General features: G+C 44.4%; 8 protein-coding genes across 67 annotated transcripts; 5 read left to right on the top strand and 3 right to left on the bottom strand.

Annotated features, from left to right (window-relative positions):
* Positions 1–13,420: 13,420 nt before the first annotated feature.
* On the bottom strand, positions 13,421–31,077 carry SNX5 (sorting nexin 5). 4 transcript variants are annotated; one of them, XM_005508806.3, is made up of 13 exons: positions 30,894–31,077; positions 21,773–21,877; positions 21,136–21,246; positions 20,441–20,562; positions 20,007–20,130; positions 19,281–19,376; positions 18,310–18,415; positions 18,155–18,230; positions 17,289–17,328; positions 17,113–17,199; positions 15,855–16,014; positions 15,027–15,112; positions 13,421–13,989 (listed from the first exon to the last, which is right to left on the bottom strand). In XM_005508806.3, exons 1-13 carry the CDS (start codon positions 30,924–30,926, stop codon positions 13,942–13,944), a joined length of 1,194 nt encoding a protein of 397 aa, XP_005508863.2. In that variant the 5' UTR covers positions 30,927–31,077; the 3' UTR covers positions 13,421–13,941. The 4 variants fall into 4 exon arrangements, 3 of the variants coding, with proteins under 3 accessions (XP_005508863.2, XP_021151970.2, XP_064914906.1); XM_021296295.2 differs by having other exon boundaries at positions 21,136–21,269; positions 30,894–30,959; XR_002421650.2 differs by lacking the exon at positions 15,855–16,014 and having other exon boundaries at positions 30,894–31,051.
* MGME1 (mitochondrial genome maintenance exonuclease 1) lies at positions 31,051–40,685 on the top strand. 40 transcript variants are annotated; one of them, XM_065058850.1, is made up of 9 exons: positions 31,074–31,110; positions 32,539–32,630; positions 33,744–33,763; positions 34,337–34,431; positions 35,704–35,788; positions 36,266–36,849; positions 38,019–38,238; positions 38,863–38,995; positions 40,211–40,685. In XM_065058850.1, the coding sequence occupies exons 6-9, from the start codon at positions 36,330–36,332 to the stop codon at positions 40,343–40,345; spliced, it is 1,008 nt and encodes a 335-aa protein (XP_064914922.1). In that variant the 5' UTR covers positions 31,074–31,110; positions 32,539–32,630; positions 33,744–33,763; positions 34,337–34,431; positions 35,704–35,788; positions 36,266–36,329; the 3' UTR covers positions 40,346–40,685. The 40 variants fall into 40 exon arrangements, with proteins under 40 accessions (XP_064914943.1, XP_064914950.1, XP_064914922.1 ...); XM_065058861.1 differs by lacking the exon at positions 31,074–31,110 and adding an exon at positions 31,342–31,406; XM_065058843.1 differs by lacking the exon at positions 31,074–31,110 and adding an exon at positions 31,347–31,485.
* A 2,764-nt stretch (positions 40,686–43,449) lies between these two features.
* On the bottom strand, positions 43,450–54,427 carry OVOL2 (ovo like zinc finger 2). Its single transcript, XM_065058833.1, has 4 exons — positions 54,166–54,427; positions 53,275–53,465; positions 50,867–51,056; positions 43,450–45,615 (listed from the first exon to the last, which is right to left on the bottom strand). Exons 1-4 carry the CDS (start codon positions 54,263–54,265, stop codon positions 45,305–45,307), a joined length of 792 nt encoding a protein of 263 aa, XP_064914905.1. The 5' UTR covers positions 54,266–54,427; the 3' UTR covers positions 43,450–45,304.
* A 13,791-nt stretch (positions 54,428–68,218) lies between these two features.
* LOC102095042 (protein PET117 homolog, mitochondrial) lies at positions 68,219–74,090 on the top strand. The gene is made up of 2 exons (XM_065058831.1): positions 68,219–68,432; positions 73,884–74,090. Exons 1-2 carry the CDS (start codon positions 68,337–68,339, stop codon positions 74,031–74,033), a joined length of 246 nt encoding a protein of 81 aa, XP_064914903.1. The 5' UTR covers positions 68,219–68,336; the 3' UTR covers positions 74,034–74,090.
* Positions 74,091–74,276: 186 nt separating this feature from the next.
* Positions 74,277–93,477, top strand: KAT14 (lysine acetyltransferase 14). Of its 2 annotated transcripts, none has more exons than XM_005508811.3 (10): positions 74,277–74,559; positions 76,654–76,772; positions 79,094–79,215; positions 81,689–81,870; positions 82,402–82,818; positions 83,757–84,328; positions 84,853–84,989; positions 85,497–85,672; positions 88,820–89,010; positions 91,634–93,477. In XM_005508811.3, the coding sequence occupies exons 1-10, from the start codon at positions 74,304–74,306 to the stop codon at positions 91,805–91,807; spliced, it is 2,346 nt and encodes a 781-aa protein (XP_005508868.2). In that variant the 5' UTR covers positions 74,277–74,303; the 3' UTR covers positions 91,808–93,477. The 2 variants fall into 2 exon arrangements, with proteins under 2 accessions (XP_005508868.2, XP_005508867.2); XM_005508810.3 differs by having other exon boundaries at positions 82,399–82,818.
* Positions 93,478–96,544: 3,067 nt separating this feature from the next.
* On the top strand, positions 96,545–97,920 carry BIRC5 (baculoviral IAP repeat containing 5). The gene is made up of 4 exons (XM_005508828.3): positions 96,545–96,722; positions 96,805–96,914; positions 97,093–97,210; positions 97,456–97,920. The coding sequence occupies exons 1-4, from the start codon at positions 96,597–96,599 to the stop codon at positions 97,537–97,539; spliced, it is 438 nt and encodes a 145-aa protein (XP_005508885.2). The 5' UTR covers positions 96,545–96,596; the 3' UTR covers positions 97,540–97,920.
* A 172-nt stretch (positions 97,921–98,092) lies between these two features.
* DZANK1 (double zinc ribbon and ankyrin repeat domains 1) lies at positions 98,093–128,194 on the bottom strand. 17 transcript variants are annotated; one of them, XM_065058818.1, is made up of 19 exons: positions 128,100–128,194; positions 127,465–127,521; positions 126,387–126,512; positions 125,613–125,766; positions 124,149–124,266; positions 123,689–123,785; positions 122,813–122,937; positions 122,169–122,254; positions 121,376–121,493; positions 120,312–120,425; positions 116,389–116,481; positions 114,359–114,481; positions 113,153–113,317; positions 112,286–112,514; positions 108,671–108,774; positions 105,907–105,981; positions 104,841–104,937; positions 103,564–103,649; positions 98,093–101,746 (listed from the first exon to the last, which is right to left on the bottom strand). In XM_065058818.1, exons 3-19 carry the CDS (start codon positions 126,493–126,495, stop codon positions 101,711–101,713), a joined length of 1,929 nt encoding a protein of 642 aa, XP_064914890.1. In that variant the 5' UTR covers positions 126,496–126,512; positions 127,465–127,521; positions 128,100–128,194; the 3' UTR covers positions 98,093–101,710. The 17 variants fall into 17 exon arrangements, 13 of the variants coding, with proteins under 13 accessions (XP_064914890.1, XP_064914892.1, XP_064914897.1 ...); XM_065058820.1 differs by lacking the exon at positions 127,465–127,521 and adding an exon at positions 127,233–127,425 and having other exon boundaries at positions 101,280–101,746; positions 128,100–128,154; XR_010471684.1 differs by having other exon boundaries at positions 101,566–101,746; positions 103,493–103,649.
* POLR3F (RNA polymerase III subunit F) lies at positions 128,176–138,856 on the top strand. Its single transcript, XM_005508813.4, has 9 exons — positions 128,176–128,342; positions 129,522–129,639; positions 131,662–131,729; positions 132,814–132,881; positions 133,647–133,759; positions 135,581–135,724; positions 136,503–136,610; positions 137,395–137,586; positions 138,191–138,856. The coding sequence occupies exons 1-9, from the start codon at positions 128,287–128,289 to the stop codon at positions 138,266–138,268; spliced, it is 945 nt and encodes a 314-aa protein (XP_005508870.1). The 5' UTR covers positions 128,176–128,286; the 3' UTR covers positions 138,269–138,856.
* The last annotated feature ends 1,167 nt before the right edge of the window (positions 138,857–140,023 follow it).

Genomic DNA, 140,023 nt, shown 5'->3' with positions numbered 1-140,023 from the left:
GGGCCTTAAGCCAAAGCAAACCTCTGTTCCAGTCCATCACGCAGCTGCTAAAATCACACAGGTGACATTCCTCATACTGTGGAACCAAAGCTGCACTAAAGAATCCACACACATGATGGCAGGGAGGGTAGTATTCAGGCAGAGACTGCTGAGTAAGGTTCCCAAGAAGTTTAAGGTTGTTGAGACCCCAGAGTGAACCTCAAATCAGAGTCTTGCCACCACACTTTTCTCCCTGTGGCACCAAAAATACACACATTGCACGGGGAGTGGAAGGGAAAGCAGCACGGTGCAGATCCCAGAGGGACTGTGGCTCTGTCGGATTGCTGCTGAGTGATGCCTGCCCAGCTGTCTGGCAGCTAGGCAGTCAGGCTAATGCAGAACCACAGTGAGTCTTAGAGAAAAGAAACAGTAAATCTGTAGCCACTGGAAAACGTTAATTCAGGAAAGCATTAAAGATGAGAGATCAAACACATTAGTTTACCAATAGCCCTGTTCTTTGTAGCAGCCTAGGAACACCAGTGCTTCAAGCTGAAAGCACCTATTGTTTTCAGGCAGTTGCTAGATAAGCTCAGTGCCCCACAAACCCCCAGGTGAACATCGCTAAGACCATGTCTCTGGGTAGCTTTACACAGCAGAAGGAAACACCACTGCTTACTCTGCTTTGCTGCACTGCAGTCCCACCAAGGAGCCTTCCTACACAGCTCCTGTGAATAGGCGGCACTGAAAATTAATTCATCAAACATCTGTTACCTCCTCCCTCCACAAATACCAGGCTGCTGATGGACGAGGGAAGGACACAAATATTTACAGACAAGGCAAAGGTGGGAGGTCTGCCAGACACTGTGCTTGTGAGTGCTGCTGAGCAGCAAACAGAGCTGCAAACTCTGCTTGTGGCTGCTGCAGAGGCAGAGCCCAGAAATCCTGGATTCAACAGCAAACCATTTTTTCTTGGGCTGATTTCAAGGCATTTAGTTTAAAGCAGAGATGCTCAGCTGGACACAGTTGAGGGCAGGAAAAGCAATCCCCTTAACCTGCCAAGCAATCACAGGTCCTGGTTAGATACACAAAGTTCTCTACCACACCAGCCAGCTCACCACAACGCCCCACACCAGGCATCAGAGCAGGAAAGACGCAAGAGACAAGCAGACACAGGACCCCCCTACCACCACCTCTCAGACAACACCAAATGCCCAAAACACCCTCCTTTAGGTACGTTCAGTCTCTTATCCAGCAAGTCCCAGAGCTGGAACATCCCCCTACCCTCACATGGACAAGTGAGGACAAACCAGCTTCCTCACTGCGTCAAAGGAAGGGAGACAGTTTCTATATCCTAGGAATAATACCTTTAAACACAGCAGAGAACACCGCTGGAAGTGGAACCATGACTGTTACAATGGCCCTTGGTGTGGTTTCAGCCCACAGTGAGCAGCTTTATTCCACAGATATTTCAGATTTGAGAAGTAGTGTAGCCCAGACAGCACTTCCAACAAGCAGCATGGACATGGCTACCCTGTTCTGGAGCTGATTTAATAATATACAGATTTGGCCAAACCCAGCCACAAAGCACTCCTGCATATCTTTAACTTACTTGTGGCAATGTAGCCCCCTACATAGTCATTTCTCCATTTGCAGAACTAAGGACAAGCACTCTGGGTCAGATGGACTCTCAGTCTCATTTTTGCAGGCTTGTTTGTGAATTCCTCTTTGATCTGACCTTTCCAACCATCCAAAGCCTCAGGCTGATTTCCTGGGGTTTATACTTTTACCAAGGCTGGAAAGCAAGTTATGGTGACAAGGGGACATTGGCCAGGGAAGCAGAGCCTGCCTTTGATGGTTAACATGGAGAATTTGACCCAGCCTTGCTATAGCAAAGGAGTATATTCCTCCCAGGTTTACAGCAGGAACCCATAACATGGAAACACAAACATTAGAAAAAGAATCTACCTGCTGTGGTATCTTTGTCACAGCTGATCACCCTCCACTTTCTGCATTTCATTCCCCAACCTAGTGATATGCTACAAGCACCACCTCAGTGAAAAACGCCAACTTATTTTTCCAATTCCTGTCCTTACCAGCCACAGGAAATCAGCTGTGATATTGCTTTCATATAACAGATCTCCGGCCTCACTCATTCATGGCAACAAAAACCATATGGTAAGAACAGATCCTGCATAGCCCAACAGGGAGGCACAGGAGGCCGAACCGAGTGGCCAAGCAGGGATGGATACAGGCCATGGTGGAGCCTGCAGGGAGGTTCAGGGCAAAGATTTTCTTTACCCTCTCCTGCCACTGCGCAACATGAGCTCGTACTCCACATGGGCCCCAAGCGACTGGCAGACATACACCGATCAGCAAACATGAAGGTCACAGGTATGGAGACACCCACCTCTACATGCTTGGATGGAGAGATTAAGACACATTATTCCTGCAGTCACAGGATCCTCATTTTATTCCAACATTGTGAAGCTCTGGAGCCCTTAGCACAGTAAAGACATGGACCTGTTGGAGAGGGTCCTGAGGAGGCCACAAAAATTATCAGAGGGATGGAACAGCTCTGCTGTGAGGACAGGCTGAGAGAGTTGGGGTTGTTCAGCCCGGAGAAGAGAAGGCTCCAGAGAGACCTTATTGTGGCCTTTCAGCACTTAAAAGGGGCCTGTAAGAAAGATGGGGACAGACGTTTTAGGAGGGCCTGTTACAACAGGATAAGGAGTAATGGTTTTAAACTAAAGGAGGGGAGATCTGGGCTAGACATGAAGAAATTTTTTACAATGAGAGTGGTAAAACATCAGAACAAGTTGCCCAGAGAGGTGGTAGATGCCCCATCCCTGGAAACATTCAAGGCCAAGTTGGACGGGGCTCTGAGCAACCTGATACGGTTGAAGATGTCCCTGCTCACTGCAGGGGGATTGGACTAGATGAGCTTTGAAGGTCCCTTCCAATGCAAATTATTCTATGATTCTGTGATCGGGGCAGCACTAGCTGCCCCTCTCCCTCCACCCTCTTTCCACTCTTCAATCTGTCCTCATTCACTGCAGCTCTGCAACTTTTCTCCTTTAAGCATCCCTGCAATTCCAGGCCAAGGGGATAAATGAGTTTTATTTGGCCCAGCTCCGCAGAATTCTCTCCCATAACTAGCACAGAGACTGTCTGCTGGCAGCTGGAACCCTGGTGGAGCCTCCTCCTTTCTCTACTGCTCTGCACATATCTGGCTACAGAGCCCTGCAGAGCAAAGAGCTCCAGAGGTTCACAGGGCTTGAAGAGCACCCACTCCTGGGGTGATGGCTTAGAGCTGAGATTAGGGCTCCTCTGCCCCAGGGTGTTACACAAACAGTAGTAAAGGCCATTGCCTGTCTTAAGCAGCTTGTAGCAGAAATCTCGGGGAGGGGGAAGGGGGAAGATTTTTGTAAAGTTAGTGTAGTCATAGAATCACAGGATAGTTTGGCCCATCTTATAGGTCTCTTTTAAGTACTGAAAGGCCACAATAAGGTCTCCCTGGAGCCTTTTTCAGGCTGAACAGCCCCAACTCTCTCAGCCTGTCCTCACAGCAGAGCTGTTCCATCCCTCTGATCATTTTTGTGGCTCCTCTGGCCCCTCTCCAACAGGTCCATGTCTTTCCTGTACTGAGGGCTCCAGAACTGAGCACAGGACTTCAGGTGGGGTCTCACCAGAGCAGAGGGGCAAAATCACATCCCTTAACCTGCTGGCCACACTCCTTTTGATGCAGCCCAAGATACAATTGGCCTTCTGGGCTGCAAGCACGCATGTATCTGTGCTACCCAAATACTTCCAGACTGAGGTTACAGGGACAGAAAATGCCTCTTCTGTAGAGCTCAGCAGGCTTCGACGTGCTCACAAACCCACTGAATTGCCCAGGGCATTGACTCATTGGACAATTCCCTGCTGCATGTCCTGGGCAAAGTAGCTGAGACAACCTTCACCTGCACACTGGTGTGTCTGTCCATCTATTCATTGCAACACCTTCCTCACCTCTTTAGGACAGCAAGGGAAACCGTCTCTCAGCCTTACAGGTCACATTACTGTGCTGCTGGACAGTGCTGAAAGTGGAGGGTACTGCCACACGTCTGGCCAAGTTTGATGAGCCAGCACCCCAGTGTCCCACACCAGCATGCTGGCCTCACCTCCACACCCATCTGGTGGACAGCCACCTCTTCCCCTCTACCCCGCCTGCTTTGTTACACCTCTGCAGAGCTCCATGATGGCCTCTTTAACAAGGATTGTGTCATTTCAGCACAGAGCTCAGAGTCACACGCTCTGCCAGCACATCTCCTTGCACATCTGCCTTATCTTGCAGCTTTGGTAGGCACAGGATATGCACACACTATCATAGCAGGGCAGACAGAGGGCAGGGGGTGCCCTCAAGGCTCCTGTTTCCTTTGCTCTGTTGAGCTTTTCACAGAATCACAGAATGTTAGGGATTGGAAGGGACCTTGAAAGATCATCTAGTCCAACCCCCCTGCCAGAGCAGGAACACCTAGTAAAGTTACACAGGAATGTGTCCAGGCAGGTCTTGAATGCCTCCAGAGTAGGCAACTCCACAACCCCCTGGGCAGCCTGTTCCAGTGTTCTGTTACTCTCACTGAGAAGAAGTTTCTTCTCAAATTTAAGCGGAACCTCTTGTGTTCCAGTTTGTACCCATTACCCCTTGTCCTATCATTGGTTGTCACCAAGAAGAGCCTGGCTTCATCCTCCTGACACTCACCCTTTATATATCTGTAAACATTAATGAGGTCACCCCTCAGTCTCCTCTCCTCCAAACTAAAGAGACCCAGCTCCCTCAGTCTTTCCTCATAAGGGAGATGCTCCACTCCCTTAATCACCTTTGTTGCCCTGCGCTGGACTCTCTCCAGCAGTTCCCTGTCCTTCTGGAACTGAGAGGCCCAGAACTGGACACAATATTCCAGATGTGGTTTCACCAGGACAGAGTAGAAGGGGAGGAGAACCTCTCTCGACCTACTAACCACCCCCCTTCTAATATACCCCAGGATGCCATTGGCCTTCCTGGCCACAAGGGCACAGTGCTGGCTCATGGTCATCCTCATGGTCAGCTTTTAAAAGAATTGATTGCTTTTCATACCTCCCACAGTGTCCCTTAAAGTGCTCTACCTGTTCAGCCCATGGGGGAGCTGCCAGAAGACTCCAGACCCACTGCTCCACCTTGCCTCTTAAGGAGATAGATGGGATATTGGCATTGCCTACTCCCCAAGCCCACACTGCAGGCTCCTCATTGGCACAACCCACCTTACAGGGGGGTACTGAACACCAAGTAGAAATACTCAATAGCATAATGTCAATGTGTGATAACATGATACCTATATCCTTCCTGTCACAGGTAAAGTCAGAGGAGGAAGCTGTCATCACCTCCATCATTCACCAAAGCAATCTATATCTCACCAGCTATCAGTCAGGGCACCTGTCCTCCCCCATCCTTGCTCCTTTTTAGCTACTCTGCAACCAAACAGAGCCAGGTAATTTATTTACAGAGATTTCTCCACTAAGACACAGGGATGTCTGTCTCCCACAGAGAACTCCCTGTTTGCGTTATAACTCCCTCTGGTTGTTGCGTGCACCAAGGAAGCTTTAGTGGTTGAAGGGTTGTATATTCACATACCACACAGCTGCTATAATTAACCAGCTGCTAAATTACTCTGCCCAAGTAAAGTTTTTCAGCCAAGCATCATCTTTCTTCCTTCACTACACAACCTCCAGGCTTGCAATTTCACTCAAGCAGGCAAACACTACACACACAGTTCCAAGGACAGGAAATATATGTTGCATTTTCCCTCTTCTCCTCTTACCCAAGGCTGAGCTACATGCAGCATCCAGATGCCATGTTACGTTTTGCTTTTGGTATAATGCAGGCTTATTTTTTAAGTCAGCTTCTCCAAAGGTCCTTGAATGGTCTGACAAAAGAAGGCTCTTAGGTGTGTGCATCCATAACGCAAAAGATGGGCAGATGCATACCCAACAGTCCTCCTTTTTTGGAGCATCAGCTCCATTGGCATTGGCTTCCTTCTTCCTCCTGCAGAAGACCAAACTCTGGCTTCTCTTTTTGCCAACCCCTGCCACAGAGGAAGGAGACACTGTCCTGGGGACTAATGAGAGGGATAATTCGCTCGCTTGCTCTTCCCTGAGCCTCCTCTTTTAACAAAAGGATGGCCTGGTCACCCTAGAAAATAAAAGGCAGACTCCACACTGCACTCAGTTGCCAGAATGGTTGTCACTGACAACCGAATTGAAGATCAACGAGACCATCTCTCTTTTCATTTATTGTCTTTAATTCCTCCCTTTTGTTTTTCATTTTACACACACACACACAAGGGACAGGAAAAGGTTTTTTTCACATCAGTGACCGGTCTCTGTGTCATTTAGCATGTTTTACAGACCATAGGACTAGAAACACGGGGAGGACCAGGCATCCTTAATGAAACCCAGCCAGGCCTATGCCATTGGGCCAAACTGCACCAGTCCAGACTCAGAATGCAACCCCCAGGGTTGATGCAGGCTTTCTGCAACAGATGGATGCAAAGCCTAAAAAGCCCAGTCTCACATCAGGGCAGAAGAAGCATTTCACATCAAGGTAAAGACATTTAAAACACACATCATCAGCTATCAATGGGAAAACAAAGCAGCACAGAGGGTGGGATTTTACTTGTGCAAATATACCTAGGGCGAGTTGGTACAGAAAGGAGGAGGTGGCACTCTATGGTCAGTCAGAGAAGGAAAACGTGGATCAGGTTACTACCTGTTGACTCCAGACAGATGTCACAACCCACTGTACTCAGGGCTGGGCAAACACAGCCAGAGAGCCTTATCAGTGTAAATGAGTCTTGCATTCATCCAAGTCAACACAATGATGCCAGGTTACATCAGAAGACACTCTCCCAGTATGAGAAGAAAGTGCAAGAGGGTTGTTTGCACTGGGATTGCATCATTCTGCACTGTATAAAAGCTGGGCTATGGCAAGTCTGGAAACAGCTGCCAGGGAAATCCTGGAGTAGCTTCAGGGAGGATCCAGGAGTATAACCACCACAACCAGAGCCCTGGAATTTTGATGCTGTTCCCATCACACTGGGTGCAAAAGGTGCCTCAAATCCACCCACACCATCCATATGAGCAACTCCAAAGAGGTATCCCCAGAGGCCTCGCTGTTGATTTAACAGCATACAGCATTATGAACAATACAGCTCAGTTAGACACAAAGGAAGTACCACGCCATATTAAAAGCAACAACAACTGGTGTACAATGAGAAGGTGAAGAGCAGAGGTCCCTTTCCTCTCCAGCCAAGACACCTTCCATAACACCATGGTCTACAGGCAGGAGTATCCACTGTAGCCTTGAAACAGCAAGTTCAGATTCATGAGCATCTGCACAAAAACTTGGCCCAGAAAACATTGCTAAGCAGAGGTTAAAGCTCAGAGTTGGACATGGCCTTCTTGGTTTCTGTTCAGTATCTAACACAATTCAGGACTGCAACAGCATGAACAGACAGGACAGCAATGGGACAGAACCAGACAGCTGACAAATGTATCTCTGAAGGAAGAGAAAGTCCTGATCCAGTGGTCCATCTACAGGTGATCAATAACCACTGGTGTGCATCAGCAGTAATCTGCTCTTTTAGCCTCTGAAGCAGATCATAGGTAAGAAGGACAAGTACTGATGATGGGGTAGGTATTCATACCAGCAGCAACCAAGCAGTTCAATTTTTATACAACTTGATGCAGTTAACAGTGATAGTTTGACAAAGCTGATTAACCTACCACAGGCTTGTCTGGTCTCAACTCCTAAGGGAACTGAGTCTGCTTGCAGACCCTGTAGTGGAAAGATGGCACCAACACATCCTGGAAGAGCTTCCTCAAATCTCATCTCTTCCCTATCTCATCAGGATAGCCCTGCTCTAAGCACCTAGGTGTTTGCAGGAACAGATAACCAGCTGCTAGAGTTGCACATATAGCCTGAGACACTGTTCCTACCTCCAGCAATAGCAGCCAGGATACATCTCAGATCGCCAGGCAGAGAACACAGACCCACCACAGCAGAGATGCCCCCTGCTCTAAGAGGTCCAAGGGAGGAAAACACAGAGACCTTCCTCTGCAAACAGGAGAGAGAACAGAAATAAGAGGAGCTGAAGAGTTATAAGGAGAGGCAGATACTGTAAATTTGCTAAGTATCTTACTCCCAAGCAAAAAATCTCTCCTGCTTCTCACATTAATCAGGGCACTTAAAACTAGTCTTGACCAGCTGCTCCCACTTCCTTTGTCCAGCTCTTCTTCAAATGCACAAGCAGCGCACTGAGAAACAGAGCAAATGTGTGCAAAGATAGGCAGACAAAAATCAAGACTTTGGAAAACCCTCCGTAGAAGTAAGCACCCCTCTCCCAGCACAGAGGCAGCTGTGCTTTACAGTAGGACAGTTTCCAGTGTTTTCCCTTCTCTGTGCAGACAAGGGATTTCCTGTCCTCCATGGCAACAACCTCACATTTACTGAAGGAGGCTGTGCCAATAATCTCCACAGCAGAATGAAAAATTTTAAAGTGGCACTGCCTGTTAACTCAGGGTTTCAATTAGCTGATGTTTACCGCACCCATGATCCAAAACCACTTCGCTGCTCCCCTTAAAAGGTTTGTGAGTGGGGGTAAATTTCCAGTGCTGCACTCCCCACACAAGGAGAGTTATTATTTTCTTAAACACTAAGGGATAGAAATCTTTCTGAAGAAGTTGCCACCAACACTTCCCAGCAACAGCTGTCTGTGCACCTTCTGAAGGACAAACTTTTATAAAAAGTAACAGTCCCCAGTTCAAAGGTGGTCCCCATCATGCAGACAGCCCTGAATTTAGATGGCCCACTACAGGTTCAGAAGTAACAACTGCCACTCTCTCCTGGAAGGGAAGCACTTACTGGACCAGTGCTGGTCCAATGGTTTCAAAACAATTGGGCTAAGCTAAGCCTCCCCAGCAAGGTCTCTTCTGCATCCCCTTTGAGTCACCCTTGCACAGGCCTGCATGCTTCTCCGCTCCAGGAACACAGATTCAGTGCACTGACTTGGCAGAGCCTGTTTTTGTTTTGGCCTATCTCCATTTTGGCCCATCTCATGCCATTTTAGTGAGTTACATCAGCTTGGCACGAAGCCACACAAACATAAGGACCGGGCCAAGGGATGCAATAGGAACAAAACAGGAAGGGAAGTGAGGCCATCCCCTTTCAGTGGCACCCATCGCTGTCTCAAATTTAAGTAGACTAACTTTACTAGAACATCTCTGCTAACCTGCTCATTAACCTCTTAGGCCTAACAAGGTTTTGTTTAACGAAATTTTCAAAGACAAGGAAATCGAGAAAGAGCTAGAAGCCCTTGACTAAATTAGGCCAAAAATATACCTTGGGTTTGGTATGAGATACAGGTACAATCTAAACCCATGCTGTTTTATGGAACCAGGCTTTTATCTTTTTTCTTCCCTTTAAAACTTTCCCAGAGAGCAAGCAGAACAAGCTTGATCCAAACTAAACCAGACACAAAAAAAGCAGCATGTCATTTTCAAAGCAGGTAGTAGGCTAGCATTAAACAGGAACCTTAAAATTCTTTTAATCCTTGTTTTACACTAGTGAATCAGACTCTCTGGGGCATTTTCCCCATACAGAACAGGCTTAGGAAAGTTTTTAAGTAAGAGCAAAGCAACATTATACTCAAGAAACAGAAAGGGAATGAGAATCCCTTTAATCACGGAGAAGATTGACAGCCTTACCTATAACAGGTTAAGGTGCTGGAAGCAGCTGAGTACACACAACCCGTACACTACACTCTACACCTGAGTGCTGACAAGAAGCTAAAGTATCAGCAGACAACACTCACAATACATTTCCACCTTCCTAGAACTCCACTATCCTCTCTTGCAGAAAGTGACCTTGCAATTCCACTGCCAAGCAAAACAGACCCATGGAAGAGTGCACTAAAAGTCATTGAAACCAACAGGTTTCACTGCATTGGAGCACAGACAGAACACACACATCAGCAGTTACCACATCTGCACAGAAGAGCAGTCAACTGCAGCCACACTAAAGTCACAAGCACTCATTCGACCACTTCCAACAGCAGCACATCAAGACAGCAGGAGCCATGGAGTGGAGTTTCAATTCCAAGTTAAATTTCTGGTTCTGACAAAAACTCCCTGTGGAACAACAGGCAAGTCACCTTTTCCCAAATCCCCTTCCCTGAAAAATAGGCAACCATCCTTGCTTGTCTGTTCAAGTTACAAAGCAGTCCTAGCTGTGATTATTTTTAGCACACTAGCACAAAACCCAGCTGAGCTGGACTTTGATCTCATCTGAGCCTTCTCATTGGCTTCACAATATAAAAAGTAAACAAAAGGCAAGGCTGAGCCCACACCAGAGCTTGACCACTGGACAGCATTTTGATAGCAGATGAACCACAATTTTCAGAAAACAGTGAGCTGCAGGTCCAAAGCTGGAGCCAGGCAACAATCTGATGGATTAAAACAGATCACCAGTGCCTGTATTCATTCATCGGTGACCAGTGAGCTACAAACAGATTTCAAATCCATTTCAGATATCCCACTGTCACTAAGTGATAATGCAGGTGTTTAAAAGCACAAGTTGAAATAATTCATTACTGCTCTCTCAGACACAGCAGCAAGTGCTGGGACAGCAGGAAAGTACTGAAAGCTACATCCAAGAATGGGAACTCTGCAGAGCTCTTTGCTTCACAGCACAAACAAGCAGCTCCTCCCAATCTTTTGGGAGTGACTGCAAGTTCCAGAAACTATTAATACCTACTGAGAAAACCTTCCCAACTCCATATTTTGAGAAATCCATGTATGCTGCTACCAGTAATCATCCCAAGATTAGTCAGACTGCAGCTGAATTTCTGTTCCCAGTCAGGCCAGGGTATTCAGTGGCATTTCTCAGGCCTGTGAAGCCAGTCATAGCTGCAGAACCACTGGGGGAAGCATAGACCCAGCAACAATTAGCACGAAGAGTCCATGCTCACAGCTCTTCCAGGCCTTCTGTATCCCAAAAGCACAGGTACTGTCTTCTGCTTGGTTTACCAGCCTTACCATCAGCAATGTGTCTTCTTAGAACTATGAGCAATTGCATAAACCAGAGCTAACCCAACTATTTCTTGAAGCACACTTGACCCTTAATCATTCCCTTCCTATGGCTACAAAACCCTGCCTTATTGCACCACCTGGAATCACAATCTTGTACAACAGGACACATTTATGAGCTTCTTGTATGGAACCAGGTTGATTTCCATCTGCAGTTTTCCAATATCCAGATACTGCCAACTCCTTAAGTACAACCACCACCTGTTTTACCCACCCCACAGATGCTGACACTTCAATATGCCTGACTCTCTGTAAACACCATACCAGTGCTGCAGCATTCTGCATACAGCTGTCCTGCTGCTAATCTCTCCTGGGTTTACACCATGATCCAGATCCACTGCTCTATGCCCATGTTAACTGTTAGCTCTGCTCCACTGGGAACAGCCAGCCAGACACCTGCAGCACCCTATAGCTCATTTCTAGCCCACCTTGTCTGCGCCATCCCAAGAGTCATCATTGCTTCTCTGCAAGCAGAATTGTGCTACTGTTGTCCAGAGACACAAACCACCTCCTTACTCTCTAATGCTCAGCAGACAGCTGCATACCTAAGGATTCATGTTTCTATTGGGAGGACAAATAACATCTGCTCATCCCCAAGATGGAAGAGAAAAAAATAGAATCCAAACTTACTATCTATCCTGTAACACTACAGATAGTCCAGCAGCTACATGGCACTACAAATATTCCCCTTTGGAAAGCAGTTTCTCTATGCTTTCTCCCATAACACAAACCACAAGCATGACACCAACATACAAGGGGATGCAGCTCTGCTATCAGCTGTGTTAAAAGAATGTGTCCTTAGTTCCAGCCTGGAGATTTGTACCTGCCAAGCTGCTACTGGGAGAACCCCTAGTCCATTTCAGGCAAAACAAGATGGATTAGCAGAGACCTGCTGTTTAAACTCTTGGGGGGAACATGGCTGGCAGGGGTTGTGTATAACTAACCCAAGTACTTGCACTGCAGGCCAGCAGCACACTTACCTCCAGGCAGTAGCAGTATCTGCCTTTATCAACAACACTAGAACTGGATGTTTAACAAACCTTAGTAAACTTGACAAAACATTAGTTTTCCCTCTGACCTCATTCAAATGGACAGAAAGGAGACGATGTGAAAAGCCACATACCACAGTTACCATCTCAATGATAAGGCTTGTGCCTGTTCTCCAAAGCCAATTTGCAATCCATAAACTGGAGCAACAAGTTGTACAGGTAAACTGCTTTAGAGACATGATCATGACATATACACTAGAATCAATCCTTGTTTGGAACATCTATGAAACTCTGCTCTTATTCCACCTCTGAAACAGTTTTTTAAATTACATCAGCAATATTTCTAAAAACTTATTTTCACATTGATGATAACCTGCTTTATCACACTGACTTGCCTGTGGCAATCTTTGTTCTGCTAAGGCTTTATTCAAGACTCTGCTAAAAGGAAAGTCAACTCCAGTCACACCACATTTAAAGAAAGATTTCTGTCCTTCCTTATAAGCAGACTGCTCACATATGCACTCAGTTTCTCCTATAGATCAACACAAATCCAGCTGCCAGGTAAGAAATTACAGTATGCAGCAGGATTTCCTGTACTTCCTTACAGCACAGTGAGGGTAAATGTTGTGCAATTAGTTACCAGCAGCTGTCCCAGCCTGCCACCCACTGGTGATTAGAAGTTTTAGTCACAAGATACTAACCAAGACTTGGATACTCTTACTCAGATGCTTTTAGATGGGTATGGCTTGCTGACCTATATCCACATACATGAAATGACAGCCAGCCTGCAGAAAGATGAGCCTGGGATTTATAGGCGGAGTTGCATCAGTTACGAAGATGTACACCCAGTTTGCCAAAGTTTAAAATGATTTCTCTTATATAAGACTGGAAATGGCTGGGCTTCCAGAAGCCCTGAAGTCTTAAACAGTTCCTTTATGCTAGCAGGAGGTGTAGAGATTGACAAAATATGAAGTACTAACACAGCCTGAAGGAGTTCAAGCCATCTATGAAGTTGGAAGAGTTCAAGCATATCAATGCTTTTGAAAAGCTTTGTTTCCTTTGTGTACAGCATATAAGAAATAAAAGTTTGAGAGCTACTCAAGCAACAAGACCCGAAGTTGCCACATTGCATGTTAACACCCATTCCAAGAACAATCCTGTTAAGTCAAATATTTAACCCTAGTGCTCCAAATGAAGAACTCCAGGTGATCAGTAATTTGTCACAGGTCTGTGCCTGAAACCCCAGTTTGCCCTTTTACATCCCACACAAAGTCTTGCCATACAAAAGCAGCTTGTTCTATCAGAGATCTTTATTTGCTGTATTGCTGAAGTGTACAAATACTGAATGTAGTTATAGAAATGCAAAATATATTGTAGTAGAAATCTGTCTGGGAAGTGGAATGTTAGGATATTTACTTTATAAAATTACTACACTTATATAAGTCACTGCCACTTGCAAGTTTTAAATATATCAGGGCTATGAAGAGACAGATTTATGATCCTGCAAGAAAAGGAGTTCTTCTCAGAAAACATCTTCTGCTAGGTGAAGTCAGTCAACAGCAAATTGATTTCTTATACTTTACTCATTTTGAGTTATCAGCCAGCAGGATGTCAGCTACATCCAGACAATTCATACACAATTTGGCTCTCATTTATACTAAGAAAGTCAATGTATCACTATCAACATATTTAAGTACTAGTCAAACAATCTCTGTGACAATATTTATTTTACGCTAACAAAGTCAAGCCAATAAGTTGCCCCTGGCCATTGAGTGCAATTGATGCTTTTTTCACATTTTCAGAATAAGGCTCCTTAGTTCTTGAATAAGTCAATACAGCTTTGCAGGAGAGAGACATTGTTCTGGAAAGGAAGAGAATTAATTTCAGATCAGTATGACTGATAATTTAAACTGAGCCTTCCACGATGAAGTAGCTTCCAAAATAGCAGGTCCATCCCCAAATTTTGTCCCCTGTGACAAAGTTAAAGAGCTTATACTGCAGAGACAAATATTCAAGTAATAAAGCATCAAAACCAGATCATATGGCCTGCAATCTGCCTCTTCCTGCAGGCCTGCAACCATGGCTCTGCTTGTGGGAAAGAGGGGTAAGAGACAGAACAGTAAGTTTTTAAAGTGGACCAAATCAAACCACATTGTCAAGCCTTTTATGTGTCACATTTGATATCAGCAGTGAAGCAGCTTCCTGTGACAAAGCCCAGCACTCTCAAGGAGTGAGAAGTTAAACTTCCCTTCTCCAAAAGAAGCTGAGGATGCACAGTTACCTCTTCCTGAGGCTCCCTGCATTGTTCTCTACACTAAGTTAGAACACTTGGTAACCTGTGTGCACTTTCCTGGATTAAGCTGGCAGTATATGGTGTGGTCTCCACAGCCTACTTCAAGCATACTCAGTAAAGCTTGGTAGAAGCTGCTACAAAGCCAGTGTCCCCCTTCACTGACAAGCCAACTGAGAAAGGATGATAGCTAGATCACAAGCTGCAGGATGTGCTCTCACAGCACTCAGTAACATCTGAAGCAGCAGCTGCCTCTAGATGCAGGAGAGGTTGAAACCCACAGATGAGGCTGCCTCATGGGAAGTTAGGCAAGTGGTTGTGCACTACCTGCAAAATCAAGACTTCACACCTGCAGCGCAATCGGCCAGTGTCCTAGGAGTGACAAGTAGAAAACACTCTCTGCACAGGACAGATAAGACTGTCAGCATTTGTTCTTCGTATGCACTACACCTACAGCTTTTCACTTCCTTTCCTTCACCTCTTCAGATCTCAAAGAGCCCAGCTGTTCTATTTTACACTTCCTAGTTTTAAAAGAAAACCAGCAAATCCTCCAAGTTACACAGAACTCTCTCTCAAGCTATGCCTGTTAAATTCTGAAAAGAACACACCTTCGCGTGTTTTATTTCCAGTTCTGCCATTTCAATTAGGTTTTTGCGGAATGCTGCTATTCTCTTCTGTTTGAAGCTCATCAGTTCTGTAGGGAAGAAAGAACAAAGATAAGACAGATATACAAAGTGTAACATTTCAGTAATGCCCCTTATGTTTCCAGAGTTCTGTTGTACAGCTCTAGTTACAGCATTTTACGACAAAAAGGTTTGAGTTAGTCTTGCTGTTTCTAGCCAGAAGGTGCATATATCACATGACACTGACATCTTGATGAGGAAAGAGACAGCTTATCTAAAACAGAAAAGTTTTGTAGGAAGACAATTGGAATAAGACAGAAGACAGACACATAAGCTGAGAACCCAGAACATTTAAAAGACAAGAACGTTAAAGGAGTAGTGTATATACCATGAAAGCATGTTTCCTCTAGTTTATGTTGTCCAAAGACATCTAAGAACCAATGTTTGAAACTCTGTATGAGGCACTCAGCTGTACCAGAACAGAACAAAAGCCTGATTGCACAGTTCTAATTGAGATGAGAAGCCTGAGTAGTTACCTTCAGCTGGAGGCTGAGATCAAGAGTACAGTCATGAGAGCAAATACTAGGGGCTTATAATTAAGGTGAGTCTAGTACTGACATTGCTCTGCTTCAGACATTCATTCTTAAAGATACTTGGCTGCATTTATTTTACAGGCATCTATACTGCCCTTGGGATGTCCAGACTATTTGCTTCAGGAGAGTGTTTAAAAGCCTTCAGTAGTTGAAGGTCAAAAGGAGACCTAAACTGCATTAAGATCTCCCTTGAGCATAAATACAGCAAATCTTGTTTTACCTTGTTTTGCAGATTCTGAAATCTTTTCAAACTTCTGACAACAATCCTGTTGATATGCCTCAGCCAGCCTGACATCCTTGCTCTTTAGTCTGGCTTTATCTAAAGCTTTGTTTGAGTTTTCATAGTCAACAAGAGCCCTTGTACGCCTGTACAGAAGATCCTGAAAGTAGACAGGAATAGTGCAAAGCCTTATGAGGACTGCATCCCAAACTGAGATTACAACTACCTTAACAGCAGGAGATTTCACTTCTTTCAGCACCAGATTCTGCTTCTTCCAACAAGCCATTATAATCTGCTATGCTCTTTACATAGCAACAGGAGCCTTTTGCCAGTGCAGTATCAAGTAATCAGAACAGCCACTTGTCCCTTAGTTGAGGAAGTCTGAGAGCTACTGTAGGGATCACTTCTCTTAAATTAGCTTTATCTTTCTGTAAGGTGGACCTTTGCACTAAGGACTAATAGCACTTTCTGAATTCCCTCAGTCTACTTCCAGTAAGGGGATATACTATCATTTAACTTGCTAGAGATCTGACAGTTTGACTGAAACACTAACATGTGAAGCAGTACAGGTCTTTGTGCTAATTCCTTTCTAATCTAGCAGCAGTATAGTCTTGATATCTAAACAGCAGTACACCAAACAGGGAGTCTGTAGTCAGTATTCCAGGGTACATGACATTACAGGTGTGACACTAGATGAAGATGCCCATCTGGTTATACCTAGATACCATTTCTCAGCATAGTCACACCCTTGTCAAGTATTGATTAGAGAAGTTGCTGATAAGGCTTTTGCAGTCATACCAGTTTACCAAACCCCTCTTGAAAGTCAACTCAAACAGCCCTCACATATTACTACATATTAATGATGAAGTACTTTAGTAATTGGAATTTACTTCAGGATTTTTAATTAGTCATCATTGCTTTTACTGACAAGCCATGAGTACTCAGGCAGGGGAAGGGTTAGAATGCTGCTGCAGACTCAAATTCAGTTCGCTCTAACTTGCTTACAGACATCTAATGAGTTTTTCCTCTCTACATGCCAAAATAAAACTTGTTGAAGATCTTAAACAGTCCTTCTGTAAGTGGACTGGGCTGCAGATAGCCAACATATAGTTTCTGTATTCTGATGTGGTTTAGGAGTGCCAGGTTTCTTAGGCAAAACAAGAGTCCACCTTCCCATCTTCTTAAAGCACAAAGAATAACATGGGTGAGTCATGATGCCCATAATAAAACTAAGCTTCAAACAGAAAATTGTTCTCACCTTAGCAGCTTCTATATTGAGCATGTAGTACCTCAACAGTTCAGAGAGCTTTAAGTCTTCATCAGATGAAACTCTACTCTCTACTTTCTGCAGAAAAGATCAGATAGTTGGTATATAACAGGAAACAGTAACATCCAGATTCAGATATTCTTTCCCTGCTCCAAAGCTTCTCTTACCCTGAGTTTCTCAAAGAGCTCAGCAACTTTCAACAAGTACCTAAGGGAAAAAAAAAGGGTATAAATAAGTCTTACATACTTCCTAGTCTGATAAATTCCAGGATCAACTGACAGGAGACCAAAAAGCTGAAGGCTGGAGTTTACTCCTCCATACAGATCCAGACAACAGCTTAAGAAGAATTCAGGTCTAAGCAAAGACCTGGACAAAAGATGCCAATTCCAGCCTAACAGACTAGTATAGTTGGGCAGCTAGACACCATTTAAAGTAACAACACTGATCTCTAGACCAGAAAGATCTTGTGGAGAATTTCCTGCTGCTAGTCTCCAAGTAGGATGAGACATCTTGTTGTTTATTCAGCTATATACTCTTAATAAGGTCTTGGTAAACTGATAGCAAAAGCTTGGAAAGGTGGAAGAATTCACCTCAGAAAAGGTGACTAGGCTTCCACAGCTTAAACTTCTAGTGTTCTGGAACTGCAAAGGTCCAGAAGAAAATACAGGCCTAGTGTAAGCTGCAGTTGTATTTAACAGCACATTAGAACACAACGCATAACCCCTTTCTCCCATAATCTCTGGGAGTGGGCAACCTGAACAAAAATTGAAGGAGACCTCTGTTTAGAAGGAGATTTGAAGACCAGTACAATTCAGCTCTAGGGCACAACTTGCAAAAGATCAGCTAAGAGTCAGATGCAATTGATAATTTTACATCTGTCACACCAGGAGTATCAGACAAAAGAAAGTTTAAATGCCACCTGCTTGAAATTCAATAAACTCAAAATAGTTATGACTCAATGCCCTGGATATTACAGAAGGAATTTGATATTCCTAGACTCAGAATACATTTATAAACAGTTAGAATTGCTTACTTTTTGATAACTGTAGGTTCCTCTAAAGCCAGACTGTTCAAGCAAGCTGAAGTATAAATATAGTCATCTGCAACATCTGCAAGAACAAGACAAGATTTTGAGGCTGAAATCACCAAGACAGCAAGGTCTTTAGAAAGCTCTTTGAAAATATTCACTTTTATGAGATCGTGTCATCTTATCTGCTTTTGCACATGCATCCTTGATTCTGTTGTAGTAGTTCACAAGAAAAGTCTTCTCTTGCTCAAAAAAGTCTTCTACTTCCTGAAAGAGAACATGACTTATTAAGTCAGTTACATTACAGCAGAATATAAGCTCTTCTCAGTTTTGGGAAGGGTCAAAGAAATAACCACAGCCACTTGAGCATTATGCCTATCAGGCTCTACTGAAAAGCAGAGTTCAACAAGACCCTAAGCCAAGGGTTTGACAAACCAAGCTGTTTGGACAGTTTCTTCATGATGAAGTGAATATGGGCTTGACACTGGACTATTCAACACTGCAGGTTATCTGAAGCAACCAGTAAGTTGGTATCAGACAGCTACCAACTGCTGGAATTTTACTTCCCAGGTCTTCTACAACACGGTAGCTAAGCAGTAAGCAGTTTACAAGGTTGCCTCACATCCACAAACATTACATGTACTGAAATGTTTCATGACATTGTGTTTAGGACAGCAAGTCTATTAGAAAGAGCTACCATGGCAACATGATAGAAAAGCTGGACCAGTTACAGGAGTCTTTGGTATTTGATCTCATCGAGTGCAAGCAGAAACCCGTAAATCATGTTTATTCACAGCTCCAAAATAGAAAAAAGCCACAAGCACATTTGCCAAAGGTGCAATACCTTTCTGTCCACCAGCATCAGGTGTTAAAGCAACTCTTGTGCATCCACCAGAAACTTTAAATATACACTTAAATTTTAACAGCCTATAGCTTCAATGTCTTGTTTCCATACAAGTCAAAATTAGTACAGGCTACTCCACACAACTTGGGACAGCAGTAACAAGGAAGGTTAGCATCAGTAACTGAGCCTCGTGCACATCAAGCCTGAAATAGACATAACTAACTTCCCTCAAGCAGGAAGCAAGAAAAACAAGATTAGGCTAAGTAAGAGGAAAACCAACTACCTTACCTTGACACCAGAGAAAAGGACTTCATCAGCACTCTTTACCACACTTTTCAAAAAGCCACCAAACATTTCTTTTGTGTTTTTCCTCCGAACACTCAGCTGCAAAAGAGAGCCCAGGAGAACTTTAAAGTCATACCAATGGGGAAAGGAGTGATTATTTTGACACTTGCAATGCTGTAACATCATTTATATCTAGCAGACAACAAAGCAAGCCATTTTCCAAGCTCTCTATAATAGCCCTATGAGCTGTACAAAGATGGCCTGTGTAACAAATCTTTTGACTTGAACATGTTCAACTATGCTGTGCCTCAGATTTTTTTCATTCCCAGAAACAGCTCAGTTTCTCCTTGCATATCTTGGATCAGCATCCATCACTCAATTAAGTGTAACAAAACAGATGCAGTACTAACTTTAATACACCTCCATTCTTCCTTTTTAGGACCATGCACTACACAGCATAGGTACACCTGAAACATATTTGTTTCTAAGAAATCAAGACATACCAAGCTGGCTTCCTAATCAGCTTGACTAGGATTAAAAAACACTGAGATTTATAGCAGAAAAAGGTCTAAAGACCAGGCTTTCATCCTTTAATCATCTCACAAAAGTACTGGCAATATCTGCTTGCTGACACTACACACAGATTTACGTAACATTCTGACTGGGCCCAGAGAAGTGACACTGTTACACCTTGCCTCACTTTGAAAGGAGAATAAAAAGGTATCTTACATCCTGGTCATACTCCAGAAAAACATGAAAATTGCGATCTTTGCTGAGCACAGGATGAGAAGAAATCCGCTGAAGGAAGATTTCATGTGATGATACAGTCTTCTTGAAGACAGCCAGATATTCACTGAAGGAAAGAACATACTAAGTCTCTTGTACTGCCTTCTTCAATATACAAAGAATTGTTTTAGGTTTATAGAGTGCAAATATTCAGCAGCATGCTTTTGAAATAGTTTCTTGGTCACTAGGTAGCTATTTTCACTCTTTAGCTAGGAAGTTTTCCAGTCTGAGAGAAACTTTCAGCAACACCCCAGCTCCAAGATTTTAAAGATTATGCAAACACCCTTCAGAACTCAAGATTAATTACTACTAAATATGTTTCTCTCCCAGGAGGTTTCTCTAAGTAGAGCTTAAGGCAGTATGCTCATTCCACTTACGCTTCCAGCTCTTGCTTCATTTTGGCAAACTCTTCTTTTGTCATAGACACTTCTCCTTCCCCTAGCTTCTGCATCTTCTCTCTGGGACCATCAAAGTCAGGCTTTGAAGGTGCTGGAGGTATCTAGCCAAGGAATTGGTTAGTGACAGATGCTAGCAAATAGTTTTCCAAAAATCACTTCTAGCCTTCTTTGGAAGGCTATGACTTGCCTGGTCATGGCAAGTGAGCAAGGCTCTGCACCCAGGAATTCTAGGGGCGTGTTGATGTCTAGATCCCTGTTGGTCCCTCCCAGCTCTGTGCTGCCCCTGCCCCAGGAGGAAAATCAATTGAGATGAACAGCCTCTATAATCTACCCTGTAGCCAGCCATCTTCTGTGGCCCACAGGGCCTCCTACAGAATCATCATAGAAAATAAAGACTATTTCACAGAATATTTTGCTGTGTTATCTTCAGACAGATATTAATACCACCATAGAGTCAGGAACTTCCAGAGCACAGAGGTCTTTTTCTGCTGCTCCAAGCAAGCAGAGCCATACCACTCAAGTTGTTTGGGAATTAAGGCAAAAGGAAGCATAGGGAATACCTGAGTCATGAAACACTAGTATGATCAGTAAAGCAGACTTCACACTCTTACTAGTATGCACTTTAAATCACCATAGTCTTTCATTTAGAATTGCATTTATTAGGAAGTACTTACAATGAGTCCTGCATACTCTTCAGTTTCAGTGAGTGTATCATGCAGCCACACAAAGTCTTCATGCTGCCTTGTAACTGAAAACTCAGGGCTTTGAAAAGCAGGCAGTGTAGTCTGGAAGAGAAGATATAGAAGCCCTACTGTTTTGTAAATTAGTGCTTTTAGAAACAGTTCTGTCCATTTCCAAAGGAAGCTATTTTGCCTAGTAAGAGCCTCGCCTACTCCCTTTTAGCTGAGCTGGCATTCATTTGAGAGCCTTACTACCAAGTATACTATTTAAAGAACAGCCACTGTTGTGGAATAGCAATAATGCAGCTTACTCAGTGAAGTTTTGCAGTAGCTGGTTTCCCCATCCCTACCCCCCAGCCTTCTGGTGTCACACTAGGATTCCTCAGCAAACCAAATCCAGTGTATCAGCTACCTTGTCTCTATTTAGAAAGCATTCAAGTCTTAGGAAATTTGAAGTTTCTGCAGATACATACACACACACACCCCCCTGCCTTCAGGCCACCTTTAAGTGAAAAAACTCTATCTAGATTTCCTTCACTGTCAAGCCCATCTTCATAGGTATATTTATTGCAAATACAGAGATTACTTGCATAACATTTATTAAGACCACTTGCTTATTCCACAATCTTACCTTAGTATGCACAGTGAACTTAACTCTATCCTTTTCACTTAGGGCATCAGGTATATCAATTTGGAGAGAAGGATCAACATTCAGGTCTACAGATACAGACCTCAGCTGCAAAAGAATTCACAGGATGTGTCTTGGTCAGGCATCAAGTAGGTTTAGCGAAGAACCACATTGCACTAAATCTCTTCCTCCAACAGCAGCACATTATGGACAAGCATGACAGCCTTGACACTACCTCCACATCACTGCAACAAGCCTTCCTTTCCAAACACAGGAAAAGAAAAAGGTTTGTTAGCTTAAAGTCTGAAGAAACAATTGTTAGAGTTCACACCAGAGGTATTGGGAAGTCTTCTCTCAAAAGAAGCATCCTCCTTCCAGTACTTCTCCAGCTTGTTTACTTGAAGCACATTAAGCCAAAGCCTACTATGCCATTTCAAAGGTAACAACCCTAGTAGTTCTCTCTTTATAACCCTGCACCTCCACAATATGTGGCAGAACAGTTGATCCTGGAGAAAGAAAAAAGGGCATGAAACCTCTTTCTTTAGGCTTCTATAAAGTTTAAGAGCCAACTGTTTGCTAGAAACAGGACCAAATCCCAAGAACACAGCAGCACTAGCACTGCACCTGTTCAATCTTATTCTTAGGATACCTTGCATCCCATTATTCATTGCTGCTAGAATGCACACTTGCTGTTAAAGAAAGCCCCATTAAGCTGGTACAAGAACTAGTGTCAAAGATATCTGAATTTTCCTTTACAAAAAGCTATTTATTGCTTGTAACTGTAAGCCTCTTCCTCTCATAAATCTAGGTTTTAGGCTTTCAAGACAGATCTCTGTATCTGTCAACATTTCAATGCTATTTGTTTCCATTTAGAGCAGTTCAGAAGAGGTTTCTGAGCATGGTATGTGAGGAAATCTTTATTGAACCTGGTATGCTCTGAGGTTTCCTCTAAAGACCAGACTTACCTTCCCAGTGCTTCAGACAGCCTACACCCAGAATACAACTTCAACCAAACTTTTATAGAGCAGTTCTCAGTTGAAGATGCTCTAGGTTACACACCACTAGCATCCTCAAGTTATAGTCCTACTGAAATTCCTTACAAGGACAGTCCTTTCTGACTCAGAGTAAACAAGGCCTTGATGCTGAGGATGCCACAATGTTCAGGGAAGTGGACAAGCTGCACTCATGAGCAGTAAGAGTGAGCATAACCACCAACCCTCAACCCATTTCTCCCTCTGGTTCACAATTTGAACTTCCTTAATCAGGTTGTACTTCACTGATCATACTCAACCATTGAAGACAAATGGTTTCAATTCCCTACAGGACCTCAGAAGCAAGCAAAAAAGTTTAGGTGTATCAAGCATATATTACCAAGATTAATGCATACATCCAGTTCTTACATTAAGCAGAATCATGTATTCAGATACCAAGGAATTGACCTTTACAAGCTATTAATGATCACGAGCTTCAGTCATCTGCACCCGAGAAGCATGCAGAAACCTTAATCTATCGTAGTATGGTGGTTCCTGTGCTATGAAAGCCATCTTCTAAGAGGCCCTTCAGTGTTGCAGCCTAACAAATCATCCTTATTTTCTGCATAAGGGAAAAACTGCCAGAGATCAAGGTCACAACGCAGGAAGTTGGCTGAAGACTGACCATCAGAGGCAGGCTGAATCCCTAGGTTATCTTTATAGAGATAATTCTGAATGCCTTCCCAGGAAAGCAAGTGAGAGAACTGGGCCACAGCTGATGTTGTTTCACCACCCTGCAGCATATTAGTGCTCAGACCCCACATGCCCAGAGCTTGCCCCAACTACCTGATAAGAACAAGCTTCAGCAGCAAAGCCCACAAGCAAACTGTGCCAGACAGCATCTGAGCAATCCTGACATATCACAGATAGCTTGAATGCTGCCTTAAGCTTCTGTAAAGCTGCAGAAGAACTGTTGAGAGGTCGCACTTTATAGGGTGAAGTTTTGTTTCCAAAAGCTTTTAGAAATTCCATCCCTCTAGCCTGGGCATCTGTGTATTACAGACTGGGTAGATGAGAAGTCTCCATGGCTGCCTGCAGAGGACACAGCTGTCAGGCTGATATGCATCTGCCTCCATCCAGCCTGCCCTGCCTGAACTCCCACTACCACTGGTGGTCAATGCCAGCATCCATGATCAGGTTCTCAAGCCTAAGCAAGGGATACCCCAGTCACTGTACCCTCATTCTTCTAGTCATGCTAAAAAGACTTTAACCGCTGCATACTACCTGTTTGCTAGAGTTAGAAGAAGGTACTTTAGCTAAGAGATATGCCTTTTTAAGCCTTATGACTACGGAAAGACCTTGTATTTGCCACACTGAGCTTCCTATTCTGACTTGTGTAGGACAGAAGGCTGCATATTGCCTTGGCAGCAAGCAAGGACATCAAGCTCACAGGGTATGCCCTGGAATACAGTTCTTAGTAGTCCCAGCACTGCTCACATGCAAATGGATGTCAGAGAGTCCAACAGGGTACTTGCTTCTCTCCAGATACCTTATGGGACACATTATCCCTCTACAGGCATGCTACAGCCTACATAGGACTTGCTAAGAAGGCACAGACCAAACAGCACAAATGTGCATGTTTTAGAGGTCACTGACACTGGTTTAGGCAGAAGCTGCCCCACCCAAGCACTAGCAGAAGGATAGGTAAATACCACCTCAGACATCAGTTTCACTAGGAGCACAGCTCACTCTCTGCCAGCTGAATGAAAGGCAAGTTGGTCAGTGCTGGTGGGAAGCACTGACCAAGCAGCACCAGCAGCCAAAACAGCGAGATGCAGACCCCGGTGTTTTGCATCCTGCTTACTTATCTTTACTGTCCAAATAGGATCAGCAGTGCTAACAATATGAACTGCTGAGTCTGGAAAGTACGATAAGCCAAAGGAAACTGCTTTCTCTCACATAAACTAAGGAAAAGATTACACAAATCAGCCAGTCCTGAATTTGCAACCTTTTTTTGTTAAGTGTTGTGGAGAAAGTAACCCATAACTTGATGCTGTGTGAACACCCCTCCATGCCTGCACAAAAGGTGGGCAGATATGAACACAAGATGGTACTGCTCTGTCAGATTAAAGCAGTTCACATGTCACAGGTGTTTCTCCCATGCACTTGTACCATAAACTGCAGAGGCAATAGGGCAAGAACACAACTGACAGCTTTAACAGTCCGCAATAATGTTACTGCAGGGAAGCTTATTGCCCCAGCAGGGCCTTATTTATACAGAAACAACCAGGAGTCAGCAGCAGTGCTCAGCTGTGCACTCTGGACCAGTGTGTACCATGCACAGGGCCCAAAGTGTGAGACCAGCCCAGAAACAGGACAACAGGCAAGAAGACACCTACACACAGTGATGGGATCCTGCCCCTCAGGATTACATGAAGCCACTTGCTGATAAAATATTGCACCTTTCCTAACTAAACACCTGCTGTAAATGTACATGATCCAGCCTATACATAAAGGCTACTCTGCAGGCTCAAAAAAGAAGTGTATCACTGAAGACAATAGAGGATTATCACCTCTAACTTTCAGGATTCTGGTCTTCAGTGAAGAACCTGGAGCCATATGAAACGGAGGTTAATAAAACCACTGGTTTGTTCTAGTCCTGTGAAGGTCACTGTGGGCTCCTAACTCTAGGTCAGAGACATTTAGGATTATGCAATCACAGCAGCAAGGCTCAGACTACAAAGAGAGCATTCACACTGCCTGACTTCAGGAGGATGAAGTGCTTTGCTTCCCTACAGAAACTGCTGGGGCAGCATTTCTCCAATGAACTGGAAGCCTCCCTCATTATCCCAGTTCTATAAGGCATTAATCACAGAATGGTTGAGGTTGGAAGGGACCTCTGGAGATCATCTAGTCCAACCCACCTGCTAAAGCAGGTTCATCTAGAGGAGATGATATGTGAATGCATTCGAGCCTGTTTTGAATGTCTCCAGAGAAGGAGACTCCACAACCTCTCTGGGCAGTCTGTTCCCATGCTCTGTCATCCTCAAAGCAGTTTCTCCTCATGTTTAGATGGAACCTCCTATGCTTCAGTCTGTGCCCATTGCACCTCATCCTATCATTGGGCACCACTGAAAAGAGTCTGGTCCCATCCCCTTGACATCCACCCTTGAGATACTTTAACGTATAAATAAGATCCCCTCTCAGCCTTCTCCAGCTCTCTCAGTCTTTCTTCATAAGAAAAGCACTCCAGACCCCTAATCATCCTTCACTGGAATCCCCCCAGTAATTCTACACCAACCCTTAATCAATACAAACACCTGCTCCTGCAGCATTAGCAGCTCATCATTCAGGACCTTTCATTCCACCATCCCTCCTACACCCATCCTACAAGCAGGAATGAGGACCAGCTTGCTAATGGTCACATGAAGGCCATGCAGAGCAATTAAACTTTCACCTCCAGGCACACAGCCTTCAGCAGGAAATTACTCCTAGCTCTCTGGCCTGCCATCTCCTTTGTATCTGGAGGTATTTCTCTGCTAGGACATCATTGCTTCCTCCATGCACTCAAGGCAGTGGGCAAGAGAACTCAAGTCTCCCTATTCCAGTTACCAGAAACCAGTCTGTTCCCCAACACCTTCAGGGGGATATAATTCAAACTCAGCAGTTTGTGAGAGATTATTTCTTGCTTGCAGCACATGCCCGAAGAGGTAGAGAGGATGGTGACTCCAGGAGCAGCACCATGGGGAAATAGCTGGGTTGGGCTGCAAACTGAAACACTCACACAAACCTAGCATAGTGCCCCCACTTCCCTTCGTCAGAAACAGCTTGGAGGCTTCTGGTTTGCATTGACTACAGCAACTGCTACAGCTACTCTGATGCCTTCCACTTCTAGGCTTATGCCTCTTTAGTGACTCACATTGGGACCCTCAGGGTTTCTTGAGGGTTCAATAAAAACTGTTCCCTGTTCAGTAAAGATACCACCCACCACAATTGTCTGACTTGGAAATTAGAGCAAGACATCAAGCAGAGCTCTCCAGAATAACAGACATCACATTGATTAATGCTTCTAAGACCGAAGACTACACAAATTATGGTACCAATTAGGACACTATGACAATCACCTTATCTCAAAACCCAAAGATAAGAGTCAGAGAGCACTACTGTGACCGGTCAGGTAGAGTTTTACCGTACTTGCTTAAAGATATTAAACAAACAAACAACAAGAGAGTTGGATAATTTAAGTACAGCCATGTGATGACCATCAGATTACCCAGGCTTCAACTTGACAGACACAAGTTTCTGCTCAGGCCTCACACAATGCAAACACATGTCCATGCTTGAAAGCATCCAGTGGGAGGAAATGCCCTCAGCAACTGAAGCTGCTCAGTTCTGCTGAGCAGCCCGAGCTGCTGCTTTTACAATCATGCCCTCTGCAGTTTTAGCATCAGTTCTAGATGACTCAATATTACTTCTGCATTCTAACAAAAGAATCTGCCAGTGCAAGCGACTGTGTACAACATCTGATCACTAGCAAAATAAGAATCTGTATTCGCTTTAAAAGTCTGATTAATCCAATGGTTTTCCACATAGCTGGGCTCCCAGAAGGATCGAGGAGCCCTTTCACAAGGGTTTACATGCCACAGCTTTCTGCTTGTTGTCAGCTACCTCTTAAAAAACTTCTCCTACTGATAGCCTATCTGCTGTCATTCAAGCAACAGCCACAAACAAGACTCTAGTAACTACATCTGCCATTACCCAGCATCCATTACTTTTGCAGAGTAGGCTTTCTAATTAAACTAGTTTAAGTGCTCTCCAGAGAGCACTAAGAGATCATGATGTTTTCTCGCAGTATATACAGAGCCCTCAGTTCCAGAGGGCCTTGTTTCAATACTCAGGAGTTAATCAGCAGCCTCTCAGGGTACCTGACCAGCAGATATTAGTGGCATTAGTTGCTGGAACTATGTTTCAGTCATATTTGGCTCTCCCCTTAATCAAGATACAAAAAGTATGTCTGAAAGTACACTGTGTGCATGCAGCAGTAAAGAGCCAGTACAGACTTGCTGTTAGCTCTCTGACATTCAGCTGAAACAGTCCCAAAGTAGTCCAAGTTGCATAGAACCAGGAAAATAAACCAGTCTCTTCACACACAGCCTTCATGTTGTTACCTATGCTATAGAAAATGCTTTCTGAAATTTGTGACTTGGGACTGTAGAAGTTCAGTGATGCAATGGTTTAATTATTCTGCTTAAAACAAAGATAGAGGGAATAACAGCTCTGTTTAGTCACATAGAAATGGCATTCCTCACCAACTGCAGTGCTTGCCAAGTAAGCAGAAGGCAGCTTCTGTAGCCAGAACACCTGTTGCCACTGGCTGTGCACTGAGCTGGCCTGATCTCTTAGCCCTCCTGTCAGAGGGATCTCTGCAGAAGCCAAGTGGTCATGCACTTCCTTACAGAGGGAAGGGGCTGTGGGAAGAACACTGTCACCATTCAAGGACTCCATATCCCAAGCAAAAGACTCTCAAGCACACCTTGCTCCACCCAGCAGTGCACAGGACACTTCCACCCAATCCACTGCTTCCTCAGCTCACGGGCTCAAACAGCAGCTGTGGAAGTGCAGATCAAATCATCACAGCTGCAGCAGTCTGCCTGCAGAGCACAGCCTATGGCTAAGTACTTTGAGTCCATATGCCATCTGTAACACGAAGCACACCCAGGTAAAATGGAAACTGTGCAACAGAAGCAAAGTTCTAAGCCACAGTCAGCATCTACAAGAATGTTTTCCTGGCCTCCTGCAGCAATACAGCTTCACCATGCTCTCTTTACAACCCATGGATTTAAAATTGTGGCATTAGCCCAAACCACTAGGCCAGCTTCATGGAGGCTGTAAGTCCTTGACAGTACATTATCCCTATTCAGCACCTTTCACCTTCCTAGCAGTTCATCTCCCCACATGCTTTTGGGCCCATCAGCACACAGCAGCAGTCTTCTCACGAATCATAAGCAAGATCTAGTAGACCCTCAGTTCTTTCCAGAACATGCTGAAGTTGTCTAGCACCAAGAACCACTGCTCAAGAGTGATAACAGCAAGTCCCAGGCTATGACATGCCATTTTGTCTTCTACTGACTGTTCTGAGAAAGAAGGGCTATGATACTCTCAGTATTTTCATCCAGAACAGTTTGACTAAAGCCTTTAAAATACTATCACACCACTGACATTAAGACGAAGAAATATCAGAGTATTTGCACAAGCTTAGCTTGGCAGTCCCATTACTTGTTTCACTTTCTGAAGTGCCTTTTCCTCCCCATGACAGATTACACCATCTTTCCCACTGTGCTTCCAATCACCCTTATCCTACTCTCCCTTCCTCTTCCTACATATCCTGAACCTCTCCTGCTTTGCCACCTCAGGGTCAGTTTTTGGTTTATACTTCCCATCCAAGGTTAATATCTAGTGAAGTTCCCTTTATAGGCACAGGCTTTATCTACTGGCCACACACCAGCTCCATGTGGCTGTTTCCTTACCCAAACAGGAACAGACAAGATAGTAGTATTTCTATCCTCCTCCCTGCTGCTGGAATCCCAAGACAGCCCTACTACCTGAAACAAAACTAGTTAATCTTCAGCTATTTAGTATTAGAGCTTTAAGATACTCCAGCCCTTACCATGGGGATATTTTCCCTTCCCCCAATGTTCCTCTCTGTTAAGTTGGAAAGAGCACATAAACACAAAGTTATCAATTCCTGCAAGACAGTTGATATTTTACCTTCCCCTCCACACATCCAGGTCCTGCAAAGCATACAAAGACTTCCACTCAGTATTCTCAAATGGTAGATACTTTAACACTAATAGTCTCACGTGCAGCAGAGAACGGTTAAAGCACCAGCTCATTCACAACTCAAAGCAAATAACCGGAAAACACCTCTTCAAACTTTTGCCATGTCTACTAGATCAAGATTGTTTTAAAATATTTGTAAGCAAGAGAAGTAGATGAAAGGAAGTTTTATTGAAAAAAAAAAAGTTATTCAAGGTAGGTGTATTTCTAGCCTTCAAGACAAGTAATATACATCTTGCAAAAGGCTAGAGAAAACACCAACTGAGAAGAGTTAAACACTTCTAGTAGCTTAAAACACAAATTGTCTTCCTGCGAGTTAAGCTTAGTCACAATGCAAAACTGCATGCATATGCAACAGTATGAAAATCAAACAGGCAGGTTACAAACTGTTAAAGGGCTGTCTTACCTTCTATTCAAGGTGTGTGGGGGGTAGTTATTAAACCAGGTACACTAGGTAGGTTACACCAGGCAGCTTGTCCAGTATACAAAAATAATTCCAAGCCCTGACTACATACACACACATTAATTCAAGAAGTTCCTGCCTTAGAATTTAATTTGCATTTGCTGTGAGAAGTCTGGTGTCTTAACATTGGGTAACACCCCATACTCTCTCAAAGCCAAAACCTAAGTCTCCTTGCACTTAAAGCTTCAACACTGCTACAAAGAAAGGAAAACCAAGTCAGCTACTGATGATGTGACAACTAAAGCAAAGAGGCATCACAGCTGAAGTGACAGCTGACAACCTAATTAACACAGGCCACACAAGCAGGAAGGCTGGTCACACAGAGCAAGGTTGAATGCCTCCAGCAGAAGAGCCGACAGCAGTTTCCCAGTAGCGCTGAGCCACAGGTCCCGATGAGCAGGTCCAGCTCCTGCAAGGCCCTGCCTGTCACCCTGTTCCCACCTCCAACCAGGTGTGCAGCTCACACCCTGCTCTGCCTTGTGGCAGCTACAGAGCCCCTCCCGTCTCCTCCTTCCCACTCTGTTTTTTCGACCCTTTCCCCTCTTTATCTCTCTCGAGGCGCCTCTTCCTTCAGGGGCAGCTCCCTGCGATCCCCCTGGCCGCCCGCCCTCAGGGGACCTTGCGCGCAGGGAGCGCGCAGCACAGAGGCCAAGAAGCCCAATAATTAAAATACAAACACTAAAAGGAACACAAATAAAAACCTGCCACTGCCACAGTGCTGCCGAGGGGAGGGAGGGTGGGGAGCTCCGTCACACCCCACGGGACCAGCCCGGGACCGACCGCGGCCCTCAGCCCGGCGGGGCACGGCCGCACCCGCACCGCTCCTCAGCCAAACCTGGGTCGCCGTCCTCACCTTGTTCTGCGTGTCCTCCCGGAGCAAAGCCATGTCGCCCAAGCACGGCCAACCGCTCACCACCCTCCCCGCCGCCGCCTCATATAGCCCGGGGCGGAGACACCGCCTCACGCCGCCGGGACACACCCCCACCGTCCCGGCGGCCCCCGCGCGGGTCCGCGGCCATCTTGGGTAAGGGCAGAGTGCCGCTTGCCTTCATCCAAGATGGTGGCGTAAGGTGGGTTTTTTTTTTCCTTTTTTTTTTTTCCCTTACTTTTAAAGCTATGGGTTATTCTCGTTAGCGATTTTCAAAGAACACTCATAAAATCTAAAGAAAGGAACAGGCTTCTCTCACCACCGCTCTCTCAGGGTCCAGTGCAGGGAGAGAGACAAGGGCTGAGGGTGGCAGGAGAACTACAAATCCCAGGAGGCCGCGGGGCGCGCGCGTGCGCAGCGCGCTCGTCGGTGGCAGCGGGAGCGCGCCCGCGCACAAGGGGCAGCGGCCGTGGCGTTGGCGGGAAGCGCGGAGCTGAGGTAACGGCCGCTGCTCGTGACAGGGCCGGGCCGGTGGGAGCCTCGGTGGGCACCTGCAGCGTGGGGAGAGGAGCGCAAGGCAAGGCAAGGCAGGGCAAGGCGGACTGGGGCTGCGGCTGCGTGGCCGCTGTTAGCTGCGGTGGTGAAGCGAAAAGGCGCTCCCTCGACTCCGGCCTCTTCACCTGTCTCGGGTCAGCTGAGCGAGAGCGCAGCTGCCCTGGGCCTGCAGTTCTCTCCTGCCCCGCACCCTGGTCGCACGTCCGGGGAGCGTTTGCCCGCTCCTGCCGCCGGTCTGTGACCTGGGGCTCACGGCGGGGCTGCCCGGGGCGGGTGGGCGTGTCCGCTGGGCGGCGGGGCCGGAGCGACTTATCCCTGAGGGAGCGTCGGGGGAAACGCGGCACAAGCGCTACCCGGGATTTTCGGGCACCTGGTACCTCCATCTGCTGGAGGGCGCTTGCTGGTCACTGGCACCAAGCCAGCGATTTCACCCGTTACTTTGCTGGAAACGCTGACTTGGTGTTACAACCCTATTTCCCACTAATTCCCTTCATAATGCTGAAGCTTGTAGGCTTGTGCTGTAAAGTGAGTTGCTATTTCTTTTTTTTTTTTTTTTAATCTCATTTTCCCCCCTGTGTTGTTAACTTCCCAAAAGAGGGAGGTGTGTTTTTAACCTGGCTAGGTTCAATGATTTAGCTTAAAACTGTAAGGAACCAAGGAAGAGAGGCTGGCAGCAGGGAATGGGCAAGTGTGCTAAGTCCTAAAATCGATAAAGCTGTCAAAACCCTGCATTATTAAGCTGTAACCAGAAAAACGAGAGAAAGGGCTCACTCTGACCAAAGAAACAGGTTGCTGTTGCCTCTCCACATCAAATATTAATACTTCTTCACAGATAAAAAAGCCTGTGGTGTTAACTTAAAATCATACCTTCATCAGCAGATTTGCTCTCCTCAAATTAGGGACCTAGGGTAACAGATCTGTAACTATGTTTAGTAGTGCTATCTCTGAAGTCAACTAGTGCTTTTGTTTGCTTGATGGGTGACTGTGGAAAAAAAAGCTGTGCTGATAATTGTCTAAAAGTTTTTATGGATGTGAACAATTTGCTAAGTAACTCTTTCTTGTTCCCCTCACTTAGGCCACTCATTCCTATCCTGGAAGAATTTCCTCAGTTGTGTTAGTCCAGTTGTTGGAGCTGCAAAGCCAACTGGCTTGGGAAAGTTAAGAGAAGTACTTTTCCTCTTTTTTCTTTTTTTTTTTTTTTTTTCTTTTCTCTTTTTATTTTTTTTTCTCTTTTTTCTTTTTTTTTTTCCACAGGTTATTTTATTTGTGTTCAGTTCTCCTATGTGGGTCATTATGCAATATCTGAAGCAGTTTTACTAGTCTTCAAATACAAACTGTTTCAGAGAGAAGAGAGACACTTCCCTTTAGAGAAATATCAATTAAATTATTCATGTTTGAGAGTAGATCCAGACCACTCCAACTCTATTTCTTGTAAGTTATTTGCACAGAAATGCCACTGTCATTTATTGAAAAACATGTGATTCTTTATTCCGCTAGATACAAGTGTTCTTTATGTCTTAGCAATTCTAGAAGCGCTTCATTTGTAGAACAGCACAGCAGTTGACAAACTCTCCCTTTCTCAGTGGTTCATTTCACAGAGTGCACAAACATTTCTGCAGACATTACTCAAGAACAATATAGACTGTTAATTAAAAGTCCCTACTAGATGTTACTGAAACACTGCATCAGTGTTATAGTAAATTAGCTCCAGGCCTTGTAATATTGCATATTTTAATAGCCCCATGATTCAAAGCACTGATCTGGTATAAATTTACTCTTTAACAAATGTTGAGGGGGCAGCTTACAAGGAGAGAACTTCATACTGACTCAGGTATCATGTTGCTTCCTGCAGCTGACACAAGGCCAGAATAAACGTTTTCTTTTGTGCTCTGGCTCATGTAACAAATACACAGTCATTGACCCGGCGCTTATTCTGTTCTCGTTAATACACTTGGGTAAGCATATTAATGGTCATCAAACAATAGCCCGAGAAACTACAAGCTTGGATGCTATTACGTTGCAATATGAGTATTTTTTTTAATGTTTTATTTTAAATCATAGCTTCAGCAGCTCTATTTAGAGGTAAACCCTAAGAAAGGAGAGATTAATTTTTACGCACTGCTTTTTGTGATGAAAGAATACAATAGAGCATTTTGCTTGAGGTATTAAGTCTGACATTTATGTATCCCTTTGTTGCTTTTACTGTTTTTTGTTACCCGCTGCAGCAAACTGACACCTGTTGTAATACGCTAACATTGTTGTTCATTATTTCTTTTTCAGCAAGAGGCAGATTCTGTCAGGTAACTGATCCTATTCCAAGACTGAAAAAGTCTTTTTAGAAATGTGATTATATTCTGGGATTAATTAGTTGCTGTAAATGCTGGCATAACAGTTTTGCAGAAATGAACTGCTTTAGGATATTCAAAAGATAAAACAGGGGCAGTTTCTTAAAAATAAATTTATTAGAACAATTGGTAGTAATAGTGAAGACATATAAAATTCACTTGCTGAAAACCTGAAGGGAACTGAAAAATTGTAACATATACTTCATTCAAAGTACCTCTTTATGCTGTTATAAATTTTTAGCAAGCTGTCAAAAGAGCTTCTTAACATCAAATGAAAAATGAGAGGTAACAGAAAATTTTGTTACGTTTTATTTAAGTTTGTAAAACTTCCTTAGATGTCCATGAGATGAAGCAGGGCGGAACTTAAATTACAGAACACAAACAGTCCAATTTCTTGCTGCTGTGTAACCTGTCTAAAGCAGGCTGTTCTGTTTTTTGGCAAAACTTGCACACTTTGTGGAAATAAAATTATTGAAATTGTCTGGTTTGTCCCTTTTTAACTTACCTGACTGCTTTTCTCATCTTCAGGCGGGGGAGTAATTTTGACAGGAATCTGAAGGTCAGAGTATGCTCAGAGGGTCATGTCCATTCTTGCTGTTAAACACTGGAAAATGACAAAACAGGTGCAACTCCACCTAGCCCAGTTCTGCTGGATAAGGAAAGCAGATTTAGATTTGGTTCAATATTAAATATAGTCTAATCATTTAAAAAAGAAAGTGGCACTTCAAAGTATCTTAAATGGTAAGGTTTCCTGTGTAATGTAGCTTACTTTATCAGACTGTAAAAAGGTAGCAGAAGTAACCAGTTGGTACTTTCATTATATTCCTCTGTTATGGACTATGAAGCAATTTTAAATTCATTGACTATTTCGATTGATGTGCACTGCAATTATAAGAAACTGTGACTAACGACTGAGACCATTATAGAACAGCGTAGCAAATCTGGCTGTAGGGTACCTGGTACCAAGTCAGAAATGCCACTGCTACATGACACAAAGTTCTGATCCAACCTCATTGTGTTTTCCTGGTTCAGATTGGCTTTTGACAGGTTTTGTATTAGGTTACATGCTATCTGTTTGTACCCTTGATGTCTTGTGTTAGCTTTTTGTTATATCAGTTATTTGCCCAAACCATACCAAGACAGCATGGGTGTATCTGCCTACTCCTGATTAAGCTTCTACAGCTGGAGGGTTTTGTCCTTCACAGATGAGGAACAATATTTATGGAACCAGAGTCCAAGGTCTCACCCTCCTGTTCTGTGGTGCCTGGATCCCACCAGCTGCAGCCAATACAGCCCCATTTTTGTGAACTGCCTTGTGTGGCAGATGCCTGCACCCACACGCTGGTGCCACTGCAGTTCTGCAGGAGTGCAGGATCTGTCCATACAAAATAACTCCTCCTACTATGTTTTTGTTTTTTTTTCTGTGGTGCCTACAGTTGCGGCAGTGTATGAAGTGCTGTGTAAGAAGTGTGGGGAAAGAAAAGAGTAATGTTAAAGTATTTTCAGGAACAAAATGCTGATGTTAGTTGGCAATGTGTGTTGTCCAAACTCTTTGTTTGCAGTCGATAGAAGGGAAGTTTGTAATGGTAAGCAGATAACTTTCAGTAGGAGAATAGTGCCTCAATTCTGCAAGTTTTTAGTGCTGATTTAAATGCCACTATTCAAGTGTTTACAGTTTATCCTTGTGCATAAACTTTCCTGGGACTTCGCACTGCAGTTACAATGTAGTCTTGAAAGCTGTACTGTGAACTTTAAACTTTCTAAGTTTCTTAGAACACAACTATATTGGAAACTCGGTTTAGAAAAGTACTTCTATATTTTACTCTGATTTTTAAAATATTTATTTGAATCTGAAGATACTTGCAGTACATCTCATTTCTCTTTGGCTTTCCCAGTATAGAGATTTCCAGTTTCAGCATCCATATACTGCCACTGTCTGCTAGGAATACAAGAGAAAAACATGTTTCTAGTCTCCAAAAGGTAGTTTGTCTCCACAGTCCTCTTAAGTTTGGCATCCACTATAAACTTGCTTGTTTTTAATACCTCATAACAGTGGATTTGCTTCATTCTCTTCTGCATCGCATTTTTTTAATTTCCCCCCTACCCCTTTTGGGGGGGTGTTTGCTGTGAAACAGTTTTTTCTGTCTCCTTTCGTGACAGCTCTGCTACTGTTGCAGTCAGAGCATCCTCTGCTACAGTATTTGCTACTTGCAACATCTTTATGCATTTGCCCTGTTTCAGGTTTTGTGGATAGGAACAGGTTGTTTTCATCATCTTTCACTTTTTTCATTGCTTATTGGTTCTTTCTCTTATTGTGTTCTTTATCTAAAGGAATTTTGGTGGCATACGGTGTATTAGGGCACTTTGACCACAGCAGTTCTTTGTTTGGCAAAGAGCAAAAATAGGTAAATGGTAGTGTTTTATGACTCTGCAAATCACAAATTTCTTTTTCTACAGGCAAGAAATATGGTGACCTACAGACTGTTCCTAACAGAAGAAAGAAAACTATAACTACTTACAAATGTTTCTTATCAGAATGAAATTCCTACAGCTACTGTCCAGGAAACCTGGGAAACTGGAAATGCTTTTCCAAATACCTTTTTGCCAAAAGCAATTCCCATATTTGTGTCTGGCCACCTCTACTTGTCTTTATAGTAAGAAGAAAAAAGTTAACAGTTATGAACTAGTTGACCAAGAAAAATACAAGAACTTGGTCTGCTCTGTTACATCTTACAAAACCAGTGCCCAGACACCAGAGACAATATTTGAAGAAGACAATTTGTTATATGGGCCTCCAGTTAAAACTGAAACCAAAACTCCCAAGAACTGGGTTCCTTTAATAAATCCTAACAAGAGAATTCCCCTTGTCAGCGGTCATTCAAACCTCCCCATGAAAATCTCTTTACCAAGAACAAAAATGCCCAGTGTTACCCGTGTTCTCCAACAGACTATGTCTCCGCAGCAAAACTTTTATTTAGAAAGATGGAAGCAAAAAATGATACTGGAACTTGGAAAAGCTGGGTTTGATGAGTATACTAAAAGTAAGTCTAACCACAGTGTGATTACAAAGTAGAAGCAGTAGCGTGGATAGCTGGCTGAGGTGTGCTGGCATAGCTGCCGTGTCTGGCCCTACATCTCAAATGTTCTGGAAATCCTCTAAGTTTTTTCCATTTTGAGGAAAGAATATATTATGAGTGCACTTGTTATCAATGAATCTAAGCTCTGATCTTTGTTCTAAGACTACCAAAATGGATTCAGAAATGTGTGAGAAATGAGAATTAGAGGTTCTTTGCTCTGTACTGTCTGCTTCTCCTTTATTTCTCTAGTTGCTAGTAGCTATTTACAAATTTATATTTTCCAGCTGATGTTACTGAGCCTGTTTGCAGATACAAAGCTACATTGCAACAAGATGGAAATAAGCTTGAGTGTTTAAAAAAAACCGACACTTCTTGTTGAAGTTCTTCAGTGACTAGTTTATCCAGTATATACAGCCTTTTCTATGAAATTGGCTTGCATGTAGAGGTTTTAATTTCGTGAGACCTACAAAAGTGACTGACTTCCCCTGAGCTGTAGGACTGAAGGGGATCTGGGAGAACCTGGGGAATGGTAGGTAGCCCCTTGTGGCGAGGTTCATAAATACCTGAGCACTCCTTACATTAGTTATTATGCTTTTTAAAACTGGATATCCTTTGTTTATGCTTTTTGAGTTACTAAGCATTTCTGTGAATATGGTGGCATAACAAACATTACACAGCTATTTAAAATGTATCTTTCTTGGAATAATTTCTGAGATAAGCAAGCCCTTACTCCTAGAGCTATACCAACCCCTTTCAAAAGGAGGCTAGCTCCATTCAAATGAACCGATACAGCAGGAGAAGCAAATGCAGCAAAAGCAGCCTAGAATAATATTTTAAATTCCATAGAAATTCGCAAATTTATTTGAATAAACAAAACAAAAATCATATATTGTTTCTGAGTAGTTAATGGAATTTTTTTAAAGTAATGTAAGCATTAATATAAGAGATACTAATTTCACTGTTGACACTTGATTTATGTTTCTGTCTCATTCCTTTCTCCTCCCCAAGTCCTCAAGCTTTCAGTACAAAAACCAGGACTAGTTTAAGAGTTATGTTGTGTAATATCTAGAATACAAGTCCATCAGGTATTATAAGTAGTGTCTAAAATGTGGGGTTTTTCACATTTTTCATAGATCTTTTCCTCCAAGGAGAGCTATTTCATGCAGCTTTAGAATCTATATTCCTGTCTGAAGAGATTGCAGCTAAGGAGCAGGGAAAAGACATTATTTCCGGCTACTTGTCAAGTGTGCAACATGTCTTAAAAGATATCAGCGAAGTGAAAGCTCTGGAAAGTGCCGTTCAGCATGAGACTCTCCAGTACCTGGGCCTGGTAGACTGCGTGGCTAAGTATCGGTGAGGTAGTGGTTCTCTAGAAACCTGGTAATGCCAGTGTTGCGTGCTGCTCCATGACACATGGGAGGCTGTGTCCTGGGCTGGAGCAGGTGTGTTGGTGAGGGGTGGGAAGCTGAAAAGATTTTGCAATGGAGGTGAAATGAATGAACTCCCCTGGATCAACCTGAGGACAGAAGTGCTGTTGTTCTTTGTGGAGAGTTTCTCACTGGAGCAGGATACGAGAAACGATTTTTCCAAGAGGTGGTAGATGCCCCATCCCTGGAAACATCCAAGGCCAGGCTGGATGGGGCTCTGAGCAACCTGATCTTAGCTGAAGATGTTTCTGCTCATTGCAGGGGGTTGGACTAGATAACGTTTGAAGGTCACTTCCAATCCAAACTATTCTATGAGTGAGGAAGGGTTAAGTGCTCCTCAGCAGTTGCCAGAAACTGTAGCAGATATTGGTAAGTCTTGATTTTTGAGTTCTAAACTACCATCGTGGAAGAGACTTGCTTAGTCTGGGCTTAAGAATGAGCAACAGGATGTCAGGTTGAAACAGATATGCCTTTCTTTGCCGTCCCATGCCGTATTTCTCACTGTGACTAAACTTAAGTTTAAAACGTCCTATCTTTTCATCTTATGCAGAGGCCAGTTGTGTGTGATTGACTGGAAGACTTCAGAGAAACCAAAGCGATCTCTGAAGAATACATTTGACAACCCATTACAGGTTGCAGCATATATTGGAGCCATAAATCATGATGCCAGTTATGACTTCCAGGTCAGTAGGCCTGCTACCTGCCAAGACAGGCAGCAGTGCCCACATTATTTTCATTTCTCCCCACCTCCTGCCTTTAGCACCTGCTGTCCATAATGAAGCTGTTGGTAGGATTTGTAACAAAGCAGCCCATTTTTAAATCAGGTTAAACTGACATACTGTGAAATGACTCTCCTAACCGGCTAATCCTGCTGCCTTTGTGTGTCAGCAGTATATTTTCATTGGTTTTGAGGAACTGCTTAGTGGGACCCAGGGATGCTCAGCATCATCGGAGGTCAGATGAACTCCCAGAGACTTGGCATCTGGGCAGCCCCCAGTGCTTTGTTCTGTGTGGTTTTCACTTGTGTCAAGAATAGGAATGGGGAGGAGAGGAAGTCAAGCAAAAGAGCCTGCAAACAGGGAAATATGGAGGGAGGGCATTGCTTGCATCATGTGTTGCTATATCCCACTAGCAAATGAGAGACTAAGTGAGTTACTTAGAGTGTTTGGGGCTTCCTCAGAGAAAAGGAGTGTGTTGTCAATCACGTAATCAGAAGACAGTGGAATAATGTTTCTAAAGATTCCAAACACAATTCTGGCCAGGCCTGCTTGGCCTCAAGGATTGCTATTTCAATACAAAACATTGAAGGGGGGCAATACAAAGCAGAAGAAAGCAAGGTAATTTGTAGGTTTTTCAGACAAGTTTCTAGAATGTTACAGAGATCAGTAAACACAAGCACTTAACAGATGTGGTCCTTACAGAGTGAAATACAGGCAGCAATTCTAGAATTCTGCTGTTAGCTTTCTGTCCCCCAGTGCTTTCTCTTCACCCCGGTAGCTGAGTGGTGTTTGGATTCCAGCTGTTTGTCAAGTGTAATAGATGTTGGAACACACCTAAATAACCGTTTCCGTTCAGACTGATGTTGGAGAATGACATCAGTCTGGTATATGACCCCAGGCAAAACCTGTGAATTTTACCAGCATCTGGTAAAATTCAGATATTCAAAGTTTAAGTCCTTCAGTTTTCACCAAAGTCAGTCAGAGCTTTGAACTTTCAGCATTTGAATGTTAGTCTCCAAGTATTTTATGTTAAATTGTTGCTTTTTTGTTCCTCACCTCTTATTTAAGGCACTTATATGTTAAGGATGATGTTTTGCAGTGAGGTTTAGTGTTCAGAATTGCTGATTAAAATTGCATATTAACACTGTATTTCTGACAGCCTTCTGGTTTTAACTGTAGGTCAGCTGTGGACTCATTGTGGTTGCCTATAAGAACGGCTCCCCTGCGCATCCGCATTTCATGGATCCTGACCTGTGCACGCAGTACTGGAACCAGTGGCTTTTGCGCCTTGAGGAGTACATGGACAGGAACTGACCCAAACTAAGCTGTGCAGAAGCAAGTGGTCTGAGCACAGAACCAAAGCAAGAATCCCTTGTTTAAATCTTTCATTGGAATACATATTCTGTTTTTCAGCAACTTTGCTGATTTCTTAATATTGGAGGGTTTTCGTGCCCCCCCCCCAGAAAAAAAAAAAAAAAAAAAAAGAAAAAAAAATTGGAGTGGGAAACGTGTATTTGCTTACACTGAAGGTGACTTAAGTGGACCTGGCTGGACAAAGTTGTCTTAATTAATCTCTGTTTTTCTCTACTGAGTTTATCCAACCTGAGATTGATAGGGAAGTTTCTGTTATCAAGTAAAACTGTTCAATAAATCATCCTCCTTTTGTCATTTTTGAGAAAAAATCTGTTGCAGAACTGAGCCGTTGAAAACGAAGTTGATGAGCTGAAGCAAAATGACATCTGCGTTGTCTGAGCTGAGAGAAATGCAAATGATAAACAAATGAATATAGTAGACTGGGTTTCAGCCAGCTTAGTTCTTGTTCATCTCAAAGGTATCTATTAACAGGGTTGTTACTATTGTATTTTTTCTTGCAGCAACAATTGGGAAAACTGCGCTAAATTTCTAATGAACACTTATTTAACATACCTATTTAATAAAGTCATCATTTATCAGAAATGACTTAGCAAAAAAGGAGCGAAATTGTAACTGATTCACTTAGAAGTTTCCAGCAAGCCTTCTGAGAAGTTGGAAGTTCAACTCCTTCTAGTGGCTCCTCCCTCAGGTTCTTTAACAGGCTGCACGCCTCACATGGAAGACCTGTGGGGGTGTAGGCAGGTGTTGTACCTCAGGTTGCGAGGCTCTGAGCAGGCTAAGTCTGCAACTGCCTTGGGCTCTCCTGGCTTTGCTGCGGGGCTGAGCCAGCAGGGAGCCTCCCTGCGCGCAACGATCTCTCCAGCGTTGGGTTATCACATTGGCCGGTGTGAGGAAGTTTCTAAAAGCACACTTGTGACTCTGAAGCAGGGCCTTCTGAGGAAGGACGAGCTGCTCATTGCGTGGGGAGGGATGTGGTTTTTTGTGGTTTGGTTTTGTTTTGTCTTTTCCATAAATGTCTATAAGACACGCAATAAGCCTTGATGATGTCAGGCGGTGTTACTTCGTGTGTTGCACACCTGGAAAGCTTCTTTTCCTCATTCTCTTTGTTTTCTCTAAATTGTATGTGTAAGTTTTCATTATATCATTGCAGATTACAAATGAAAATACAACCAACCCATAAGCTTCAAAAATTCAGCCAGAACCATACCTAAAGATACCAATGAGCAGGCTTGCTGCTGAAGAAACTCTGTAATGCGTAATCTCTGCTCCTTCTGAGCACTGAACTGTGAAAACCTGCGCAGTGAAACTCAGTTAATGGTACTTGCTTATTCAGACCTGGTCTGGTGATGGTGTGATTATTCTGTGCTTAGACGTCTATCTAAACAGACAAATGATGGAGACTGCGAAACCAGGTTCAGAGATGACAAACCACAGCAAGGCTGTGTGAGCGCTCAGTTCTACCTGTTTTACAAGTACATTCCCACATCACAGAATTTTAGCAAGTGGGTGGTTTGACACCACTGAACATGGTCAGTTTTCTGTGAAAGATAACTCTGTGGATACCAGGAGGGTGGGCATAAGCAAAAGGGAAGATGCCCTGGGTAGAAGCTGGAGGTGACAAAACATTCTGAAATTGCTGTGGTGATTTGGATTAAATAAATTGAGAGAGTGTGGAGCACTTGGGCAGTGTTTGGGTGGGATTGCTGCCATCAATGCATCATACAGCCATCAGCTGTCTCTGAACCATGTAAGGCTTCAGCCTCATCCTGCCTCCTTGTAAATAAGGACAAGTCTGGATCCTGGGCAGTGCAGGCACCTGTTGGCTTCCCCTATGTTCATGTGTTTAACAACACCTGGTGTCTGAGGTGTCTGAGGAAGGCTGCAAGCGCCACTGGCAGCATTAGTTCGTAAACCTGTTGTTAAGTCTTGGATGTGTCTGTACCACTGGAGAGCCAGGAGGAGGCAGGCAGCCCTCAGGCAGTACCCATGGACACTGTTGGTCTGTCTGCCTCTGGCATCCCTGTTGGAGCTCTGGAACATTTCTTTGGAGGCACAACCATTTTTTTCCCCATAACCGAACAGGCAAATGGCCATTGCCAGTGTCACGCACCTCAAACTCACTTTGTGCCCAGTTTAAACTGACTTGCCAGACTGTTCAACAGACATGCCCAAGGCATCTGCTACAGGGCATATCTGTCATCTGCAGAAAAAACAGCCAGATAATCAGGGCAGCTGCTCCAGCTGTAGCATCCAGCTTGTCAGGGCTTTGCTCTCCATCCTGAGCTGGTTTTCTTCTGTGTACTATTACCCGCTTCTTTTGTCTGTTGCTGTGGATGCTTTCTTTGACCGAGATCACATGGATGGACCACCTTGATGTGTCTGTAGTTCTTTGGGCAGGGACGTGCTTCAGCAGTAATACTGGAGGGAAATCAAAAGTAATGTGTACTACGGGAGGGAAAAGAAACCACACAAAATGTCTCCAGCTAGCTAGGGAGGGTTCCAGCCACACCTCCACTGCTCTGGAGCAAGGGCTGGGGTTTCAGCAGAGTAAAGCACGAGTCCTCTGCAGGGAGGTGAACACCAGTCACGTTGCTCAGATGGACCTTAGTGACCAGTCCCACCTGGGAGCTGAACTCAAGTTTCACGACTGAGCCCTCACTGGAGAGTTATAGGGGAGTCTCACCAGCACAACTGGCTGGATCTGCTGTTAACACTTGTCTTCTCACCTGGGAAGTGTTGTCCATGTATTTGCAAGCAGGCATGCTTGTCTCAGAGTGCGCAACCTTCTATTTACACTATTCCATAACAATAATAATAATAATAATAATAATAATAATAATAATAATAATAATAATAATAATAATAATAATAATAATAATAATAATAATATAACAGCATGTTCTCAGAACCAGGGATCAGTGCATAAGCTTCAGCTCTTTCTGCGAGAGGGATATTCCAATTTACCTCAGATGCTTTTTTTTTCCATATGGACTTCCCATGTATTAAAGCATTCTGCAAATTTTCTTGTTATATAGGATGACAAGTTTGTTCTTTACACAGTAGCATCACTTTATTATTCCTGTTTTCAAGGTCCCAAGCACCAACAGTTGTGCTGAATAAAGTATTAATATCATTACAAATCCTTTAAACTCATAAAAGCTTTTACCCACAAAAACCCAAGCAGATGCCTGTACAAAACTGAGGCAAATTGAGAAGACTCTTTAATGATTCCTGCAGAGATGTTCAGAATCTCTCATTTTAGTAGAAATGATTATGAAGGTCCGGGCTATAACAATATTTTAGGTGAGTTACTTTTCAGCTGTTTCAACATATATAGAATACAGTGTATTCTCCCCAAGTGTCCAGCTTTATTTTGAGCACAAAATTAAGTTTGGGAATTTACAAATGAAATCCATTAATTATCATGCATTTAAAGTGATGAAAAAAAAAAAACAACCTGTTTGGCAGCTGTGTCCATTAAGTTAAGAGCCAGGTGAATAACATGCGCCTGCCTGGACCAGAGCAGCTTGTGGTTGCTGAGGAAGCCGCCACCCAGCCCTGTCACACCCAGTACAAGACACTCAAGTGCCCAGTAAGGGCTGCAGCAGCTTCTGACAAGTCTCAAAGTGTCAGGCGGTTTCAGCAACGTGAGTTGTACGGGCATCCCTCTCCCTTTCCTTTAAATCCCAAAATTGACACTCAGTAGTCCCTACAGGCTATCCTCCTGGTTGTCCTGGGTCAACAAAGAGCCAGAGCAGGACTATAAGGTGAGTCCTGAACACACCGACACATAGCACCAGTCCCTCATCATCATCGCCACCTCCTTCCCATCTCACCAGGAGCCTTCTAAACTGACAGCGGTTACGGATGAGAGGACAGATTCCTGCCAGCAGGTTTGCGCTGATCCCATGAGGCAGAGACAGGCTAAGTGTCCCTCTTCACTGCCTTGCACTGCTCTGTTGTATTAATGAGCCTAATCATTAAGAAGAAAAACAATCCCTAAATGAACACACACATGCACATACACACCATAAAATACAGAATTGCATTTCATCTTGGCAGAAAAATACATATCTTCAAGTCATTATTTTCTTTGGGTTTCTGGATTGATACTGATGTATGTTAAAAGGATTTTGTAATAATCCCCACAGTGAGCATGACAAGTCCAGGAGTGTTAAGGTTACACTTAAATCTAAATATAATAAAATAAGTTCACAGCTTAAGGTACCTAAAACATGACTGTAAGTCTGCCCTGGAATAATGCCATTTGCTAGTAGAGAAAGTTTGGGAGGAAAAAGTTCTGCATCCTTTAAAAAAGTCTCAGCTCATCTTGGATCACGTTTCCAGAAATTATTATTTTACTGCATGGAGGCCAGAGTTAAGGGTATTTGCACATTTTGTCTTATTTACAGATACAACGGACTCCTATTCTTAACACCATTTTATATCATTTTGCATAGAACAATGTACTAGTAGTTGCTCTTACACAGCACTTTTCACTCAGACCTCTCAAAGTAATTTGTACAGGAGGTAAGGGCTATTATCTTTACAAAATACACTGGGGGAAGGTAACTTATTTGTCAGTAGCCATTTAGACATGTGGTAGAGCTGAAACAGAAAACAAGTTGCCTAAACAGCAGTTCAGTAAATGCTCCATCCGAGAGGTGACGGCCTCTTCCAACCTTTCCATTTACTTTTTTTTGGCCAGATAAAAAAGTGATGTTTGCATCGAATATAGGAATATTTCTTTCAAGTTGAAGTTCTACCAACATCAAGAGAGTTCTGTTAACAAAAGTGTCCCTTTCATTTCAGGGGTTTATTTCAAAATTGTTTTTTAAAAAAATAATATATATATATATATGTAAACTTCATTCCTTTAGCCCGCTGTAATCCACCGTATTATTCATCCTTGTCATCATTTTTGGAGTTCCTCTGCAGGACGGGGCTCAGTTTATTTTGCAAAACCGCTGCAAGTTTTTTTGAGGTTTTCTTCAAGAAAGTGCTTCCAGGGTGAACATTACTAACATGCAGGTACAGGTCCTCCTGCGTGGGGCCTGTGTAGCCACAGTCTTCACACACATAAAGTTTGTCTCGCCTCTGTTTGTAGGCGTATTGCTGCTGCACGCCGTGGATCTTCTTCAGGTGGGACTCCAGGGAGCAGCGCTGCGTGAAGGCTTTGTTGCAAATCTCGCATTTGTAAGGTCGAATTCCTGCAACATTAAAAGACGGCCATTACCATTCTGATTTACTAAGGACCCGGCTATGAGCAATGCTCTGGCATATTAGCTATTCAGCAAATACCTCGCAGCAGGGAGCTAATAGCCTGAGGAACTATCTGTCTAAACAAAACTTCTTCCTTTCAGGCTAAAATTTTCAGGAATGGGTTGATATATTTAGGAACAAAAAACCATTCTAGGTTTCAAGGGGATGTCGGCAGACGCTGAGGATAACAGATGTCCATTGGTGGCTTTTGTCCTAAAGAAGAAGCCTCTTGATTGACTGAGATTACAAGCTCAAGTTCTAGAGGAGAAGTGCATTAAGATGAAAGAAATATGTACATTTACCTGGGAGGAGGGAGAAGAGGCTGGCTGGTGATTTTAATGCCTGAGCAGTTTTGTTCAGTACAGACAACAAACATTATCAAAATAGCAATAAAGTGTAACCATTTTACCACCAAGCAACACCAATTTAACAACAACCCCCAAGTATCATAGAATCATAGAAAGTCCCGAGTTGGAAGGGACCCACAAGGATCATAGAGTCCAACTCCTGTCCCTGCACAAGACAACCCACAGTTCACACCATGTGTCTGAGGGTGTTGTGCAGTCTCTTCTTGAACACTGTCAGGCTTGGGGCTGTGACACCCCCCTGGGGAGCCTGTTCCAGTGTCCAGCACCCTCTGGGTGAAGAACCTTCCCCTAATGTCCAACCTAAACCTCCCCTGGCACATCTTCCTGCCATTCCCTTGGGTTCTATCATTGGTTGCCAGAGAGAAGAGATCAGTGCCTGCCCTTCCTCCTCCCCTTGTGAGGAAGCTGTAGACCACGATGAGGTCTCCCCTCAATCTCCTCCAGGCTGAACAGACCTAGTGACTTCAGCTGCTCATCATATGGCTTCCCCTCCAAACCCCTCACCAAATTTGTCGCCCTGTTCTGGACACTCTCTAGTAGTTTTATATTTTTTTTTTTTTTTTTATCCTGTGGCGCCCAGAACTGCACACGGTGCTCCAGGTGAGGCCGCACCAGTGCAGAGCAGAGCGGGACAATTCCCTCCCTCGCCCAGCTGGCAATGCTGTGCTTGATGCACCCAGGACACGACTGGTCCTCTTGGCTGCCAGGGACACTGTTGGCTCATTCCAACACAGTGTCAATCAGAACCCCAGATCCCTCTCTGCAGAGCTGCTCTCCAGCATCTCATCCCCCAGTCTGTATGTACAGCCAGGGCTGCCATGTCCCAGGTGCAAAATCTGGCACTTGCCCTTGTTGAACTTCATGAGGTTGGTGATGGTCCAGTTCTCCATTTTGTCCAGATCCCTCTGCAGGGCCTCTCTGTCCTCAAGAGTGTCAACAGCTCCTCCCAACTTTGTGTCATCAGAGAACTTGCTTAGTATTCCCTCAAGTCCTGTGTCCAAGTCATTTATGAAGACATTGAAGAGTCCTGGCCCTAAGACGGATCCCTGCGGAACCCCACTAGTGACTGGTCACCAGCCCAACATAACCCCATTTAATAGAACCCTTTGAGTCTGGCCCATCAGCCAGTTCCTCACTCACTGCATTGTGTGTTTATCCAGCTGTGTGCTGGACATCTTGTCCAGGAGGATACTGTGAGAGACAGTATCAAAGTCTTTACCAAAACCTAAAAAGATCACGCCAACAGGCTCCCCTTGGTCAACTAGGTTGGTAACCTTGTTATAGAAAGAAATTAATTTTTTTAAGCAGGCCTTTCCCCTCATGAACCCATGCTGGCTCAGACCAATGACTATGTTGTCTTTCAGATGTTTTTCAGTAACTCCCAGAACAATCTTCTCCATGATTTTTCCAGGCACAGAAGTGAGACTGACAGGCCTGTAGTTGCCAGGGTCATCCCTGTTGCCCGTCTTGTAGATTGGGACAATGTTTGCCCATACCTGCATGACAAATAGCTGAGGGTTTAGTGACACTTGAGAAAAACCTAAACCAGTTTTGATTTTACTTACTAGACTAGCTTGGTAATTTTTCAAGCAAAGAACAGCCTTAATACTCATGCAAGGATTTACCTAAATCCCTGTTTTCCCAACGAAAGGTGAAACGCGAGCCTGTGGAAGATCAGTCCTATGGTGCCACGCAAAAAAGAACAAAGCACACATGTCCATACACATGGCTATAAATTTGTGACTGGATTGTGCTAAATTCATCACTCAGTCACTGATCTTTCTAACAGAAATCCAAACTGATCAGAAGTTCCAATAAGCAGCATCCTGATTGCATTTTTACAAGTCTTGTAAAGGAGGTAATGCCAGTGTACTGGCTCACACAGTCATAGAGTCACAGAGTGGTTTGGGCTGGAAAGGACCTTCAAAGCTCATCCAGTCCAACCCCCTGCAATGAGCAGGGGCATCTTCAATCAGATCAGGTTGCTCAGAGCCCTGTCCAGCCTGGCCTGGGATGTTTCCAGGGATGGGGCATCTACCACCTCTCTGGGCAACCTGGGCCAGTGTTTCATCACCCTCATGTCTGCCCTGAATCTCCCCTCCTTTCTTTTAAAACCATTACCCTTTGTTCTGTCACAACAGGTCCTGCTAAAAACTCTGTCCCCATCTTTCTTACAGGCACCTTTTAAATACTGAAAGGCCACAATAAGGTCACGCTCATCTGAAGGCTATTTAAACCCCCACCATCCTTGGTTCGTGACACCAGCAGTGCTCCACAGGCACGAGTGCAAGCACATGGGTGGTCATGCCAGGATGGCACAGCCCATTAGGGCTGTGGCAACTTCTTCTTTACTTAGGAAACATTTTAAAATTTGATTTTACTATGTGTATTAGTTAATCTTTAATGTGTAACTCTGTTTATGCCATGAAGCTAGACTGGGACATTTGGCTCTCACTCTTTCTGACACTACCCTACTGTTGCATGCTCTGGTTACAAACACTGCACAACAATTTCCACTGGAAACACCACCAGTCAGTAGAGCACAAGTAGATGAGCACCTGTAGCTACAGAATATAAAACCCACACTACCACTTCCAGCCCATTTATCTTCTTTTAAACATTCAAATATAGTCCATCTTTCCTGAACAGCAATCAACTTTGGCATAAAAAAGACAACCATTTTAAGAGATACACACCAATACACAATACATATTAGTACTGCTGCTGCAGCCAGCCTTCATGCCCCCACCATGAACCAAGGCATCGGGCAAATACAATATATGTGAGTGTCCATCCCAGCTTTACACTGGAAAGGAGAAAAAGTTATGCCAGATTTGTTCTAGTAAATTTGGGGACAATCTAACCGTAAGATTCACATTTCCTGGACAGTGTGTTTTCACCCCTGTTTTCACCCCCTGTTCGTTTCCAGAGTTTCTCAAAATCAGCTCCACTCCTGGATAGTGAGTTCAAGTCTAGCTGCCACAACATACATGTATATTTAGCTTCTGAACAGAGACCTTCTTGGATTTAGTTTCTGAATCTCAAAAGATGACCAGAGAGGTTAAAAAATCACTTATTTCAGAAGCATCAACTCGACACATCAGCCATACCCCAGTGGCAGCCCCCTGCTCACAGCCAGCAGCTTTCCTTTCCACATGAAAGCCTTGCAAACAAACCAAAACAGCACAAAACATTGGCTCTGACCAATGCTTTCCCATCTAAATGGGCAGAATTGTTTTAGTGATCTCTACTGCTAAGAAACAACTCCTGCCCATCAACATACTTGCGTCATCTCTGGCAGTTCACAGAATCACAGAATGGCTGGGGTTGGAAGGAACCTCTGGAGATCATCTAGTCCAACCCACCTGCTAAAACAGGTTCACCTAGAGTAGATTGCACAGGAATGTGTCCAGGTGGATCACCTGGGTAGTGGTGCCTGAGCCAAAAAAGGGGCATTGGAGAGCAAGCCCAAATAATCAGCAGCTACTGTAGCTAACCACAAATCTGAAAGTTGGAACATGCCCAGGAAATGTGGTGGATGCATCTTCTGCATGCTCTACAGTGCAAAGTCAAAGCTCCATAAGCACAGGCAGCTTGGTCTGCCAGAAAGTGCCTTGCTTGGGAACAGTGGGGTTGATATGTGTTTAAGCCATCACTTCTACTAAGAAAAAGCGAAACTCAAACATGGCATTCTCCCTGCTCCAAGTTAGGATAAGCACTTCTCTTAGCTGGATTTGAGGCAACTGATCAAAGAAACAAACCCATTGCTGTTTGGGGTGGGCTTGAGCATTGAACCCACTGCAGAGCAGCCACGGAAAGTGCATCCCTGGGAGCAAGAGCGAGGAGAAAAGGGAAAGGGATGATTTTTCCTTCTTCCAGTGCCATCATGGGCTTAAATGACAGCCTCCTCAATTATGCCTGTACATCTGGTGTAGATGCAAGCAGGGAGGAGGGAACTAGATCAGGTTGAAGGTAACTTTTTTACCCACCCTCAATCCAGGGCAGGAACTGCTGTTGGGAGATTTTCAACCCACTGCTCCTGATTCTCAACCGACTGCTCCTGATTTTCAACCCATGCTGTGATCCACACAACGAGTAGAGGACCAGTGGCCAAACTGATCTGAATGGCTGGATATGCAGAGGGAAACGGCTCCAAAAGGGGATTTGGGGGAGCTGGTAGCCTGAAGCAGGTGGGGATGCAATGCACAGAGTTAGCAGAAGTCAGATGTGTTATCTAGTTTCCCTAAAAAAGCACAGCATGAACTGCACTCTGTTTTCTCCAGATGGTGCCAAAATCAAGCCATAACCCCACCTTGCAGGACAGCCAGCAGGAAAGGTTCGCCAAAAAAGATCCAAGAAACTGCTGCTTGTTGCCTCTAGAGGGCAAAGCATTTTCATCCAACGCCTGCCCGTGCTCATTGCTGGACTCGCAATAACATGCAATGAGTTACCCTCAGTGGGTTATCCCAGGTGAGTTATCACATGTGGGTTCTCCTGGGTGGGTTATCCCAGTCTCGCTGACCCAGGCGTGGCAGCACACAGCAACATCTACACTAGACCTGGATGCCAGCTCATGCAACCATAGCACTTCTAACAGACTTTATTAGTTCTCCTCAGATTTTGTTAGTCCCAGGACTTTTATCTGTCCACATTCATGTCTCTGCCTTTCCTCCACCACATCCCCACGATTTTTGGCAAATGTTGTTTACCTGGGTTTTGTATTATTATATTTCTGGGTTACCCTCAGCCCCCATCTTTGTCCCATCCCACCCCTTCTCCCAACTCCCACTACCCAGAGGTGTGTGCAAGCCCCCAGGGAACATGTTCTCACCGGTATGGGTCCGGACATGTCTTTTTAGATCAAAGGTGTCATTGAAGCCTTTTCCACAGAAGGTGCACAAGTGTCTCTTCACCTGGCTGTGACACTTGATGTGACGGTTGAGCATCCGCTGCAAGCGAAAGCCTTTGCCACACAGCTCGCAGCTATGCACCATAGCATCGTTACAGGTGCCCGTGGTGAACTAGGGAATGGAAGAGAACTGGGTGAGCAGGCATCGACATGACAAAGACTAACAAAGAAAACAAACAAAAAAGAAAACTAACAAAACAAGGAGGGATGGCTCATTGTTACATTTAAGAATACTTGGGATATATTCAAAATGAAAAGTGAAAGCATTCAAGAAACTTTCACGCTTCCCTTGTAATCAGATGGGTGACAGTTAACGTGTGTGGTTTGGGACTTGCACAGATGTTGGACAGCTTGGCTCCAGGGGTTAAAGCAAAACCTGTGTGCTGGATGCCTGCAAGAGACAGGGACCCCCATTCAGCTACATCCATAAGCACGTGCACTTAGGCTACAAGTACGTCTCGCTGAGGCCGTGTATGTTTGCTCCTGCACTCTCCTAGTGGGAGATGGGAGGCCCTCCCTGATACGAGAAAGTCATACCCATGTGGTGCCTTTGCTAATCATGCTTCCAGATGCTATAGGTCCCTCAAAAAACAGCCAGCAGTGAAAAAAAAGGTATGTTTCATGAGATAAACCAAGGCACACTGTGCTGAATCAGCAGGGAATGAAACAATGGCATTTACCTCCTCCTGTTGGTCTCTCTGACTTGTTAATTAACAGCAGAGTGTCATTAGGGGTTGAACTCCTAATTCCCGCTCCTAACACCAAAAATATTGCGCCAACACCATGACCTAACTTGACTAAGGGAGACACTGATGATTCAGCTCTTTGGGAAGAGCATTCCTCAGAGGGAAGGCTTAACGTCTAGAAGATGCAAATATTTTGTTATTAGTTTAATTATTCATAGGGGAGCAGACTTGCTTGCCACCAGCCTCTTGGGCCAGGGGAAAGCCAGAACAGCAGGCAGCACCGCACGCACACGTCCATCAGCTCTCGTGGTGCTTTTGGCGAGTTTCTGTGGCATGCTGAGAAAACACAACTGCTGAAATGAGGTTTCGCTGTGACTGTGCTAATAGCCTAAGTTAAATTATACAAAGTAGGTTAAAGTCAAACAGCAGTGGGGAAAGCTCTTCATAAAGGAATACATTTGGAATTTCTTTTTCCTGAAGAGCCACTTATTTTTCCCATCCTACTCCTTCACTTACTATGGAAAATTGTAAAGAAAGATTAAAAAAAAAGGCAGCTGCAAAACCACGAGGTGTGAAACTAGAGGGGGGATGGCAGCTGGGAAGTATCTGTTGGGCAACAGGTTAAGACTCATGCAGCTACATACAAGCAGGGTGAAAACCTAGTGTTAATCATGAGATTAATAACATGGTGGCCGAAAGGCTGTGATCTCAGCAGAGACAGTGGGAATTTTTACAGCTCCATCTGGCAAAGCAACAGCCAGGGTTTAATGGGGTGTTAACTAGCCACTGGTAAACACATCTCCTCCTTCCTAGCACTGAGGTGGCCTGGCCTCGCCTCTGCTGAGGGGAACCCTGGATGTTCAAATATAGACATGGTCCTGCCACCCCATATGTATCACCATCGTGCTTTGGGAGCTTGGTCTTGGGTTGTCCAGCACCATGAGAAGACCATTCTTCTTCTCAGCCTGGGGACTGAAATCACCACTCTACTTTGCTGGCTCTGCCCAGGGACACCCAGTCAACTCGAGCTCCAGTCCTTGCAGCAGAGAGACTCTCCAGTTAAGTTAATGGACAGATAATTGCTTCATTTCACCCAGTCCTGTAGGTACACCTCAAGGTGGTAATGGCCTTTCACAGCTTTGGAGAAGGACCTTTTCCTAGCTGCTATCTTGATAAGTGAAGAGTGTAAGGGGACATTGGGAAGATTCACGACAACTCCCCTTGACTACAACCTAGAACGCAGCCTTTTAAGGACACCCCACATTAAGGAACGAGATCCACCCACACACCATGGGGCATGACTCCTCACTGCCAGGGCTGGTCCTTCCTGGCTGGGTTCAGAGCTCCTGTGGGACCCGAGCCAAGCAGGTCAGGAGCAGCATGTCCCAGGCGAGGATAAGGGAAAGCAAAGGGCACTGGAAGATTAAGGTACATCGCTTACAAGGCTTGCCCTGCCGCTGCCATCCTACAGCCAGCTGGTCTCACAGGCCTCCATCTCCTTGTGTGGGACCCGTGCTGTCACCTCCAGCAGAGAGAGCCCAAGGGACTGTTGTCACCCAGTGTCCCAGCCAGCAGCTGTGCCCTGCCCTCCAAGTGGGGTCGCCCCATCACCGGGGAAGAAAACACAGGGTTGCGGGCAGTTACCTTGATTTTCGACCTGACCACGGGGCGCTTGACGGCCAGGTCCAGCAGCATCCCCCCGGCCGTGCCCAAGTCGCCGGGGGCGGGCTGGGGCGTCGGGGGATCGCTGGGCTCCGCGTCCCGGGTCCCGCTGCTCCCGCTGCTCTCCAGGCTGCAGCTGTCCTCGTAGCCCAGCAGCACGCAGCCGATCCCGCCTGCAGCGGGGGGGCGGGATGCGATAAAGAGGGGTATCGCGGAACCGCGGCCAAGGGAGGGGGGCAGCGGTGGCAACGGGGGAAAGCCGCCGAGCCCCGGTGTTTAACCTGCGGGCGGGCCGCGGGAGGCGGGGGAGGATCCCCGGCTCACGCTGCAATCGGAAACTCAAACACGAACGGTCCCAAAGTTCAAACAAGCCAGCTCCGCCGCCTTCCCGTTATACCCCGGGCAAGGGCAGGAGGAGGAGGAGGAGGAGGGGAGGGGAAGGCCAGGAAGACATCAGCCCCCTACACAGCCCGGGTCCTTTCTTCTCCTCCCCCCGCCACCTTTCTCATGCAAACGAGGTTTCCCACCTTCTAGGACACTCACAGTGTCCCCACCATGCCCGGGGGCTCGCCGGCGTGGGAGATGGTGCCAGGCATGGGAGCGGCATCGCCCGGCGGGGCCAGCACCCGGCAGCCCGCCGCTGGGCGGGAAGGGTCCCCCCGATCCCCCCCACCCCGACGTTTAGCACAGACCTTCCCGGTCTGCCGTCCGCCCGCCCCCTCGGGGCTCTCCCGGCCCGGCAAAGCCCCTTTCCCAACCCGCCCCCTCCGCAGCCCGCGGGGACCGGGGCAAGAGTTGGGGTCTGGCGGGGACCCCCCTCCCTCCCTCCCGGAGGCGAGCGGTGCCGGGGGAGGGAGCCCGTCGGCGCCCTACCTGGGATGTAGGTGTCGGCTCTCTCCTCGTCGGGCAGCCCATCCCAGCTGCGCACCGCCGGCTGCGGGCTCCGGCGCTTCACCAGGAAGGCTCTGGGCATGGCGAGGGCAGGGGGCACGGCTGGGCACGGAGCGGAGCGGCAGCTCAGCCGCCGCCCGCCCGCAGCCCGGCGGGGCGCGGGCGCTGCGCTGCCGTCCGCGGGGAGCGGGACCGCACGCACCGGGCAGAGCCGCCGAGGAGCGGGGAGGGGAAGGGGAGGAGAGGGGAAGGGGGGTGGGGGGGGAGGAAAGTTTCATAAGGTGGAATAGAAAAATGCACCAGGAAACTTGGGAAGGAGCATGCGTGCTGCAAACATAACGGTGTCAACAAGTCTGCTTACCTGTCCGACCGGTTGGAGCAGCTGAGCTTTGTTCCAGCCCTTCCTAAGGCATGAATGTTTGCAAAAGAATTTAACGTCTGAAAATTAAAAAAAAAAAAAAAAAAAGACAAGGGAGGGGAGCGCTGCCGCCGCCGCCGCCGCCCGGCTGGCGGCCACCCCGGTGCGGTGCGGCCGGACCGACCAGCTGCCCGCCCGCCGCCCAGGGGGTGCCGGGGGTGCTTCCACCCGCAGTGCGCGTCCCGTCGCCCACGGGGGGTTGCGCTGAGGGCCCCCCGGGGCAGGTCGCGGAGGGGAAGGCTCTTCAGGGAGCCGGGGAAGAGGCTGAGCTGTCCTCGGGGCAGCAGCAGACGGAAAGTTGCTGTTATTATTTTTCTTAATGAGAAGCCTTTCTTCTGGTTTTGTGTTTTTGTTTGGTTGGGGGGGGGGTGTTTGTTTGTTTGGTGTTTTTTTAAGGTTTTATTCGGTTACAGTCATTGATTTAAAACGGAAAACGTGTCACAGCCTCAGCCTTTTCTCTCCCTCCCCTCTTTTTTTTATTTGCCTCTTGTCCTCTCCTCCTCTTCCCTAAGTGGAAACGAAACAAAATAGAAGAGGATGAGGTGGGGGGAAGGAAGCATAAGAAACAGAAGAAAACCCACAAAAATGCACTGGAAAGTCTCCAAGCACAATGAAGTCTGTGTGTCCTCAGGTATTTAACAGAATTCAAGGGTGCCTTCTCCCACCTCACGCTTACTATTCAATCTGCTTTATTAAATGCAGTGGAAATGCACTTGGTGCTTCCTCCCTGAGCACATCCTTGCAGAAGAGCCAGGACCAGGCTGGAGCAGTTGTGGAGGCTCATGGGGCTGAGCACAGAAAGTTTTTTTCCCTGTGTGAAGAGGCCTTTCAGATGGTATCGCTCTTCTCTACGGTTGCTGCTTTCCTCACAAAGAGCAAAGCACAGGCCAGGGTAAACAGATGGGAGTTTCAGCATTTCATTCATTGAGACAAAGATTTAACGGGTCTGGAGCTTCTGGAAAGGATGCACCATCAAACATGGCCAAATGAAAGAGCTCTGCTTAATGCACATCCTCAGTAACTTTTTGGGGCAAGGACCACCACTTTGGGACCACTGGAGACTTTATCCAGGGGCAAACTGGTGGGAGCTCTTGCCTGGAGAAGTAGGAGCGGCTGGAGTCCCAGGGAAGGTGCTGAGATGGAGGATCCCCAGCCCTGACCCCCACACCTGGTGTCACACGCTAGAGAGGTCCTCCAGTCTGAGCAAATTGGTGTTTCCAGGAAGAAAATCCCATCTGGGAGCCGCAGCAGCCCTATCTGCTGTACCCTATTTCAGGAGGGTCTACCAGACCAATGTTCAGGTGCAGACATCTTCATCTCACAGGCTGAAGCAGCAGAGGATTTTCCCCACTACCCTGCACTTGATCCTCCAGGATGGCTTTTAAGCCCTGACCCTTCATCCATGGGACAATCCCTGAGAGTGATGGAGTGGGCTGGGGACACCTACTTGTTCCCTCTGCTCCTGCAGAGAGTCTACAGTCTCTGCAAGTACCAGGGGAGAAGCCACCTCAGCATGCCTTCGGGCAATACCTCAGCAATACCACACGTTAAAATTTCTCTTTCTCTTTAAGGCTATGTAATTTCTGTGTTATGTCTGAGATTTTGCTTTGAGTCAAAATGAAGGTACATGGGTTTAATTGATTTTTTTCAATGTTTTCAACTTGAGGTTTCTTTTATTTCAACCGCTCCCTGTCTTTCAAGCTGAAAGAGGTAGCAAATGACATTAATCACAACACTCCTGAACCAAGAGTTTGCTGTGACTATTTTAATGTCTTCTTGTCTTTTTCAAATGTTGCTTTTGAGGTTCCCATTTAGTGAGGTCTCGGAGCACACATTTAATTGGGGTGCTCCAAATCAGACATGCACCTACATGCACAACTCAATAAGGAACTAAATTATTATTATTATTATTATTATTATTATTATTATTATTATTATTATTATTATTATTATTATTATTATTATTATTATTATTATTATTATTATTATTATCAGCTCTGGAGGGTTGACACAAGTGGTCAGGGTTGTGGTGTGCCCAGAACCATTGGAGGCACAGGGTGAAGAGAAGGTCTTGCAGCCTTCAGCAAGGCAAGAGGAGCTGGATGGAGAGGCACCACCTCCACAGAGTAGAGCATCTCAGCAGCAGTGGGCTACCTTCCCCTTGAGTTAGCAGGTGGAAATACAGAATGCTGACCAAACCTTGGTGTTGTGTGGCCATAGCCCAGAAGAAAATGATGCTGCCTTTCCTAAAAATACCATTCCTTGGTATTTTTTAACCCAGAGGAGCCTTGGAAGCATGCTCATAGCATGCCCCCACCAACACCATTGCAAGGAGCCACACATGATGTCATGGACATGTCACTGGGGGACTGGCATCCTTCTCCACACACCTGCTCGAGCAATGTTGCATGCACAGCTCGAGCACTGTAATTACTAAATAAATAACAATGATAACAAGATAATGGCACACAAACCTTTTTGTAGGATCCTGTTTAATTTTCAGCATTACTTGGGTGTGGGAGAAAATCTAGTACACTAAATTAACGTTTTGGGTGTAAATCAAATTAAGTACACAAAATACCCTGTAGGGTCAAACCACAAGGAGAGCCATCTTTACAATTTGACTACTAAAATATGCTTCATTTGACTCTCGTTATTTGGGGGAGAGATTGGATTGAGCAATGAATCAGCCATGTGTCACTGTCGCAGTCGCACCTCCTTCCCCAACCCACCCCAGGCGGTGGGGGGATCAACGGTTGTATGCAAGGGGCATGGGGAACTCGTCCCTTCTGGAGGATTCCTCTCTCCACCAGCATTGCTCGGGTCAGTACAGCATCTAGAAGGGAGTGGGGCAGGAGTGCCTGGGGGCAGGGACCTGGGTATACAGAGTGAGGGAAGAAGCTGGGCTTGAGAAGAGCAGAGCAGAGGGAGAGATGCTCAGTAAAGGAGGTGTAAGCAAAGGCACATGTCCACTGCTTGGGAGATGGCAACTCAATTTTATCTGTGACTAGGGAATATTTTAGCTGCCCAGTGCTCCCAGGGAGCTGTGCCCTTTCTTCTTCTTGCCTGGGCTACATTTCGCCTCAATCAGCACTGTGTAGCTGCAGAAGCAGGCACGTGCCCACATGGCAGAGGGACACAGCCTGGGCAGGGATGTCATTCAGCCAGACAGAGCAGAACACTGCTGAAAGGCAATGCCATGGCCATGTCTTTGAGCTGGGCTTTTAGCTCAGAATCCAGCAAAGGGACCTTCATGCTTGGCCCCTGGTGGGATCTTGCCCCCAGCCATCACCCCTCCTGCAGGGACATGAAGGGACACCAGCAGATACACCTGTAGATGATACGTAGGGATGCTTTGCGCATAAGGCTGAGAGCAATCACACAGTGTCCCTTTTCCAGTGATTTTTCGTAATTTTGAGCCAAACTGGGCTGGACAGAGATGAGACCCTGGCTGGTACAGGAGCGTGGCAATGCAACAGCACAGTTTTCGGTCTTTGGCTCCCAGCAAAGATGATAAATCTGAGTTTACTGACCATGCAAGAGAGGCCACAGCTTCAGATCCTTGGGAAGTAGAACCTTCATCTTCTGTGGTCTGCAGTGTGCCTGAAACACCAGCTGACACTCCCCTGGCTGTCAAACTCCTACAGTGATCCCAGAGGTGTTTTGGGAGGGTCAGGGAAGAGGCTGGGTGCCAAAAGGTTGCCCAGTCTTCTGCCAGAGGCATCCCAGAGTGACACTCCTTTCATGAAAAGCTCCATGTTTCCCCACATGAGGCAGGGTGGTGACCATGGAGCCCATGCTGGCACCCAGGAACAGGTGCCACAAGACCAGCAGGAGCCCTGGGCTCACACCCCAGCCATGCTACAGGGAGGGGGTTTGCAGAAGGAAGATGCTCCCATTGTAGCCTAGGCAAGCTGGGAACAAGAGAGGGTATCTCCTCCACAGCCTTTCCCAGCCTGCTGCCTCCCTGAATTTTCTAGTGGAGGTCCAGAATACTGTAGGTTCTTCGCAGAAAGATCACGGGGACATCTGAGGACCACAGCTTGAAAACCCACAGCAGCACACAGAGGAAAGGTCCCCTGCTTTTAAAAAAACCTCTCACCCAGGGCACATGTTTCTTCCAGCCCCAGACAGACCTCTGCCCTTCATCTCCCAGCTCAGCATCTACCTGCGAAGAGCTGATGTGCTCTCAGTGGCTGCTCCTCTCCACCCCACACTGCGCCCCTTCGCACACCTGCAGCACCAGGTGTGACTCAGCCGGGTTTCGGCAGCCTCTTGCACGCACACACTATGTGTTGCCAGAGGGGGTTGCCATTGCCTCTGAGGGCAGGTTCCCACCCTAGGCATAGCACCTCCAATGCCAACATTTGGGTGAATACTGGCCCACAGTCCCCCAGAGGTCAGGGGGATGTTAGCATTGCTCGAACATCTAAAGCAAAGCTACTGCCCTGGTCATGACTGCACAACACCTCCCTGTGCTGCCAGCCACGGGGCCAAGCCTGGTCACCGGAAAGTTCTGCTTCCAAGCCGGGTTTTGGCATTTTGGCAGCACTCCTGGTTAGATGAGGAACCGCTTCACTGCAGCGGATGGAGCCAGGGTGGCTCCATGCCAGCGTTATCTCGGAAGGAGAGAGCAGTGGCTCCACAAGCCACCCTGGTTTGGAGGCAATCTGCTTTCCTTGGCTGAGCTGGGAAGGAGGGATGAAGAGGGTGCCAGCCGAGGGAAGATGGCTCCCCAGGCTGTGGCAGAACCTGCCCTGCCTGTGCTTCCCTGCCGAATTTCAAAGCACCCCACCAGGCTGACTCACCAGGCTCCTGTCTCCCTGCCTCCCACGGTCCCTGCCACTCCCAGCGTCTCCCTGTCTTTCTCCACCGATACCTCTGCTTCTTCCCACTCCCTCCCGCCTGCTTGGCGCTGTCTCTGCAGCCACCCACTCACTGCGGCTCTGCTCCCTCAGGGCGCCCGGCGTCACCCCAAGTTGCCGGACCGCTCCCCATCAAGCCTCGGAGTCCTGCTCCCATCCCCATGGAAACGGCACCCAAATTTTCCTGTGATATGTCAGACCCCACTGGCACCCCACCAGCACCCTCCTTGGTGGCACCTACGGCTCTGAGGCTTGGGGAAGGAGCTGCTGGAGGATCCGTGCCCCCCACATCCCCACACGTGGTCCAGTACCACTCTGGTAGGATGAGGTGACCCCCTTGGAGAGACGTCCGCTCTCACAAGGTGGTCAGCAGAGCCCTGAGCTCACAGACTCTGCCATAGAAACATGACCACATGAGCATCTGCTCTAGAAGCCCCTTTGAAGTCCCTTCCCCATCTTTTCTCACACTGCCTAACTTCTTTTTGTTGCTTGGTTTCCTGCGATCTCACTGTGTGCCCACTGTTTCTCGCTGGGAACTTTGGTGTGTTCCTACTGAACCTGATACAGCACCAGAGGTTGCAAAGGTAGTGAAATCCCAGGAGTTTCCTGCAAATTGGTAGATACACAGAAGACAGCAAGTTATTCTCTCTTACTGTTCCCACAGTGCTTAAAAATACATCACACACACAGCCTTTATTAAATACCAGTGAATCCACATGTGCTCTAACCTCCAAAAGCCGCATCTATGCAAGTCAGAGCCCCTCCAGCACCTCCAGCGACCAGTGGCTGGTGGTGGTGGTCCTCAATCCCTAGGATTTCTCCGATGTTTTCACCAGAGACATCTCTCTGCACTCCAAACCCATCAGCTGCATGAACAATGAAGAAATGGAGTGGCAGCCACTTGTTGTTTTTGACCTGTGTTTTGGATTTTGCATGTCCAAAGAAGGGCAACTAAGTTGGTGGAGGGAGCACAAGTCTGATGAGGAGCAGCTGAGGGAGCTGGGGCTGTTCAGCCTGGAGAAAAGGAGGTTGAGGGGAGACCTCATTGCTGTCTACAACTGCCTGAAAGGTTGTAGCATGGAGGGTGTTGGTCTCTTCTCCCAAGTAGCAAGTGGTAGGATGAGAGGAAATGGCCTCAAGTTGCACCAGGGGAGGTGTAGATTGAATATTAGGAAAATATTATTCACAGAAAGGGTTGTCAGGCATTGGAATAGGCTGCTCAGGGAAGTAGTGGAGTCACCATCCCTGGAGATGTTTAGAAGACATGTAGATGAGGTTCCTAGGGACATGGTTGAGTGGTGGACTTGGCAGTGCTAGGTTATGGTTGGCCTTGATGATCTTAAAGTTCTTTCCAACCTAAACAATTCTGATTCTCTCTGACAGGTCAGGGAAAGATTTGGCTCTGTGGGTCCCTCCAGAGCGGGTGTCAATACCCACGAAGATGAGCAGCTTCCCTGCCTGTGGGCCTGATTCTGACTCCCAAGGGAGCCTCAGCTACTGCTGGACCACTGAAAACCCACATGCTGTTTTTATCCTTCAGAGATGTTACCATTCCTTGCATTATGCTCCACTCTTAGCACCACCACATCTCCATGCTCCCATTTTGCTGCCCAGATGGTGCCTGCTTCAGCAGGGTGACTTATGCAAACAGAAGGCCTTGCCCTGGAAAAGACACATTTTCCTTGCCAATGGGATGGACTGCTGTCAGGATGCGCTACACATCAGGATGAGCTGCTGTTGGGATGTGTTGCTGTCAGGATATGCTGCACATTGGGACATGCTGCTGTGCACTTCTAACATGATGTGTTGCCCATGAGGATGTGTTGCATGTGCTCACAGAGGCTTAGAGTTCAAGCAAGGAGCATGAAGCCCAGCTGCTGGGCAAGACCAGCCTGTCCCATTAGATTACTGGGACCACAACCTTTTATCCAGGGGTAGGGAGTCAGCAGTTGCTCACCTTGCCTGGGAAAGCGCTCCTCGAAAAGGCAGGTGTTGGCTGGTGCTAGTGGAAAAAAGGTGGATGAGCCACAGCTGGGGTCTGACCCAGCCAGTCCCTTCCCAGGTTCCTAAAAATAACAAGAGCACTTTCAAAACACCTCTAAAATCCCTGCTTCTCACAGCTGGCACAGGCTGATAAACTGCTGCACTGCATGTGGGGCTGTGCTTCCCCATCCTGCAAGTCCTGCCAGCTCTGCCACCCCTCTCCCAGCTCAGACCTCGTGTTAAAAAATCCCCTGTCCCCTCCCCAAGGACAAATGGCACCTCTGTGGCCCCCAAGGCTTCCTCATTCCTGCCAGATGACTGCTGCCATAAACCCCATTGTATGCATACAGCGTTTATACATCTCTTTACCATTTTAAGAGGCTGGGCCAGCTGGGCAGTAGGTGCTGTCCCTGCCATCCCTCTCCTTTTGCGGGGAATGGGAAGATTAATAGCGTGATGGAGCAGTGATAAGGTCACAGAGAGTCAATGATGAGCTGGAGGAAGGAATAACTGTCTCAGGTTGGATGCTCAGGGATGGTCTCACCACTGCTACCCCTGGCCAGGCACCCTTGCAGTGCAGCTCCCTGGGGGCTTTGGCAGTAGTAGGAAGAGAAGATGAAGTCCATCTGGACTCCTCTCATCTCCCCTCCAGCCAGGAGGACTGCCAGGACAGCCTTGGCCATTGGCACTGCTGACGGCAGCCCCAGCACAAATGTGCTCTCAGCTAGGCCACAGGATGGGTTAGGATGTCCCACCCCCTGTTCAAATGCTGCCACGTTACAGTTGGACCTTTCCCATTCCCTGTCCTGGTGCCACAGGTGCAACCAGCGGGGACCCAGCACTGCTGTCAGGGTCCCTGCCTGTCCCACTTGTGCTATGGCAGAGAATGTGCTCCAACGTGCCCGGGATGAGTTACACATGGGGATACGTGCTCACTGCCTGTGAAATCACCCAGGGAGTGCAGCAGTGCCGCTTCCAGCCAGGCTCCTTTCCCTACAGATGTGGTTTGACAGCCTGGGGGGGGCGATGCTCAGCGCCAGCTGCAGCACCCATGGGTGCCTCTGTCTCCTCCTCACCCACCCAGCTGGGGCCAAACCCCGATGTTAGCCCTCCTCTCCCTGCTCCCCACACGGCTGCACGGCCACAGCCCAAGAAGCCTCCTCCTCCTGGGGAAACCTAGGAGGGTGGGAGCCAGGGGTGCAGCACTCCGCAGGGCTCCCCCCAGCTTTGTGGGCCAGGGACCCACACACCTCTCTCTCTTGCAGCATCCCTGGCGCTGGGTCAGGGTTAACTTTGCCATGTGAACTACGCGGTAATTGCTTGCAGAATTACTTCACCAACATTTTTTTCTTTTGCACAAGGATTTTTATCTCCTGGTGCCTTTTACAATGTTTGCCAGGGGAAAACAAAACAAAACAAAACAAAACAAAACAAAACAAAACACACAAAAAAAACAACCAAGAAACAACCCCATGCCCATAAGCGTCTCTGCTCTCGACTCCTGACAGTGCTGCTGCAATACCTGCCTCCCACCATCCACGGGCAAGGGTCTGTGAGATTGCCACCAATATAATTATAAAGTGCTGGGTTTACATCCTCCCCTTACTGCTGTGCAGGTAGACTTTGGCCTCCGCCTGCATAACCACCCGTCCCCACTCAGGGTAAGCTCGTGAAGGACAGAGCCGGCGTGCAGCTCCCCGGGTCGGGTACCTGCTGCAGCACCCCAAAATGACGGGTACGGACAAGCCGTGCCATGGGAAAAGCATGGCGAGACGGTGTGGGCCAGCATCCAGACCTCTGTCCTCTCTTCCCCTGTCGTGGCAGTGCTGGAGAAGGAGCCTGGAGTGGCTGTGGACACAGAGTCCCTGTTGCACCCTCTGGTCAGGGTGAAACGAGGCCACGGCGGGGCGAGCAGCAGCAGCAGAGCCCACACCTTAGTTTATTTACCTGGAGGTGACCTGCTGGTGCGCTCACCGCCAGGGCTGGCTGGCTAACGTGTAACCACACATCACCCAGCTATAAAACCCACAGGGCTCATGTAGCGGCTGCCCCAGGTTCCTGTGCTCCTAGCTGGAAGGAGGAAGTGCACAGGGAAATTCAAATCTAAAGTAACTGTTTTGCAGGCTACAAATGGAAGGAAAGCTTCAATGCTCCCTTGCTCACAAAAGGAGTAAAAGAAGGGTTTGCCTCATCTGGTTTTATATTTTCTCCATCATTAAAATCTCAGGGTGATCAGACTCATTTACTTCCAGCCCCCTGGGAAGATCTTGTCTGGACCCTGGGGCTTGTCTGCATGGGAGGAGCAACAAAATTGATCCAACTGCTGGGGAAAGCGGGTCAGAGGCTGATGGAGCCCCTGTACAAATGCTGGAGGGATGAGCTGGGGTGGCTGTCACTTCGGTTGTACCCATCAGAAAATAAAACTTGCTCAAGTCAGGCATACCTCCACCTGCCTGGAGAGGAAGCTAACCTGGTCAAAACAAGGCATTTTTAATACATGCATTTCATTAACTTAAATTATTTTTTGAGTCTCTGCACAGAGAAGCCCTTAGCAGCCCTACCTCTTATTTACAGAGGGAGGACACAAAACCTTTACTGCATTTCCATTTTAATTCAGCATGTTTCAAGTTTTTGAATACAGACAATATGACCTCCCCCTCAGCAAATCTGATAGAAACATTCACTGTCTGACCACTCCTGGACAACGCCTACACTGCAGCAAACAGTTCTGCAGCTATTGGGGGGGATAATTACATTTCTCAAAGTGGAAAAGGCATCACGGTGAGAAAAAAAGCACCTACGACACAGCCATTCGCTTTAGCGCTTCCACAATAAGAAAATCAATGCTAGTAGCAGCAGGCATGGAGCACAGCCCTCCTCGGGGGCTCTCCCGTGTGGTCCTCTCCATACCTATCCCGAGATGTCTGGCTGATGGTGTGCAGGCACATGCACATACACCCACCGCATGCCCAGACCCCCGGCCAGTGGCCAAGGTGCCAGAGTGAGTGGTCGGGTACCGGGGCAGCCCCCTTGCAGTGCCTGTGAGAGCTGGGCTGGGCTGACTGTGCTGGGATCTCCAGGCTGGATTCCAGCGGCTCCACGAAGCAGATGGGAACTTGGTTTAGGTTGAGTTTTGGCTTTTTTTTTGGTCTTCTTTCTGACAGGTAGCTGAGCCATTGTGTCTTGGTGGAGTGCCACAGGTGTGTGCAAACTTGCCAGCGTGAGCACACAAGCCTGCACGTGCATGAGCTGGCTCTGCAAAGGGGGAAAGACATCTAGTTCATCAAAACTCCTATAAAAATACCCCAAAAGCTTTATGAAAACATATGTTATGGATTTATTATTATTATTTGTTTGTTTGCAGTTTGAGAAGAGAGATTGGTTCCACACATTACAGGTGAGAAATGAAGCCGGGCAAGGGGCTGTGGCTCAGGCTGTGAACCTGGGAACAAGCTCACCTCAAACTTTATCTCCATCCTCTCTCATATTTTGCAGGGTTTTTCTTTAGGCTACTGGTGACCTGCTACAACAAGCTGCAACTGAGCACTGTTTTTTGGATTCTCTGGTGACTAACACAGAGTTGAGCTGACATGGCCACCTCTTCCCCTCACAGGATGCTCCCCTGCTTGGTGTAACCACTCATTACACAAAGCTTAGCCAGAACTCCTCCACATCTGTCAAAATGGTTGGAATGGGCAAATAAACATGGAAGTCTTACTGAGGACTGCAGTGCAACCTCACCAAGGAAGCTGGTGAATGCCTGTGTAAGTGTGTGAAGGGGAGGGAGAGGGTGGATGAGGCACAGAGGTTGCACAAGCATCATTTGCTTTGGAAACCAGGATAAAAATGCCCCCTAAGCATTGACTTCAGACTTGTTATCCAAGATCACTGTAAAGACCTGAGCTGTTTGCCCAGGGGAAAAAATGGTCTTCATCTTTTCGGTGTCTTCTTCACACATGAGTCAACCCTTCCCTGTTTGGTGCTCAGCCCTGTCTCCATGAGACATGCATCCTGCTACAGTCAGGCCAGCCAAGGAGAAGCCAAGGCACAGGAAAGAGTGCATCAAATAAAGGTATGGGCATGGCACACCAGGAAACAGCTATTAGCAGCCACAACATTTGTTTGAGGAAACCTCGCGTGGAGAGCAACCACCAGAACCGGCAAAGAAAATGGCCCTCCTGAGCCACACTTTCCTCAGCACAATCTCATCCTCTGCCTCACCCTCTGTTTGAGAGCATCAGCAGCACAGCTTGTCTCCTTGCAAGGAGCTACCATCGCTTTGCCAGTCATACACACCCCATCCATCGGTCCCACGAGACATCTCTGCAACAGGCCTGGGGCGGTCAACGTTGTGCTTGTTGGAGGAACTCTGAAATCTGCTTCTCTCTTGTCCTTCAGCTAAATGCCAGCTGAAAAGGCTTTCCCCAGCAGCATTGCCACTGGCTGCTCCTGCTTCCCTCCTCTATCACTCCCCACTCCCTGCCTCTGCAGAGTGCCTCTGGCTGGGCTTACTCAACCCAGCCAGAAAAGTGGCCAGAAAATGGAAAATTGGCTTTTCTATGTTGTTGCTGCAGCAGGGTATTAAGCCAGACTCAGTTGTTAATCTGGTCCATGGCTGGGTGAGCACTTCAGCAAACACTGGCCCTTGGGAGGGAAGAGAGGAGAGCAGAAACACCTGAAGAACACCGTGAAAGAAACTCAGTCTGTGAAAGAACGGCCTGAATATTCCCCACCAGGGGTTTTAGCCCCTCAGGTGATTAATGCCAGGCTTGGGTAGACGCTCTTGGCTTCAAGCTTGGCTGAGCTGTGCCCTTCCACAGTGCCAAGGGCACTGCCCTGGCTCCCATTTGCCACACATCTGGCTCGACCCTGTTCTTGGCACTCCAGCGGCCTTGGATACATTATAAGCACTTATGCATAAGTCTTAATAACAGTAAACACACTGATGTGAGCAAAACTATTAGACTCAATTGAAATATTATCATTCCCACTAATTTCACCTTTCATTTTAATCACGTTCATTCAGCAAAGAGATGAAAGAGATTATAACAGGGAGGGATCAGCTTCACACACTTGGTTTTCCTCTCCCACTCCGGATTGGGCTGGGGACGTGACATGGCCATCCCCTCACAGCAACCGCTCTGTAACTCATCTAAACTCTACCTGGAGATATCCAGGCCCAGTTTTGAGACAGGGACTGCAGTACCTGATGAGTTTGAAATTCTGTGTGCCCCTCCATTCTGCCTGGCAGCAAGCTGTGGCTGACCCTTGGAGAAAAAAGAACAGGAAGGAGTTGGGAATAAGCCTACACCTTTCACAATAAACCTCCCACCTTCCCATTCATTTGTGGTTTAAGGGGTTCATGAGCCAAAAGCAACATCCAGACAGCAAGGGCACTCCATAAATTTGTCCAGTTCCTTTCTGAATCTGTAGATAAGTTCACCTTCTATAGTGCCAAGGGCAATTACTTCCACAACTTGATCACACATGGTGTGAACTTCTTTTTAGTTGGCTTAAGCTTGCTACCCGCACACCCACTGGTTACCCCTGGGCTGTGGGAACTGGCAAACGATTGCTCCCTGACCTCCTCCAGGTTTTTAGAGATCTTGTGGTATATCCCACCTCGCCACTAGACACCCTTTTGTTTGATACATCTGCAATAATCACTCTTCTGCACCTCTGTGTGCTCATCTGGGTGATAAAGCAGCAGAGTGACTGCAGACAAGTTCCCTGAGTGTGACCTGAGCCTCTGTCTGCTCCGTACCGGCCAGGGGAACTTCACTTTAAAGCGTTACACTGGAAATGTGTTGAAAGGCTGAAGTTCTCCACCTGAAGCACATCTGAACATGGTGCATCAGATTCATTCATGATAGCAATCTGTTGCCTTCACACGGGAACACTGAGAACATTTTTCTCTGTCTTCAAAGCACTCAGATACTCAAGTGAGGAGGTGCCAGGGAAAAGCCCTCCGGGGAAGGAATAATGTTGTCTTCAGAGCACAAAAAGCTGTGAAACACGAGGCCTAAGGCCACACGCTGAACAATGAGAAGAAACCAAACAACTGAAGAGCTGCTCTCTCCAGCTGCTTGTCCTTTGCTATTTGGGGTTTCTGGGCAAGGAAAGTGCAGAACGGGAGGTCTTAATGCAATAAAAGCAAAACGTCTTTCTTGAACTCAGAATAGCTTTTTTTTGCTTTCGGAGCTGCAACCACACATGATATGCGAGTGCACGCCGGCAGGAAGCTCCAGAAAGCAGCCCCCGGGACAGGCGGCAGAGCAGCTGCCTGTGTTCCCCATTTCAGGGACGCTCCCTCCAGCAACGGCGTCGAGGGGGCAAAGGCCCTTTTTTAGCCGCCCGTGTTGGCACTTCTGATCACCAAGGCCCAGACGCGGCAGGGCAGGGCCGGGCAGGGCCGGGCCGGGCAGGGCAGGGCCGGGCAGGGCAGGGCCGGGCAGCGGGATGGCGCAGCGCGGGCTGCGGGACCGGCTCCCGCCGCGGCGCCCCGAGCAGGCGCGGGTGCCGCACGCAGCCTCCGGGCACACGGCGCTGCCGCAGGGCCGCGGCTGGCCCGGGGGGCGCGAGGGTCCCCCAGACCTCGTCAGGAAAGCCGGGGAACCGCAGGGGCCGCTCCCCGGGCGGGGTGGGCGGCCGGGGCAGCCGCCTCAGTCGCTGCTCCCCCTCCCGCCGCTCCTGCCTTCCCCGCCCACCCAGGGTGACGGGCCGTCGCTCGGCCCCGCCCCGCCTCGGCGATCCGTTGCTCCGGTCTGGCTCGATGCACTCGGCTGGCGGCGGGGCGTGCCTCCTCTCCCCCCGGCTCCTGCCGCCCGGCCCTTCCCCCCGCGGCGAGCGGACGGCTCCGGCACGCGCCGCCTGTGCCGCCGGCGGCGATGTCGCGGCGGTCCCGCGCGGTGCTGGCCGTCTCCGCGCTGCTCTCCGCCGCCACCGTGGTGGCCGTGCACGTCCAGCAGCGGCGGGAGCGCGAGGTGAGTGGCCCGCCAATCGGGGCGGGGGGGGGAGAGAGCGAGCGGGGCGCCGCCCCGCCCGTGCGGCAGCCCCTGCGCCCGCGCCCACCGGCAGGACAGGCCCCGCCTCTTCGCTCGAGGTCCCGCCCCCGCTCCTCTGAGCCCCGCCCCCCCACCTGGAGTCTTGAACAGAGGTGTCTGCTAGAGCCCCGCCCCCTCTCCGGAGCCCCGCCCCCACCTGTCAGCTCGGCTCGGGGGCTCAGGGCGGAGCCCCGCCCTCCCCGGAGCCCCGCCCCTGCGCGCGCAGCCCCGCCCCCTGCCCCTTCCCCCTCTGGGCCCCGCAGGCGCTCCACGTGTGTTTGGCTGCTGCTCCTTGCTCGCCTGCGCGGCCCTGGGCGCGGGCAGCCGGAGCCACGGCGTCCTGACACCTCTTGTGCCCCTGCCTGAGGCGGGGGGCTGCGGGAGCTTGGGTACGCCCGTCCCGGAGGCCATAGCCGTGCCTGCAGGGCAGCCCCCAGCCAGTGTGCTGCCTCCCCTGCTCTGCTGCTGCTGTTGCCACGATCTACCCCTTCTGCACCTTCTGATTTGGCATCTGCCCTTTCCATGCTCATGTAGCTGCACCCGCCCTCTTATGCCTTATCCCTTGTCCCATGCATTTGCCTTCAGGAGCAAGAGGCTGCTAGAGGAGCTCGGGGTGAGGCAGGACATGCTCAGTGGATGCGATTTCCTCATCCTCTCCAGCCGCTGGGGGTGTCGGGGTGCAGGAAAGATGTAGTCTTGCACCCTCCAGGCCAAAGGGCACCACCCTGGCAGCATTCCCAGGGCTCTCCCCAGCCCTGCCTGCCTTCCAGCTGGTGCTTGTCCCTCTGGCAATGCATGTGCTCTGCTTTTCCTGGGCTCCAGAAATACCTCCTGTGAAAGGGCCAACAGTGCTGTTCTGTGCCATGAAGCCTGCCCTGGTTCCCTTCTTGATTTGACAGGACGGGCAGAGTGCAAGCTAACAGAAATACCATGTGCTAATTAAACAGGGAAGTTTTCTGTGCTACATTCGCAAAAATCGGGTAATTCCTGGCAGGCACCCTGTGCAAGAGAGCCCTGCAGCCTGAAGTGTCAGGTCAGATGATGGTGGGTCCCTGTACAAAGAAATCCTGCCTGGGACTGAAAGTCCCATGATTGCAGAATAGATAAGTTGCACATGACAGAAATTTGGGCAATGAGCATGCAGGTTTAGATCCTGTAAATGAGCCAAAGGGGTACTGATATGAGGACATACATCTGATTTCACCCTGCTTATTTACAAAAAAAAATCCAGAAAATGCATACAAAAAGAGCTTATGTTAAATGACTGTTGTTAAAGGTTTGAAGCAGTCACAAGTTACAAACCATCAAAGGTCAGGTTGCTAGTCCATAGCTCAGCTCAGTTGCCTGTTGCGTGGGCTTTACGACACAGGCCATAATTACAGGATTTTTTTTCCCTCAAGAGATTGTCTCTGCCAGTGCTTGAGAATGATGGATCCTGGAGGATTAGGGTGATGTGGGTAAGGAAAGAGGGAGGTTAATTTGCTCTTGGAAAATTGATTGAATGGCACAGACAGCAGCTGGAAGAGGAAGTCTGGTCTCCACATGGGGATGGGTAAAGGTTCTGCACCTACTGGAGCTGACATAGGTGCTGGGTAGATCACTTAAGCTCAGCTTTTTGCAAGTGATTACTTGTTAATTCAGTGTATCTGCCTTGAGCCACCAGAGGTCTGGCAGGAATATGTGCTAAATGCTCCTAAACTACAACTGAAATAAATGAGACCTGTAATTTGAAAATCTGTAATCTGAAAACAATCACACTTGGATGTTTCAGTGAGATGCCGAAACTTAATGGATGTGTTTGACTCTAATCTTTGGCTAATATCTCTCCTTCATCTCATATAGAGACTGTGAAAATAAATCAATGTTTATCAAACGTTCATATTCTGTAGGGGTTGCAGGCATAAACCAGTCTATGGGTAAATGAATAATGCCACTCTCAGAATGGGATCTGTGTGTCATGAAGTAACACCTCGGGCAACAGGCTGGAGAAGGAATGTGAAACCAAAGGCTGGGTACCTGTTCAGGAACCAGTCTCAGCAATGAACAAGACAGTGGTCCCCTGGTATATAGAGGCGATGCTGTAAGTCACATGCAGAACACAGGTAAATTAAGGGCACAACAGCAAGTTTACAGGATGCATTCTTCTGGTGTGTGAAATATGTCTCTAGTAGAAAAAGTGATGGATCAGCAATGAGTTGATCTGGTTAACACTCTCTGGTTGCTTCATATATTTCTAATGATACCAGGAAGAAAACAGGGACTTACTGCCCTTTACCTGTTCCTGTTGCTCTATGCTTTAGCTATTGCTTGGTTTGCAAAATAACATCAAATTACTTTAAAGCATTAAATTTGCTGCTGCAAGCTTCTGCCTGTGGAGATTCTAGGTTTCCACATGAGACAACCGTGAGCAGCTTTCTCCCCATGCATCTGTTTTAACATATTTTTTCATTGCTGTAGAGGGTATTTGTGTCACTGCTGTCCATTTCTGACAGATAGACAGTTTTGCTGAGTGTCCTTAGAGATGGACGGGTCAAAGCACCTAGCTGGTTGGTGACAAAACCTTTATGGGGTTTTGGGGGACAGATGCAGTATATATTCTTTGCTATCCATCCTAACACCCAGGCATAGGCACAGCCTGTGAACCCTGTGTAGGTAACTTGTGAGTTTAGAGGTGCCTGACCTGTACATATGCGGATGAGTTTGCAAACCAGTCCTCTAGAATTAGAAGTCATCTCCCCAAAAGCTGAATTTGATGCTAATCTGTATATGTTTGCAGGCATATTAGCATTGCTCAAGATGCTGCTGCTGCAGAAGCAAATCCAAAATGATCAACTCTTTTTTTTTTTTCTTTCCAGCAATCAGTTTAATGTAATTTTAAATCACTGTTCAAAAGTGCTAAGGCTCAAAGTTTATCTTTTATAAATGAAATCTGAGATTTTCTCTCTGTAGTTCTTCAAGTCAGAGAATAATGGCTGCATGTTTAAGGAACCCAGTCATTTAGAGAATGTGATGGAGATAAGTAACATGGACATTATACACTCCTGGTGTATGGATTATTTCAGGTTTATCTTTATGCAGATTAATAAACTTTTGACTTTTATAAATTGAGATGCCAAGCACAAAGTGAATTGAGGTTTTGCACATTTATCTAAACTGATGCAGAAGACAAGCAGGCCTAACTTCTGAGAATAGAGAATGGTGAGAAGATTAACTTTTTCATAGTTCTTTGTCACTCGTGATACTCAAATTATAAAGGTGTATTTTGCAAACTGTGCATTTTCATAGTAAATGAAATCTTTCTGAAAGGTTGCAAAATGGCTGTGTTTTTTGAAGGAAAAAGAATTACATTCTTGATGTAATTGTTCAATTACATTGTAGCTCCTCACATCCTTTATTGCTATTAAGTAATAGTAATTAAATTTTAAGTTTGTGAACTTTAATGATTACTAATTTGTAACCTGAGTTCAGTGGACTGAAGCTGGTTTTATTAGATTTTATTAGTTTAATTTCCAGAGAGAGTTTTGATTATTGAGTGATATATGTGTCTGTGTATTTTCTTAACAAGATAAAATATTTCTTAAACAAAACCTTTCTATTTTAATCTTGACAAGAGAAATAAGTCCCTTTGAAATGTGCAGTTATTTGCATTCTAGATGAAGAGTAAACCCCTGTTGTCAAACAATGTCAAAGACCCCACTTGTCAAATAATAATCACAAACATCTTCTAAAATGACTTTAGGGTCAGCTTTCAAATAAATTATTTGCAGGTGTGTTTTTGCATTATTCAAACAGGTCAAATAAATTATTAATCCTTTTTTTTTTTTTCTACTTGGCTTAGTAATTATTCATATCTCCAGTATCTAGTGGCTAACCTTGTTACCTGGGAAACTTTCTCATTCCTAAATCCAACCTGAGCATGAGTTGGTAAGTTAGGCAGGTAGATAGTGCTTTAACTAAACTAAGCTTCTCAGCTCTCAAAAATAATTTCAACTTTTTCTATGCATGTGTAACGTTTCTGTCCTCATGTACCATATTATCTGATAAGCTTCTGACTATTGCTTTGAAATCTGGTCTGAATATCTAAAAGCATATTGCCTGCCCAAGGAGCTCAAGTCAAACCACCAAAGTGGACTAGGCATCCCATGTTCTCCTTTGCGCTAGCACTTGTCTTTGGTTAGCCAGCTTGGGGAGTTAAATCAGCAGAGTATGTCTTGCTTTGCAAAGAGAAAAAACGGGAGAGAGTTGCTTTCTCCTGGCTGAGCTGTCTGGCCCTGGGGAGCATGGAGCTGGAGGATGGTGGCAGCACACACTTTGGTTGGCCGATTTTACCAGGGAACCGTATATCAGCTGTCACGTGCACAACCAATGTCATGCTTCACATGGTCCCTGTTTCCTTCCTTAGTTAGTGTCAGCCTTGCCAACTCCTCCATCCCATGTCTGATCTCATCACCCCACCACTCAGATCGCTCTGCTGCCTCACCTCCCCCAGATGTGCACATCTGGAGTAGAGCAGCTGGTTCACAGCTTGTCCCTCCCCTCCTTTTCCCCACCCAAATCAACGTCACTGGTTTTGGTTTCACTTATTTTGCATTCCTCTGGTGAAAAGTAAAGTTTAAACATTTCAGCTAATTATCAGAGTGAATAAAACCCTTCCAGGTAGCAGAGAGAGAAAAGTATATGGAGGAAACAAAGAGTAGCTGGGATTTTCTTAGGGCTTTTTATACCCATTGGGGGCTTACCCACCAGTTAGAAAACTGCTGATGTGTATTGCACACGTTATTTATAATAAACATTTTAGGTAAAGGGGATATTTTTTGAATGCAGTGCTTTTTCCAAAGCTTGGCAAAAGTAGGCTGTGGGACTTTGATCAGCCTTGCAGCAAGAGTGTACAAGATTATTTTTTAAGAATAAGACATTAGCAGAAAGAACCAGAAGACACCTGGCAGTTTTTCTTAAAATAATTTCCAATTTGCCACCAAATTCTCTCCAGGCAGAGAAGTTTTGAGGAGATTAGTTCAATTTGGTAAAGATTTAGGGCAGAGGTAACGGGATTTTATAGATCGCATCCCTCTTGCACACCATAGGAAATATGGGTGCACAGCATTTATTTGCTTGATAGCTTTACCACTTAGTAAACACACCCATCTGAAATGAGTGCAAACAAAGCACTTTTTGGTGAAGTACCTTAAGCTTATTAATATTGAGTATCAGCTCCTGTAGTTTTAGATTCAAACCACATTAAGTGTCTGTGGCTACAGGTGGTGGCAGAGGACTGAGGACTTGCAAAGCCAGCCTGGTGAACAGCCCTGCAGGAGGGATTAGAGCTGGGTGGGGGTTAATCACATTCAGCATCCAAGAGGCTGTGACCAACCCTGTCCCTTGTGTTTTCAGAGGCTGCACAGTGGAGTTCTCCGAGATCTTGAGCGTCAAAATCAGAAAAAGGAGAATATTCGCCTGCTGGAAGAGCAGATTGCTTTGACAAAGCAGCTTATGGAAGAAAGAGACAAAGAGCTAATGGAAAAAGGGTCCCACCAGTCCTAGGCACAATCCTGAGTCGTCAGAGGTTTGATTAAAGACATTTGGAGAATATCAGTGTCTAACCACTTGCAAGTGTTTAAGCAAGCAAGAGGTAATCTGTGAAAGGCTGTTGTTTTGTATAGGTTATAATCCAGTCCCAAAAGCTATAGGGTGGACACAAAACATTTTGTCTGTCATTGGTACTTTGACTGTGGAGACGGCCGACACATCCAGAGTGGATGGACTTGTCAATGTGGGGAGGAATAGCTCCTTGTTACACAAACACCATCTAAGATGGCTAATAATGTTCACATGAGTGGGCTGCTGAGCCGCCACGATGATGAAGCCACCAGAACCTCCACCTCAGAGGGCCTGGAGGAGGGTGAGGTGGAAGGGGAGACCCTCCTGATTGTTGAATCTGAGGACCAGGCTTCAGTGGACCTATCACATGACCAGAGTGGGGACTCTCTGAACAGCGATGAAGGTGATGCATCCTGGATGGAAGAGATGTCCTATTACTGTGAGAAGTGCCAGAAGTGGATTCCAGCAAGTAAGCCTGCCAGTTGTCTTGTGTCTCGCTTGCATCACTGGGGTTGATGTTTGCAACACAGAATCACAGAATAGTGTGGGTTGGAAGGGACCTTCAAAGATCATCTAGTCCAACCCCCTGCAATGAGCAGGGACATCTTCAACTAGATCAGGTTGCTCAGAGCCCTGTCCAGTCTGGCCCTGAATGTCTCCAGGGATGGGGCATCTACCACCTCTCTGGGCAACCTGGGCCAGAGAGGCCCCATTGTAAAAAATTTCACCACCCCCCTTGTAAAAAATTTCTTGCTTATCTCTAATCTAAATCTGCCCTCTTTTCCTTTGAAACCATTATCCCTTGCCCTATCACAACAGACCCCGCTAAAAAGCTTGTCCTCATCTTTCACCTCACAGCAGAGCTGTTCCATCCCTCTGACCATACATGTGGCCTCCTCTGGCCCCTCTCCAACAGGTCCATGTGTTTCCTGTACTGAGGGCTCCAGAGCTGGACACAGGACTCCAGGTGGGGTCTCACCAGAGCAGAGCAGAGGGGCAGAATCACCTCCCTCACCCTGCTGGCCACAAACCTTTTGATGCAGCCCAAGATACCATTTGCCTTCTGGTCTGCAAGCGCACATTGCTGGCTCATGTCCAACCTTTCATCCACCAGTAACCCCAGGTCCTTCTCCACAGGGCTGCTCTCAATTCCTTCATCCGTTACACTGTCCTGCATACCTGCAGCCCTCGTTCAGCTGTGTCCCATCCTGCGCTGAAGGAGAAAGGCTGTCTCAGCATTGCGTGGAGCCCGGAAGCCTGATGCCAGCAGTATGCGTTAGGCACTTTGATCCATGAACTGTGTGGGTGTCCAAAGCTGGCATTCCCTGTAAAGAAATAGAAATTTGTTCGTTAATTAGTAAAGAGCAAGGATGTGATTTGAGAAACATGCACACCTTTCCAAGTGTTGCTGGTGTGTTTAGGAGACTTTGGCTGAACAACTCAGCTTCTCTACTGACTCAGATGAAGATAATGACCCTTGCTGTAAAGCTCTGCCTGTGGAGGAAAGGGTTTTGGGACAGTGTTACTTTTCCTCTTTTCTTTTTTTTTTTTCCTGCTCAGTTTGTCACATCTGTGGAGCATATGGCTAAATGTCAACTCTAATGGTTTCCCAATGATATGAATTTAATTTAGCTTTCACAGAAGCATGTCCAGCCTGTAGCAGCTAGCTCTGGGAGGTGTTTGGAGAGAGCTGCAGAACTTGATCCCTCTGCTACTGCTGTTTGACATAAGATAGATGCTGTTAGCAACAGACTAGAGTTTACTTTCTAAATTCTGGATCATCAGACTTTGGATGCGTGGGCTTTTACAGGCAGTTGTATCCCAGGAGATCACTTTTGTTCACACAAACTTTTACACGGGGTTAGCTTTACACAGCAAAGCATATACTGAAGTGCTTTGCTGATTTGTGATCTAATGCATCAATTGCAGTAAAGTGTTTCCTGGTAATGTTGGGCTGTTCTTTTATTTCTCGGTTTCAAGGAAAGAAGAAATAAATACCTTAAAGCTTCACACTATATCTGCTGTAAGTGCATCCTGGAGGCTGCTGTAAATGGGGACTGGCAACCTTACTCTAGTAGCATTTTGAGGACAGGGAAAGAGGGAGCTGTAAAGAAATGTAGCAGTGACTGGGAAGATGACATGGAAGAGAAAGCTTGTATATTCTGATAGCCTTTGCAGCAGCATACCATTTTTTAGCACATCAGAGTGGGAAAACAGTTATTTATTGAAATAGGTACATTATCCTCAGGAAGCAAGAAGGAATGAGAAATGCAATGGAAACAAGGATATCCTTGGCTTTGTACCTGCAATCATATGTGAAATAAAATGCCCCTTTTCTATACCTTTGCTTTTCCCTTGGTCACTGCTGGCTGCTGCAACTGTGGAATGAATCTGTGCCATTGCAGAGAGTTCTGATGCTGGCTGGGAACTGCGTAGGTCTCCGGACTTTGAAAAAAAGGCAAAAAGTACTTTTCTGCCTGATGTTGTAGGGAATCCAAATCTCCTTTGCAGCATTTTTTCTTATAAAGGGATCAATAAATTGATTTTTGACTATTCATTTCAGGTCAACTGAGAGAACAGCTCAGCTACCTCAAAGGAGATAACTTTTTCAGATTTACTTGCTCTGATTGCTCGGAAGATGGGAAGGAGCAATTTGAACGGCTGAGATTAACATGGCAACAAGTAAGTGCCAGCAGAACAACCATAGGACTTTCTAAAATTGTTGTCTGTTGTGTATGTGCTACGTAGAAAAGGAGGATCAGGTATAGGAAACAAAGAAATATATGCATGAACTTCAGAAATTAATTAGCTAAGGACTGTCTGCATATTAGAACTTGGGCATTTGGCAGGTAAATTGAAAGATAATTGTATAAACCGCATTTTATTTTTCTCCTTTTTCTTCCCCTTATGTTGTTCATGAATTCATGGCTTCAGGCAGGTGTGGAAAAGCAAAAGTAATGCAATTTGGCTGATAGGCATGAACAGTTTTTTGTGTATATGAGCAAAGATAAAACTAATAAGGTGGCAACATACAAGCATAAAGCTTGCCAGCTCCCTGAACACAAAGCTCCAACCTGGCTGCTTCCTTGTTTGCAACAGTCCTTGCTAGAGTTTGCTCTTTCAGTCACTTGCACACTTGAGCAATCAAAATAATTTGCATTATATAGCAACTGCCATATGGGTAGAGTGATGCATGTGCTTTTGCTCTAAGCAGGATGCTGAAGGAGCAGGCAGGCAGTGCTGTCTGCTTCTGCTAAAATGAATTTGATCGAGCAGTAGCTGCTGCTCAGCATTTAGTGTTTCCACTTGCTGAGCATCACGCAGTATGTGCAAGACATTCATTTTATAGAACCATAGAATGTCCTGAGTTAGAAGGGACCCACAAGGATCATCAAGTCCAACTCCTGCCCCTGTATAGGACAACCCCACAGTTCACACCATGTGTCTGAGGTTATTGTCCAGTTTCTTCTTGAACACTGTCAGGCTTGGGGCCGTGACACCTCCCTGGGGAGCCTGTCCCAGTGCTTCACCACCCTCTGGATGAAGAACCTTTTCCTAATATCCAACCTATTTGCATCCTTTGGTACAGTAGTGGTGTGCTCTCTCATAGCAGATAATTTAAAACATTAGCTGTAACTCCTACAGAGCTTTCTTGTGGTGCCTGGTGCAGGGCTGTGCAGGGGAAGTGGTTGGCACAGCAGTCTCTGGCCAGCACGCTGGCAGAGTTTTAGCAGCCTCAGCATCTGGAGAGCAAAGGCTGCCATGGCATTACACCCAGGTCTGTCCAGAGTGGCAAAGGGAAAGAAAAAATCAAAACAGGCAAGGAAGAAGGTCAACTAGTGAAGAGGCTGTCTCCCTAGGATTATCTGAAGTAGGAAAAATGGGGACAGTGATTTCTGTGGGTTGTTTTTTTTTTTTTTTTTCAGTGTGTGGCCTCAACAGATCCTTATCTTTAGTTAGCTGAAAAGAGGATTGTTTATCAAGTCCTGAAATGGTGTTCCACCTGACTTAAAAACAAAATGAAACACAACTACAAAATCCTAGGTAAATGGTTATCAAACTATGAGGAGTTATGAGACAGAAGCAGGCTACAAGGGACATTAAGGCTGTCTGTATTTAATCATGTTGTTATCTTCAGCAATGCATTCCAGAAGGTTACAGCCCACTGCATGGAGACCCATCTGCCTATTAAAAATACATTTCAAACTTCTCTGACAGTGAAGAATAAGTCCCCGTTGGAAGTGGTATCCAACCGAGGATGTGTGATTATTGAGAGATGTTCCCATCCCAGCTGTATGACTTTAGTTGTATTAAAATGAAGTGGGTAAATGTAATTAACAGTTTGTCACCTAAGATTTACTTACAAAGAGGTGTGATATTTTTCAAACCTGCCCTTTAGTTTAGATGTGTAATAGGTCAGACTGAATTTGGTTGTGAAGCATGTGAATGAATGAGCTGTAAAAGGATTGTCTTTATTGATTATCACCTGGAGTCAAACAATTCTTGCATACCCAGAACAATTAGTAGATATCATGTAATTTTACAGAGTTTACAGTCTCTTCAGTTTGAAATGTAACAGTAAGTATCTAGAAAGATGATTGTCACTACATTTCTGATGGATTAGATAGTGGGATTACTTGTGGCCATTTTCTTGAAAGACTTTTTCCCTACCTCCATGCTACATTCAGATTCCAGTTGTCATATAATTAATTTATACAACCACTGTGAAATCTTGTATCTCAACATAAACCTGCGTAACTAGGCATCTTGTTATTTCCCTGGGATGGAGAACTCTCTGGGAGACTGTGCATCTGACAACAGAAAGACAAGAATGGTCAGCGTGCAATCAGGAAGAAGATGGATTGCAGAAGTTGCCTGTGAGATGTTGCAAAAACAAGATACTTATGAGGGAGCACAGATTTGTCTGTGCGTGGTGGCTGTGGCGGGCAGTTCAGCAGATGAAACAGAAAAGATTCACTTGTATCTGATGTTTTCTGTTCCAGGTTGTCATGCTGGCAATGTACAATTTGTCGCTGGAGGGAACAGGCCGTCAGGGGTACTTCAGATGGAAAGAAGATATTTGTGCTTTTATTGAGAAACACTGGACTTTCTTATTAGGGAACAGGTAAAGATGCAATATTTCCCTGAATGTCTGATTGATGAGCCAAAGGACTTAAAACCTGTTATGCAGGTGGACAAGAATCCTGATTAATTGGTGATGTCTCTATTGAGCCTCAGTAGTGAGAAAATGGGAGGATTTCATATTGAGAAACTGAATATATGCATATTCTTAGTAGGCAAAAACAACCCCACAAGTGTCACACAAAAGCAATATAAATGCATATATTTTAAGTTACTTCTCATTGTCCTGTAGGTAGCATATGAACCTACAAAACTTTGAATATTTCTAAATAGACACAACAGACAGGCTTGTCCTGATATCACTGGGCTTTAAAGTAAAAACAACAGGTTTAGCAAAGTACCATCTATAAAGCGTGTATGGATCGAGTTCTCCAAAAAGAAAAATTGTGCCTTGTCTGTGAGCCTGTGTTGGATCTTAATAAAATAGCTTTTACATAGCAGGCATTACAAACCACTGAGATGTTTTTCAGTGTGTGTAAAGAAAGAAGCTGTCAGGGTATGAATCTTTCTCATAAAGGGCAGCCTTCATAGTGTGATGATTTGTGTGCTGTATAGGCAAATGGCACATTTTTTTCTGAGGGTGCTGCAGCTGTCAAACACAAGTCTCATTATTAATGCACGTGCTATGAAGGCAGGAGAGAAACTGAGCAAGCCTTTGAAGTTGTAGAACTGATTGACTTCACAGCTTCTTTTCTTCCCCAGGGATTTCTCTGTTGCAAGATCTGGCCTTTCTCCCTAACTAGATTTGCTTTTTGGTTTTACTTTCACTGCTTGTCTGTGCCTCTTTGCTCTGTTCTCAGAAATGTTAGTGTTTGTCCCCTCTGGACACCACAGGGACTCTGACAAAAAGGTAGCTGAAGGCCCATTGTCCCTTGCTCAGGGAGCCGTCACCTCCCAGTGTTTGCTGTTGCCTTTTGAGACCTGCCCTGAGAACAGGGCGCTCCTTGTTCTGATTAAATTTAGATGAAGTGATTACTGGCCTCAGACATAGTCTCCCCACTTGCCTGGACAAGCCACTAATGGAGCAAGGACAGCTGAACGATGTGTGTAGCGGTTCAGGGCATGCAATGCTTTACTTCCTTGGCATATTAAAATACAGCTTATCCAGACTTACTGTAACACTCCAGACTCTGGTATGGGGCAATTCAGTTTAATCCTTCTTGTTTGAGGGTCAGTAGCCCAAGGTTTGTAACTGCAACACTCAGCAGTGAATACCTGCTTGGCCAAGCCTAACCCAAGTACTGAAGCTTTTGCCAGTGGAGGTGTGCAAAGGCAAATAGGGATCCTGAGATCCTGTGCAAATAAGGGTTTTAGACTTTGCACCATGAACCCAGTTCTCCAGTAGCCAAGGGAGTACCTCAGTTAATGGTTACAGGGGCAATTTAAAAATATTTCTTCTCACTTCTTCCCTAAACTGTGACCAGTTCTTAGAGGAAAAAAGGCGCTCAGATGCCCAATAGATGACACTGCCCTGCAGAGTGAAAGGCTGAAATGCAGTTCCCTGGTTCCAAGTGACCAATGTGCTTCATAATTAGTTCAGTGGGTGTGGCTGACAAGTATGTTGACTAGTAGGGATGCCCTTACATAGTATAAAAGAAAACCCCAAGCTAAAAGAGGGCTCCAGTATATATCACATGCATGTGTGTGGGACTAGCATATGTACTCTGTTACCTTGCCGCTTCTGCAGCTCACTTATCCTCAGAGATTTACTTTTCAGACTCCTAACTCTGCTTCTCTGCAGCGCCTGACAAGGCTGCAGCTGTGGAGGGCAGAGTGGTTGGATTGCAACCAGCTTTGTGAATTCAGCTTTTAGGGATCCTGTCCTGCAGCTCTGGGAGTGTGCTTTGCTAAATGAAATCTCAAAGTAGTCAAGGCAGGCATTTAAATTAAGTTTGTCTTTCCTTCTGGTTTATCACTACCTTTCCTTTGCCTCTCCCATCCTGTACACCCAGAGTCCTGTTTGCTGTCTTCAGTAATGGAATATGGCTCTGCAAAGTCAGGTCAACACAGGTAGCACTAGGATCCTGTTTCTGTTCTTGTATCGTCAAATTGTTAATGAAGGTGGCAAGGTCAGCATTTGAAGGCTGAGGGTTCCAGTGGCAGGATAGGCATCTACTCTGTAGGCTCAGTGTATGGCAGCTCATTGACAAAAGAAAAATTGCCATCTTGCCATGCTGTATTTGCGTGGCATTTATGAGCATATGTATGCAGCGCTTCACGCATAAGAGTCCACCAGTACATTTTAGCTTGCCCTTCAGGGTGCTTCTCTAAGAAAAAACTACTCAATCTTTCTCCTCTTTGAGGATGGGGTCATAAGGAGTATGTCATCCCTCTGCATCAGTGCCAGTGGCAGAAGCTCTTTACCCTTTCCATCTTGGCAGAGGGAGGAGGCCTTAAGGTGGAAGCACAGCTGGCATGTGGGCACTTAACACTTGTTTTTCCCTCTCCCACTGTAGGAAAAAGACCTCGACATGGTGGAGCACAGTCGCTGGCTGTCTCTCTGTGGGGAGCCCCTTGTTTTTCCGCTCAGGCGCACAGGAATTTGGAGAGCCAGGATGGTGGAAACTGGTCCATAATAAACCCCCAACAATGAAACCTGAAGGAGAGAAACTGTCTGCATCTGCACTAAAGGCAAAAGGTAACTGTTTCCCCAGTGGTGTGTAGGTTCCTAGCTGGGCCAGAGCTGACAGAGCTGGAAGTTTGCTTAAAATCATGTGTCTGTGTGCACGGACAGCTTCTTAGTTTTGCTCTGCTGTAATGGTTGACTTAAGAGGACTATGGTGCATATACTGTAGTATGAGAAGCTTGTTGTATTTTATTACCTTTTTGCATTGTACTGACTGATTTAAAGGCTTTTGAGATTTCTGCAGGGTTTTTTTTAGCTGAAATCTGTAGTTTCTCTGCTCCTCTTCACCATGGGCAAGGTTTTTTTAACTTTTGTCACTGGATGCAAATTCCATTCTGTGCAGAGGAGCAAGACTGGGGCCTTAATGAGGCTTTAGTCATGCATTGGCTTTATGCTACGTGTCTTGGAGTGAATTTCTTGCATATTTTGAAAATACTTCTTCCAAAATTTGTAGTTCAGGTGTTCTTCAGACCATATAGTAAGTATGCAGTGACTGCAGGAGCTCAATGGCTGTTAGAATAAGCAAACTATCTTCTTTAGCAGCTTCAAAGCCACCTCTGGATCCCATCATTACTGTGGAAGGACTCAGGAAGCGGGTAAGCCGCAATCCAGTCGAATCAGCCATGGAGCTGAAGGAGAAGAGATCTCGTACTCAGGAAGCCAAGGATATTCGGAGAGCCCAGAAGGAGGCAGCCGGCTTCCTGGACCGGAGTACTTCCTCCACTCCCGTTAAATTCACCAGTCGAGGCCGTCGTCCTGATATTGTCCTTGAGAAAGGAGAGGTGATTGACTTCTCCTCCTTGAGCTCTTCAGATCGTACTCCTCTGACAAGCCCTTCTCCTTCCCCATCTCTGGACTTCTCTGCTCCTGGCACTCCAGCCTCGCATTCAGCTACTCCCAGCCTTCTCTCAGAAGCAGATCTCATCCCAGATGTCATGCCACCACAGGCTCTGTTTCATGGTAAGAGATGCCATGATTATAAGTCATCCATAGTTATCAAGTAAGATGTTAAAAAATAAAACTTCCAATGAGCTGTAGGATCTTTTCAAGAAAAGATGGAAAGTAACTGGTAAAATTCCATTTGTCTTAGTTGCATGTAAATCTAGATTAGTTTTCTATAGTTGTATTGCCAGCTTCTAAGGCCAGAAGGCCATTATTGTCTTCTGAGGGATGCTGCATAAACAGTGGATAGACGATTTCAGCTAACAAATGTTGCACTCCTCCATATAAGCATTTCACTGCAACACAGGTATACAGTTAGATAGCGACTCTAATTTTGTCTCAAATGCTTTTAAATGGGAGAAATTTTGTTCTTATGGTAATGTTTCACTGGTTTTTTAAGTTTGAACATCCCAATTAACAGATGCAAAATTTCAGTCAGGTTGCAAAGTAGTGATGCAGGCTGAATGCTGTTAGTTCCTTAAGGAGACAGATCTCAATCTAATCAGGAAAGAAGAGAATAAAGCACTTACTGATAGAAGGAAGGATAGTCAGCTTCTGTAGAGGGACAAATCCTGTGCTTCTGTAACTCCTACTTGTTCCCTCAGATTAAACAGAACTTCTCCAGGATAAGCTAGTTTACCAGGTTGACCATTTGATCCCCAGTCTTCTGGAATTTTCAACACTTTAGCATTTGTCAAAGAGCATGAGCTTGCAGCTCAGGCATGCTATGGTTTTGGATGCCAAACTGCAGGAAGATTGATTCTGTGTCCTGAAATTGGACTCCTTATGCTGTCTTATGTTGAAAATCAGGAGGTCTAGAAGTATATAGAAAATGGAGTGTATTGGGTAAAGCTGCATTATTTTTCCTTAGCAGAAAAGTCCTGTGACAACCCTTTTTGAAATGGGGCTTTGATGTTTACATTTTTTTTCCTGGATTATTTTGATCTGTTGAACAGATGATGAGGAGATGGAAGGGGATGGAGTCATAGACCCAGGAATAGAGTATGTGCCCCCTCCCAGTGGGACAGCCAGCGCTGGCACTGTGATAGCAAGCAGAAAAAAAGTGAAGACAGCTGAGCAGATCAAGCAAGAAGTGGAGAGTGAAGAAGAAAAAACAGAAAGGATGGAAGGGGATAGTGAAGATCCTGAAGAGTCAAACACATCTCTGCAGGTGAGGGGACGAGACAAGAGGAAGCCACAGCTGGAGAAGGATGCTAAACCCAGAGCTCCCAAGCATACCTCTGTTAGCATCTACGAGGAAAAGCTCTTGCTGAAGAGACTGGAAGCTTGTCCCAATGCCACGAGCATGACCCCAGAGGCCCGGAGACTGAGACGCAAGCTGATAGTCAGGCAGGCCAAGAGGGAAAGAGGACTGCCACTCTTTGACTTGGACCAAGTTGTGAATGCTGCACTGCTCTTGGTTGATGGGATTTATGGAGCCAAAGAAGGAGGTGTTTCCAGGTCCCCGGTAGGGCAAGCAACATACAGAACTACTAGCCAGGACTTCAGGATCTTGGACAGATACCAGGTGAGTGTTTCCAAATCTAACTGAGTTTTTGGCACAGGTTATTTTAGAACTTTTGCTGCAGACGGCAGTGTCACCCGTGGATATTTGCCTCCCAAAGTGAAAAGGATTATGTGAATAAGACTCATTTTGACTTGGGGCTGTGTCCCACCAATGTTCTCACAAGCCCCTTTCTTCTTGGGACATGCTCATACCACGTAGCTGTCTATCAGTGTCAGCACCACAAATGTCTCTGTATTTGTACTCCAGCCCTGCTCAAACATTGGTGGAGTCCTGAAGTAACCAAATAGGCGTTTGCTCTTTCATGCTATGTAGGAGAGAGATCACTTGCAGCACTTTTCTGAGTCATGTGTGCAGCTAAATCTGAGAGTGCACAGCAAAGTCCTCTGAGGTGGGACCATCATGCTATGGGTCCAGTCCATCCTGTCACACTGGATGGCCTTTATTCTCCCTCTGTTGATATGAGTCCCCTGTTTTAAGTCATTGACTAATGTTCCTGAAATGTTCTGCATTTTTTGTGCATATAGACAATGCTGCCAGCCATGAAGGGATATCGACAGCAGACAACAAAGTTTCTGTATCGACTGGTAGGCTCAGAAGACCTGCTGACAGACCACAGTATTGTCAGTCCTTACACATCCCGTGTCCTGAAACCTTACATCAGGTACAGCTGGCCAGAGGGTGAATTTGCTCTTGGCTTGTGAACTGACAGCCCACGGAGAGGACATCTTTCTTGGGCAGTGCTCCTCACTCATGCTTGAAGTACAACCCAGTATACTATAGTAACTCTGAAATGATAGTGTTTTGTTTAGCTGAGTAGTTAATCTGGCTCTGCACTGGGAAGGGGAATCTCCAAGAGGGGGCAGGGCAAAGAGGTAATCACCATAGTCATTCAGTGCAAGTTGCACCTGTTTTTGGGTCAGGACAGTGATTTCCTTGCTCCTGTGGTAAGGAGAGGCTGACTTCACATGCTACAGATCCGAGGAGTGTCCTAGCCTCTGACACAAGGGTGTTTTTGCTGAGCTGGGTGCTGCTTTCTTATACGAATGCCAGACTTGTTTTGTTCCAAGCTGAGCATGTCAGAAAATATTTCATGGGCAGTACCCATTCAGCTGCAGTGGCAGTTATTGTTGCTCACTCCTTTTGTGTTTGCTTTTCATGTTATTGGCAGGCGTGACTATGAGACAAAGCCCCCAAAACTCAGGCTGCTGGCAGAAATCCGGGCGTATCCACACAGGAATGATCTCAACTGGAAGGCTGAGCGAGAAGCACCCATTGATTACTGCTATGTTCGCCCTAATCACATCCCCACTATAAACTCCATGTGCCATGAATTCTTCTGGCCTGGTAAGATTCCTTCAGTGCTTGGTTTTCTAAGAAGGAAGTGCTTTTGTTCAGAAAAAGATATTCGCGGGCCAAATTTTTGTTCAGTTGGTGTCTGGCTTGATTCTTAGAAAACCATTATCTGATGTCATAGGAATGCAGTTCAGATGGAGACATGGGTTTGGTGTCTTTGTCTTTTGAGATCATTTAGAACTGGGCAATTAGGCCCTAATTAGCACAGCACTTAAAGAAAGAGGTTGTTTTGGATAACACCATTGATGCCAATAGGAGTAGTCAGTTACTAAAATTAAGCATCCAGTGAGTGAAACAGTTTTGCAGAATCTGGGGCAAAGTAAACAGTTTTATACCAGAGATCTACTGCTCATTAGCTTCATAAGGAAGTTTCTTCCTAGCAGCCATAAGCTGGATATGTTGGAGTGAGGTTTGCAAATTGCACTTACAACTGCCACCTTTGCTGTGGTGTCCTTTATTTCTTCAAGCCTCACTATTTGCAAGGTATGGGAAAGCCTGGGTATTGATTTTTATGTGTTCTTTCTGGAACTATAGGCTCTTTGGGACTGTGGCTGCCCTTTATGGGGGCAGTTATGAGGCTGTAGTCTCTAGTTTTTCTGAAATAATAATAGTGATGTTCAACTATTGCATGGATCAGCTTCTGATCAACAAACAACATGGCAGACTAATTAAGTTAACAGACAGTACACACCTTTATTCCTTCCAAGTAACTGCTTTACATTTTGATTTCCAGATAGTGATTCAACAGGGTTTGTAGTTCAGCAGTGCTCATATGCTGCAGTCAGGATCCAAGCTCTTTGTGCTACTCATTGTCCAAACTGTGCAATTCAGGGGAGATAACATGACATATCTTCCCTTTCACAAGCTGTTTTGGAGCTCATGAGGGACACTTGCAATTCCAACAGAAGCACAACACCTTTGTTGTAGTCTCTCCTCTTCTGATAACGCATTTGAAGTTCTGGCCAAGTTGGGTCGTACCTTCATTAAGTTCTGCAGGACTCACCCTGTTTTATTTAACATAAGGAGCGTGGGTGTGTTCCACCCAACTGTGAACTGTTCATCGTTAAATCAGAAAGCTGACACTCCCATCGGTCTCCAAACAGGAATTAAAATCTCTTCCATGGTGTAAATTTACTGAGTCTGATTTATTGCACCTTGGTTCTGTTTTAGCAGGCAAGATAAGTGAGGTGATGATGCTTTAGGAGATAAAGCACAGTGTCTTTGTGGATATGAAGGCTTTAGCTTCACAACAGGCTAGTAGAGTTGTGAGAGGCGGTGGGATATGGAGCTGGCAGTGTTGTTCAGAGAAACAGCTGAAATTCCACCTACGTTTAGGCATCTGAAGCAAGTGTGCTTGAAGATGCTATCATCCGTAAATGACATCTTAGGTACACTCAGTTGTCTTCTAATAGTGATGCTCTCATTGACTGAGTCCTTAAGTTTTAGGCACTTGACCAGGTGGGACGAGCCCAGATCTTAGTTTTTCCACCTCTCCATATCCTTCCTGTCAGAGTTCTTGTTTCTCACAAGGCAGAAGCAAGTTTGCTGGTAGTTACCACAAATGAGCTGATGTGAAGCAAGATTTCCCCTTGTTGTTTCTCACAGTGTCTTGTGCCTTCATGTTCTAACGGGAAACATCTCCTGAGTGGTAAACCCTACTGAGCTAAGCATCTTCCTATAGGAATAACTGCGTGCGGACGGGACGGCACCGTTTTGTAGACGTCAGTGTGCTCAGGGCAATGTAGCATTCCTGTACAGACATGCTGTAAGGCACTTCCCAGTCAGTTGCAGCCTTGAGATAATTAATGTGGCTCCCTATTGCCAATTGATTCCTCCCACATCTTACTCCACCCGGCTTACTTTCGAGCAAGAAAATAATTCACCCGCTTATTTGTGCCTAGTGCTTGATGAAGTCTTGCATCTCATCAAGACAGATAAACATTACTGGAAGACACACTCTGCTGTTTTGTTATCTCACATTCCAAATATATCCATGAATGCCAGTTTGAGGCTGAAACTAACATTTATGGCACAGCTCCACTATGTCTTGCACTTCATTTAGGGCCTGTCCACACAAATTACCAAACAGTCTTCTGTGCTGTGAACTGCACTACCCAGCCTGAACGTGGTGTGTGGATCTTCTTAGGCTGCTGCAGCAACATAATTAGGTAAGGTAACAAACTTCACTCAGAAGTCACCAGCTTCAGGCGTTTCTGTCCAGCCTCTCACTCACAGAAGCACCACTGCCTGAGAGGCTGCTTTGTGCCCCAGCTTAGAGAATTTGCACGCTAAAAGCAAATGTTGTGATAGTGTTGAAGGCTGTGGTCAGGTTCACAGTGCAGGTCCACAAACAGCTGAGTGTGCACAGCAAAGGAAGCAGCAGGAGCTCAAGACAAGGTGGAGAAAAGAGATGGGAGCCTTAGGTGGGTAATGCTATCAAAGCTGAAGCCCGGTCTCGTGTCTGCTGCGTCAGTTTGCAGGAAGAATGGGACGGTTGACCCAGTCTGTCAGGCTGATCCACACTAAACTGTCCACCCTTTCTTTGTCTTCAGGCAGGTCCTCAGCATTTGCTGACTGGAATAGGAATAGTGTACATCAGCCCGGTGCTGGCCCAGCCCAGGTGAAATGGAGAAGCAAACCCTTATCCGTTAACATTACTGCAGCCCTTAGCAAACTTGGGCAAAGGGCACAAACTTACATCTGGACATGCAAGTGTCTTTATCCACATCCATACTGAGAATGGGGTTCTTAGCAGAGTCTGCTGGTATGGCTTAGAATACAAACAAAGGAGTAGTTTGGTGCTGAGATCATGTAATTTTTTGAAAAATCATTCTGTTCTAGAAAACATGCTTTTTGAGTTTTAGTTTCACCCGTGAGTCTGCTCAAGAAATCAGCTGTGTTAATTTTTCCATACAAGAATCCCCACCTAGTGAGCACATCTCGTTTTGTCTGCTTTTTTTTTTTGTCTGCTTTAGTCTGTAAAGCATCTCTCAATCTCAGAGGTTTGAAACAAAGGTAAAAGGTAGGGATCAAGTGAGTGTTTCTAAAAGGCCTTAAAACCCTGAATTTCTGTGCAAGTGTGACACTTTTGTTTTGTTTTGCAATGCTTTCAAATGCTCTTTCTCTCTTTCTCCATAGGAATTGATTTGTCAGAATGTCTGCAATATCCAGACTTCAGCGTTGTCGTCCTTTACAAGAAAGTTATCATTGCCTTTGGCTTTATGGTGCCAGATGTGAAATACAATGAAGCTTACATCTCTTTTCTGTTAGTTCACCCTGAGTGGAGAAGAGCTGGGATTGCAACCTTCATGATTTACCATCTTATCCAGGTAATGGAAAAAATCCCATGTCTCCTAAGGAACTACCTCTCCTTGTGGGCACACATGCAAATATTAGAAAGTAAGAAGTGTTGTTCCTCCTTTCTGTCTCTTTCCCATTGCTGGATTTTTGCTTACACACCTGCACAGATTGTCCACTGTCAGCAGCTCATGTGAACATTTATGGTGGGAAATCACTTCAAAAGCAGAAACTAGAATATATTTAGAAGAATAACCATACTGGACAGGTCCTTGGAATTATTGAGGTGCTGTGGATTTACAACTGTCTTGGGATTAACCTTGTGTTCTTCAGTGGTCAATAGTTCACATAACAGTAATACCATAAATTTGGGCATTAAAGGAGGGAATGAGATAATAGTGGGGAGGTTCAGTTAGAATCTATTGCAGCTTTCTTGGCTACACCTGAGAGTTTCTTCCGTGACAAGGGCTGTTGCATTAAATCACTTTCTGATCTTAATCATTCTCTTTCACTTTTAATACTCTAGTTCCAATCCAGTTGAGTTGAAGTTAAAGAATAAGCACTTGCAAACTCATTCAGATTTGTTCAGACTAGCTTGTACTGGGCTTTGTTCCACAGGCACACTTGGGAAAATTAATCTGAGTTTACTAAACGGGTGGTATTAAAGTAGTTAAACTTCATTAAATCTCTGAAGAATACTGTTGTTCAGGTGGCCTTAATTCTATTCACTTTCTTGAATTAAATTGCAGGAAAGCCAGTCTAATTTTGAGTGAAGATGCAGACAGATGGCATTTTCAGAGCCCAGATATGCCTCTTCAGGGTCCACAGTTTTACCACTCCCTGAACTCTCTTGGCAGACCTACCAATGTGAAACATTCCTTAACTTGTTTTAGTGAAGAGGAGCTGCGCTAGCAAAAGCTCACCCTTGAAGCCCTTTTCCTCATACTCATTTAGCTGAAGAGAAGTAGGGAGTGCTGGCAGAGCCTCGGGAACAGCGATCTGTAGCTTGGAAAAGCATATTCCGCTGAGGGTATCTCTTCTGGGCCACCCAAGGGTGACTCTTGTACCTACACAGCTCTCTGCAGCGTCCACCTCTCTGTTGCTCTGCATATTGACACAGGCCACTAACCAATCTACTTTAAATTCATCCCTTACATTTCCTGAGTGTCTCTGTGTAAAGCATTTAAGTAAATTGCCCTCGACTGTAGTCTGTTGATGGGAGATGTCAACACCCAGTGAAAACAGGCATGAGCGATGCGCCAAGGTTTGCAAAGATCCATCAGCTGGAGTCCTGTCTCTGCAGCAGACCTGAGATGTGTTGGCAAGTCAGCTGTAGAAAATCATCACAGCTTTTTGTAGGTTGTATCACAGCGAATTAACCTAATTCTGCTTGCAGGGAGACTAGCATAAAGTTATCACATTGAGGAAAGCCAGGCAGGTTTGAGGCTGATTAGGCTTGCTAGCACTGTGAGATCACTAGTATACTGTCAGCTCGCATTAGATTTATTTTTCCATTGCCAAGTATCTGTCAGTAGTAGAAGGTATCTAGTCACGGAAGAGAAGAAATGGTGGTTGTGACCTTCTGTTCCTCAGTTGCCAGATTGTATGTGCTGCTTCGCAGCCTGCTTGGGCTGACACCATGTCTGTAGCTAGAGCCGCTTTCATAGCCTGTTTGGATTAAGGGTAATTCTCTGTCTCTTGGATCAGTGTGCTGAGTTTGGGGATGGATTCTTGAGAACAGCATAATCTGACATAAAATGTGTTGATGCAAATGATGCCTTTCTGATGGGTTTGTTTTCAAAAGTTACCCTCTAGTGCATCTGGCCCAAAAGACTAAACTGCATCTTCTTGCCATCTCATTCCAACTTCCTTTTCCCAAAAACAAACCCAGATTTTTTTCTTAAATCCCTATGAGAGCTTTCCCTTTGAATAATCTACCATGAAAATTTTGTAAAGGGTGTTAACTGTTCCCACTTAGAGTTACAATACATTCAATTTAAATAGAACGCTATTAAAACACTAGATGAAAGCAGGGAAAAAATATTATATCAGCATGTTTATCAGAAAGCTGCTGGTTAGAATAATCAGCTGCGCCGTTTGCCATCTGAGCTGTATTCCCTGCCTTCTCAGGAGGTGAGTGCTGTGCCCTGAAGGATGGGAGAGGAGCTGGGTGGGATAGACAGGAATTCCAGTGTGACAGCCCAGAGGTGCGCTGGGGCTGCTGGTGCAGTCCCGGAGAGCTCAGCTCTGTTTGCTGACAGGGAGGAGCGCAGCGCCGGATCCTCTGGCGTGTTTTGTCTTTTCTTCAGGCCATTGTTAAAATGTATTTGAGATCAGTGCTGTACACCAGATTATTTTTAATTAACAATTACTTAGCAATTGACAATGGAAAACTGACAAATTGTAGTCCAAAACTTGTTTTACTTGTCAGAGAGTCCACGTTTCCCAGAAACAAAGGCTCGGAGGAACAGCAGTGTTCCCTTCACCTTTCAGCTGCTATTTGTGGTAACTTCTATGTTGAGGCCTGCGATTTTCTCACATTACCTCAGTAACTCGAATACCTGACCTGATTAATCTCTTCACCTCCACATTCCCCCAGGGGCCATCCCATTCTCTTGCTGTGATACTTTTCTTTTTTCCCCCCTCCCTTGGCAGACCTGCATGGGCAAAGATGTAACTCTTCACGTCTCTGCAAGCAACCCTGCTATGCTGCTCTACCAGAAGTTTGGATTTAAGTCTGAAGAATACATTTTGGATTTTTATGACAAATATTATCCCTTGGACAGCAAGGAGTGCAAGCATGCGTTCTTTCTCAGGCTGCGGCGCTGATCCATTGGAGCTGTCTGTGGGTTTGTAAAAAGCCCAGTCCATCAAGCGAGGAACTGCCACTGCTTTCAGTGGAGAACGCTGGCTGCCATGTGAGAACTGGAACACACCGATGCCTTTGTCCCTAGGACTTTCAGTGTCAACACTGCTATGTTGTGTGCTGAAACTGCAATCCAAGAGGACTGATTCCTGCACTCCAAGGGGAGAGGCCTGGAAATGCCAACTGGGACATGCTGAAACCACTGGAAGGCTGAAATTCTCTATAGGGAGTTTTCCTGCCACTGTTACTTTGAAGAGCCTCATTGACAAACAGACAAACAAAATAAACACACAAACAAAATTACTTGTCATTTCAGAGGGGCCCATGGATTTCTGATTTTGAAACCCAGTCCCAAGTTTTCTGTTTCTGTTTTTGTTTATGGGAAATGAACATCTAAACTTAAATCATCCACAGTGTTCCTGTGATTTGATCGCTTTGTTAGGAACCAGTTATTGAATTTATGAAGAGAAATAAGATATTGGGGCATCTGGCTGGATGCAAACTTCAGGAAAGCTCTACACATGCCCGAACAGCAATACTGGAACAATGTCTTAGGAATAACGATGAGTACGTGAACTCATGTGATCCTGAATGCAGGCTCAGAGGAGATGTCTTTCTTCCACTCCTTCCCTGCCGCCTTCCTTTCCCCTCGTCACCCTCAATGTGAAGTTCTTGTAGTGTGCAGTGTTTTGTGTTCAGGAACAAGATGTCAAGCAGGTTTGCAGTTAGGCAAAGTAGGACACAACAGCTGCCAAATCAGCTCTTTGAAATCTTACAACCTCTCTGACAGTTGTTGATGCTGCAGATCAGCCCTTTGGGCAGACCTCTAGCTGCAGAGCCAGCCTCACAGGCTACAGCATCCACCTCCTCCTGCTACACACACTGACTAGAAGAAACCCATAACAAAACTTAGTGGTGATGTTTGAAATTCAGGCTCTAGTTTGTAGAAGCAATCTGTTTGCAGCTTGCGGGGAGGAGTGGATAGAGGGTAGAGGTGAGACAGTTCCAGTTCTTGAAGCATTTAGGCTGTGATTTCATGACTCTAGGTAAAAGTAAAGAGGAAAGCAAATAATAAATGGAAATAACCATGAATTTAAAAAATACAACCCCAAACCATTTCTCTGGTAGTGGGTTCTAGTCCTTTGACACAGTTTAACAGCTTCTCTCTCTCCCTTATTTTTATTGCAGCTGAACATTAAGCTGGCAGTTTGCTTTGCTGCCTGACTGAAGGTCAGTCTGTGCATTTTAAATATGAATCACATCTACTGTGCTGTTCCTTTTACTTCAGGCCCCACAGATAGCTACGCAACAAATGTGACTTCTTTGTTCTTAATCCATGGTGTATACCCATTGGGTACTTGGCTAACAGTAGTAGTTCCCTTAATGGAGTCCTTGTTATGGTAACAGCAGAGATATGGACACAAAGTATGTTTTTGTGTAGCCAATGTACATCCTCACCAAAACAAAAACAGTGTTAGTGGGAGGGAAAAAGAATACATCCAAGCACATTTCTGCCTGTTCTACAACTATGTGAAACTTTTCAGTGTTACTGATGTTATGAGTAAGCTGTACTTGGAAAGAAAAAAATATGTCTTTATGAATGGAATTAAAGCCCTTCCCTTGGAAAAGTCTACATGTAGTCATACTGTTTGTTAAGCTGTCTATCCATCTTCTTATTTCATTGAAACCTAGCAAACTCAGGTACGGCCGATAGAGGATGCTAAACGTGTGTGTAGGCAGTGGAGCAACACAATAAACTTGTTATTTCTGTACTGGGCATTCGCACGGAAGCCGCACACACGCAGGCCCTAGCAGGCTGTTTCTGTGTCAGCCAGAATTAAGAGATAAAAATAGTCTGAAGAAGATGGCCAGTTCTGTATCACATCCAAGGCGACCATGAAGATTTTGAGAAACTTCTTGTTCTGTGCTTATGCTCCCGTGGCTTCATCCGTCAGAGGGAGGATGCCAAGTGAAGAAAGCGTTACAACAGCCCTGGGATTCCTGCTGTTCTGCAGACTGCTTGTTATATCCAGGTGGTTCATTTACCCCCAGATCCTCAAAGGCAATTAAGTGCCTTTGAGCCTTTGCACCTCAGCTATTTTGGATCTGTCTGTCACCTGGAAAAGTAGAAATACCAGCATATACTTTCTTCAGGGAAACTGGACAAATGAACTCATTAAAGGTTACAGGGGATGGAGATCAATATTGCTGTTCTGGAGGCTACAGAAACACAAAATAGCTTTGCAACCAGCATTTATATTACTTGCTGATTTGACCATATTTCTTGGAAATATGCTGGAAAACTGCTATACCTATTATACTGCACACTCCTGGGACTGTAGGCCTAAGTTTAGTCTCTTAGCGTTATCTTATGTGGAGAACGTTCTGCAACCTGTTCCTTCGTGCTGCCTGTCAAAATCTGGCACAGCTTTGAACTGCTTTCTGTGAATTCCTTCCCTGTTGATCAGAACTTTAGTAGCTGTGATCAGAACAGGGTGCAAGCATGGCTGGCTCGAAGATCACTTTGTTAATGGTCTGGGCAAAGATGAATAGCCGTGACTCAAGAAAACCTTCCTGATTTGCGAAGGGATCCCAGCACACCAGATCTGAAGGACACTGGTGAAGTCTGTGGTATCTGCATTATTTTATTTTGGTAACACAAGCTGTCTGTAAGAGAGTTTTTTTTACTCTGCCGGCTATATGGTTGAGCACAGAGCATGGAGGCTGTGTTTGGTGAGCAGGAATTCACTCCACACTTTCAGCAAGTCTTCTGAGGACAGGAGGTTGAGGCCAGCCTCAGAACAAGCACTATGTGAAATCAGGTGTGCAATCTGATAGGGGCTTGCAGCCCAAGGGAAATGCATCAGGGTTGCCAGGGCGCTCTACCTGCCCTCACTAAGTGAGCACCAGAATTATGCAGCCTTTGAAGTAGCTATAAAACAGCTGCTGCAGGTCTCTCTTTTTGTGGCTGCACAGGAACCACTTCTAGCCTCCTCTCAAGAGAATGTTTCCTCCCCAAAATGTTGAATAATGAGAAACCCTATGGCACATAGCTGCTTAGGGCCGCTGCTTCAATGGTCATGTACAGCTGGCAATCTCTGCAACAAATGAGGCTCCTCCAAGGCACGACATGGAACAAACTATGTGCTTTTACCCCTCTGCTTGCCTCTTTGTGGCTCAGAGACCAGTGTGATGAGTTATGTTAGCTGTAATTAGAAAGCCAACATCCACCCTGCTTAATGACACGATTACTCCACGCTTCCCTGAGCTGCGCAGTGACTGTACCAGTGATTGTGATTGCCAAATGCAGTCTCGTTTAACACAACAAAGTTTCCTGGGAGAATAAAGGTGGAACCTCACCTTTTTTAATAGAGCAGAGAGGCCTGAATGTTTCCATGTGCTTGTCTGAGCTTTGATACTTCACAACCAGGAAGCTGCCCGCTGTGGTCAGCTTATCACACCCGTTGATCTACGGTGGCTAAGCTGGGTAAATACTAGGAATATTCTGCATAGTGGTCAGTAATTTTGTAAAGTGATACTTTGCAATTTACTTTGGGAAGTCTCTTTCCTGAGACTCCTGATGTTGTACGTGTATGTGCTGAATGCTTCTTTTTAGGTTTCATATTCAGTCTGAGGGACGTAGGAAGAAGTCTGCTTGGTCCGTTTGTTGCCATCTATGGTGGAGGATGTGCCTCTTTGCAGACCCACCTTCTTGTGATAAGATCTTAGCAAGTGGTTGAGCTAAGCCATCTTCATCCCTTGTCTGACTACTTTGCTTGCATCGGCTTGCTCAAGGAGGTAACTTGGTCCATGGGGTTGCTTCTCTCTAGCCCTTGTGTTTTTTCTAGAGGAGACTCTCTGAGCAAGCACTGCCTGCCGCTCCAGACAGTGCCAAACCCCAACCTCCTGCTGCTATAGTGGATGAGTAGGCGGTTCGCCCTGCAAAACCAGCTGCCTCCTGCCCCAGTGGCAACGAGCCAGGGTGCCAGTCCCGCTTCCTTCTCCAGGCAGGGAGCGTTAGGCAGGGACAGAGAGTTCAGCCGCTTGTGCTGCCCGTGGCAAGAACAGGCGGCCGTTGCCACAGAGCAGCGGGAGCATCTCTGAACGGGTCGTGCCTCCACAGGACCCTTCTCGCTGTGCTTCTCCGCCAGCTCTGTCAACATAGAAACCCATGGCACCTTCGTATGGGCGTAATTTTTTATGAAAAAAAGGTCAAACTGGCAAACGTGTCCTCCTTTCCCTTGGATTTGCGCTGGAGGCTTTAAAAAGAGCATCTTCTTCCTTGCTAGCTCCTGCCAAACCTCATGCCCCTCACGCGGTTCCCGCCTGCCAGCCCTGCCGGCACCGCTGCGGGGGCTGCGCCGCCGCTGATGGGCTTTGTGCGGGGTGGGGTGGGGTGGGGTGGGGTGGTGGGGCAGGGAAGGAAGGGGAGCCCGGGCTGCCGAGGGCACGGCTCGCGGCTCAGACCCAGGCCTGGGCGAGGCGTAAGGCCCACAGGGAGGTTTGGGCCGGTGCAGTTTGTCTCCCGAGGCTCAGGGCTCTGTGAGCCGCTGCGGGGCTGGAGGCGACTGACACTGCCCCAGGCCCGGGGCTCTGCTGGCGGGTCCGGCCCGCCCCGAGCGCCGGCTGCCCGGGAGCTGCCGGCAGGGCAGAGGCGGCCCCGGCGGCCGAACTACGGCTCCCGGCGGCCCGCGCGGCCGCGCCGCTCCCGCCCTGCCCCGCGCGCCCAACCGCCGCCGTTTGAACGCAGCCATGGCGCCCGGCGTAGGAGCGGCAGCGGCGCTACCCGAGGAATGGCGGATTTACTTCGCTCCCACCCGCGCCGCCACCTTCCGCAACTGGCCCTTCACCGAGGGCTGCGCCTGCACGCCCGAGCGGGTGAGTCTGGCGAGGGAGCGGGACCCAGGGGAGCGGGGCCGGGCGGTGCTAACGGGCCCTCGTTTTCTCCCTGTGGCCGCAGATGGCGGCGGCGGGTTTCGTGCACCGCCCCAGCGAGAACGGCCCCGACGTGGCGCAGTGCTTCTTCTGCTTCAAGGAGCTGGAGGGCTGGGAGCCCGACGACGACCCGCTGTGAGTAGTGGGTGTCAGGCCGCTCCCGGCCGCCGGCGGCTCTGCCGCAGCGCGGGGGGATGGCGGCAGAGGCGAAACCGCTGCTGGCGACCGAGGTGCTCGGCAGGGGAGAATGGCAGTGTGTGCCGCCTCCTGAATTGGTTTGGTGGGTTTTGTTTGTTTGTTTTTCCTCTTTCAGAGAGGAACACAAAAAGCACTCTGCAGGTTGTGCTTTTCTCTCCCTTCGGAAAGAACCTACTGACCTGACACTGCGAGAGTTCCTGAAGCTGGACAGAGAACGAATGAGAAATGCAGTGGTACGTACACATTGGCAGCACAGTATTCTTCTACAGCCCTGAGATTCTGGAGGAGTTGTTTAGTTTCTAGTCCTGGGATTGTTTAGCTGGCCTCTTGGTTTCTTACCACGGTGTTGCCAAAGTGGTTTGTTGCTTCTTCATTCCTGGTTCTCTGTCTTATGGGAGAGGTAACCCACTTTCCCCTTGAAGATGAATGATGCTCAGTTCATTGGTGGACAGTAACATACTAATTTTATTATTTGCAGAAAAAAGACATTTCTCAGAAGGCAACGGAGGTTGAAGATGAAGCCAAGGCTGCGCGTCGTTACATAGAGAACGCGGGCTCCTAGGCTGCTGTAGCTTCTCGCTTGCTGATGACATCTGTCTTGTATCCGTGCTCTGGCACTGCCACTTTGACTGAATGACTGTTTCCTGAGACTGCTTTCAGAACGGCTGTCTCTGTGAGAAGCTGGCTGAATTCTTCTTCGCTCACCTGAGTGTATTTGGGAAGTACCTGGAGTCTGATACACTGCATACATAATCTTTTTCTGCAGGGGTTCTCCTGTTCTTCCTGTTGGTTTAATTAAGAATTACTGCTTGTGGTTGTATTTTTTTTAAACACAGCTGTTTCTAATTTGAAGATGCTGGTAGCTCTAGTGCAAAAACTTGTGTTTCTTGCAAGAGCTGGCAGGCATTTCCATTTTTACGCTGCATATACTAATGCTTTTGGATGCTTTTGGAAATAAAAAGGGGAAGGAGTTTTACAATTCCTTCAGGGACTTAGGATTCTGGCTAATAATGTCTAACTATATCAGGTCTTAGTGTGCCTGGTATCCTTGTGAATGTCTGTTAGTAGTTGGCGTCTGCCTCATGTTGATGCATTTATAAATAAAAGTCGAAAGCAAAACAGCAAAGTAATTTTATTCAGTTTCCAGGAGGAAAGTAATCTGACCTTTAATGCAGTGAGCTGCACTGAATGCAGTTTTAACTTCCAAAATGGAAAAGAAGCTAATCAAAGTACAGCATACAGTGCTATTGCTCAAGTGTCAAACCATCTTAAGCAGTGTTTATCAGGTCTCCTTAAAATGTCCTTGTGCTTTGGAAGGTTTTGTTGGTCCCTCTCCTTGCACAGATTTGGAAAGGAAAATAAATCTTGCAGAACTGAGCACAGACAGTGAAGAATTGTGCTCTGAACTGCTAGGAAGGAATGGGGGAATCTTGTGCAGAATAGCTGGGTGTTACAAGGCCTGAGTTGGTTGTACAGGGTTGTGAAGTCTGCAGACAGAACTGGCAGTGTGCGCTTAGGTGCTTCCAAGCTCAAACTCCAGCTCCAATTTGGGAAAAGGTAGTTGCAATCACACATTATTGAGACTACTGTTCCTGGGTTTCTTAGTTTGTACAATGTTCCCTATCCAAGCTGACTTGTGAACAATGAAATAATTTCATTATTTCCAACAGCCAAATCATGTCCTGATTGTCCTCTTGCATTCTATTTATGCTTGCACTGCAGCTGTAAATAAAGAACAGATTGTTTTTTCTACTTAAATTCATTCCAAGTTATTGGAATTAGTGAAGTGGCTTGCAGGTAAATGTCGATGCAGAGTGACTTAAGAATTTCTGGATGCTGCTTCCTGCTGGGACATTGCTGTGAAATAAGAGTACTGAGCCTCAGGCAGACTCAGGCCATTCAGTTTTGCCAGCTACATCTGTGCAAGCAGACTGTGGGCAGCCTGTAGCTGAGCTAGAGGCCCAGCTGCAGTACTTACACTAACAGGACTTGCATACATTCCTCTCCCTCTAGTCCAAGCAGCACTGCCTCGTGGAGAGCAGCGTTGTGCCTGAAAAGGAGGAATAAGCAATATGCTTATTACCTAAGAAAGGGCAGTCAGCAGTACTGCTACCTTGAACTTCCAAAAGGCAGACTTTAATCTGTTTAGGAGGCCAGTTGGCAGAGTCCTTTGAGAGACAGTCCTGAAGGGCAAAGGAGCTCAGGAAGGCTGGTCACTATTCAAGAAGGTAATCTTACAGGTGCAGGAGCAGGCTGTCCCAATGTGCTGAAAGGTGAGCTGGCAGGGAAAGAAGACTGGCCAGGCTACTCAAGAGGACTGGAAGGATGCTGTGAGGGTATGCAGGGAGAAAATAAGGTCCAAAGCTCAAATAGAGCTGAGCCTGGCTACTGTTGTAAAAGGGAACAAAAAAAATGCTTCTATAAATACATCAGCAGCAAAAGGAGGGCTAAGGAGAATCTCCACCCTCTGGTGGATGTGGGGCGGGAAACATAGTGACAGAGGATGAGGGAAAGGCTGAAGTACTAAATGCCTTCTTTGCTTCAGTCTTTCATACTAAGACAAATTGTGCTCCAGGTACCCAGCCCTCTGAGCCAGAAGACAGGGACTGGGAGCAAAATGAAGCCCCAATAATCCAAGGGGAAATGGTTAGCGACCTGCTACACCACTTGGACACCCATAAGTCTATGGGGCCAGATGGGGTCCATTCAAGGGTGCTGATGGAGCTGGCAGAGGTGATCACTTAGCCACTTTCCATTATCTATCAGCAATCTTGGCTAACTGGGGAGGTCTCAGTTGACTGGAAATTGACAAATGTGATGCCCATGTACAAGAAGGGCTAGAAGGAGGATCTGGGGAACTACAGGCCAGTCTGACATTGGTGCCAGGGAAGGTCATGGAACAGATCATCTTGAGTGTCATCATGTGGCACATAGAAGGCAACCAAGAGATCAGGCCCAGTCAGCATGGATTTATGAACAGCAGGTCCTGCTTGACCAACCTGATCTCCTTCTATGACAAGGTGACCTGCTTAGTGGATGAAGGATGTTGTGTACTTAGTGGCCGTGGATGTTGTGTACTTAGACTTCAATAAAGTCTTTGACACCATGTCCCACAGCATTTTCCTGGAGCAGCTGGCAGCTCATGGCCTGGGTGGGTGTACTGTGAGATGGATAAAGAACTGGCTGGAGGGCCGGGTCCAAAGAGTTGTGGTGAATGGAGCCAAATCCAGTTGGTGGCCGGTCAGGAGTGGTGTTCCTCAGGGCTCAGTACTGGGGCCAGTTCTGTTTAATCTCTTTATCAACGATCTGGATGAGGGGCTTGAGTGCACCCTTAGTAAATTTGCAGATGACACCAAGTTGGGTCGCAGTGTTGATCTGCTGGAGGGTAGGACGGCCATATAGAGGGATCTGGACCTGTTGGATCATTGGGCTGAGGCCAATTGTATGAGGTTTAACAAGGCCAAGTGCCAGGTCCTGCACTTGGGTCACAACAACCCCAGGCAGTGCTACAGGGTCAGAGAAGAGTGGCTGGAAAGCTGCCTGGCAGAAAAGGATCTGGGGGTGCTGATTGACAGCTGGCTGAACATGAGCCAGCGGTGTGCCCAGGTGGCCAAAAAGGCCAACAGCATCCTGGCCTTGTATCAGGAATAGTGTGGCCAGCAGGACTAGAGAAATGATCATCCCTTTCTACGCTGGTGAGGCCCCACCTTGAATGCTGTGTTCAGTTTTGGGCCCCCTCATTACAGGAAAGACATTGAGGTGCTGGAGAGAGTTCAGAGGAGGGTGATGAAGCTGGTGAAGGATCTGGAGCACAAGTCTGATGAGGAGCAGCTGAGGGAACTGGGGCTGTTTGGCCTGGAGAAAAGGAGGCTGAGGGGAGATCTTATTGCTGTCTACAACTACCTGAAAGAGGTTGTAGCGTGGAGGGTGTTGGTCTCTTCTCCCAAGTAATAAGTGATAGGACAAGAGGAAATGGCCTCAAATTGCACCAGGGGAGGTTCAGATTGAATGTTAGGAAAAAATTGTTCCTGGAAAGGGTTGTCAGGTTTTGGAACAGGCTGCCCAGGGAAGTGTTGGAGTCACCATCCCTGGAGGCGTTTAAAAGACATATAGATGAGGCTCTTAGGGACATGGTTTAGTGCTGGATTTAGGTTATGGTTGGACTTGATGATCTCGAGGGTTTCTTCCAACCAAAATGATTCTTTGTTTCTATTATTCTAAAACTGTTCTGGCACATGGAGAAGTGGTCTAGCAGATTAAAACTAAGGAAAATTAATAGGAGGATATAGAGTACACTAGGAGTTATGTGTTGGGGTTTTTTTGTTGTTGTTTGTGTTTGTTTGTTTATTTTTTATTTTCTGGTAGGCTTTACTGTGGTTTATCATATTAAGTTTAATTGGTGGGGGAAGGAGTTGAATAGAACAGCAGCTTCCCTAACAGAAATTATGAGAAAGCTGGCAACTGAAAGGACTTCTGAATACCATTATCTTTGCTCAGTTGTGGGTTGTTTTTTGAAAGGAGCTCCTTGAGTACAGATTTGTGGAGAAGGGGTGGGAACTTAATCCTGCCTAAAACTGGAGCACAAGTGCTTTTTTGGTAAAACTTCAGAAGTTCGGAGACAGAGAATCAGTGTTCACTTATAGTCCTGAGTGCTGGTCAATGTCAGCACCTTTCTGCACGAGTAGGGGGATTGCTTCCACGTGGTTGTTACGGACAGCAACTGTGAGAGTAGGTCATTCCTCATTGCTGATGCAGTTTAGGTCAGCTCCCTAGAATGCACAGGAGAGGAAAGGTGAGCTGTTAAAGGCCATAAAGATTCTGCAGCTTCCACCTTGCTTTAATATTATGCTAGTTTAAGTTGACAAATGGACTTTACGCTCAAGACAGAGAACTGTTCAAACTGTGGGGTATTGTTTCATCTGAAAACATTTGTCATCTCCTAGCTCAAAGCCAGAGTAACAAGAGCAGTCAAATGTAGATCACACAGTCAGGATGCACCTTACCACACAGCAAAAAGGTAGAGATTATGCTTGCTTTTGCTATACAGAAGACTTGACCCTAGACTATAAAATTAGCATATTTTTCTTTCTGCACAGCCTTGACAAATCAAGAGGAGAATGCTTTACACACCAGCCAAACAGAAATTTGCAGAGAGCATATATAAATGTAAAATAGGTTGTTTTTTCTCTAAAATGCTCTTTCTATCTTAAGACAGTTACATTGTAAGGATAGTGCCTCCCAAGCATAAAGCTGAAGTCTCATACCAGGATAACATTCATGCAGTAAATCATCAAAGAGCTGGAAAGGGAAACTGCAGCAAGCAATAGCTTATTTCGCTGAGCAATTGTTCTACCAAAATGATTCTTCCTTGTCTATTTGGACCCAGTTCATCCACCGAAAATAGCCAGTAACATTCCAGATAGTGAAAATACAAGTAGGTGGGCCATATTCTGCCTTTCAGAAAAGATGTAAAATGCACACAGTGTCATGAGTGCAGTGTAGTGCCTTGTTATTACTATCCACAACCCTTCTGTGGGAATGTCTTTCTGAATTTGAGCAAGTGTTGGATAACCTAGGATAATATCTCACTATTGAGGGCTTGATTCAGCAAATGTATCTGCAAATTATTAGCTTTACATCATTACAGATCTCCAGGGCTGTACAAAGATTTGCTCACCACAGTAAAATTAAACATGGGGACAACTTTAGAAATATTTTATTTACAAAAGGAATGTTTTGCCTCACTGAAGTTATTCTACTGAATGTTAAAACAACAAAGAATCAACAAAACCTAAAACTTTTCCTTTTATTTCTTCCCAGGTTTCCACCTCCTTCGTCTTTCCTTTTGAAAGTCCAGTCACTTGACTAAGCATTTTTATCTCTGGACTCATCACAAAGCTCTATATCTTCTTCCCCCTCTTGAGTCAGCTCACTGTTCCAAGCTTAGATTAATGTATCTTTCCCTTTTGGAAATTTTTATGCCATTATTGACAATCCATTTAATAAGAAGTGCTTCCGGGATATTTGGTCTCTAGTGGAAATAAAGTCTTGCTTCTTGCATGAAGTGAGCCCTCAGTTGTGCTGACATCTCAGCTGGATGGGAAAACTGGGTTGACTAAAAAGCTTATTGTGTAGGTCGTCTTCTCCTGTCTAGTTCACAGTCTGACTGTGTGAACAGTGGTTCTAGCACAGCCAAGAGTATATCCTGTGGAGTCAAACCAACCACTAAGGGTCAAGGGAAGAGGATAATGCCAACATCTGATGCTGCTTATGAGAAAAAACTGTAACAAAATCCATCTGCAACAGTCTTTAGGCCTAATGCTGTGTCAGTAAAACAGAATGGGCCCAAAAATGTGAGCAACAATCTAATTAATCTTTCAGTACTGACAATGATTTTTTATTTCCAGCTCTGTAATAAATGTCAGCTTCCAATTTTCAGGTTTTATATTAAGTTGAACTTTTGTCCCCTTCCCTCCTCCCCAATCCAGTCAGTGTTAAAAGCTTTCTATTTTTACCCTTGGGTGTCCTCCTTCACGTTAGTGCTGCTCTACAAATAGTTTTTGCTTTATTGGCAGAAGATACGTACGGGGAGCTGATCTTTTTCTGTAAGTGTTCTTGACTTTGTTCTCTTTATTTTACCTCTTGAATTCAAAAGATTATGATCATCTTTGCCTACCAGAAAGGAAAAAAAGTGTTAATTCAAAGCAAAGTTAGTATTCTAAAAAGAACTTGGGGGAGAGATCTGGAAATAATTTATCCACAAAAGTATTTTATGTTGAAATGAAAGCAGTATTTGTCAATTTTCTACAAGAGAAAGTGATGAAATATTTGTTTCAGATCAGACTGGTTTTAACAAAAGGTTTACACTCAGGCAGACTTAAAAACTTGCTATTTTGAAATGAAGATTCAATGAAATGTGAACTTAGGGGGGGGTTGAGTCTTTTTTTTTTTTTTTTTTTTTTTAAACTAGCTGCAGCTGTTCAACAGGCTCGACTCAGATCCATTTATTGTTTTGACCAAAAACCTTACACTTTTTCAATGCTGTTTAGCCTTCAAATACTTAAGAACAAGACTGGAGGACCTTGAGTATATATATACGTCCATTACTTTTAAGAGATATAATCTATCAATGTGCAGGAGAGTTGATAAGTAAATTACGTAGCATGTGAGGATCCTTTGACCTGGAGTGTCACATTATTGACACTCCAGAAAACCAGCTCCTAGTGCTGTGGCTGCCACTTGCCCAGTCTCAGATTAGAAGAACAAACTGGGCAGAATTTATATGTGAATTGATGTCAAATTATACTGTAGGAATTTCTGAATTCTAATGTTGACTTTACAACTAGTTGATTTAATGAAAACCTAAGTCCAATATGAGATGCCTATAATGTTGAGCTGTTACTGAGACCAATGGGAGATGCAAGTTAAGCATCTCTGAAAATTAGGTCTAGAATTTGATGTATTTCATAATTTCTTATCTTTGCCAAATGTGCTGAGGCTGAAGTCCCTGGCACAGCTCAGAAGTGGAGCTAATACTGACATTTATAGTTCGTATTGTAAAAGAATATGCAAACCATTTAAAATTTTATTCCTATAATAAAGACACTGCTAGGAGCTGCTGCTGCAGTTTACTAGCCTCTCCAGCTCTCCTCTAGGGATGAAGCACTCCCGTGAGTTTTTGACAGAGTCTGTACATTGCTTAAATCTCAACTCAGCCACACTTTGAGACTTAAAGAGGTGCAGGATGTACCAGTATATTCATTTGCCTGTCTCGGTGTCTAACCTTCCAAGCACTACTTTTGTATTGTTGACTACTACATTTATGGTCTATCATAAAGGCAGAGGGGAAAAAAAAAATCTCACCAAAACTAGTCTGACTGCCATCTTTTCCACCTCCAACCTCTGTTACAGACTTCAGGTAACGATTGCTAATCTTCATTGATCTATTAGTATGAATATCCTGTAGAATCATCAAATGCAAGCAGTAAATCAGATTATCATGTAATCCTGTTACAATCTCAATGGCACAAACAGTGGTGAAAAAATGAAAATGTTCAGTGTACAAAAAATATATAGGCTTTTAAATATCAGTCTCAAATTCACAGAAGACTAATTATTACATGTAATTGAACTCTGTTTTGAGGTAAAATAATGTATTTTTTTTTTCCCTAAACCTTGTGTTAGGTATTTGTTTTTATTAAAAAAATTAAAAAAAAAATTAAAAAAGAAAAAGAAAAAAGCGACACAACCTCACTCAACAAAATGAAGATTCCCATCCAAATGAAAGTGTTTCTGCCACTTGAGAGATCTGGTTAACTCCTCACTTGTGAAATGATGTGATACACCTTTTGAGGCACCACTTGGCAAGGTAAGCTTTTAAAGATTCTACACAAGAGATACAGTCTGAATTTTGGTTCTTAGAAATTGTAGATTTTCATATTTGAAAAGCTGGAAATGAATATGTAGGTGTTTTTTGGAACATGGTAATTCTGGAGGTAGAGATTTCGAGTGTTTGAATACAGTTAACAGAAGCTCTGGTAAACATTACCTCCAATCTACTGAAAATTATTACTAAGCTTGTTTCTTAAGAGCACAGTATGCATACTGAAGGAGGCTCTAAGATCAAGAACTAAGGGGTGTTAGAATGATCAAACAGCAACAGCTGAAAGAAGAATGTTAATAATTAATAGCAAACTAATGAAATGCAAGATGTTAACAACATAACCATGAAGTCTGGCTTAATCAGATAAAGATACCTGTTCAGCCAGCTCAAATACAAAAAGAGATTCCTTTCTCTGAAGTGATGCGTTAACACCCTCTGAACAAAACTATCTCTTGTTTAGACCTGAATTTAAAATATATCAGCATTACACTGACTGCTCAGCTTTAGACCAGCTGCCTAACAACAGGCCTTATCCCCCAAACTGACCTTATTAGTAGCAAGAGCGTAATTCAGTATAATAGTGACTTCATAGTCATCCTCATGGATGGTAGCAGAATTAATCTAAAGGGAAAGAGCAACCATTAGTATTTCTTACAAAAAGTACACAGAAATAGTTTTAGGAATAAGTATTGCTGATGATGGAGCCACACAACAAAATCACACGTGGCCTTTGCCTACTTGTGATATCGTACACCTCCCATCTAACTCAGCAAGGGGCAGGTGGTATTTTGAGTAACTAGAAATATCAGAATTACTGAAATGCCAAATGAATCCAAAAAATGTAATAATGCTATGTTTCATGAAAGTTCAGTCATTCTCCACCCAGATTTTGCAGCTGCATAGAAGGCTGCGCTGTCCTTAGGACTCCCTACTCCAGGATAACTGGTTTCTGCTTGAGTTGTACCAGTCTGTAGGAGCATAACCTGTAGTAAAATGTGGGCAACTTTCTATATCAATTCATTGAGACAGTAGTATTGGCAAGAAGGCTATTGAAATTATACACAAATAAGTGCACAGGGGTTTACAAAGAAGTGGAATGAAGCTGACAAGATTATATTGCAGCAGGCCGAGAAATTTAAGATAAGATTAATTATATTTCTAATTTACAGGAAAACTGAGAAAGCAGCATTAAACTCAGTTGGCATCTACTTTGAATCAGGTCTGTTACTTCTGTGGGCAGTGGTTTCAAGACAATGGAATTAAAAAAGGTTGAGAGCCAGCAGGAATAGCCTTCTCTAGGCAATCTAATACTTTTTAGGCATATCTTTTTTAATCCTCCAGCAAAGGAAACAAGTTGCACTGGACCTATACTTCATTTCCATCAAGCAGATATTTTTCATATTTATACTTGTACTACAGCTTCTGAACACATTGAATCGTAGAATCATTTTGATTGGAAGAGACCCTCAGGATCATCAAGTCTAACCATAACCTAAATCTAGCACTAAACCATGTCCCTTAGAACCTCACCTAAATGCCTTTTAAACACCTTCAGGGATGGTGACTCAACCACTTCCCTGGGCAGCCTGTTCAGATCAGGTGGGTCAAACTTTCATAAACCCATGCTGACTGGGCCTGATCGCTTGTTTGTCTCGTGTGTGCCACATGATGACACTCAAGATGATCTGCTCCATGACCTTCTCCAGCTCTGAGGTCAAACTGACAGGCCTGTAATTCCCTGGATCCTCCTTCCGGCCCTTCTTGTAGATGGGTATCACATTTGCCAATTTCCAGTCAACTGGGACCTCCTTGGTTAGCCAGTTTTGCTGACAGATAATGGAAAGTGGCTCAGTGATCACCTCTGCCAGCTCCCTCAGCACTCTTGGGTGTATCCCATCTGGCCCCATAGACTTATGGGTGTCCAAGTGGTATAGCAGATTGCTAACCATTTCCCCTTGGATTATTGGGGTTTCATTCTGCTCCCAGTCCCTGTCTTCTGTCTCAGAGGGCTGGGTACCTGGAGCACAACTGGTCTTGGACCCAATAGGTCTCAGTCGGTATAGAATTCAGATGCAAAGTATCTGATGGTGTTTCATATCTCCAAAAAGTGTAATCTGCCAAATGAGAACTAGATTTCTGATCCCCAATATTGATGTAGTTGTTTTGGTGTGCTAAAACTGTTTTGGGCTTTTTTTGACTGGTGTGCCACATCAGTCAGGACAGGCTAAGTAGTGAGCTTGAACCGTAACAATGGAGACTTAGGTCAAACACTGGGAAAAAGCTTCCCAGTAGCTATGCCACTTCAAAGAGTTCCCAACCCTACTTCTGCCTGCACCCCACTTTGAGATGCTCACTGCCAACCTACAAAAGTGCTAGCCCTGATGCCCTTTTTTTTACCTCTAGAACCATTTTTAGCCTGGGTCATTGATCCAGTCCACAGGACATTGCCACAAGCAGTTGTGCTGACAGCACACGGGAAGCAGTGTGAAGGGATGAAACTCCTTAACTCAGCAGGGCTGCCAAAGAAAGCAATGCAGAACTGCAGCTGAACAGCAAGGATAATTGAGTGCAGAAGTGGACTCCCTGGGGCAACTGTGAAATCTCCATTGTTGGTGAGACTGAAAAGCTTCAAGGCTTCTGTCAGGAACAGTTTAGGCAGAGTTGATCCCCCACTCAGGACAGAGACAAAATGATCTCTCTGTCGTACCAGCCCTATCTTCTAAGACCCTTTGAGAAGAATCTCCAGTTTCTACCTTCTTGCTATCATCCCTTTAACCATTTTAATGCAGTTTGGTGACAACCTGAAGACAACATCTCCAGAAAAAAAAAAGCAATACCTTCTTCCTATGACATTGGCATAATTTACACTAGAAGCAGATCATATAACCAAAGAGAATTGCTGCTGTCTGCTGGTATAATACAACCTGGAGCAGAAGCAAGCACATCATTATAGCCCATTTTTAGCAGGGCTTATTTAACTGACCAACTACACAGATGTCAGTGATCCTTCTTTTTCTTGATTGCCTGCTGTGAGATACTGTAAAAGCAGCTGAGCAAGGGTTTTCTGGCTTCTGTCACTTCTGTTCTAGCTATGAGGTGAAAGAAGAATAGAAACTGCCATAGGAAAGAAAGCAGAAAAAAAAAATCTTCAGTAAAAGACTAAGCAAAAAATGGAACAACAAAACAAAAATTACACACAAACAGGTAAAGACCTAAAAAGGGAGACATTTATTTTTGCAGTTTCTGTCTAGCAGCCACAATATTTTCATGATGCTCCATAAGAAGATATTACTTACAAACTCCTTCCTACCTTTCCCATCCGAGGTTCCCCAATCAGTGCCCTGAATTCAAGGTTGTTCTGTGCATAGCTTCTCAGGTGAGTGCAGACATGATCCAGCTGTTTTCTCCAGTAACCTGATTGGAGAGTTAAGCAGGAGAAAAATCCATGAAATTCTCATGAATTTCATCTACTCATGTGATGTATGATTTAAAAGATAGCATATTTTCACTGAGACAAAAATATTGAACTTTTCTTTAGAAAATCAATCTGATCAAGAAAATGAGAAGCCAGTTATACTGTCTTACCCCTAGATTATATTTCATTCTTAGGCCATCTCTATTCACAATAAAACTGTGTCTTGAAATTGTCCTTTATAATCAAAACCGGCCCTGTGTGAAGGAGTATCTCACACTATTTTAGATAATTTTTTAAAAAGTACAATATTACAACTAAGCACTTGTTCGTGATTGAACAGATTTTTAGTTGATTTCAGATCACTCACAGGTAAGAATAAGCCAAATCTGAGAAGTGCAGACATAATAACTCAAGCTATACAGCATTCTGGTCTGTATAAATTACTCCCTAAATAAATTCCTTTCAGTTATATATGGGACAGCATTTTAAGAGCTTAAGCATTCAGGGCATGAAACATGAGGGGCTGAATGCACCTGGATTAAAACTCATCTTAAGCCTTTTAGAGTTCTTGCAGCTCCTGTCCAAGTACTTCTGAAGCAACATTATGTTTTCATCACAGAAAGAAAAAAAAGAAAAGACTTGTTCTCATTCTTAAGTAATTGGTATCTGGATCTGGGTAATTTGATTTTTGAGCATATTTATGAGTACAGAGCATGATTTATTTTGTTGTAAATAAATTGTGTAGGCTTGGTAACCTCACTTAAATAATGAAGTTGATCTGACCTTATCTTTCTCTTCAGGTTAGGTGAAGCTCAAAAACAGTCAAAAGAAGCCAAGTCAGAAGAAAAGTGCTGCTCTCTGACTTTTACAAGAGAATACAAGTGCACAATGATTTGTGTTTGGAGGAATCTTCCAAGATCAAACTGGTAGAAACTATGGTAAACTAAAACAGCAAGTCTTATTTGTTAGGAAGTTTTAAAGGAATAAAAATGAAGGATCCACAGAGCAACAGAAATTGTTCCCTGCCATGGTCTCAGATGCAAAAATTAATGGAAGTTGAAAACAGTAATTAAAAAAAATCTAAGCTAGACTGCTACTTGGTGAGTGATCCCTCCAGAGAAGTCAGTGCTTTTTTGCAATAAACTAGCTTATAACTAGATCCCCAGATTTTATTTTAAAAAATCCAGATGGTCAGGAACGTATTATTGCATGTTTGGGGTTTTAAAACATGTGAAAGGATTTTTGGCAGCACTGATGGAATACTTGAATTCATGCTGATGACTCTGATTTGCTGTTGTTACAGTTGAAAAGGGGAGGCTTCTTTTTAAAGTTTACCTGGTAAATGACTTGGCTCCTGTTCAAAACAGACTGAAAATACAGAAAAAAAAAAAAAAAAGAGAAATACAGTACAAATCAAGCCATTAGTGTTTTGGTACTGCTGTTGTTTCCTCCTGTCCCAACTTTTTTTTTTTTTTTTTTAATTGTCACAAAGAAAATAAGGTTAGTGAATGGCCAGTAGGGTCACGAATTAATAATTTTAAAATAACTTATTTAATCACTTGTATTTAAAAACTTTAATATCAAATGTCTAATACTCTTTGACTTGAAGAAATAATGGAGGTATTCAGCATATATAAACAAGATTTTCCTGGGTGACAGTGTATGGTCTTGTTGACACATGTAGTTTCAAGACATATATGCAGCTCAGCATCAAGAAAAGGGAACAGCATGAAAAACTTGATTCTAACAGACATTTATTGATTTATAGAATGAAATATGTTCTTCAGTCCTTGGCAGGGTCTAAAGAAGAATACATTACACTGTACAACTTAAATGTTACCTCTGCTAACTGGATAAAATTAACATAGTTTAAAAGCAGTTCAGAATTTCTTCCCAACCTTTTCCAGTGAAAGGAATTCTCACTCACAAGTCAAGAGCTGTACTTCTGATAGAGATATATAACTGTTCAGTGCTACCTTTTTTTCCTCAGCACTATTATGGCCCAATCCTTTATTATCTCTGACTAAATTAAGCTCCCTGACATGATGAGTCAAGTGTTGCATTGTGTGATGTATAAGAGAACACACCATGTTTCAGAGTACGGGAACAAGAAAACAGATTTCCCTAGTGATAATGTTTAAAATAAGAGTGCCTCCTCTGGATATTTATATACAGACTCAAAACAGGAATTTCTAACATTCTTTAGTAACTTTTTCTACCCAACAAATAATTCTTATGATGGCCTGTGGGGCTGACCCTCTGATTGTAGAGAAGATCTAGCAATGGCAAAGGAGATCAAAAAAAGTAACTGCTCCTCCAAACCATGGTTTGATGCTGTACTAATATAAATTAACTTATTCTCTGGACTATACAGCTGGACTGCCCTGGGACATTAAAGACAATTTTCCAAATTGGGCTATTTAATAGGTGCTTAATTAATACTGATGGACTTTCTTCAAGGGTTTGGGATCCTGAAAGCTAATGTTTTTCCAGGACAGTAAAACTGAAATCTCTAAAAATTGCAAACTTTTAAATGGCAGCAAACAGTTAAGAGCTTTCACAAAGAACTAACTGACCAAACCAGGGACTGAAACAAAGTTATCTGCAGTACTGATACAGGAGTCTGTGTGTGGATGGTCTCTGCAATGAGCAATGTAGACACACAGATACCTTTGGGGAGCTGGAAGATGGGTCCTACAAGAGCTCTCAAGATTTCTAGCTATCCTAGTTTTTGTAATCCTATTAATAATCCCTTTCTCTAGTTTCCTTTGCTTCTGAAACTTCTGTAATTTATTCCACAACAGCAATCCAAACAAGCTCTTCACATACACAAGCCCCGTCATATTTTTCAAGAGCTATGATCCCCTGTGTCTCAGAGTTCTGTTGAAAAATACAAGCAGGTGGTATCGCAGTTCTAACTGAACATCATGTTGCGAGGGGTGGGGAGGGCGCTGGGAGGTGGGCTGGCTGTTCAGTAGTTTGCAATTCAAATATAGAACATCTGTCCTGATCTTGTAGGATCTCAGGAAATCAAACTACTAGCAAATTAGTAAGGCTGCACAGGGGTCAGTAACCATAATTTTGATATTGCTATTAGGTTTTCTTTTAGCTATTGATGGACATCAGTGATAGCAAAGGTTTCAACTGGATATTAGGAAAAATTTCTTCATGGAAAGGGCTGTCAAGGCATTGGAACAGGCTGCCCGCGGAAGTGGTTGTTTCATCATTCTGGAGGTGTTTAAAAGGTTCTTAGGGACATGGTTTAGTGCCAGTATTAGGTTAATGGTTGGACTCAATGACCTTGAAGGTCTCTTCCAACCAGAATGATTCTATGGTTCTGTGAATTCTAAGGCACTACATTTACAAGTGACTGGTGAGAAGACAGACTTATAATGATGTAAATCCGTGTCCTACTGATGGCACATTCCAGAAACTATAATCTTTTTTTGAGAAAAAGCGAGGTCATACATTGCAGCTTTGTTTAGAAAACATAAAATCAAAACTCCTGACCTTTTCCAGGACTAATGGCTGTCAGGAGAGGGTTATGGTCACTCATCTTTTCCAGGATTTTTCTGTGTGAGATCAGCTCAAGTTCCTTCTTTTCCAACAGTTTGCTAGATGGGTAAAAAAGTCCAATGGTTTGGGTTCCTTTATCTTCTCTTTCTTTTAGTTCTGCCCCTGATTTGGGCAAGGAGACAGGAAGAGGCTGCCAGGCGACTTGAGTTTGAAATCGTTTAGCCTGTTGGGGTAGAGGTGAAGGAAAAGTGAAAGTAATATAAATAGACAGAATTAAATGCCTTACAAGCAGAAAACTCGAACAGTACACAAAATTGTCAAGGAATGAATAAGCTAGCAGGAAGAATCCTTAACAATTCTTGATTTTAATTACCAGCCTGTAACAATGATGTAACTTATCACAAATATACAAGGAAAAGCAAAACTCTTCATGATGGCCAGTAGAATGACAGGTATGCTTTTGCAGGACAAAAGCTGGCCTTGCTAAGTATTACAGTCTTTCTTAAAACACAGTTTTAAAAACACTGTTACATATGCATGAAATAATACCTTGTATCAGCAGGACACAAATAACTAACAAGTAGTAAGATAAAAGTACTTAAAGAGCTAGGACTTCTGAAAAGCCGATTGTTTCTCACTTGGCTATTTAGAATAAAGCAGGATTAAGGCCTTTGGCTAAGGCTACTTTTTGGCAGAAAGCAGTTCTCAGAATAAATATATCCTGGGTTTTGCTGTCAGCATGCTCATAGGCCACACCACTGTCTCAAAGAGGAAATTAATGGAGTTGTGTGAATCTACACCCACAGTGGATGAGCCTTTTAGCTGTGTTCAAACCTGGTTTTGTAATACTGTGTGTCTTACCTCAGAAAACCCCTGTGAGTCCCCAGCATCTACGAGACTGCTGTTCTGAGAACCCATCCTTGACGGAGGCTCTATGTAAACACCACAGGACCCACAGAAGCGAGCATATGGACGGTTGCTTGTGCCACACTTGAAACAAGTAAAGTAGGATGGAGGAGGTCCAGGCTGGAAAGTTCAATTAAACACTTGTTACTACAGAAACATATGATGCATCATTTAGGAATTATAAAAGCGGTGGCATGAATAAAAAAGGAAGTAAAGTAGCGCTACCCAAAGCTGTTAAGATTAGAAATATTAACCAGGCTATCAGACTGTTAACACATTGGCAGATGCAAGACAGTAAATCTTCAGATATCTCAACACTATGCTACAGAGACAAACATTTTTTCCAGATAACTCTAGCATTATGCTATTTTTTTTAACACATACTTTCAAAAATAATTATTTTATTTGGCAAAGCCCTGTAGTTACCAGCCTGGTGATCTGATACTGAATATTGATGGCAGTTGTTTACAGTTCAGTTCTACCACCACCAGTCCTCCCATCCCTGAGTCCCCTAGTACAGTACAGGACCAATGGTTATGTATGCATACAGGGGAACGTTTCAAATTTTATGTAGATTCAGCTCACAGAAAACAAAAATATTCTCCTTGAGAGTGATCTTAGATTGAAAACTGTACCTATAAAAATATATGCTAGGGGAAATTGTTTACATTGATCGTACCATGCAAAGCTCTACTGAACAGCAGTTAAGTACTTGTCTTTACTGAAGCTAGTAAAGGCTTCAGCCAAAAAAAATTGCATGCATCATCTCATCTCTGCTAATTGCCTGGATAGGTGACCATATCCCAGTGTAGATATGGAGAAATTTGCATTAGGTTAGCCTGTACTTTAACCTTTGATGGATAAGTTACTTTGCAAACTACCCAGCTGTTGCATCTCAACTGATGCAATGAGCTGATGCTCATTGACTCATGGTAATTTGTATACATCTCTAAACCTTTAAGTCACTGACTGGTGAGGGGTGAGGGTGCCATCTAAGCCTTTCATTTTTCTTTACATAATCCTGTGTGCTCTAAGCAAGTATTTTGATACTAATGAGCTGTGTACTAAATGATGGGAGATTTGCAAAGAGAATATTGAAATTGCTTTAGGTCACAGATGAGTAAAAACAGATTTGTCAACACAAACACTGAGAGCACATGCCTTGGCTCCACACCAGTCACAGAAACGGGCATCACATTGGTTGACACGATTGCATTTTGAGCACAAAACTGTCTTCCTTTGCTGGCTGTAGTGGGGTGAGGGAGTGTCTCCTCCAAACATTGGCTAATAAAACAAAACAAGGATTAGTGAGAAAATGCTTATTTTGAAGAAAAGCTCACAAGCCAAATAAGGGAAAAGAGGAAAGTTACTTTGATAACATAAAGTACTATTTAGCCTAAAAGAATTATTTCAACCTAGAATAAGCAATAGATTGACTTGGATCGGAGCTATATTTTTTTTCATTACAAAACCACAGTAAAACGTGGCATTAATTTTTAAATATTTGTAGCAGAACTGAGTGAAAAAAAACAAAACAAAACAAAATTCCTTATCAATTATGTCCTTTTACACTGAGCATTTATTAATATGGCCCATGTACAAGTACACTTGAAGTTGAAAGGGAGGTTTCTTTGCTGATAAACTTGTATTTTCAAATCCAAACCACAAGAGCTATTTTTCCTTTGTATCTTTCCTTGTAGCAGTACAGCAGAGTGTGTTCAGACCATGAGTTTTCTCTCAGTTTGGTATTTGCTACTTTTATTTTTTTTTGCGTTCTTTAACCATATACAAGTTATATACTACCTAGCTTTCCTACTACAATTAACTTACATGGATATTCAAAATAAAATGGATTATTCAGCTGAAACTTCTACAGGCTGGGTATAGATCCTAGTTAGGACAAGTAAGTCTTAAAATATTTTGCTAGGTTTTGCCTCAGGGCTTACGCAGTTTATTTTCTCTGCAAGTCAGGAATATAGATAAGGAACAGAACCCAAGGAAAATTATTTTGATTGCATACACCACAACAACAAGTAAGGAAACATGAAATAGCCCCACTTTCCTCTGTGGCCTGCATTGCAATTTGAATGATGTAAATTGCGGGTTCGTTTGGAAGATAAAATTTACAAGAGCATGAGTCTAAATAGGTTCTAAATCTAAATTATTTAATAACCATTAATAGTAATACCATAATTATTAATTATCCAGGAATTACTATTGGTTATCACTAATTAATCACTATTATTAGTAAAAATTCTGATTCCTATTAATAATTGTTAGTAACCATTTAGCTTTCTCTCTTAGCTACTACAGATCTCACCATTCAAGTCATATGCAGCTATGTAGTAATATCTACACCCAGTGAAGCACCTAAACATATGTTTATCTTAGGTAAGTATAGATTTCTACTGAAATTCACTTCGAAATGACACCTCAGTGGCTATACAAGAGATCTTTACCTCTAGGTACTGACAGTTTTAGAACTCAGGAGGTTTCCAATATAATCAGAAGATTTAAACTCACAAATCATTATTCTTCTCTCATTTCTGTATTTAACATAACCTGAAGAAATTAAATGTACCATAAGGTTTTAATACAAGACTCTTTGGAAATTGAAGTAAAATTCTTCTAAGGGAACAAAGGAACAGTCTAAATGGGGAGTTGAAACAAACAGCCATTTTGGGGAGAACGCTTATTGTTGTTTTTCTCACCTTGGTGCAGTCACAGCCAAACACAAGCATAGTAGCTGCATGCATGTAGGGAAAGCAGCAAATAGAGATAAAATAAAGTAAAAGAAGCTTTTATTTTCACAAAATAATTGAAATCAACAAGAGTGATCTTCCTGATGTGTATACCCAAGTTTTCTGTTGCAATTGAAAATAACATGAATGCAAACAAGACTGCCTTGGAGTCAAGACTACTCATTTTCTATGAGCCTTCTGAGCTTTTACAATGGCATTCGCAATCCTGACTTCCACAGGAAAAACCTGAAAGTATACGATACACTTATGTTTAGCTGGACGTTTGTGATGGAGCATCCACGGGAGTGCGCGGCTTGCATATGGCATGAGGGAGGGAATCTCTGCTTTTGTACCATAGGCACACAGTGATATGACTTCAGTTTTCCAAAGTAAAAGGATGTTATGCTTTAATTTGATTAACCCCACTGCGATTGATGCAAGAAGCCTTACCGTCTGTATTTCAGGCAGTTTGCTTTCACAAGTCACACAGTGTTTATGGTGGAGAGGATTTCCTGTGCCACATGCCCGACAAATTACTTTGCCCTTTTAAACAGAGAAAAAATACATTTCATACAGTATTTGAAAACTATGAACAACATTTTTTTATTAAAACTATGGTACAGTTCCCTCAGGAGATCCAGTATCAATACCTTCAGATCTTTATATATATTATATGTATATATTAATGTACATATTATATGTATACATCAATGTCAGTTTGCTTAGTCACTGCACTCACACTCTCAAGGGCAGAGAGGCCCTGCAGAGGAATTTGAACAAACTGGAGAACTGAGCAATCACCAACCACATGAAGTTTAACAAGGGCAAGTGCTGGATTTTGCACCTGGGACACAGCAACCCTGGCTGTACATACAGACTCAGCTCTGCAGAGAGGGATCTGGGGGTTCTGATTGATTCCAAGTTGAACATGAGCCAACAGTGTGCCCTGGAAGCCAAGAGGGCAACCGTGTCCTGGGTGCACCCAGCACAGCATTGCCAGCTGGGCGAGGGAGGTGATTGTCCTGCTCTGCTCTGCACTGGTGCAGCCTCACCTGGAGCACTGTGTGCAGTTCTGGGTGCCACAGGATAAAAAAAGATATTAAGCTACTGGAGAGTGTCCAGAGGAAGCTGTATGAGGAGTGGCTAAAGTCCCTTGGTTTGTTCAGCCTGGAAGAGACTAAGAGGAGACCGTATCACAGTCTACAGCTTCCTCACAAGGGGAGGAGGAGGGGCAGGTGCCGAACTCTTCTCTTTAGTGACCAATGACAGAACCCAAGGGAATGGCAGGAAGATGTGCCAAGAGAGGTTTAGGTTGGACATTAGGAAAAGGTTCTTCACCCAGAGGGTGGTGGAGCACTGGGACAGGCTCCCCAGGGAGGTGTCACAGCCTCAAGCCTGACAGTGTTCAAGAAGAGACTGGACAAAGCCCTCAGACACATGGTGTGAACTGTGGGTTTGTCAGATGCAGGGACAGGAGTTGGACTTGATGATCCATGTGGGTCCCTTCCTACTCAGGACATTCTATGATTCTATGAAAACAGATAGTCAGGTATCTGCAAGGAACAACAACAACAACAACAACATACCATGAGGGTGCCCTAAAAGATCTTAGGACATTCACTATTAACATGTGAGTTTCCAGCAGAGCCAAGTGTAATTAGTCTAATATTTTGAAGGCTGCCACCAAATAGTTCAGGTCTGCCTTTGCACCTACATCAGGGCTACCATAAAATATCACATTTGGACCAATTTCTATTATCTACTTTGACATCAAGCTGATAACTGCCTCAGGTTACGAATCTCCTTTCTTATGTGTCTTCAGCCAGTACTTTCCTTTCAGCATCCTTCTTCCAAAAATGTTCCTTTGCAATTACCACAAAATCACAAAGAATGGCTAAGGTTGGAAGGTAGCTCTGGAAATCATCTGGTCCAATCCCCCTGCTCAAGCAAGGTCACCTAAAGCATGTTTCCCAGGACCATGTCCAGACAGTTTTTGAATATGTCTAAGGATGGAGAATCTACAACCTCTCTGTGCAAACTGTGCAGGTGCTCAGTCACCCTCACAGTAAAAAAGTGTTTCCTGATGTTCACGTGGAACCTCCTGTGTGTGAGTTCATGTCTGTTGCCTCTGGTCCTGTCTCTAGGCACCACTGAAAAGAGCCTGACTTTGTCCTCTTTGCACCCTCCCTTCAGGTAGTTATAGACATTGATAACCTCTGAGCCTTCTTTTGTCTAGACTAAGCAGTCCTAGCTCTCTCAGTTTTTCATCCAGACACTCCAATTCCTTAATCATCTCTGTGGCACTTGATTGGACTTTCTCCAGTATGTCCATGTTTCTCTTGTACTTGGAAGCCCAGAACTGGATACTGTACTCCAGATACAGTTTCCCCAGTATTGAGTAGAGGGGAAGGACCACCTCCCTTGACCCGCTGGCAACACACTTCCTAAATGCAGCCCAGGACACCATAGACTTCCTTGCCCCAAAGGCACATTGCTCAGTCATGGTCAGCTTGGTGTCCACCAGATCCTCGGGCCCTTTTATACAAAGCTGTTTTCCAGGTGTGTGCCCCTCAGCATATATGGGTGCAGGGGGTTGCTCCTTCCCAGGTGCAGGACTTCACACTTTTCCTTGTTGAACTTCATGAGATTCCTAACAGTCCATTTCTCCAGCATGTCCCTCTGGATCGTAGCATGAACTTCTGGTGTACCAGTCACCCCTCTCAGTTTCATATAATCAGCAAACTTGCTGAGGGTCCAATCTGCCCCATCACACAGATCACTAAGGAAGATGTTGAACAGGATCAGATCCAGTCTTGACCCCTGGAGTACACTACTAGCTGATAGCCTGCAATCAGACATTGTGCTACTGATCATCACTCCCAGGGTTCAGCTGTTCAGCCCATTTTCAATCCATTCACTAACTGCTCATCCAGCCCATACTTCAGCAGCTTCTCTGTGAGGCTGTAGTTCAGGTAGACAACATCCACTGCTCTCCTCTCATCTATCAAGCCAGTCATTTCATCCTAAAAGGGTATCAGGTTAGTTAATCATGGCTTCACTTTTGTGAATCCACACTGACTATGCCCAACAATTTTCTTGTCCTTCATATGCCTGGAAATGGTTTCCAGGATTACTTGCTCCATTACCTTCCCAGAGATTGAGGTGAGGCTGATCAGCCTGTAATTTCCTGGGTCCTCCTTCATGTGCTTTTGAAGACAGGAATGAGACTTTGTTTCCTCCATTCCTCAGGAACTTCTCCCAGTTGCCATGATTGTTCAAAGATTATTGAACAATCCCATCACCCAACTCCCTCAGGACTCATAAGTACCTCCCCCATCAGGGGCCCATGAGTCTATGTATATCCACTTTGTTTAAGTATTCTCTAACCTGATCCTCTTCCATCAACATGTAAATCTTCCTTCCACCAGACTTTCTCCTCTGGTCTCCAGGGCCTTGGATTTCTGAAGGCTGATCTTACTAGTAAAGGCTATAGTGAAGAGTGCAGTCAGTACCTCAGCCTTTTCCATGTCTTGTGTCACCAGGGCCCTCAATCCATTCAGCTGTGGGCCCACATTTTCCCTAGTTTTCCTTCTGGTATTCATATACTTATAGAAGCCCTTCTTGTTGCTTTTGACATCCCTCACCAGATTCAGCTCCATCAGGGCTTTGGCTTTCCTAACAACATCTCTGCATATTCCTCCCAGGTTACCTGTCCCTGCTTCCAGCTTCTGTATACTTCCTTTTTATATTTGAGTTTTGACAGGAACTCCTTGTTTACCCACACAAGGCTCCCCCATGCAATATACCCACTGCCCCAGTCCTACCAGCCCATCTGTCCTAAGCACTTACAATCAAATGAGGTAAGCAAAGTAATGAAGGCATATTTAATAAACTTAGGATGGTTAGTAATACTAAGGCCATAAATCACAGAATATCTCTTTACCAAACATGTGCATGCATTCCTGTCATTCAGACTGCTGCATCATGTGCTCTTTAGCATGCTTTCCTGAGTGTGTATGGTTTACCTTTAATGATTCTTTTTATTCAAGGTGGTTTTCATCCTACTAACTCAGGGGTGTCAAACTCATTTTCAGGGGGGCCACATTAGCCTCATGGATACCTTCAAAAGGCCAAATGTAATTTTAGGACTGTATAAATGTAACTACTCCTACATTTGGCCCTTTGAAATCAACCACGAGGCTGATGTGGCCCCCACTGAAAATGAGTTTGACACCCCTGTACTAACTCTTATATCTGTCATAATGTAATTACACAAACCCAAGTTGGATCAAAATATTTGTAATGAAGTCATCCATCAGAAAAATGCATGCCAGGAGGTATATTGCTATTTTGTTTTATTTATTCTCAATTACCTTTATGCAGATGTTGGTTTGGGGTTGCAGCTGTGGAGCTATTGGCGACTCACATACGATGCAAGTGGGTATATTCATTGGCACAAGATGTCTGCATTCAAGACATGGTGCCATCTGAAGAAAAAGCCACATCACAGCACGTTAAGGACCATTATGAGATCAGTAAGATTATAAAGAGATTTTCAATATTTTCCTGGTTAGAGTCTACATCAGCAGCAAACTCACTGGAAACACAGAAACTGACAGCAACAAATGCTTCTATTGATCCTTATAGACCAAAGGCTATTAAAGATAATACAAAGAAAACTAGAAAGAGAATGTTTTACTGACCACTAAAAATATGCCAGAAAGGTACTAAGTTAATTTTCAGCTAATTTCAAATGTTACTATAAAATGTGTGCAGATAGTAGTTCAAATCCTCTCAATTACAAACCTGATCTAAAGAGGTGCTGAATATTCTCTGTCATCACTTGAAACTACAACATTGCCCCAGACAAGACAACTTTCTGATGATACAGGGGGAAAAAAATACACTATTGATTTGTTAGATCAGGTTATTATCTCTTGGGAAGAGGTATCACTGTAAAAACTCAGTGCCCTTACATATGTCCACACATGCCACCATTTAAGGTTTCAGGCATATTAAATAGATCTTCTACAGCTATGATATAAGCACTAGTCAATAATTAACTAACTGCAGTAGTTAGCACTGGAATAAGATGCATATGCAGGTCCTGAAGATGTGGTCATTGTTGCAGGATGAGGAGGAATCTGAATTTGGTGATGCTTCCTGGCACAAGTGAATAAAACACTATTTACTTTTTCATCGTTATCCTTATTAATATATATGTCACTTGAAGCAAACTATGGTTATTTTTTCCCATAATTTAAGAATTACATCATGTCCACTGTTAAAAGTATTGAATCAAATAAAGCAACCAGAACAGAGCTTCACAAATGAAAGCATGATTAAATAATGGTTTTGCTAGCATTGAATGTGTAATTTGCTGAGGAATTTGTTTTCTTCAAAGAAGATTTGTTGATTGTTCTGATGTTCTGCTGACCTGTGCTCCTTCAGGGGGTGGGAAGCGATGTACTGGCACAGGTGGGATAGGAGATCCACATTCCTGACAGAAGTGAGACAAGGGGTCAGACAGGCGAGGTGCAGAACAGCGTGCACATCTGAAAATAAAAGCAAACTGCCTCAGCTTGTTTTGTTATTGTACTGCTGCATAATAATGGTTAATCTGGAAACTGTTGTGACAGGACTTAGGCCACTGATTTCTCAGTTGTGGTTTCCAAGCTATGGTGGTACACCAGACCATGCCCCAGCATCCATGATATGAGGTTCTGAACTCTAAACAGCTTTACAAGGCAGAAAGCTCTCTGGCTGCCATGAAGTTTCATACTTTCTTCCTCACTCTGTGAGGTGAACAATCTGCTGACAAACTATCTGTATCAGGCCTCATTGCTACAACATGAGGAACCACTGATGTAGATCACATAACACTTTCAATTTTGATAAGTCTGTGAGGCTACTCCAGTGAGCAGTTTTCACCTACAGCAGGGAGGGCTACACAGTAATTTAAAAAGACAGCTTTTCCTCTGATCCTACAGGTATTAGGATTTTTTTTAAATGATGAGATATTTGATAACTGCGTAGGATGAGATGTAAGTAAAACCACATGTAAGAGACTTTTCAAAGTCCTGCCTAGATCACATTCTCCAGTTATGAGCCAGTGTATGTCTTTGCTTTCTTCATCTTTATAGAACCCCACGATATTACCAACTTGGTTCCAAAGGCAATTACTCAGTTACTTTCCAAGAACAAACATATTAAAAAGAGAACTCACTTACCTGAGGAAATCTGTTTCCCTCTGGATCCTTGCCACCTGTGTGCTTGCTAAGCTTTTCCGGCTTGTTACTGCAGAAGAACTAGCAAACTGAAATAAAGGTAATTCTATAACCTTAAGAAGCGGCTATTTGAAAAATGCATGTAAGAGTAACTATTTAAGACACAGTGCACTGAAATGCATTGATTTAATTAATACTTGATTTCCCTATTAGCTGCATTGATTTCTCTATTAGCTGCATTAAGGACCCACAACTTCTTCCAATAAAAGTAAATTAATGTATTGCTACTTACTTCCAAGACAGAGTTACTAAATATTAAGTTTTAAATATAAACTTGCCAACTTATAACAATAATTATTTGCTAATTGCAGATCCAGTAATGTATTAAAAGAGAATTGGTAGGAATGCAGGTATTGTTAGATTGCTTTGCCTGGTTTTGTCCTTACTGACAACTGCATACTGCTTTGGGCACTTCTATTCTAGTCTGCCATTACCAGTAAATTTAAATGAGTAGTGGATAATACAGCCAAAGGCATTAATTTCTGAGATATTATATGAGAATGATCACAAATCTTCACCTCTTATTTTTTTAGAGCTTAATTCTCATGACAGCCTTTAACAGTTTTCCTCAACACCCCTTTGCTTACCTGTAATGAATCTATTGGTGGTGCCAAGATGGGTTCCTCTCTGTACTCTGTTGTTTCCAAATGATTGGCAGGGAGCTGCGGTCCTTGCAGGGACACGTGAGCAGTCTTTTTTTCTCTTTCAAAGTCTAAAATTACAATACTGTTACTCCACTGTCATTCACTTCATGCAGTTAACATGAATATTACATTCTACCATTTTAAATTCCAATAGCTAAGCATATTTTAAAATGTATTTGACATCCAGATTTTGGGTTCAAATAAACTGCCTGGAATTACAGGAAATTAAACTACAAGTGACCTCATTCTTCTCTGAAAGAGCTTACTTTTTTATTTTTCTCAGTTTATGGTTTTCTTCCTTCCTGCGTGCTCAAAATAACCTCAGATCCTAAGAGTAAATTAATGAGTAAACATTAATATGATTCCCTGCTCTTAAACAGCACTATGTCCATTACTATGGAATAACAGGCTTAATCTATAGAGAAAATCTGGGTCAAGTTTTCATTTCTGCTTGGTGTACTTAATTTGGAATACTACTGCAAGCAAACATTGGTAAAGAACTCCATAAAGGATTTGCAATTCCATCAATTTAACAGCATTTTCTGGTACAAAGGGAACTATAGACTGGGCTTTGTCATGTTGTTCAGAAATGAATGAATTTTTAATACGTTTTAAGAGGTAATGCTGTATGTATGGAAGTTAACTTTTGTTCTCTATTTGCAGTGTTGAGCACTAGAAATAGAATTCCCACAGGGTGTTCTGTCTTCTGAGAAGGTTTTGAAATTACACGTTTTACCAATGATATAAGAGGAAAACCTTATATTGCACATTTTGAGTTAAGACAGAAGTCTATTTCAGTCTTATGAAGTAATACTATACCTTGAAAATCTTGGGGTGCTTCACCCCAGGCAGACTTGATTTCCACATTCACTCCATTCTTCTTTGGTTTTGTAGTAAACATTCCACCTCTCCTCTCCTAAAAGTAATTCCATTTGACTTCCAAATGAAATGTTTGGTTTGCACTAATCTTCTCTTGCTATAGTTATTTGTTATGATTTTAAAAGTACACGCTCATTTTCAATGCAAGCATTTGAAAATCTTAAACAATAAATGTATTTTAAAAATATTTGACCTGGACTGCTAATGAGAGGCAAGTGAAGAAAATTTTAAAAAATTGTCCACTTGAAATCATAGTATTACAAAAAGGATGAAGGCAACAAAGATGGGCAGAGGTAATAAAGTTTATAAAAACTATAGGCAATCAAATTTTCATCTCTATGTAATGCCACACATACAACATTTTATATTCAGACATGGAGATAAATTTGACAAAACTTGCCTGTGTGGTGATATCTTTTAGGAAATTCTTGTCATTGTCTTCAACAGAGAAGAAGATGTTTGGTTGCTTGTATTCTACCAGAAATACCTTTGTTACAACTGTACTCTCTCTGCAGTCCCTGAAAATCAATGTTCATAAAGCTATATATATGCCACAAACCTATGTGCAGCAAAAACTAAATCACTGATGACCATGGCTCATTTGCTGGTACATCTCTTCCAAGCTTGCGAGTCATTATTTCAGTTAGTAAATATAATCCTAAGCAATACTCTCAAGTAACTACTGCCTTGTTTTGTTCTTTTTTTTATTTTTTTTTCAGTTTAAAATGTGCACACTAAGAAGTTATCAATAAAATGTAATAATATTTTAATCCCTCAACAACTTTTACATGTAAAACTCTCGATACTCCTGTATCTGCTTTTTGGGGTAACTACTGTTTGCCAGCATCACAGAAAACAGAGGAGAGCAAGTCTTTTATTCCATTCATAATACCATATTGATTTTCCCAGTCAAGCAGCAGGTAGCATTATATTCATTTGATATAACAACTGTCATGTTTATCATTTATTGAATTACAGCAGTAACATTAAAATGGCTATAAATGACTAAACCATTCATTTAGGATTTATTGTGATTCTAGAGCATATATTTAGCCCACCTGAAAATGTCTTAATTAAAACATGCTGGAAACAAGTGTTAATCCAGGTAGTGATATCAGAAAATACAGGTAAGCCCAGGTTTGTATTGATATATTCTGGTGCAGACACAAGCAAAGGATACCTGTGGGTGCTAACAGTGGGGGAACAGCAAGCACAAATCCCCAACTGCAGTGGAAGTTTCTTTTTCCTTGGAAATAAAATATAATAAAACACAGTACAGGCAGAGATTGCATTTCCTCTCTCTGCCTCTAAGCTTGAAGTTAATTTGGAGAAAGTTAATGGCTGTGCAGCAAAATCCAGTTTTCTTTCTATGTATTTTATTTTTACTTTACCCTTGCACTAACATTGTACTTAAACTGTGAGGTTTAGCATTCTGTGCTCCTTCAGGAGAAACTAAGCAGATTCCTGGGTAGACCAGCTTCTATAAATCTGCTGAATCACTGGATGACCTGAGAAACAACCATACTAGTTCCTCTGGCATTTTTGATGACCACCCTCAAAAGGATGTGCCCTGAGTATATTTCATTAGTTTCCCACCCACAGTCTCTATAGATCATTGGCCTGCATCCACAGCCCGGGAAATAAACATCTAAGAGATAATCCAACTGAACACTTAATGGATAAAAAGCATTATAAGAAAGTGAAGTCAATGCAACCCATGAAGATCACTTAGATTGCAAACTGGCTGGGGAAAGGGCGTGTCACATTTGCGAGGTATGGAGTGCTTTACACAACATGGCTCTAAGTCATGACCAGAATGTCTGTCTCTTGCTAAAATACAACTAAAATAAAACAGGATGCTTACTTTGTAACTGCAAATGCCTTGACCATTATTTTCCCAACTGGTAATACGATAGGACCCTTATACTTAAAAGTGCTGTGCTCTCCATGGCCAGGTTTCCTAATGAGTTCAGGTTTACTTCCATCCAATGTGTAATAAATGGAGACGTCAGGTGTATCTGAAAGACGGAGAGAAAGTAATCAGCCAAACTGTATTCAGCCTTTGAAAAACAAGTTCTGTGCTTCAAAGTACTCATTACTCTGCTTGATTTTTCTTACATAAAAAAGCAGTTCCATAAATGACTGCACATTCGGGACCAAAGCTGTTCCTCCCATGAAAAATTAGTCACTCAACAAATGCAGTTTGATTATATTTCCCTTCATCAAGTAGCTGTGCAATTTTTTAAAAATGATAACATTGTAAAAGCTTACCCATTCTAATGACAGAAAATATATTTCCTCCCATGGTGCAAGATGGCATTTCAAATATTGTAAGGAAAACCTTTGAGGTGAGCCCGGCAAATGATACTTTTAAGCACTGTTTTTGCAGTCAAAGTGAGATGCAGCAGTTCAAGACCTTGATCTTGGAAGCAATTAAGACTGCTAACATCTATGAAATAATTAATATGTCAATAATATTGTTTGAATGTACAAAATTAAGTGCAAGTATATTTGGTGTATTAAAACCTGTCGGCACTCATAAGAATCATAATTAAATGCAAACAAAAGTATAGAGGCTAAAGTTTCAAATGAACACACAGGAAAAGGGTTTACATGCAGTCAAAGCTCTTACTCATACCTGATTTTATTTCAACAAGAGTATTTGTGTCTATTTCATGCTTAGCCTTCCCTGGAAGAGGGATTTGAAGGGGTATGACCTGAGGAACTGAGACAGAGCCAGCTGTCATTTTTTCTCAGCAGCGATCTTTAAAAAACAAAAAGGCAGACAATATTTTTTCTAAACAGAAGAATGCATTGAGAAATACAGTCTTTCATTGTGATTCCTTGTCTTCATTTATTTTTCTTAACAGAGAGAACACCAGGTTACTTAAACTGTTAGTTCTCATTAATCTTTGCATGATTTTGACATTGAAAAGAAATAAGATCCTATCAACCATCACACTTCCAACTTATTCTCCAACTTATTCTCCTGTTGCAGAACTGTGGTCAAAGCTTGAGATGAGCACCACTGCTGTCATTTCACTTTGGCCTAAATCAGCTTAAGTCTGATTTCCATGTATTCAAGTGAGATGCTTTAGCACCATACATCAGCAATACATGGTATGTGAACCCTAATCATGGCAGATTTGGTGTAGTTTTCTCTGCAGGAAGAACCAGCCTCTTGTTTCATTGTGGCCATCTGAATATGTACAAGATGTCCTGAAAAGGACTAAAGCAAGACAGCTATTACTTAAAGCTTATCTCAGCTGTTGTATGCACTAAGAATGTACCTATAAAACAGGTGCCAAATAGGATTTATCATAATTTACTTAGTCATTACCATGTCACACAATTCAAGTGTGAAAAATCGCATTTGGATACAATAACTTCTTACAATACAAAAAGATAGACTCCAGATCTTGGGAACTGATGCTCAGGGCTAGGAAACATGTCTACACTAGAAGGATTTGGTCTTGTAACTGACCCTTCAGTCATCCAGAAACATCTCTCACGTTACTCATCAATGCATACAGTAATGATTCAGCACGGGAGGTGTTTGTTAGTCCATGCTCTCACTGGGGCTACATGAGGTTATGCCACAGCGCTGCTTGCAGCTGCCTCTGCTCAGCTGGGCCACCCAAAACAGCAGTCAAGGAGTGCAGCCAAACTCTCCTGGGCTGCAGGGAGACACAACGATGGGTGCATCAGATGTTTACCTGACAAAAGGGGGCAGAGAGTATTTTTCCTCAAAGACACAGCTACTCTTGGCACACCTGGACCAAAACCACAGTATCCTGTTTCAGCTTTCTGAGCCCAGCAGTGGTGGGACAGAACCAGCCCTGCCCCCCCGCCCCTCAGCATGCGCAGCCCCTGCCCCCCCATGGGCTCTGTCCCTGCCTGCATTTGCCGCGCCAGGTCAGGCCTCGCTTCCCATCCCCTCACGGCTCAGCTCCCCGCTCTGCACCCCCCTCCATCCCTGCTGTGCAGCCTCTGCTACCCGCTCGGCCCCGCTGCACCAGCCTGACCACCCCACTCGATCCTGTCCCACAGCCCTGCCCACCCACGCGGTCCTGTGGCAGACCCTTGCCCACCCACTCGTACAGCCCTTGCTCACCCCACTCGATCCCAGTTGTAGAGCTCTGTTTACCCGACTCGATTCCACCCCACAGTCCCGCCCATTCCGCTCCACCCCTGCTACCGAGCCCCTGCCCACCCCACTGGACCCCGCTTCCCTCCATAGCCCTGCTCACGCCGCTCGATCCTCGGTGAAAAGCCCAGCCCAGCCCGCCCCGCTCGATCCCACCCCGACCCCCGCCCCTCCCGTCCGTCCGTCCGTCCGTCCGTCCGTTACCACAGACGCCGCGCGCCCGGCCGCTCCCCCGCCCCTCCTTCCCTTGGCACCGCCAGCGCGGCCACCCATTGGTCCGCGTCTCGCTGCTTAGCAACCCACCTCGTCCTCCGCCGTCGCGCGGCTCTGACGTCATCTTCCTGCGCCCCTCGCACGTCAGGGCTGAGCTGTCGACGCGTTACCGCTCGCCATGGCGGAGGTGAAAGTGAAGCCGGAGATCCCCGACCCCATGGATATAGAGAGCAGGTGCGGGGCTGGTAGTGCCGGGGGAGGGCGTCCTGGTGAGAGGCGGGCCGGCAGCGTGTGTGTTAGGCGGGAGGCTGCCGGGCGGTGAGGGCCCGTGAAGGGACAGGGTGCGCTGGGGATCTGTGGGGACTGGCAGGAAGGTGAGGGAAGTGTCCTGGGGGGAGGTGGCAGAGATGTGAGGGGAGTAGTTAGGGCACCGGACGTGCCGGAGCCTCGGGAGTTGATGGTCCAAGAGGAAAGGCTTGCTGGTGCTGTGAGGCTGGAGCACAAGTGTGATGAGGAGCGGCTGAGGGAACTGGGGCTGTTTAGCCTGGAGAAGAGGAGGCTGAGGGAAGACCTTATCGCTGTCTGCAGCTACCTGAAAGGAGGTTGTAGCGTGGAGGGTGTTGGTCTCTTCTCCCAAGTAGCAAGTGGTAGGATGAGAGAAAACGGCCTCAAGTTGCATCAGGGGAGGTTCAGATTGGATATTAGGAAACATTTATTTGTGGAGAGGATTGTCAGGCATTGGAACAGGCTGCCCAGGGGAGTGGTGGAGTCACCATCCCTGGAGATGTTTAAAAGGCATTTAGATGAGGTTTTTAGGGACATGGTTTAGTGCCAGAGTTAGGTTAGGTTATGTTTGGACTCGATGATCTTGAGGGTCTCTTCCAACTGAAATGATTCTATGATTCTATGTGTTTTGTGCTGGGGCTGGGAAGTGCTGAGGTGGCAGTGAGGGATGGGGTCTGCTGTCCTGGTGTCTTTCTCAGAAAATTTTACAGAGGGGAATTGCAACTTTTCTGCATTAAATTAGTGGATTCTAAACAGGATTTCATCAGTATTTGCAATTGCTGACTCGCTAGCAATTCCTTCCCATCAGAAGCTTTTGTATAATGAAACTGTAGGGAGCAGAAAATCCATGTACTTATTAATGAGAGCAACGTAAAAGTAAAATGGAGCACCATGCTCAGTGTTGTCATGAAGAGTAAAGGTAGTTTGTCCAGCAGTTGCAGAGGTGTGTTTGTCAGCACAGGGAGTAGTTGCTAAGTTCCCTCAATAGATATCACTGAGAAACAGTTCATTGGTACTTTTTTCCTGAATCTTTCTTTTCCCTCTCTTCCATTCTGACTCTAATACTGTTTGGATTTGGGTTTGGATGCAACAGAACATGATTTTAACCTTATTTTGATCCTCCTCCAGAATTATTGAGCTGTGTCATCAGTTCCCTCATGGTATCACAGACCAGGTGATTCAAAATGATATGCCTCACATGGAAGCCCAGCAGCGAGCCATGGCGATCAACAGGCTGCTCTCAATGGTAGGGTGATCTCGCCTTCCTCATGTTACTTCAGCAACCCAAAGCACGCTTCATACACACAGTTGTGCAGGGCTAGCAAATTAATCCCTCTGGATTTAGTGGTATTTGCTATAATGTACAGTTATTAATACCAAACTTACTTTGGTTGCCATAGCCGATCAAAACATACCTCAGCTTAGTCTTTCCGTGCAGTAATACAAGCTTACCATGAAACTATATCTCCCTAGGTGAGGATGCTACCACCGAGAAGTACATTTGTTTTTTTAATATGTCTAAAGTTCTTTTATCTTCTTTTTCCTGTGCATTTCATTGTAAAGCAGCATGTGATACAATAGTCTAATGTAACAGATGCAGGTGTAGTTGCAGTGGTTCAGCAGTTGGTGAGACAGCCATGGGTGATAACCACAAGGTCAATTAATGATGGGGAATGAGTAAGCTAGAGGATGTTATTAGAATGGATGTTATTCCGTACTTTCATATGTGAAGGTCTTCTCTGAACCCCTCACAAAATCCCAAGGTTGTAGATTGCTCTGATAAAAAGCAGTTGAAACACCTCAAGGGATTTTTTGCATCTTCTGTAAATGTCCCACATCTCACTGGACATTTGCCTTTAACATGTCAGGAGTGAGCCTAAGATAGGAGCAGGGATCACTGTCAACTTCTGCCACGTGTTCAGGAACAGATAGCATAACATAGTCATGTTAGTTCAGTGTGGCATAAACGTGAGTATCAGCTAAATGTTCAAGGTCTTTAAGGATCAAGGTTCCTTTCAGTTCCTTAGCTAACTGCTTCAGGGGTATGTGAAGTCAGGAGACTGAGTGGTGCAGTGGGGAGAGCATTGTTGAAAAGAAGGGCTTGCTCAGAAAGAGCAGTGGTGGAAAGTATCCAAACTGAGCGAGGTGCAGTGTTTTTGTTTTGTTTCATAACAGAAACTTCTTAGCTTGGAGCCATACTAGGTGGCAGTGGAAGTAGTCTAAATCTCTCTCTTTGTGGTCTTTCTGTTATAGTTATGAGATTTATCAGCATGTTGGATGTGAGCTTTTGTATTCAGTACCTTTTGAATTTGCTACATTTCACAATGAAGAATTCTCTAGAATTTGTTTAAAATAGATGCCTTGGGGCATGGGGTGTGTGTAGGGAGATGTAGTAAGTACCTGAAACATGGGGAAAAACTGCAGTGAGAGCTCAGACTTTATAAGCATCAGGTACTTCACTTGAGATCAGCTGCCAGTACTTCATCTGTAAAAAAGCATTGAAGGGGATGGTCTTGGTGTGAGCTTCAATCAACCATATAATGCAAATCTATAAGAAACAAGGCTGTAACTGTGGGGAAAAGATTAGCTGGCAATGAAAGAGTGAATGTTAGTTTATGCTGTTATACACAATTATGTTCTTGGGCTTGTCTAATTGCTTGCCTCTTCTGAATAGGAACTAAAAATTTGCCTGGCCTAGGCACAAGTTTCAAGGGCAGAACAAATGTTTTGTGTGTAAGAAGTGCTGGTAATTTGCCTCTGAGAGCCACTATCAATCCTGGCTGGCAATTTTCCAGTGGTTTCTAGTTGGTAAAAAATAGAACTTTGCTACTGGGACTCAGAATTGTTCAAGATTTGTGCAGTCGAGCTCCAATGTGATTTCTGGGTAGCCGTGCAAATTAGTGTTTTGGTGGAAAGCAAGAGCAAAGTATACAAGAATGTGATGTCCCTTGTACAATGGTGAAAGTTAGGAGAAATAGTAGGAATTGCAGGGATGTTGTGGGAGAGGACAGGAACTGCATTTGTTGTTTCTGACAGCTGATGATAAACAGCTACTTGTAGGGGGAATAAAATATCCTCACAGGTATTACTATACTTGTAGAGAAATAAATACAGGTATTATTGTTTCTAGTGGTTAGAAGTGTTAGTTTTTCACTTTATTCAGTTGTCATGCAATAAGGTTTTTAATTTGGAATATTAGAAGATTTTTGCTGTGTTCTGAAACAAGCTATTTGAAGAAAAGTAAATGCATTATGCCCATCTCTTCTAGGGGCAACTGGACCTTCTCAGGAGCAATGCAGGTCTCCTATATAGAATCAAAGAGTCTCAAAATGCAAGGTAAGCCTTGTGTTTGCTAGATGAATATATTTAGAACACAAATCTGCAACTCACATGCAGTATTGCTGAGAATACACTAAGTAATGTAATATGGATTCTGTAATAAGAGTGTTACAGAACATAACTGCTTGTTTCCAGAGGGTAGATTTAACTCCTCTGAGCTGATCCTGAAAACTGTTGTAGGTATAGCGGTTTGTACTGAAGAGATGGTGCCATGAGACTGCAGTTCTAACTTGCTAGCAAAATTCCTGGTCCAGGTGACAGCGAAGTCATCTGTGCAAACATATGTATATTCTCAGGTGAAATCCAGCTGAAGCCTGTCCATACCCTTTGCAAACTGTGGTTCTGTGGTCTTCCTCACTGCTCACGTCACAGGATCAGCACTCATGTTTACAGTTGTTCCAGGAGGCCACCTGAACTAGTGCTTATGCTCTTTGATTTATTAAAATGTACCTTTAAACTGTGTCTTGTGTTGCCTATGTAAATCTGAGCAGAAGATGCCTCGACATGCTCTGAGAAGAAATATCCTTCAAAATTACTCTTGATGCAGGTGTGTCACCCTCTCTTTAAAATGCATTAGAAAAAGATTGCTGAGTTCAGGCTTCCTTAGACCAGCGGAAAGGCACGTCTTAGAGTTGGGAGCACACTGCTGTTCCTTTGTAGGCATTCTGTCTAGAGACAGATTATCCCGAAATATGCTCTGTGCTGTGTTTAACCTTCCACAGTTGTGTTAATATGTGACTTTGAGTTCACAACCGTTACGACAAGTTCAGTGACTCCTGCTTAGTCACTTTGATTTCATACTGTACTCTTTTTTTTTTTTTTCTTTACTGTGGTTTCTTGCAGGCAAGTTTGGCTTGATCCAGAGAGGTTTAGTGTCATGTATTATACTTACCAATGGCTAGTTATTGTGTAGTTGTTTGTAGTTGTTTTTGTTTTGGGTTTTTGTTGTTGTTTGTTTGGTTTGGTTTTGTTTCTTTTTCTTTGTGCATTGTTTTTTTCCATAGTACTTAGTTTAAAACAAATCCAATTTCTTTCAAATTTTGGACTTCTCAAAAATTGTGATGTCTATCTTATTTTACAGTAAAATGAAAGGCTCTGACAATCAAGAGAAACTGGTTTACCAAATTATAGAAGATGCAGGCAACAAAGGTAAAATAACTGTGAATGGTACTGACTCTGTTTACTTATGGAAGTGTTCCTGTCCAGACTTTTAAATGCTTGTCCAGACAATACAAATATAAAATGTAGAGTCCCTATACCAGGTCTGTAGCTAGTGTTCCATGTGTCCACTTTCTAAAAACAAAGGAGAAGATGACATATTTCTCTGTTAAAATAACAACCTGTCCTGGTTGACTTTTGAGGGGGGCTCTTTTAGAATATTTGGAATATGAATTACCAGTTATCTATGGGACTGTCAAGCTGAGGAATCTGCAGAACACAAACTGCTTAAAATAAAATGTGACATCTGTATCAGATTTAACGTCTAGTAACTAGGCTTTTTCAGCAGTTGTTGCACACTGTGGTTGAGAGATCGCAGGTAGAATTGGCTGTCATATTTCTGCTGAAGCAAACACAAGTTACCTAAAAATGCAAGAACGTTTCTCTGATGTATTCATGATGGCAGTGAAATAGGGCCCACTTGTAAGAGCTCTCGGAGGAGAGGCAGAGGGCAGGGCAGTGTGGTGGTTGTGGTATGCATTTCTTGGTTTTGTCAGGGTTTTGGTTTCTATTTGTTCCATTCCCTTCTGTCCCTTCCCTCTCTTTCGCTTTGCCAGGAGTGGTAGGATTGAGGATACATCATGTGGTTGGCAAGCGAGTCAAGCAATGCTGTTATATGACTTTTGATTTGTGAGTATGTACAGAAACACATGGTTTCTTCTATTAATTTCTGTTCACTTCTCTGTTTTTAAACAGGTATTTGGAGCAGGGACATTAGATACAAAAGTAATTTGCCTTTAACAGAGATCAACAAGATTCTGAAAAACTTGGAAAGCAAGAAACTAATTAAAGCAGTTAAATCTGTTGCAGTGAGTATTTTGTGACTTCTTGCTTTTTAACCATTTCAAACGTTTGCTGCATGCTGTGTATGTTTGAACAGGAGACTGGGAGTAGAGAAACCTCATTTTCCCTACAACTTTCTCACTGACTATGCACCAGCATTTGACTCTTTGCCTTTAGTATGCAGGTTTGAGGTGCAACAGATACAAGAGGCTATTATGTTTATTAAATAACGTACTTCTAACAAACTGATTAACAATCTAATTAATAAACACATCACTATTAATATACAGTTTTATCACTCTTCACACCACTGCTAATTAACACCATTACTATAAAATTGCAGTTTCGGTTCTTTTAATTCTTTATTGCTGTTGTTATTGTTCTGTTAACAACTTTATCACAAACCTCTTATGGTGCTTACTACAAACCTGCAGTTCTATCACCATTTTCTCTGCTCTTCCATACCTGAGCTTTAGGACATAAAACTAGGGCAGCATCTGGTGCGTTTCCCTCCAGCATCCCAATGGGTTTAATTCCTGTGAGTTTGCAAATCCTGACTTCTCTTGTTATTTTTATACCTTATTCTCCTTTCTTGTTTCTTAATTCTCTTTTCTACCACCTGTTTTTCCTTTCTCCACTAGTCTCCACCCAAATAAGCAACATGTAGTAATTACTTTTTCTCCATTGGTCCCAATGTGTACACACATTGCTGTACCACAATTTGGTATTTCTGATACTAAAGCAACCTCAGCCTTTTACATGGGACTAGTGATATGGTTACCTAGCTACAAGTGGCCTTGCAAGGTTCCTCTTACCTGCAGATCCTGAAACTCCCTTCAGTTATCCCGTTCATGCTGGATTTGTATTGTTTACTTCAAACAATTTCTAAAACATTTGTTTCTGTTTTAGTCTTGGTTCCTCTATTTTGTTCCAGTTATTCAAGTACTTTCTTATGTGCCAACAGTCCATTTACTAGATTAGGGATTATTCTTTTAGTGCTTGTTTCTCTCTCTCATGCAGCATCCTGCTATCCCTTACCTGCTTATTTACAAGTCATTGGTATTAGCATGTTCTTTGGACATTCTGCTGGTTTCCAGCTGAGATTTTGTCTTTTGCAGGGCCTGGTAAGCCAGAAAGATCACTTGTTTGTAAACTTTCAGAAGTTTTATGTTGTGTGCCTCTTCTGTGTGCCAGTCTCGTTTGCACTGTAGAGGCTATACCTTGGCATGTGTAGGTGTGCATTTTTTTTGAAGGGACAGAGGGGAGTGAGAAGTGAGGGTGACTTTCTAAATAAAAATAAAATGGAGATAGAGAAGTTGAGCATAGCAGTAGCTTTTTAATGTTCTTGTGACAGATGTTGGCTTTATCTAGGGGATGTAATGCTGCTAACATTGCTTCAGTGGTTGCTGAGTAGTCCTCCGGACAACAATTATGTAAGGAGTCTTCTATCATCAGTGCATGGGTTGAATCCTGCAGAAATAGCTGAAAGCTACTACATTGTTTGTCTTTGGCATCTAAGCACACCTTCTTGCCCTCCTTTGACTGTGGTGGGGCATTAGAGTCAGTAGGCTAAAATAAACCTTACTGAAGAAGATCTCAGAGTTTAGTATTGTGTGTACATTGTTAGTAGGATTCTCTCTTAAAACACCATGTTATAAAATGATTATGAATCTAAAGGTATTGATCTTCCCTTTATCTCCATGTTAAGGATAGCTCGAGCCAGCTGGATTGCTGTGCCCTGGATTTCAGGAGTAATGAACTAAATGTCATTTGCAGAAATCTTCTTAAATCTTCCTTTCAAATGGAAGACTTTCAGCTGTTAAGAGCTGTGTGCTTTTCTCTAACAGGCATCCAAGAAGAAGGTGTATATGCTCTATAACCTGCAGCCAGACCGGTCAGTGACTGGTGGGGCTTGGTATAGTGACCAGGACTTTGAGTCTGAATTTGTGGAGGTGTTAAATCAACAGTGTTTTAAATTTCTACAAAGTAAGGTGAGTGCCACTACTGAAGTCACCTTCTACGTGTTTTGTGCAAGTAATTATTTTCTTCATAAAACCAGTGACAGGCAAGGCTAAAGTTTTCTATAGTGTTTTCCATAAGTGCTGGCCATTGTTATAAATGGATTGGCAAATCTGTACTGGACTATTGTTTTTGTCACAGCAAATGTGATGCTGTTGCATTTTAATAATTAATATTTTCAGACCCTGTACATGGAGTGAAGTGTTCCATCTCCAAGGTCCAATGACAAGCTAGGCAGCAAAGAACACAGGACCAAAAAAAATCTAGCAAAAGTCACTGCATTCCCTGCAGAGCTCCTAGTTTCTGAGAGGGTAAAAGGCAGTAGTCAGTCAGCTCTGCCTAGAAGACTATTTTCTCTAGTTCAGCTGTCAGAGAAGCCTGCTTGCCATTAAATAAGTCCTATGCAGATTGCAGCATTTTTCTGTTCTATTAAAATATTTTTTATCTGGTGGTAGGTACAGCAGAAGCTTTTTTTCTTAACCAAATTCCAAATGCTACTATTTCTTCATATCAGTCTAAATCACTGTTTACATTTTGTGTAATATTTAGTGTAAAATTATGCTTAGTTGTGCACTGCTTTGTCTTACCTATATCAGTTTTAAGGACATAGGTTTAAATGCTAAATAAAAAAACATGTCCTAGAAATGGTTTCTAAATCAACTTTTATACTTTGGTCTGCCTGAAACTGAACCATCAAGAAGGCTCTTGGCTGTGAGTACTGACTGTAACACATCTTTGCTTTTTTCTCAGGCAGAGGCAGCTCGAGAGAGCAAACAGAACCCTATGATACAGAGAAACAGCTCATTTGCCTCATCCCATGAGGTGTGGAAATACATCTGTGAACTGGGTATCAGTAAGGTCAGAATAGATTCATCTTGCTACAGTCAAAACTGTCAGTGTATAACCAGCTGCAGGAGTTGGGTCCTGCAAATTTGGTGGGGGTCTGATAACTGCATTAGTACCCTACAGATACTGCAATGGAGGTGGGCTTTGCTACTTTATTGCTTCTTGAGCAGGGTCAGTGGTGATGCATGGGGTTCTGGGATAGTTTCTACATGTGGGTTTTTAAAGATGCATAGAAGAATTTGCATTCAGATGCTTGCTGATAGAAACTGGAATAAGTATTCCTATAACAGTCCCAACTGGGATATATTTTATGATTTCTCTAAAGCTTGCCTATGTACTTCAAGCAGTTTTAAGGGAGGTAACAAAACAAAACAAAACAAAAAAAAAAAAAAGAAAAAAATATTTAAAACACCGCGCAATTATTGGTCACTATCAACAGGCCTATCTTCAGTAGTCTGGGTTTTTTGTTTGTTTTTCTTCTTTCACAATAATTTTCTTGTAAAACTGGAAATGTATTCTGTTAGGATGATGTAGACACCTGAAGTGCATAGGGAAATTCTTTTTGGTAAGCCAAGGCTAATGTAATTCAAAAGTGCTTGGGAGGTAGGAGGTAATATTTTTGCTTTACTTCTTGCATCTGCACAACCCCATAGAGTGCCCCAGCGAGAGCGGTGCCTTTTTCTGGGCTAGGTTAGAACTTGAAGGATTTGTTACTCATGGTGTTTGCTCATTTCCTCCTTGCAGGACTTATTGGCACGTGTCTTTCCTAATACTTATTTTGCAAATTATTTCATAGGTAGAGTTGTCAATGGAAGACATTGAAACCATTTTAAATACGCTAATATATGATGGAAAAGTGGAGATGACTATTATTGCTGCAAAGGAAGGGACAGTAGGCAGCGTGGATGGACAGATGAAGTTGTACAGAGCTGTTAGTCCTCTCATACAGCCCACTGGGTTAGTCAGGACGCCCTGTGGACTCTGTCCTGTAAGTAACTAATTCTGTATATAAATATGTGGGTGCCTTCAAATTTTGAATACAATCCTGTGAATGGCTAGCCAGCACAATGCACGGTTATGCCCGTGAGTGATCCTCATGGCTTTCTAAGCCAGTTATGCTTATGAGTGGTATCTGTGATGCCTTAGCTGTGGTGTAAGAGGCAGGTTCTTTTGTTTAGACCAGGATGTTTCACACTTACATGTTGTCTCTTCACTGTACTGTATGTGAAAGGGTGCTGTCAAGTATAGCCTATTCCAAATTACATTATTATATTTTCCCATCCCAAGTGTGCCTATTTATGATTTTTAACAAGGTAACTTATTTCTTTCTAGCTTTTGACCTCTCCTGCTTGGATTGTAAACTGATATGTGGGTAAAACTTGCCACTGTGTCTGTTCACATAATTTACTACAGCAGGATCTGTTTTGCTTTGTTGTGCTCACATTACTCTTCCTCAGAGCTGGCATTGGACTTTCTAGATTTTGGTCTCTGTTAGACTACTGCTTTTCTACTAGGGAAGGAGCAGAAAACATGCAAGCATGTTAGATTGTGCTTGTTATATTTAATTACTGACACAGGGCTTTCTTTTTTAGGTTTTTGATGATTGCCATGAAGGTGGTGAGATTTCTCCATCAAACTGTATTTATATGACAGAGTGGCTGGAGTTCTAAAGTGAAAGAAAACCGTGAACTCAAATCTGTGCTTCACAGCAAGGTGACAAAGCAACTTGCTTTCTTCAAAGTGGACTTATAAATTTGTGAGCAGCTTCAGGACATGGAGTGACTTTATTTTCAATGAAACATAAAGGAGCAGTCTATCTGTGTGAGCAGTCCTGTGAGTGGACTGGAAATCGAGTCAGCACTGAAGGTCAAGGCTGAAGTGGAAAAGTAGATCCATTCCTGTACTAAAAATTGGTTGTGTGACTTGAAAACAGCCATACAACAGCTGGGTGGTGATGCATTGCTTCCAAGTACTGTGTTGAGCACTCCAGGGACACTTATTCTGAACAAGAGAAAAGAAGTCATTAGCAGATAAGAAAAACTTGCTAATGAGTGTTACCAAGAATGAGATCCCAAACTTTGCTTTCAGACTAATGCTACTGGTGAGTGCTTGAGTCCTAAAGCTGACATGTTTCTCCTATGATAGCTGCCATCTAATGGAAGACTAAGAATCTGATGTGGGAAAATATGTCAAACAGAACTCACTGATTCTTTATTATCTTTCTTACCTGCCATTAAAATCCTGATTTTTTTCATGTACATCTGTGCTTCATTTCTCCCATCGCTGCCATTGCCTGGTGATGCATCTGTTGTATTTATTCCTTCATCAGACAGCTACAAGACCACTGTCAAATCTGTATTGGTGTGTTCTGGCAGATGCATCATGTAGATGTGTCTGCTGAAATTTTAAGCAGAAGTATTCTGGGAAGATGTGTTTTTCAGAAGAGAAAAGTAGTGGCACAGGAAAAATTTTTATAGATTATCTGAATACCCTGAGGGTTGTAAAAGATGCTAGTGACAGTTGTGTGTACATAAATATGGCCTCTGGCCTTTGTTTGTGGTCTGAAAGGGGCATGATACTGGCATATCATCAAAAAGCACAATCTTCTCTTTCTGTGATGTGGAGCCAGTTTGTGTTTCTCTGAAGTGACTCTCCTTCTCTGTGTGACTCTGGACTGATGAATTAGCAATAGCATGCAGACTGTGGTGGTTGGTGTAAGCCTTATGCCCAGGGCATGCTGGGCCATGGATCTCTTGAGAGAGCTGTGTCTGATTTCCTTTGCCTATCTACATCCATCTGGCAGTATGAGAGGGGTGATACTGCCCTTGGAAAATGCAGGTTCAAATCCCACTTGGAAAGTAAAAAGATTTTTGTACCAACAATGCTATGGTAATTAGTTACTGCATATAATTAAGCAACCTCTAGGCGGGAAAAAGTTCCTTTTTCATAAATTAGAACATTGTGCATGTATGGTACAGCCAGCTCTCCACCATCCAGAACAGCAGAGGACTGAAGTACTAGCAGGCAGGGCAGTGTAGATGTGAACTGTGCAGAGACAGTCTGGTCCCAGTACAACCTGCTATGTGTGGCTTAATCTTGCTGGATCTCTATACAACCATGCAGCATCTTCATGATAGCCTTCCAGCACTGGGAAACCATTAGTGGGCCAAGCACAACACTGGGCCTGTTGCATCTAGCGATTTTCAACATTCCCTATCTGAAAATAAGCCTTCCTGGACACTGTTGGGAGGGCAATGGTGAAGGAGTTGCCAGCATGCCAGGTGAATGGTGGGCTAACATAGCTATTTCAACACTGTCCAGGGGTTTGCACCTTCTAAAACCAATCTGGATCCCATATAAGTTCAAATCTTGCTCATTTCCTGTTCTTCTACTTACACTGTGGGTTGTGAACAGAAGGCTAATGG

The sequence above is a fragment of the Columba livia genome, chromosome 3, assembly GCF_036013475.1.
Source record: "Columba livia isolate bColLiv1 breed racing homer chromosome 3, bColLiv1.pat.W.v2, whole genome shotgun sequence".
Taxonomy (NCBI): domain Eukaryota; kingdom Metazoa; phylum Chordata; class Aves; order Columbiformes; family Columbidae; genus Columba; species Columba livia.
The sequence above is the reverse complement of the archived record's forward strand: the minus strand, read 5'-3'. Positions and strand labels throughout refer to the sequence as shown.

Bases quoted from the DNA above. Each gene is read 5' to 3' on its own strand.
- SNX5 (XM_005508806.3), bottom strand. From the start codon at position 30,926: ATGGCTTTGCTCCGGGAGGACACGCAGAACAAG. The intron at 21,247-21,772 runs GTAAGATTGTGG...CTTCTCTTCCAG, and splicing joins AGTTCACTGTGCATACTAAG to ACTACACTGCCTGCTTTTCA. The intron at 13,990-15,026 runs GTGTGTTCTTTT...CTTCCTTTCCAG, and splicing joins TGGAAATAAAACACGCGAAG to AACAATGTCTCTCTCCTGCA.
- MGME1 (XM_065058871.1), top strand. From the start codon at position 36,330: ATGTTTCTTATCAGAATGAAATTCCTACAGCTACTGTCCAGGAAACCT. The intron at 36,850-38,018 runs GTAAGTCTAACC...CATTTTTCATAG, and splicing joins GTTTGATGAGTATACTAAAA to ATCTTTTCCTCCAAGGAGAG. The intron at 38,239-38,862 runs GTGAGGTAGTGG...CATCTTATGCAG, and splicing joins GACTGCGTGGCTAAGTATCG to AGGCCAGTTGTGTGTGATTG.
- OVOL2 (XM_065058833.1), bottom strand. From the start codon at position 54,265: ATGCCCAGAGCCTTCCTGGTGAAGCGCCGGAGCCCGCAGCCGGCGGTG. The intron at 53,466-54,165 runs GTAGGGCGCCGA...CCCCCGCTGCAG, and splicing joins AGCCGACACCTACATCCCAG to GCGGGATCGGCTGCGTGCTG. The intron at 45,616-50,866 runs GTGAGAACATGT...TTAATGTTGCAG, and splicing joins ACATGTCCGGACCCATACCG to GAATTCGACCTTACAAATGC.
- LOC102095042 (XM_065058831.1), top strand. From the start codon at position 68,337: ATGTCGCGGCGGTCCCGCGCGGTGCTGGCCGTCTCCGCGCTGCTCTCC. The intron at 68,433-73,883 runs GTGAGTGGCCCG...TTGTGTTTTCAG, and splicing joins AGCAGCGGCGGGAGCGCGAG to AGGCTGCACAGTGGAGTTCT.
- KAT14 (XM_005508810.3), top strand. From the start codon at position 74,304: ATGGCTAATAATGTTCACATGAGTGGGCTGCTGAGCCGCCACGATGAT. The intron at 84,990-85,496 runs GTACAGCTGGCC...TGTTATTGGCAG, and splicing joins GTCCTGAAACCTTACATCAG to GCGTGACTATGAGACAAAGC. The intron at 85,673-88,819 runs GTAAGATTCCTT...CTTTCTCCATAG, and splicing joins CCATGAATTCTTCTGGCCTG to GAATTGATTTGTCAGAATGT.
- BIRC5 (XM_005508828.3), top strand. From the start codon at position 96,597: ATGGCGCCCGGCGTAGGAGCGGCAGCGGCGCTACCCGAGGAATGGCGG. The intron at 96,723-96,804 runs GTGAGTCTGGCG...CTGTGGCCGCAG, and splicing joins GCGCCTGCACGCCCGAGCGG to ATGGCGGCGGCGGGTTTCGT. The intron at 96,915-97,092 runs GTGAGTAGTGGG...TTCCTCTTTCAG, and splicing joins GAGCCCGACGACGACCCGCT to AGAGGAACACAAAAAGCACT.
- DZANK1 (XM_065058815.1), bottom strand. From the start codon at position 127,651: ATGCAGGCAGGGACAGAGCCCATGGGGGGGCAGGGGCTGCGCATGCTG. The intron at 125,767-126,386 runs GTATGAGTAAGA...TCCGTCTTTCAG, and splicing joins TCTTGTTGAAATAAAATCAG to ATACACCTGACGTCTCCATT. The intron at 121,494-122,168 runs GTAAGTGAGTTC...TTTTATTTTCAG, and splicing joins AGGGAAACAGATTTCCTCAG to ATGTGCACGCTGTTCTGCAC.
- POLR3F (XM_005508813.4), top strand. From the start codon at position 128,287: ATGGCGGAGGTGAAAGTGAAGCCGGAGATCCCCGACCCCATGGATATA. The intron at 133,760-135,580 runs GTGAGTATTTTG...TTTCTCTAACAG, and splicing joins AAGCAGTTAAATCTGTTGCA to GCATCCAAGAAGAAGGTGTA. The intron at 135,725-136,502 runs GTGAGTGCCACT...CTTTTTTCTCAG, and splicing joins TTAAATTTCTACAAAGTAAG to GCAGAGGCAGCTCGAGAGAG.